The sequence below is a fragment of the Ziziphus jujuba genome, chromosome 10 (assembly GCF_031755915.1).
Source record: "Ziziphus jujuba cultivar Dongzao chromosome 10, ASM3175591v1".
NCBI classification, from domain to species: Eukaryota; Viridiplantae; Streptophyta; class Magnoliopsida; order Rosales; family Rhamnaceae; genus Ziziphus; species Ziziphus jujuba.
In genome coordinates, this window is record NC_083388.1 from 26,309,968 (window position 1) to 26,454,146 (window position 144,179).

General features: G+C 35.7%; 9 protein-coding genes, 2 long non-coding RNA genes and 1 pseudogene across 14 annotated transcripts; 7 read left to right on the plus strand and 5 right to left on the minus strand.

The window, feature by feature from the left end:
- The first annotated feature begins 14,814 nt into the window (after window positions 1-14,814).
- LOC132799717 (uncharacterized) lies at window positions 14,815-15,966 on the plus strand. Its single transcript, XM_060812176.1, has 2 exons — window positions 14,815-15,278; window positions 15,468-15,966. Exons 1-2 carry the CDS (start codon window positions 14,815-14,817, stop codon window positions 15,964-15,966), a joined length of 963 nt encoding a protein of 320 aa, XP_060668159.1.
- Window positions 15,967-25,863: 9,897 nt separating this feature from the next.
- LOC132799718 (vignain-like) lies at window positions 25,864-26,819 on the plus strand. The gene is made up of 3 exons (XM_060812177.1): window positions 25,864-25,945; window positions 26,047-26,264; window positions 26,583-26,819. The coding sequence occupies exons 1-3, from the start codon at window positions 25,864-25,866 to the stop codon at window positions 26,817-26,819; spliced, it is 537 nt and encodes a 178-aa protein (XP_060668160.1).
- Window positions 26,820-48,416: 21,597 nt separating this feature from the next.
- LOC132799751 (uncharacterized) lies at window positions 48,417-51,710 on the plus strand. Its single transcript, XR_009634535.1, has 3 exons — window positions 48,417-48,886; window positions 48,999-49,059; window positions 50,207-51,710. It is a non-coding gene; the product is annotated as an uncharacterized LOC132799751 (long non-coding RNA).
- A 3,397-nt stretch (window positions 51,711-55,107) lies between these two features.
- LOC132799752 (uncharacterized) lies at window positions 55,108-57,250 on the plus strand. Its single transcript, XR_009634545.1, has 3 exons — window positions 55,108-55,577; window positions 55,690-55,750; window positions 56,898-57,250. It is a non-coding gene; the product is annotated as an uncharacterized LOC132799752 (long non-coding RNA).
- A 68-nt stretch (window positions 57,251-57,318) lies between these two features.
- Window positions 57,319-57,822, plus strand: LOC132799206 (uncharacterized). Its single transcript, XM_048468800.2, has one exon. The coding sequence runs from the start codon at window positions 57,319-57,321 to the stop codon at window positions 57,820-57,822; it is 504 nt and encodes a 167-aa protein (XP_048324757.2).
- A 17,845-nt stretch (window positions 57,823-75,667) lies between these two features.
- On the plus strand, window positions 75,668-79,793 carry LOC107412414 (putative F-box protein At5g52610). Of its 4 annotated transcripts, XM_060812078.1 has the most exons (4): window positions 75,668-75,826; window positions 77,143-77,186; window positions 78,366-79,178; window positions 79,399-79,623. In XM_060812078.1, exons 1-4 carry the CDS (start codon window positions 75,796-75,798, stop codon window positions 79,408-79,410), a joined length of 900 nt encoding a protein of 299 aa, XP_060668061.1. In that variant the 5' UTR covers window positions 75,668-75,795; the 3' UTR covers window positions 79,411-79,623. The 4 variants fall into 4 exon arrangements, with proteins under 4 accessions (XP_060668061.1, XP_060668058.1, XP_060668060.1 ...); XM_060812075.1 differs by having other exon boundaries at window positions 78,366-79,793; XM_060812077.1 differs by lacking the exon at window positions 75,668-75,826 and adding an exon at window positions 76,007-76,497 and having other exon boundaries at window positions 78,366-79,793.
- Window positions 79,794-80,338: 545 nt separating this feature from the next.
- Window positions 80,339-84,924, minus strand: LOC112490587 (disease resistance protein Roq1-like; annotated as a pseudogene).
- A 5,633-nt stretch (window positions 84,925-90,557) lies between these two features.
- Window positions 90,558-92,109, minus strand: LOC132799719 (disease resistance protein TAO1-like). Its single transcript, XM_060812178.1, has 2 exons — window positions 91,659-92,109; window positions 90,558-91,096 (listed from the first exon to the last, which is right to left on the minus strand). Exons 1-2 carry the CDS (start codon window positions 92,107-92,109, stop codon window positions 90,558-90,560), a joined length of 990 nt encoding a protein of 329 aa, XP_060668161.1.
- A 4,008-nt stretch (window positions 92,110-96,117) lies between these two features.
- On the minus strand, window positions 96,118-98,244 carry LOC125420159 (disease resistance protein RPV1-like). The gene is made up of 4 exons (XM_048466697.2): window positions 97,778-98,244; window positions 97,086-97,161; window positions 96,783-96,950; window positions 96,118-96,324 (listed from the first exon to the last, which is right to left on the minus strand). Exons 1-4 carry the CDS (start codon window positions 98,242-98,244, stop codon window positions 96,118-96,120), a joined length of 918 nt encoding a protein of 305 aa, XP_048322654.2.
- Window positions 98,245-104,124: 5,880 nt separating this feature from the next.
- On the minus strand, window positions 104,125-105,593 carry LOC112490680 (disease resistance-like protein DSC1). The gene is made up of 2 exons (XM_060812411.1): window positions 104,330-105,593; window positions 104,125-104,215 (listed from the first exon to the last, which is right to left on the minus strand). The coding sequence occupies exons 1-2, from the start codon at window positions 105,428-105,430 to the stop codon at window positions 104,138-104,140; spliced, it is 1,179 nt and encodes a 392-aa protein (XP_060668394.1). The 5' UTR covers window positions 105,431-105,593; the 3' UTR covers window positions 104,125-104,137.
- Window positions 105,594-106,296: 703 nt separating this feature from the next.
- On the minus strand, window positions 106,297-107,523 carry LOC132799720 (disease resistance protein RUN1-like). Its single transcript, XM_060812179.1, has 2 exons — window positions 107,383-107,523; window positions 106,297-107,115 (listed from the first exon to the last, which is right to left on the minus strand). The coding sequence occupies exons 1-2, from the start codon at window positions 107,521-107,523 to the stop codon at window positions 106,297-106,299; spliced, it is 960 nt and encodes a 319-aa protein (XP_060668162.1).
- A 30,214-nt stretch (window positions 107,524-137,737) lies between these two features.
- LOC125420770 (uncharacterized) lies at window positions 137,738-139,351 on the plus strand. The gene is made up of 2 exons (XM_048467823.2): window positions 137,738-138,049; window positions 138,470-139,351. The coding sequence occupies exon 2, from the start codon at window positions 138,473-138,475 to the stop codon at window positions 139,163-139,165; it is 693 nt and encodes a 230-aa protein (XP_048323780.2). The 5' UTR covers window positions 137,738-138,049; window positions 138,470-138,472; the 3' UTR covers window positions 139,166-139,351.
- The last annotated feature ends 4,828 nt before the right edge of the window (window positions 139,352-144,179 follow it).

Genomic DNA, 144,179 nt, shown 5'->3' on the forward strand with positions numbered 1-144,179 from the left:
GCGACATGACGTTAGACGATTCCGTACGATACATTATTATTTATTTTATACGATGCATTTATTGCATCATTTATCAATACGATTCTAGTAGTGATATATATTGTGAGTGTACGGATATGTATATATATATATATGTACACATATATATTTGTTGAAAAATTTTGTATATACATAATTATTTACCACTGTTCTTGGCTAGGTGGTGAAGAAAGAAGTTATCTATCTGTGCATACACTTCAAACAAATTATGAACTTTGTGTTGTTTTTATTTTTATGTATTAAATGTTCTCGAATTTTTCTAGATTATCTTTTTGTTTTTCACTTTCTTTTTTTTTTAATTAAAAAATTTGTAACATTTATAAAATTTATTAGTATTATTATTATTTTTTAATATCGTAATGCTTGCCAGACCACGAAGCGCGCTTCGTGGCAAGTAAAATCCAGGTCATCGCTTATTTTATAAGATTCAAAGTGTTTAACCCTTTTTTATTTATTTAGTTATTTATTTTTTTGTCTATCGGAAGCAAGAATCGGTGAACATTGACAGTGTGATATACTAGTCTGATAGAGGGCGTAAAATGAAATGGAATTGTTTGAGCACCAGAAGCTTCTCCATCCCTATAGCCCTTTTTGAATGATTACCCATTTTTGTTTTGATTTCATTTCCATGGCTTCCACTTCTGCTATGCCGTTACCACTCACTCTTCAACAGTAAGTGGTTTATCCTTCAATGCCCCAAGTTGTAAAAAAATGGTACCTTTATCGAAGTCTTTGAACGTGGGGAATAATTATCATCTGATCTCTGAACTGGTATGTGAAGTCTGAGAATCACCTGAACAGTGCCAACAAGGTGTTTGATGAACTACCCCACAGGGGATGTCCCTTATTTTTTGGGTTTGTCTCGAAATGGGTAGTATCTCAGAATTGTTATGGAACTCACTGGGGAGATGCAAATTGATGATGCTTATGCGGAACCCATATACATTATCTGCTGTTTTAAGGTGTTGTTCTAGTGAGGGAGAGTCTCCCTCTCCCTTTCCCTCTAAGCGTAACCAAATCGCTCCGTTTATCTCGGCGTCGTTCAATGGCTTACTCCACCGTTTCGATCGAGAAGGGGACGCCAGAGGCTCAGCGACCCAACACATTCCTCCGGGAATCGTCTTCATCGTCTTCCATACGGGCACCCTTCAAGAAGATGATACATGACACCCAGGAGGCCGCCGACTGTGGGGGATGTCTGGTCGAGACCCGGTGGTGGTGGAGGGATTAGCAGGGTCATTCGAGACGGCGAGAGCTCTCAAATTGCAAATGCTTGTAGGGAGACTCTCAAGCCTTGCAACCTTTCAAACGACAACTTGAAAAAACAGAGTATAGTTCAATGGATGAGAGCACTGCTTTTATTCTCGTCCCGCTTAAATCTAAGCTACTTATACATGTTGGAAGACTTAGAAACATGACCATAGATGTGCTGCTAGAAAAATTAATTGCTTGAGATTACGAGTGCTGCTTGGAAGATTCATAAGGTCTTTACAGTTGCCAAGATTCAAAAGACTCAAGTTTTTCCATTGACCCAATTGACAAGGGCATTCTCTTGATTGCACACCCCTCTAGATACGTTAGTTTGATATTTCTTGATAGCTCTGGAAGTTAAAGTGAACTTGTACAGCATCAAGAATTAAAGTCTCAAGGTTAAAAGCGCTTAGAGTACTAACTAAGATCTATCTGCCTAGCTCAACTTCCAAAGATCCTGCAATATATTATTTAAGATAGAAATAAAAGGTTTTGATACGTTTCCTAGCATATGATAATTTACAATGTTCGTCATGACTCATGTTCTACAAAACTACAGCATACCTGAACGCCATCACGAAGTTGCTTTAGTTTGGCTGTTACACATTTTTAAGTATAACAGTATTCTCTGTGGTAAAATTTGATGGCAAACATAATTCTGAAGGGATTCTATCCCAGAGAAAATATGTAACCACGTATCCAACCTGTAGAGTGAGGAGATCCACTAGCACTTGCAAATGGTAATCCTTTTATATTGAGCAACAAGTTAAATTAGTGCCAATTGATATTTTATTAAAAATAGCATGAGAAGAAAATAAAAATTAAAGAAAGAAATAAGAAAATAAATAAGAAGGTTAGACCAAATTAGAAGAGACCTATACCTGAACCTACTTGACCTGAGGCTGAGCTGATCACTTTCTAGTGTGTATAAACACAACTACAAGCCGTCAGATTTGTTTTAATCTACCCTTAAAAAGTAGGTTTTAGATATTAGTTGTGGGCCTGATAATGCCAAAGATCATGGACCATCTTCTCGAAGAGTTAGTGACTACAATCTTGTTAGATTTGCCGACAGAAGATCTTCTGGTATGCAATTAAATAATTTTTTTTTCTTTTTTTGAAAAAAAAATGGAAAAAAAAAACTGTTACATTATGATTCTCTCACTCAATTAATTAACTAATTAAAGGCTATCCTACAGCATCGTCCTCTTTTCTAACCTGTAAGTCTATGTGGCATTAAATTAATTGGTTATTAAAGATGAGTAAACATTCTTAATTGACCTTATTAAAGATGAGTAAACATTCTTAATTGAACTTGGATATGCTTTCTAGCAGTAGCACGTGTTTTTCAAGTGAGGCAAGTGGAGGATGTAATTTGAACCCGCATTCGAATGCGTGTGAATAGAGGGAACCCATATGTGTGTCAACAGAGGGAAAGAGGCTTTTGGGTTTTGAAAAGAAAAGGGAATCAAAGAGCGTTGTTTCCGAAGGGGGTCGGAAAGGACCGAAATAGGGGCTGAAGAACAGAGGTTGTGTTTAATACTTATAATCTTCTCTAAACACTCTTTTGCTGGCCTGTGCATGTAGAATCTCATAACTGAACCACGTTAAAACTTGTGTTCTTTGATTGGTTTTCTCTCATCTGATTGATATGTTTGCTGATTTCATTGTTCTTGCTGTGATGAATGTTTGATCTTTGACTTTATATCTTATATCTATAATGTGAAGTTCCACATCGGTTGGAAAGGGGAACGAAGCATGGCTTATAAGCGTGTGGATACCTTTCCCTTATAAACGCATTTTAAACCTTTGAAGGCTGGGTTGTAAGAGGATTCCCCAGTCCCAAAGTAGACAATATTTACATGCCGGTGGTCTGGACTGTCACTGATGGTATCAGAGTCGGACCCGGATCGGTGTGCCAGCGAGGACCCTGGACCCCAAGGGGGTGGACTTCACTAGGGTGGATTGTGAAGTCCCACATCCCTTGGAAAGGGGAAGGGAAATGAAGCATGGCTTAGGGGGTGGACTTCACTGGGGTGGATTGTAACACCCCGTACCAAAAAATATACATGATTAAACAAGTTTGACCAAATTGACTAAGTTTGGCCAAGTTTGACCAAGTGAACAATATATGGGTTCAAGTTGACATTTGCAATAGCCAATATTTTTGGTTTGACTAAGGTACCATTGTGTAGATATCGTCGATATGAGTTCATAGACTGGCGGCACGCCAAATTCTGAGTTACAAATAAAAAGTTACGATTCTGAGAAATTTTAAGCATAAGTTTTAAATCAGTGTCCAAGCCAGTCCCCAGTCTTTGTCTGTTAGTGACCCAAGGCTTTATATAAGCCTAGGTAAGCGTGTCAAACAGGAAACAAAGCCCAAAATATCCATTTCTTCCCCAAAATCTGAGAAATTCTCTCATCAGACCCGTGGGTCCGAACTAGATCGTTTCGACCCGTTTCCCGTCGAACCGGATCACCATCGTTTTGCCCATTTCCGACCAGCCACCACTTACATGCGCCAGCCAACTAGAAAGATCACTTGAAGGCGAGCTCAGGCGTGAAATTTCATGGCAAGAAGTGGTCAAATGCGCCCAGATCGGGCCGGTAAAGTCCACGGCGGCCAGCGAGGTGGGTCGCCGAATTTTCTCATTTTTTGGCCGTTTCAGGCCAACCCATACACTTTTTCCCCTATTTTCGACCCCTCTGAGCTCATTTCCATGGTTATTTTGTCCAGATTCTTCACCATTTGAAAGATCCAACAACAGGAAGTTCGGCCAATGCGTCAACAGTGTTTTCCGGCCACTGGAGGAAACTTTGGACCAAGGTGAGCATACTGATGAGTTCCTTGTCTCTTAGGCTTTCCGTCAATATAAAGTTTGTGAATTTTGGAGGCCGTTTGATAATTTTTCCATTTTTGGATCCATTAGTTAATTTTCGGATAAGTTAGGGACTGTGTTTGGACAAAATTGGTCAAATTAGTTAAAATTGGAGTTGAATTAGTGAAATTGGATATTATTAAGACCCATTAGGTAGTTTGATTTTGAAAAATTAGGCTTTGGATGAAAATCCCCAATTTTGGGTATCGAGTCCTAAGGACACGCTGTATAATTGGACTGCCCGATGTCCAATTTATGCAATTTTGTAGTACTGTAAATCATTTTGGGACATTTGGGTTATACAAGTATCTCGGGTTTAGTTGTTTGGAGCCTGAAGAATATTTTATTGTATTACAGGCACTCGAGTTGATCCTGGAGGCGATCCTGTAGAGGAGCAGGCATGAGCATCTACAGTACTATGAGTGGTTATATCATTTTTAAATGTTTTGGGTATATAGTATAATATATATGTGGTTTATATATTTTACGTATATACCATTTGAAATGTTGTTTTATCACTTTATGCATATATAAATATTTGCTTTCACATATATGTGTTACCATTTTATATGACTTTTGATAATATTTTAAGTGATTTCCAATTTTACTGGGTCCATAAATGGACTTGTGATATTTAAATATTTTGGTAATTAAATTGAGATTTTAAATCATTTTGGAAACTCTTTGGTTTGAGAAACCAGATTGAAAATCATATAATTTTAAGCATGATCAAATATTTTATAATTTTATGTGCTTAAAATTGGTTTATGGTAAATATATTTCACTGTAATATTTCTGGTTTTCATATGAAATGATGTTTTGAGATTTCTAAAGTATTTAATTAAGCGGTGGAAGTTTAAATGTTAAATTATGATTTATGATGCAATATCGTTTGGAAAAGTATATATAATCTTACAAGATTGTTTCATGTATACTGTATTGGTTATTTTTAAATTGATGTACCATGTGATGCCAATACCTTGGATCAGTATTATATTATATTATATTACAACACGCTGGGTTTACCACGGTGCTGTGAGGTTGGTTTCATCCAACGGTTATCTATTATTACCACAGACTGTGAGGTCGGGTTAATTCGACGGTTTATTATTATTACCACGGTGCCATGAGGTTGATATCATCCAACGGTTTATTATTGCCACGGACCGTAAGGTTGGGTACGTCCCAACGGTTATTTATTATTTCTACGACACCGTTCATATATTGAGGGTCGTGAGGTGGGTGTATCCCACGGTTTGCAGATTGGTACATCGTATGGTACATTGTATATGTTTGTATATATTGTTGACTTACAAATATTATGGTGATTTCTGCATTTTCATATTTATTGGTGCAACTGTATTTATTATAGTTTATGCTCAAATGTTTATATCTTGATTTGAGACATTTCAAAATATTGCAATGATGGTTCATTCATACTTTTGAGCATCCGTTTTTATGATATTAATTCGGGTACAAGTTTGGGTTTTGTGAAATGATTTTTAAACGGGGAACTTTTCAAACGTGTGGAATGAGAGGTCTTGAGAGAAATATTTTTCAGAAATAAATCATTATTTTTCTATTATACCATGCCACTCACTGAGATTTCTTTATCTCACGTTTTATTGTTTTAAATTCGTTCCCCTAGGCCCAGGCAGCTAGTAGCAGTCTACCTCGCGCATAACTTATCGTTTTGTTCCTTCCACGACAGCAGCCGTATTTATCTTTTCTTTATCTACTGTTATCTTTTGAATTTATTTATTACTTATTTGTACTCCTGGACTTCATTGATACTCTTAGAATGCTTTGATTTTAGATATGGGACTCAGTAGAGACCATGGTAATTATGCGTGTAGTTATGGCCTGTAGTACAGTAGGCCGGTTGTAGACTTTACGCTGTTGTCGATTTATTCTTTTTTTTTTTATATATACATATTAGGGGTGGGCTTGGTTCGGATTGGTTCGGTTTTGTGGACTTTGTTAAATAATTTTAACATACATTCACCTAAGTAAAAATACTAAATAAACTAACTATTAAGCATCAAATATGTGAAATAATACAACATAAAACTATACAACTACAATACAAGTTTATAGCTATCACCTAATTATACAAATACATCATACAACAACAAATAAATTCTCCAACAAGTTTACAACCAATATTAGTTATAAAATAGAATACAACCATATTTGATATTTTAAACTTCAAAATTAACTTAGAATTTAATAAACTAACAATACATAAAAATAAAAATTATTTTAAATAGTCTTCTTCCACACACTTCATTCCACGAGCAACCACCATCAACCACAATCCCATTATCACAATATGCCATGCAAAGCCATATTCCATTCATCCTTCAACAAGCATTAAAATTACACATTAAATATTAAATGTAACTAGCAATCAATAAACTTAAGTGCAATTTAGTATATTACTAAAATATTATCTAATTTGAAAAATAATTGGAATTAACAACAAACTTACCAAGCAATCATAGATCAATTAGATGGAGGTAGATTTTGTTTTGTAACACAAGATGCTCCTAAACAAATTAAAATATAATATTAAGTTAATCAATAAATACTAAAAAAACGTTGTAAATATTACTAAAAAAATTTAAAAAGCTCTAAAAAACATGATAAAAATAAAATTACAAATAATTAAAAAAAAAATCGTACCTGATTCAATAGAATCAAAATATGCAACATCCTCAATTGGTACTTCAACTCTATAATCATATCTCATAGGATTTGATTTCAACCAATTTTGTGAACAAATCAAAGCCTCCACCATTTTTGGACCCAATGAACTTCGAAATGCATCAAGAATACGTCCTCTGGTACTAAATGCAGATTCAGATGCTACTGTAGAAACTGGAATGGCATATACATCTCTTGCAATTTGAGATAAAATTCGATATTTTGTGCAATTATTTTTCCACCAAGCCAAAATATCAAATTTCTCACTCTCCACATCCTCACATGGATCAAACAAAAATTTATCAATCTCATTCTTTATTTCCAATACATTTTTCTCCATTTTTCTTTTTTTAAATTGTGATTCTTTCAAACGCTGATGATCATCTATACTTCCATCATCCATTGAATCCACCATCATCCCACTTTGTTGTGCTTGTATTGATTGATTATCATTAGGATTAGACACTTTAGAACTCTTATCCATAGAATCAACTTCTTTATAAGTCATAAAGATTATATAAAGTATCTTTCACATCCTTACTCAAAGATTCAACCATACCACTTTCATAAGCATCCTCAAAAAGATATGATACATATTCTAGCTTATATCGTGGATCAAGCACAAAGGCAATAAGTAACAACTTGTTGACATTTCCAAGTGAACCCCAATATTTGTCGAACTTTGTGAACATTTTTTTTGCCATATCGGCCATCAAATGGTTTTGACTATTACTCCATTCAACAAGTGCATTATACATTAAACTCAATTCATGAAAACATATATTAGAAGTAACAATCAAAGAGACACTAAATTTTAAGGTAATCTCATAAAAAGTAGCAAGAAATTTCACAAAAACCCTTGCACTATCCCAGTCTTTACTTTGAGGTGGCCCAACTCTCTTCCTTCCAACTTCATCCTCCTCAAAATATCCAAGAAAAAAACCATCATCATCTACCATCCTATCAAAAGCTTTTTGATACTTCAAAGCCGAATTCAACATCAAATAGGTAGAATTCCACCTAGTAGACAAATCCAAAACCATGGTTTCTCTAAATTCCATCTTCTCCTTTTCTACACATTCTTTAAATTTGGTTAACCTTGAAGGCGATGATCGAACATATCTAATAGCATTATGAATTCCAGCAATGCTATCATGAATTTCCCTTAATCCAAATGTCACAATCAAATTTACAATATGTGCAGCACAACGAACATGCAAAAACTGACCATCCAAAACATTTCCTTTCCAATAATCTAATCTTTTGTTCACAAAATTAATAGCCACATCATTTGAAGAAGCATTATCAACCGTTATTGTGAAAACCCTTTCAATACCCCATTCAATTAAACAATTTTCTATAACCTTACCAATTGTCTCACCCTTGTGATTTTGGACAATACAAAAATTTATAATTCTCTTATGCAACTTCCAATCATCATCAATGAAATGAGCGGTAAGAGTCATATAATTGTTATTTTGAATGGAAGTCCATGTATCCGTCGTAAGACAAACCCTTTGCTTCCTCAATGAAAACACACTTTTCAAAAAAAATTTCTCATCTAAGTACAATTGAAACACATCTCTAGAAATTGTTCTACGAGATGGATGTTCATACTTAGGGTTCAAAGTATTACAAAACTTTCTAAACCCTTCCCCTTCAACATGGCTAAATGGCAACTCGTCTATGATGATCATTTGAGCACATGCAAGCCTACATGCCTCTTTACTAAATGTTGTACTTGTAGACACCAAATTACTACTACTACTATCGAAAGAAAGAACTTGTTGGCTTTTCTCCACTGTCCTATTAGGGTATTTCTTACATTGGTTCATCAAATGATTCCGTAACATACTAGTTCCACACCTCTTCGTATCACATGCATAATCTACCCCACAATATTTACATTTGCATCTAGGATTACTTGGATCACTATCTGAAATTTTTTCAAAATGTTCCCAAACCCAAGATGGAGCCCTAGAAGGTTTTCTCTTTTGTGTCTTATAAGATTTATCCGATTTTGAAGGTTGAGACTCAGATTTCTCTGATTCATTTAGATATTCTTCCAATTCGTTAATATCATACAAATCATTGTGGTCCTCATCCATCTATAACCTATTAAAAACAAAAAAATCTATTGAAAAACATATAAAAAGAAACAAGAAAGCAAAAAGTATAATAAGATTTCATGCACATCCATGTGAAAAGAATTAGTTTTACTTAATTTACTACATTAAGGTGCTTGCTGTTGTTTTTTTTTTTTTTTGGTTATCGGTTTACTCAAAAAAAGAAAAAAAAAAGAAAAAAAAATCTGTTGACACATTAGAATCAAATCCTTCAATCGAAAAAAGAGAAAAAAATGAAAAATAAATTTAGGATCAGTTTTAAAAGATTTAGGAGTAAAGTCCATATCAAATAGAAGAAAAATGTGAAGGGTTTTTAGATGCATATCCGATGACACATTTAATGGTTTGATGTTTTGATGTTGTGGATGCAATCAATATGAGATTCACACATTGTTCATAATAACTTCATAGAAATCAAATAACATAAATTTCACTTCACAATCTCCAAACTTCACAGCAAACAATTTCACAACCTAAGCTTCACTACACTTTCCAAAACTAATTTTCACCTTCCCACTTCTAATGAACTTCAAATTTCACAAATTGATGCAAAAATAATGAGAAAAAAGTCTAATAACTTCCCTCCAAATTTCTCAACCACCAAAATCAAATAGAACTTGGAATCCTATCCTTCTTGTTCCTCTCAGGATGCTTTCTTGTTGAGACCAACAGTGAGTAGCTCAGTTAGCTAACAAACCAACCTATGTTGTAAATCTGGATAATTATACAAATAATTAAAATCTAAAATGAATTCATATGAAATTAAAGGAGAAAGTTCTCACAATGCATAGATATATATATATGTTTTTAATCTTTCCTCATATTCAATTAGTTAATTACCAATGAATGTAATCAAAGAGGAAAAATCAAAATTTAAATGATAGCCATTTTCTTATTTAGAACCCAAGTAAGCAAGAAAAACAACAAATGAAGTTGTTCCTCTCTGCAAAAAACATGTGCAAACCATTTTATATCTGAATTTCCCTTACATATTTACTTTAAAAGAAAGAAATATAAAACTTTTTATGTCTTTTCTTTCCCTGCTAAATAGAAAACAGCATATATATACATATAATCTAAACAAATGTTTAATGATTTGTTGAACTGTATAGACGTCCACGAATTGATTGTGTAGGCAGGTGTCATATAATCATTTTGCCCAAAATTGAAATTGAAATGATACATAAGACTCATTAATCGAACAGTGCTCATACAGGTTAACAGAAAATCAGCTAGAAAGTATGCCAATTTAATTGATTTGCAAGACATTAATACAAAATTTATGCATTAGATGCTATGGTTTATATTAGGCCAACATATAATTGCACTCGAAATGCATTGCAATAGGAAAACTTTCGGAAAGGGCATCGAATGCAGAACAACAACTGCATGATGCCCATAAGTTGAGGAAACAAAGTTCTACATGGAAGTCCAATATCTTAAGGATAAAGAAACATAATATGCTTAATCTAAGAAATCAAATCACCCCAGACTAGACTAAGGCACAAGAACAACAAATATTTGGTAATTGTATGACTGGGAAAGAATCAGGGGCAGAAAAATCCTAATATATATATATATATATATATATAAAAGGTATTTCTTTTCATCATCCGAAATTCTAAGCAACCAAACAGTCACAACCGCACATTTCCATTTCCAGAATCTCGCACTTTTATTACAAAACACACAAAGATTGAAAAACAAAATCACTGAATGCCTACTTTACAAACTGGAAAAAAAAATTTGATTTTGCAATACAAATGCTTCACAAAAAGAAATAAAATTAGGGGTTTTTAGAGAGAGAAAGAGAGAGAGAAACTCACAGTGATGTTAAGAAACTACCATTGAAGCTCGAATGGTACCCTTCTCATCAAATACCACTGGCTAGATCTGCGAGAAAGAGAGAGAAACAAATGAGAAAAAAAAGCATGAAAACAAAACCTTAACAGAGAAGCTGTCCGATTAGTTATCGATGCCCGACGGTGCCACAGAGAGACAGAGAGAGAAGCAATAATACAATCTGAGATGAGAAATGGCTAACCTTAGAAAAGTTCCTGGAGAGGTGGAAAGAGACGAGAGACGAAGGCAGACTGGCAAAGAGCAAGAGATTTCCTTTTTAATTTTCAAGCATCCAATTCCTGGAGAGGTGGAAAGAGAGGAGAGACGAAGGTAGACTGGCAGAGAGCAAGAGATTTCCTGAAGGCAGACTGGCAGAGAGCAAGAGATTTTCTTTTAATTTTCAAGCATCATATTCCTGGAGAGGTGGAAAGAGACGAGAGACGATTGGTATGGGTCGGTTCGGTTTGGGTTGGGTAAATTTTCTACCCACCCGTAACCCGAACCGAAAACCATGGATCCAATGCATCTGTAACCGAACCGACCCGATTAAGACTTAAAAACCAACCCAAACCGACCCAAATAGGTCGGTTCGGGCGGGTTGGTCGGTCCTAGTCGGGTTTTTCCCAATCTTAATACATATTGAGGTATTATTGTTATCGCTTGTGTTTGTTGTCCACGTTTTAAGATGAGGTTCCATTGGATATTCTCTAAGGATTGTCCAGTGGGATTTCACTAGGCGGGGCCACCCGGGGGATCCTAGGAAGGTTCCCGGGGTGGATCCTATCATGGATTGTGAAGTCCCACATCCCTTGGAAAGGGGAAGGGGAATGAAGCATGGCTTATATGTCAGGACCTGTCCAGAATTCCTTCCCCGAAACCCTAGACAAGCCCTGATCCCAGGAAAATACCACCGAACCTTCCAACGGAAAATCCGGCAGCACCTCCCCTAAGGGTAGGACTTACCAAAAATTCCTGCACTGAAAACACACTTCTATAAACATCTTCTTATTCCTCCCACGATACTACAAGTTGATTCCACAAATTTCAGCACTTCAAAATAAATATAGTAATCCAGTGCATAATAAATATATAAGTGTCCCGTACAGTATACAGAGCTTCATGAAGTACTACTAAATATAGAATACAACAAGAGTGAAAGAAATATTACAACTGCAATAAAAGAAGAACAGGGTACTTCACGAACTAAAACAGTGATGAAGATCAAGTTCACTCCAGATGAACACCGACAACCTGGTACCTAGAGGAACGGAATTTGAAAATATGAGATGCTAATCATCTCAGTGAGTGACCCTATCTACTATACAATATAATACCACGGTAATAAGTAGATAAATAGTAATTAATTGGAAATAATAATTTCTCTCAAAACCCTTACAATTCTCTCGGTTGGAAAAGTTCCCCTTTTAAAACCTTTTCACAAAACCTTTTGTTCGAATTCCCCGAAAACCAAGACATCAAATAAATACCAGAATCGGTAATAATTATATTTTTAATTCCAATACAGTTTCAAAATATTACTTTAAAATCACAGTTCTGAAAATCACTTGATGCACCCACTATATACCAGTGGCGCCAACAGTACCCAGCGTCCCAAGGTACCGCCAGACAGGAGGTTATAGAAAGAAACTGGCATACGATCGCATGGCATCCCACTGCGCTGCTGCTAATTGGTGTCCCGGCCATGGAGGGGTGGCCAACCCTCATTCGATGGCAACCACAGGACAACCTCATAATATCACCTGCGCGCTACTCACAACCACCTGCGCGCTAATCACATCCGTGTGCACAATATCCATATCACATATAAACAAAACACCAGTACGTGCACGGTGCATCTAAAAATCATAAAATCCACATATTTAATTTATGTATCAAATTTCACATTTTGCATAAACATAGCGGGTTTATTCCATCCGCTTGAACCCGGAAATTTTCCACAATTTCTTTATAGTCAACACCATAAATTCCATGATTTTCAAATCCACCAACTCCCAAATCCACCAATTCAAATATTCACATTTTTCCAATAGCATAAATAATTCTCGAAATATAATAATTAAATCTCATAATATTCCATGGGCATATTTTATAAAAATTGGAGTCACCAACATAAACAAATATTTTCGTTGAAATATTTGAAAATCAAATCATGCCCAATTTAATGTTAAAACCACAAGAATTTCGAAATCCTCAATACCATAAAATAATTTTCACATTTGCATAAATTTATATAATGCATATTTTCTTTAATCAAAATAAATTCACCAATAATTCCACAATAAATCAGTTAAATATTTGGCACATAGAATTTAAATTCCAAATATTCAAATCACACATAATATTCACCAATTTAATTCTCGAAATTAATTTGAAGGTGGGTCACTCACCTGGAGCACGCAATTAAACCACGATCCACTATGGGATCAATTCCACGACTCACCCCTGCTCCTAGAACACAATTCACACACAGTCAAATAAATTAATATTTTAATCGGGTAAATAATACCCGGTACCCAGGGGGGTCAAACACAAACGTTATCCAAAATTGACAAATTATATGTCTATGGAAAGCTTGTGAGATGAGGATCACATTACCGACCTCCATTGAGTTAAATTCGACCGGCGGTGGCCGAAATTTGGTCGGAAAGATTCGGCCTGTTTTGATCCCTTCGTATCTTGCAAATCGATGGGAGTTGAGTTAATTGGAGTCCAGAATCGGAATCAGAGGGTCCAAATTAGTGGGAAAGGACCGGTTGCACGACCGGTAGCTGCCGGAAAATGGGCAAACCAGCGGCACACCGGCCGCCGGCGTTGGAGGCCGATCCTGGCGCGTCCGCTGGCCATTCGGCCAGAGATTTTGCCGCCGGTGTCGCCCAGCTGTGGGCTTCACGTCGACCAGCGCGTGAGTGGTTCCGGTGGCCGGAAAATGTGCAGCAGGGAGAGAGAGAGAGACGGGCGGTGGGAAGGAAGAAAGAAAGAAAGAAGAAGAAGAAGAAGAAGAAGAAGAAGGAGAAGGATCGGGCCCCCTGGCCCTTTTTTCCCACGTGGGGGAAAAGAAAAGAAAAAGAAAAAGAAAAGAAAATAAAAAAAATAATAAATTAAAAATAATTAAATAATATTAAAAATAATATTATTATTTAAAATAATAATAAAATAATATGATTTTACACATGGTTGACATGTGGCTTTTCAACATGGTGACACATGGTCACCTTCATTAAGTCACACGTGGCACATCGTTACGTGTTTAAAAATAATATTAAAATAATACGGTATTTGAAAAACTCTACAGGTCCATAACTTCCAAACCACATGTCCAAATCGGACGTGCCACTAGTCTACGGACTCGTATCGATGAGCACTTCACAACCATGCATGAGTCAAAGCTCAACCTTGCATGAATAAAAAGTCAACTCTGGCACCCCTTGGACAGTTTGGACCTCAACTTGTTTTGCTCATAACTTTCAAACCGTAGCTCCGTTTTCAACGTGCTACTAGTCTACGAACTTGTGCCAACGTGTACTTCGTAACGGTACATCAGTCAACCTAGAATTCCAACCGGGTCAAAAAGTCAACTTTTGACCCCTTTGGTCAACGCTCAAAGTCAAAGTCAACAGTCAACCTCGGTCAACGTGCAAAACTTCCGACATGGTTCGGGATGGGGTGTTACATTATAAGCGTGTGTGTTTTAAACCCGTGAGAGTTGGGTTAGAGGACTTTCCAAGCCCAAAGAGAACAATATCTACATGCGGATGGTTTGGGCTGGGCTGTCACATATATATATATATTTGCTTCTATGTGTGGCGCACAGTTAAACTCACATGAGAATCAGATTTATAGATATCGTTTAGTTACCATGAGTCTAAAACTATCTGTATTATTATTACTTTCCGATTTCATATTATTATAATAATTATTATTTTTTTCAACTCCAGTTAATGTCGAAGATGGAGGATCTTCCAAAAGAGTTGGTGATTCCAACCCCGTTACATCTGCCGGTAGAAGATCTTGTCCGATGCAAAAGCGTTTGCAAGGCACTATACTCCATTATTACGAGTCGCCCATTTATTGATGTAGGCCAGAAGATAAGGAATTCTTATACTCTTGTCAAATATGAGGAGGATCCTTTTAATCGCCATCATGCAATCTCTTTACTTTCTGATGAAACCCTTGAAATCATTGATACCCAACCAGTATTATCCCATACTCCATTATTGGATTCAATGTTGACTCGTTATAGAGATTATGTCATCGTAGTGGGCTGTTGTAATGGTGTGGTATGTCTTAGGTGCATACCACCACATGATGAGTATGTCCTGTGGAACCCTGCAACAAGAGAAGCAAAAATTATTCCAGATGGATTATACAAAAGCAATCCAGATAAGAACATGTTTCGACATCAAAATATGGGGTTCGGTTTCGATTCCAAAAACAATTATTACAAACTAGTCTCAATCCAATGATTGTATGAAAACAATCCATTCCACCCTATTTGACCATGCCAACAGGAGGTTGAAGTATACAACTTAAAAACAGGTTCTTGGAAATTGCTACCAGATATCATCCCAACTAGTGATATGAAGTTAGCTAAATGATGCAGTTACGGTGGTGAAATGTTTTCGGGGTTGGTATGGAATGAAAAGTATGGAGAACATGTTATTTCATTTGACATAAGCGATGAGGTATTCGTAACAACACCTTTGCCTCTTGCTTGTATAATTGAAAGTCATGATTGTAGGAATAGACTTATGTTTCATAATAAATCCCTTGCTCTTGATCATTGTGTTAAAGATAGAAATAATGATACAGAGACCCATAACATATGGGTATTAGGTGAATATGGTGTCAAGGAGTCATGGACTAATCTATTTAATGCTGGACTTTTTGAACCCCGTACTAAGAGTATAAGTGGATTTTGGAACAACAATAAGGTTCTTCTCCAAGTAAACGGAGGTGGATGTCGTCATCATCTGATTTTGGTTGATCCTTCCAACCGAAAAATTAAAGATTTGGATATTCACTGGACATTAATGCAGCTCTTTCACTACCAAGAAAGTCTAGTGCAAATTATCGCAACTCCTCCTATCAACTTATTTTAATTTAGCTATTTCTCTTTTTGAGTGTTGATCTGATTGTTTTTAATTTAGCTATTTATAATTGTTTCTTTTTGGTCTTATCATCATGGATATAGGATAGGAGTCAATATTAACTTAGTTTTCATGGGTGTATCTACTATCTCGGACTTAAGTCATTGTTTCAGACTATATATCAATAAAGGTTTAAGTTTTGTTTATACATTTATTGTGGTTGGTGTTATATATACAATTAGGTTCATATCAAAATATCTTATCTTAAATAATTATTTAAAATTACAAAATTTAAAATGTGAATTTAATTATCTATTATTATTTTATTTAAAGTTAGAAAAAGAAAATCCTAAACCATAAAAGTGTCATCAGCTAAGTACCAGTGACTAATTGTGTTATTACAAGCGTACATTGGACATTCTAAAATTAATTGTATGTGCTGTTCAAGGATTATTCTTATTTTTTTTCACTACATATTCAGAAGAGATAGATTAAATCAATTTTTTTAAATTAAAAATATTTTAAACCTTTTATTTCTTTTTAAATACAAGAAATGGAGTCCCACGCTACAACGTGCCTTACATTGCAAATGACAAAAAGCACAAACATGCATACCTTTCAAATAAAGCGCAAGCATTCATAGCTTTCAAAATATATAATTCATTAATATGATAGTGAGTAGTTATTTTCTGTAACACCCCATCCCAAACTACACCGGAATTCTTGCACGTTGATCGAAGTTGACCGTTGACCGAGTGGGTCAAAAAGTTGACTTTTTGTTCCGGGTGAAATTTCTAGTTGACCGTGGTACCTAGCGAAGTACATGATGCCCCGAGTTCGTAGACTAGTAGCACATCCGAATCGGAGTTACCAATTTAAAAGTTATGGCCAAAATAAGTTGAGATCCGAACTGTCCAAAGGTGCCAGGAGTTGACTTTTTATGGTTGTAGAATTTTGTTTTGACTTTTCTATGGTTGTAAAGTACTCGTTGATACGAGATCACAAACTAGCGGCACGCTTAAATTGGACATCTGGTTAAAAAGATATGGACTTGCAAAATTATTCGTATACCGTATTATTTTATATTATTTTATTAGTGTGTAAAATCGGATGCCATGTGTCAAGCCCTTAGCCAGTCCCATGAGTGCACAGTGGCACCCATGGGATGGCTTCTTATTGGCTCAACCCCCATGGGAGCCGTGTGAAGAGAGGGGGGAGGGGAGAGAGAAAGAGAGAGAGAGAGCTAGAGAGAGAAACCTAATCGGCCACCGCCGATTTGCCATTTTCTGGCCACCATTTCCATACACGCGCAATCCCACCTTGAAGCCTACTCGAAAACCGGCTGGCCAGCCGACCGCCGATGCACCCAGATTTCTCCCTATTCCGGCATCCTTTTGCCTTACCGCCTGTCCCATTGAGTCACCCATTCCCCGATCTACCTTCTACCAAAAATCACGGCCAGTGGCCACCGGACGCGCCGCCGGTGGTGGCGGATTCCAATGAACATGGTGGCTCGTCGGGAAATCAACTTTTCGGCGAGTTTCCAATTACACCGCCCTTCCTTTCCAACTAATTCCGACCCTCTGAACCCAAATTCGGTGTCCAGTTTCGTTAATTCTAAATGGATTGTGAGAATCGAAGGCCTAAAATCTGAAACTTTCTAGCAAAATTCCGGCCACCTCGGGTCCGATCTCCGTGAAGTAAGACCAGATTCGTAATCCTCGTTTCACAAGCTTCGATTCGGTATATTACTCGTAAATTTTGGTTGTCGTTTGTGTTCGCTTCCCGGGTACCCATTCGGGAGTTACCCGATTAAAATATTAAAATAATTCGTTTTAAGTAGGACGTCTGTTTGCAGCGGCGTGGTGGGACGCCACATGACCGTATGCCGATTTCTCTCTTTAACCTCCTGTCTAGCGGTACCTTGGGATGCTGGGTACCGTTGGTGCCACTGGTGTTATATTGAAATCCATTCTAATATATTATATTTTCTTTCATTTTATTATATTCTTAACATTTATTTTAAATGGGTGTTTTATTTTGATTAAATTATTCCTTTATTTAATCATTCAATTAATTGTGTTATTCTAATTATTTTATTATTTTCTAAATTGTTTAAATAGGATTATCATGGATATCTTTATATTATCTGTTGATGATACGTTGTTATTCTTTTAGGATTGTTACACAAGTCATTTTCATTTCCATTATTATTCTCATTCTAATTTTGGATTCTTAATTTGTTGTGTTTTATTTGTAAATTATTGGTTAATTATTTTTCTGAATCTTGGGCATAAAATATCGGGTTTTGTGAAAACGTTTTAAAAAGGAAACATTTCCAACTGAGTGACCCTGAGGGTTTTGAGAGAAAAATTATTTTCAACCATTATTACTAAACCATTCATGTATTTATTTATTTAATAATTACTTATTCATTTGCTTACTGCTAAATTACTTGATTATTAGTAGTTAGTAGAATGGGTCGCTCACTGAGATTATTAGTATCTCATGTTTTCAAATTTCGTTCCCTTAGAAGGTGGTAGACATTGTTCAATTAGGGTGAGCTCGACAGTTTGATCATTTTCGGAACTTCGAGAAGTCTTCTTTCCTTCGTTTCTTATTATGTAATTTTCTTTCTACTTTGTTGTAAAACTTTCGTACTTAATTGTATCTTATGATGCTCTGTATACCATAGAATATATTTCCTTAATTATTACATTAGTTCCTTGTCATTTATTTGAAGTGCTGAAATTTGTGGTAATATTTTGTAGTAAAGTGGGAGGAATAAGGGGTGTATATAGAAGTGTATTTTCAGTGCAGGAAAATTGTGGTAAGTCCAACCCTTAGGGGAGGTTCTATCGGATTTTTCATTGGAGGGTCCGGTAGGGTTTCCCTAGGATCAGGGCTTGTCAAGGGTTCCCGTGAGGAATTTTGGACGGGTCCTGACAGATTGGTATCAGATCTCTAGGTTCTAGTATTCCTAAGGGACTGTGCGTTGCTGTACATCCTATCCGTAAATTTCTCCTTTTTGTAATCGTGCTTAAGTGTTTTATCTCTAAACTCTTGTTGTTTCTTCAGAATTTGCTACGATGCATAGGCGGGGCGCACGTAGCACTTGAGAAGGCTCGGCTGAGAGTTCCAGAAGCAGGTCGAGCCTTAGAAATCTTGTCTCTCAACTGACTTAAGCATTAGAGAGTTCGAGCTCTAGTAATCATTCCGTGGACCAGGCTCGATGATTGGGAGCCGTGAGTTTTGATGGAACCCAAGGTCCAGCTACAGCTATGAATTGGCTATCTAATATGGAGAAAATCCTAGAAGAAGGGATGCAGTGCCCCGACAAAGATATGGTTAGGATCTCCGGCTTTATGTTAGAAGGTGACACCAGGAAGTGGTAGAAGGTGGAAAAGACTCGTAGGAGGCACACATGGGATCAGTTTAAGATTGCCTTCACCACCAAATATTGCCCTCCTGCCTATCGTGAGGCCATGACTGTTTTTGAGGAGTTGCAGCAAGGGAATATGACTGTTTTTGAGTACGAGCAGAAGTTTCGGGAGCTATCCGAATTCTATATGCATATGATTCCCGATGACCATACGAAGAAGGTGAGATTTATAGATGGCTTGAATAAGAACATAGCCCTTACCCTTGCCGGATCAGTGCATCCTACTTATCAGTTTGCTAGGGATGCAGTGCTTGAGTTAGAGAGGCAAGTAGAGATGCGTAAGCCCTCAAGGCGTAGATCATTTCAGGGTTCATATAGTGGGGCACCTAGTCAGGGAGCATCCAAAAAGAGTCATAGTTCAGGCTCCTCAAGTAGAGGAGGACGGAACCCGCTAGGTACTTTGCCACGGAGAAGTCGTCGTACACCCCAGCTCGTCATTCTATTAGCAGCGGCACGAGTTCGTATCAGCGGTCTGGTCTTAGTCCCAAGCCGTTTTGCAGACTTTGTAATAAAGCACACCATGGAGTTTGTCAGTATGAGGGTGTGTGTTTCCAGTGTGGGCAGGGGGGACACATAAAAACATATTGCCCCTATGGAGAGACTGCGATGTTAGGGGCAAGGCCACCATCACAGCAGGTTAGTGGATCTCGAGGTCAGAGTTCCCGAGGGAGTCAGGCGGCAGGTGGTTCATCAGGATTAGCCCCACAGCCTGCTGGGCTGAGTAGAGGTAAAGGACGGAGGCCCCAGCAAGCAGGTCAGTGTCGAGTGTTCGCGATGATGCAGCAAGAAGCCCTAGTTACTCTAGATGTGGTTACAGGTACACTAAATATTTTTGGTAATGATGCACTTATGCTTATAGATCCAGGAGCAACACATTCAGTCATCTCAAAAGAATTTTTCACTCGGGTCAGTATGACCCCTACTCCTTTAGGATTTCTACTAGAAATAGCCACTCCTGCAGGAGAATCCTTATGGCCTAGCCAGATAATCAAAAGGGTGTTTCTTCTGTATCGAAGATCAAGTAATGGAGGTTGACTTGATCCTGTTGGATCTATCTGAACTTGACGTAATCTTGGGCATGGATTGGTTAGCAAGGAACCATGCTTCCATAGATTGTTATAATAAAGAAGTTACATTTAGGAGGCCAGGTTTGCCTGAAGTGGTATTTCGTGGAGAAGTTGGGAGGTCTTTTCCAAGATTAATATCTACCTTCACCGCCAAGAAGCTATTGAATAAGGGTTGCCAAGGGTATTTAGCTTGTGTGGTAGATACCCGAGTAAGTGGGGTTAGATTGGAAGACGTGCCTGTGGTGAGGGACTTTTCGGATGTGTTTCCTGAGGAGTTACCGGGATTGACTCCGGAAAAGGAAATTAACTTTTCTATTGAAGTGATTCCAGGCACCGGACCCATTTCTTTGCCACCGTATCGAATGGCTCCAACGGAGTTAAGGGAGCTAAAGGTACAATTGCAAGATTTAGTGGATAAAGGATTTATTAGACCAAGCATATCGCCATGGGGAGTTCCAATATTATTTGTGAAGAAGAACGATGGTAGTCTAAGATTGTGCATCGACTACCAACAACTTAACAAGGTAACCATCCCTAATCGTTACCCATTGCCAAGAATAGATGACCTATTCGATCAACTCCAAGGTGCCAAAGTGTTTTCTAAGATCGACTTAAGATCTGGATATCATCAGTTAAGGATTCGAGAGTCGGATATTCCCAAGACTGCCTTTAGGACGAGTACGGACACTATGAGTTCCTAGTGATGTCATTCGGACTTACTAATGCCCCAGCAGCTTTCATGGATTTGATGAATCGGGTGTTTCGTCCGTACTTGGACCGTTTCATCATTGTATTTATAGATGACATTCTGATCTATTCTAGAAGCCAAAAGGAGCACATGAAGCATTTGAGGAGAGTGCTCCAAACTCTAAGACAGCATTAGTTTTATGCTAAATTCGACAAGTGCGAGTTTTGGTTAAATCAAATGGGTTTTCTCGGACACATTGTGTCAGCCGAAAGTATATATGTGGACCTTGATAAGGTGAAGGCAGTGTTGAATTGGAAGCACCTTACTACGGTGAGGGAAGTATGAAGTTTTCTTGGATTAGCGGGATACTACCGTCGTTTTATAGAAAGGTTTTTAAGAATTGCCAGACCACTTCACAACTTAACTCGAAAGAATGTTGAATTTAGCTGGACGGACAGGTGTGAGCAGAGTTTTCAGGAATTGAAGCAAAGGTTGACTTCCACACCTGTCTTAACCTTACCTAATGGGAATGAGGGTTTTGAAGTCTATTGTGATGCATCCCATCAAGGGTTGGGTTGCGTGCTAATGCAGAATCAAAGGGTGGTAACATATGCCTCATGGAAATTGAAGCAGCACGAGCAAAACTACCCTACGCATGACTTAGAATTGGCAGTGGTAGTCTTTGCTCTAAAGAAGTGGAGACACTACTTGTATGGGGCCACATGCTGTAACAGCCCAGACCACCCGCATCAAGATATTGTCCGCTTTGGGTTCACCGGGTTCAGGCCCAAGGCCCTCCTAGCCCCTCACGAGTTTAAAACACATCTTGAAGGGAAAGGTATCCACATGCTTATAAGCCATGCTTCGTTCCCCTTTTCCAACCGATGTGGGATCTCACAATCCTCCCCCCATTGGGGCCCAGTGTCCTCGCTGGCACACTGATTTGGGTACTGGCTCTGATACCATCTGTAACAGCCCAGACCACCCGCATCAAGATATTGTCCGCTTTGGGTTCACTGGTGTCAGGCCCAAGGCCCTCCTAGCCCCAGATACCTAGCCCCTCATGGGTTTAAAATGCATCTTGAAGGGAAAGGTATCCACACGCTTATAAGTCATGCTTCGTTCCCTTTTCCAACCGATGTGGGATCTCACACATGCCAAATTTATACCGACCACAAAAGCCTCAAGTACATTTTCACTCAAAAGGAACTAAATATGAGGCAAAGGAAATGGATGGAGTTGTTGAAGGATTATGACTGTGTGACTAATTATCACCCGGGCCAGGTGAATGTAGTAGCAGATGCTTTGAGTAGGAAGGCTACCGGATCTCTCGCCCACATTCAAGCCATCCAACTACCTCTCATGGTGGAGTTGAAGAAAATAGGGGTGTTAATGCATATGCATCCTTTTGGAGTCCTTATGGCTAGTTTTCAGGTGTGACTGGTGTTAGTGGATCGTATATTGGAGACTTAAATGGAAGATCCTAAATTGAAAACAATTAAGAGCAAGGTACAAGAAGGTCTTGATCCGGAGTTTTCCATAAGGAGGGATGGGGCCCTCGTGTATAAAGGAAGACTTTGCGTTCCTGATATTCCAGAACTCAATAAGGAGATCTTAGAGGAGGCGCATAGGTACCGAACGCTTGTTAGGTATTATTGGTGGATTGGCATGAAAAGGGAAGTGGCAGATTTTGTATCAAAATGCTTAATTTGCCAACAAGTAAAGGCAGAAAGACAGAAGCCTTCAAGGTTACTCCAATCCTTACATATTCCCGTATGGAAGTGGGAAGAACTCAATATGGATTTTGTGTTCAGGCTTCCCCCTACACCTAGGAGATACGATGGTATTTGGGTGATTATTGATCGTCTTACCAAGTCGGCACACTTCTTACTGGTATGAAAGCGTTTCTCACCCGAGAAATTAGCCTAGTTGTTTGTACAACGTATTATGATTCTTCATGGAGTACCACTCGCCATCGTATCTTACCGAGATCCACGTTTTACTTCACGGCTATGGCGGAAGTTGGTTGATACGTTAGGAGCAAGACTTAACAACAGTACCGCCTTTCACCCGCAATCTGATGGACAAGTTGAGCGCATAATTCAGACATTAGAAGATATGCTAAGGTCTTATGTTATGCAATTTCGTGGTAGCTGGGACGAACAATTGCCATTGATAGAATTTATTTATAATAATAGTTATCAAGCGAGTATTGGGATGTTCCCGTATGAGGCCCTATATGGGAGGAATAAGGGGTGTATATAGAAGTGTATTTTCAGTGCATGAAAATTGTGGTAAGTCCAACCCTTAGGGGAGGTTCTGTCGGATTTTTCATTGGAGGGTCCAGTAGGGTTTCCCTAGGATCAGGGCTTGTCTAGGATTCCGGTGAGGAATTTTGGACGGTTCCTGACATTTTCCCTCAAAATGAAAACCATAATCGTCCGGTGTCCCTACTTATTAGAACAGCAAATAGGAAAAAGCTAACAAACTTTCTACTTAGTTATAGTTATGATGCTTTAATAAGCTTTGAGATTTTAACAATTTTTATGGTAGCAGCATAGCATCTTCGGTCTAAAATAAAAAGGCTAGCATCTTCTTTCTTTTTCTCTATATCAATTCCAAATTTCAAGAGTTGACTTCTAAAATTTTACACCAAGAATTTTTTTTTTTTTATTGTTCGAGAAATTTTACCACTTTGAGAAGAATTTTTTTAGGGCAGAAAGCATGTTGATGACAAAGTACATTCAAATCCATGTTCTTTCGTGGTTCATCAACTAATAGTATACATACGATATTTTTCAAAGAGAGGTAGAGGTTTGGAACTTTTATAAGCATGCATGTTTAATCCATATTTATATAAGCACTATAATTTAATTGATTGTATTTTAATCCATATCTATAAAATTTATTGGAAATCTAAATTGGAGTCAAAAGTAAAAAAATAAAGTGATAAATAAAAATAAAAATAATTTTTTGAATCGATGGAGAAGAAAAAGAAGCTAGGACTACAGTAAAATTGTACAAAACATTGAAATCTTATAAGTTAATAGATAATAGTTTAATCCATATTTACATAAGCATTAAAATTCAATTTACTGTAGTTTGATCCATATCTATGAAATTAATCGGAAATCTGAATTGGAGTAAAAAAAAAAAAAAAATTGATAAATAAAAATAAAGAGAACTCTTTGAATCGATGAAGAAGAAAAAGAAGCCAAGACTACACTAAAATTATACAAAACATTGAAATCTCACTTTCCATAATAGATAATAGTTAAAAATCAATTATTGAATAAAAACAAAATTAATTACAAGGGTCATAATATTAATGGAAAGATATACATTAACTGTCATTCATATACAAAGTGACATATAAAAGAAGGTGAATATCAACACTAGCATAACCTAAATTCCGTAAATAACTAACAGCATATATACATATATAGATATATACGTATATAAAATCTTTTGAAGCAAGTCCAACAACACTTCACAAAAGGAGGAAAGAAAAATAATGGACTTTCTTGTTATATACATATATATATATACACATATTGGCCAATTAATTGATCACCTATCTAAATAATCTCTATATTTCTTAGATTTTTTTGCCTCATATATATATATATATATTTCCATTTTTGTAATCTAAAGTCGTACTAAATATAGCAATCCATACGATCTCTACCTCTCCTTATTTATTTATACAATATTTAACATCTCTTAATATATATATATATATATATGTGGAAAATACCTAGGGCTTTTTTATGTTAGAACTCTCTCAGTTCACCAACAACACTATACCTAAATTCCATAAATAAAAATGTAAATATAAAATTTTTTGAAGCAAGACCAACCGCACTCGGCAAATTAGAAAAGGAAAGAAAAACAACGGACCTCTCTAATAATCTTGATGTTTCTTAGATTTTATTGCCTTTTATATTTATGTTTATATATATATATTTCCACTTTTGTAATATAAAGTCGTATTTTTAACAGCAATACATACTACCTCTAGCTCTCCATATTTAACATCTCTTAATGTGTGTATATATATATATGTGTGTGTGTGTGTGTGTGTGTGTATTTTGAAAATAAACTAGTTTTCTATGTTAGCACTTTCTCAGCTTACCAAGGCCGCTATAACCTAAATTTCATAAATAAATGAAAGAAAGCACATATATAAATAGGAAAGAAAATAAAATAATGGACTTTCTTGCTATATATATGTACATATATAAACGGGATTGCCGTTATAAAGGAAGTCGACATGCACAACCGTCCAATTTGTTTGATCATGCAAATCGAACAGCTATGAATAATTGTCAACAATTATATGGTTCCTAACTTTGCCTATTGTAGAATTCTTTTATATATATATATATATATAGAGGTCAATTAATTGATCTCCCTAAATACTCTCTATTCTTTTAAGATTTCTTTGCATTTTATAGTTATATTTAGAATTTTTTTTTTTTCCATTTTTGTCATCTAAAGCCGCATGTTAGCTCTCTCAATTTACAATAAATAGAAGCTTTACGTATTCGATTACCCAGCACACTGTCACTTTTCGCATGTACTCCATCAGTTTCAGTGCAAATGCATAGGGGCAATTAGGTTTCGTTGGTCTTTCTGATTTCCATTCCATTACACTCCCATATTCTAAATCTAAACTGTGCACACTCTCAGTTTATATCTCATAAGTTATAATGTCTTGGTATCATAAAAGACCTGATATTAATTGGAGGAACGCAGAGTGGATGACTGGAGTTAGAGACCAAGGCAACACTAGTAAGTTGTTCGACTATTACTTTTTTATTTTTTTAATAATTAATTTCTTTTCCATTTAACTTATTTCTATATATACTTATATATATATATTGACAATATAGAAGCATGTTGGGCTGTTGCTGTTTGCGATCTTGTGGAGATGTTGCACAACAGGCAAAATCCTGATAATCGCTTGCAATCCCCTTTATCAGCACAAGAGCTGATAGACAACTATCCAGGCAGTGGTCATGTCGAGTGGGCATTTGATTATATAAAAACAAATGGGATTGCATGTGAAGCTGATTATCCTTGGAAAGGAGAAATCTCTGAGAAAAATGAGGTCTTGAATTGTAAAGCTTTTTTTAATTAGTATTATTTAAATGTATCACATTGTTCACTACCTCTGTGCTAATTTATTCTAATTTATTTTTGTGCAGCGGACAGAAGATCAGGAAACATATTGGGGCGTATAAGCCTTTAAAAAAGTAGACGTTTTCAATAAAATTGAAAGCATCGTAGAAGAGCACCCGGTTGTAGGATGTTTCTATTTGACATCAAATTTCTAAAAATGTCAAAATTCGGTAAGTTTTTACTTTTATTTTTAATTTTTTTATATAATATTAAATTTAATTTTATCTTACAAAGTTTGATTTGTCAGAACATTGTCAGTCTTGAGCCCGTGGTAAAATATGATAATGGTGGTACTAATGAAAGTGGTCATGCGATGGTGATAGTTGGACAGGGACAGAATGAGTACTATGAAAAATACTGGCATGTTAAAAATACTTGGGGTGAAGGTTGGGGTGATGAGGGTTACGCAAGACTGGCAAAGAGTGTCTCAGACCCTAACAGAGCCTACTATCCCATCTACTATCCCTTGATCCATGAAGACTGAAAGAATACCTAACGTAGTTTAATACTATCTTTTTGGTTTTTTTTTTTTTTCTTTTTTTCTTTTTTTCCCTTTTTTTTTATCATTAATCTTGGATGTGTTATTAGCAATGTTTTCTTTTATTTATTGTTTTAAAGCTATCTACCGACGTCTTTTGATCTTTCATGTATTTATATTATTTGATTTTTTTTAGAAAGCTAATACCTCCCTTATCCAAAATTGATCAATTTCATTATAGCTGTCATTTTCTTCACAGGGTAATATTTTGAAGGTTTGCCTCTCATTTTTTAAATCATATTTCGACCAACTTAAAATACTTTTAAACGATTTGGTTTCCTTTCAAGCCTTAGGAAAGTAAACAATTTTGGTTTTCAAATACAAAAAATGCCAAAACTAATGTTTATACTATATATGAACCAAGTTCGTAGGACTGGCCCAATGGTAAAACCATTGAGACTATACATCCAATTGTTAAAAGGCTTAACCAGATTAGAAAAATGCTCAACACTTAAGTTGCCGCTGTGTATCCTTATATGCGTATGTGTACAGTATACATGTAGTTGGTATGGCCATCAAAAAGCATGTAAAGTTTCTTTAATGTGTAAATATGCACTCATAAATCCCAATTTAGCTCAAATGGGTAAGTTCTCCAAGTGCTAAACTTTAAGTAACCATTAACCCCTAAAATTTAGCTGCTAGGAAGACGACCTAATCATGTATCTCAAAAAAAAAAAGAAAAAAAAAAAAAGAACACCAGCGAAAAAGGCTACTACAAAATTCAACCAATAATATAAATAATTAGAAATTCATGGAAAGATAAGTTTCATTCGCCATCTGCTGAAAGCTTCCGCATATCAGAAAGTATCTTGTTACGAAAATAGGACAAAAACAATAATAATAGAAGAACAAGAATAAAAACAAAACATACACACAGATTTACATGGAAAACTCTAAAAAAGAACAAATAGAGTGGCTACAAAACTCAATACAACCAAAAAATGCTAAAAGAGTAAACATATAGTACAGAATAAATCTAAAACTAAACCAGGTTAGATCAGTCCATACCGGGGGGGCTTTGCCCCTGCACCCCCAAAGGGCTCAATGGTGGGCTTCGGTCTTGAGCCTTGCTGGTTGTGATTCAATTGAGAGATGGTCAAAGTCAACATTTCTTATAAGCATCAGTTGTGAAACGGTGCCGTTGCACTTAAGGAAGTGGTTAGGATGAGTCAGCAGTTAGTTTTCTATTTTGGAGGTTTATAAATAATGGTTTAACTACAGAAACAGAAAATATATGACAGAAGCAGTTAGTTCTCGATCAAAGCTTTTTTTTTTTGGTTTTCTCTTTTCTTCTTGTAACCTCTTTCTCATTGTATTTCTCTTTCTCTTGGTATTGTTTAGGATCATTCTGGGTGAGTGATTTGTGAGAAAGAGAGAGGTTGTAAAGGGGTTTCTAGTGTGGTTTATGGGTGTAGAGAATCTGTAAAATCAAGAGAGAAACTGCTGCAATGGTGTATTTGTTTTTGTTCATAGTGCAAAAACTTCTTGGATGGAGTTCACCAAGGATGTAGGTCATTTCTAGACCGAACCTCGTAAAATTTGTGTGTTCTTTGTGTGATTCTTCTTGTTTGTTTCTTTCTATATGCTTGCTGTGATGAGTTCTGTATTGAATTAAGTTTCAATAAGCCTCCACTACTACTATAAAGCTTCAAAATTGTCACAAAATAAATTTCATCAAACGAGTTATACCATGAGTTTTTCGGATTGGACCAAATAGAATTTGGATCATCAATTCAAACATATCTTGACTGTAATCAAATGAAGAAAAGAAACTTGGAAATTCTAGCTGAGTAGTTTTGGACAAATGGCTCAAAAAATATAATTATATTGTTTACTACTTTGAAGTTAAGGCAGATGAAAGCTATTGAACTTCAAAATCCACAAATAGAGTCAACAAAAAGAATAAAAGCATAAAAACTACTAAAATTATAAATATATATGAAAAAATAAATTCCTATAATCATTGTAGGAAATAAATCAGTTTTCAATTTAAAAATTCCTTACAAAGCATCTTCTCAGTTTAGTTCTTCGTAATAGGTGGATTTTCCTCACAATTTTGATTTTGTTTGGATACTTTTTTTTTTTTTCTTTCTTAATTCTCCTGAGAAAATTTGACTTCGCTCGGCTTCTTATATATTCGGTTCCAAAAGTAGATTTCTCATATTAATTTAAGTTTATTTATTTATTTTGTTCTTCTGTTCTAAGAGCAGATTTATTATATTTATTTGAAATTTTTATATAGTTAAAGAGAAATCTGTAAAATTAACATTCAAGTATGGTTTCATTTTTATTTCATTAACATCAAGAGTATTTTAGAAAAAAAGAAAAAAAATATGGTAGATGATTCTTTGAAAAGAACTGCAGTGTTGGTCATAATCTAACAAGAACTTAGGATTATTTACTATACATTTTTATTCTATTATGCTTCCTTACTCTAATCTATTATTTACTTATGAGAGAGGTCAATTATAATGAGTCATAGTGTAACACCCCGTCCCCAAGTACACCGGAAATTTCTAAAATTTGACCAAGTTTGACTGGGTTTGACCGTTGTTGACCGAGAAGGGATCAAATGTTGACTTTTTGCTCCTTATGGAATTTCACATTGATCGAGGTACCTTTATGAAGTACACGTTGTCACGAGTTCATAGACCAATAGCACCTTGAAAACAGAGCTACGGTTTGAAAGTTATGAGCAAAATAAATTGAGGTCCAAACTGTTCAAGGGTTGCCGAAGTTAACTTTTTGTTCATGCAAAGTTGAGCTTTGACTCATGCATGGTTGTGAAGTACTCGTCCAAACGAGTTCATAGACTAGAGGCACACTTAAATTGGACATCTGGTTAAAAAGTTATGGACATGCGAAGTTTTTCAAATACCTTAATATTTTAATATATTTGGCTTGAGTGAATAGTGTATGCCACGTGTCGCAATTTCAGCCAATCCCATGAGTGAACAGTGTCACCCATGGGTAGCTTTTATTTTGGCAAAATACGGAAGCCGAGGAGAGGAGAGAGAAAGGAGGGAGGAGTGTCAGGACCCGTCCAGAATTCCTTCCCCGGAACCCTAGACAAGTTCTGATCCCAGGGAAATACCACCGAACCTTTCAACGGAAAATCCGGCAGCACCTCCCCTAAGGGTAGGACTAACCAAAAATTACTTGCACTGAAAACACACTTCTATTGTAACACCCCGTCCCGAACCATGTCGGAAATTTTTGCACGTTGACCTAGATTGACCTTTGACTTTTTGACCCAGTTGGAATTCTAGGTTGACTGAGGTACCGTTACGAAGTACACGTTGGCACGAGTTCGTAGACTGGTAGCACCTTGAAAACGGAGCTACGGTTTGAAAGTTATGAGCAAAACAAGTTGAGGTCCAAACTGTCCAAGGGGTGCCGGAGTTGACTTTTTTGTTCATGCAAAGTTGAGCGTTGACTCATGCATGGTTGTGAAGTGCTTGTCGATACGAGTCCGTAGACTAGCAGCACGTCCGATTTGGACATGTGATTTGAAAATTATGGACCTGTAAAGTTTTTCAAATACTGTATTATTTTAATATTATTTTTTAAACGCGTAACGAGGTGCCACGTGTGACTTAATGAAGGTGACCATGTGTCACCATAGTGAGGTGCCACATGTCAACCATGTGTAATATTAAATTATTTTTATTATTATTTTAATAATAATATTTTTTTATTTAATTATTTTTATTTTTCCTTTTTCCTTTTTCTTTTTCTTTTCCTTTTTCTTTTGTTTTTGTTTTTGTTTTTCTTTTCCTTTTTCTTTTGTTTTTGTTTTTCTTTTTCTTTCTTTTCCTCACGTGGGAAAACACCTGTTTTTTTTTCTTTCTTTTCCTTTTCTTTTCTTTTTTCCCTTCTTCTTCCCCGAGCCATCAAAAAACCAGTAAAAACTTTTCCCTCTCTCTCTCTCCTTTGACTCTCTCCCTCTCTCTGTTTGACCGGCGTTTGGCCGGATTACAGTCGCCGGAATGCCACAAACGCCGACCACCGGTGTAGCCTACCACCTCGCGACCTCAGCCACCAAATCTCCCGGACGCGCCCAGATCGGGCCGGTGAAGTCCACGGCGGCGACTTGAAATTTTCCGGCGATTCTCGCCGTTTCCGACCAAACCAGCCCGACCCATAACTCTATCCCACCATTTTCGACCCCTCTGAGTCCATTTCTGGGGTTAGATTGCCCAAAATCCCCACCGTTTGAAAGATCCCTTAAGTTTAAATCCGGCCGAAGCTTCCCGACCAAATTCCGGCCACCTCCGGCGGAATTGGGGTCGATGGAGACCGGATTGGTAATCCTCGTCGCTCAAGCTTCGATTCGGTATATTATTCGACCATTTTGGTTAAAGTTTGTGTTTGACCCCCCGGGTACCGGGTATTACTTACCCGATTAAAATATTAATTTATTTGACTGTCTGTGAATTTTGTTCTAGGAGCACCGGTGAGTCGTGAAATTGATCCCGTGGTGGATCGTAGGTTAATTGCGTGCTCCAGGTGAGTGACCCACCTTTAAAAATATTTTTGGGGTAATTAATTGTATTTATGTGGTATTAATTTGATATGTGTAATTGGTGCTCATGTGGTGTACTTTAAATATAATCAGGAAAAAATATTATTTTATATATAATTACCCATTGGTGCTAAATGAAATTTTGGGGTCATTAAGAAATTTCCGATTATTATTTTATTGTGATTAAATGGTATTTATTACACATGAGCAAGTATTTTCGGTAATTAATTGTGTCTGGATTTTATATCATTTTTGGGCAATTAATTATGTTTAATTGGTATTTAATTTATGCTCATGTGGTACAATTTGGTTATGGTTTTATTGTAGTTTAATTTATTTATTGTGCATGAGCAAAGTGTATTTCGGTAGTATTTGTACGTGGTTTCAAATATGATTTTTCGGGCATAATTGGGTTAAATATTTTACGAAAATATTTGTTTAAATTTTATAAATTATGCCCGCGGTATTTTTATTATTGAATCTCGTATTTCGAAAAAATTGTGGTTTGTTGTTATCGCTGTTTCGTACCGGTTTATTAAATAAAAATATGTGGGACGGTATGTGTGATAATTTAATATATTTCCCACTGTAATTTTGGAAAACGGTACGGTTGGTTATTAATGTTTATTTTTAGACGCACTCATACAGTATTGGTGTTCTGGTGTATGGTGTATGGACACGTGGTAGCGCGCGGTTATTATGTGGTTTAGCGCGTCGTGATTATTTCTCCCGTGGTTGCCATTGGACTGGGCAGGCAAGTTTGATATTGGCCACAGCAGCCCCTCCCTTGGCCGGGAGATGGTTTTAGCAGCGGTACTGTCGGGATGCCGAAGTGCCGTTGCAGGTTTCTCTCTTTAACCTCCCCGCCAGTCGGTGCTCGGGACGCTGGGTATCGGAGGGCATCACCGGTATATGGTGTGGTGCGTCATGTGTAATTGTCAAGTGTAATTTTCAAATAAAGTTTAAAACCCCAAAGGTGTTAAAAAAAATTATTTATTATAATTTATTACAGAATATTTATATTTGGGGTATTTATTTGTTTATTTGTTGTTTATTAATTTATTTGGTTCATTGGTTTTCGGGAAGTACGAATATCGGGTTTTGTGAAAATGTTTTAAAAAGGGGAACATTTCCAACGGAGTGAATAGTGAGGGTTTTGAGAGAAATTGTTACTTCAGTTGTTTATTTATTTATTTATTTAATTGTTCGGTATTGATTTATTAAATCCCTTTATTTGGTATATTATTTATATTAAAGGTGTATAGTAGTTAGGGTCACTTCACTGAGATGATTAGCATCTCACACTCTTAAATTCCGTTCCCCTAGGTCCAGGTTGGAGACGTTGATTGTCCGGGGCGAGCCCAACGTCTCAGTTCGTTGCTGAAGGTTCAAGAAGTTTTTCTTTCCTTTTTCCTCTCTATCTTGTATTGCTTCTTATCTGTCATTTTATAAATTCCACATTTATCTGTATAATGCTCTGTATACTGTATTGGACGTGTAGTTGTTTTTATCCACTGGGTTGCTGCTGTTCTTTGAAGTGCTGAAATTTGTGGAATCAATTTGTAGTAACGTAGGAGGAATAAAGGGATGTTTTTAGAAGTGTGTTTTCAGTGCAGGAAATTTTTGGTTAGTCCTACCCTTAGGGGAGGTACTGCCGGATTTTCCGTTGGAAGGTTCGGTGGTATTTCCCTGGGATCAGGGCTTGTCTAGGGTTCCGGGGAAGGAATTCTGGATGGGTCCTGACATCTATAAACATCCCCTTATTCCTCCCACGTTACTAAAAATTGATTCCACAAATTTTCAGCACTTCAAAAGATAACAGCAACTCAGTGCAATAATAACACTACATGTCCAATACAGTATACAGAGCATTATACAATAAATGTGGAATTAATAACATGACAGATAAAAAGCAATACAAGATACAGAGGAAAAAGGGAAGAAATACTTCTTGGACTTCGGCAACGAATTGAGACGTCGGGCTCGCCCCGGACAATCAACGTCTCCAACCTGGACCTAGGGGAACGGAATTTAGGAGTGTGAGATGCTAATCATCTCAGTGAGTGACCCTATCTACTATACACCTTTAATATTAATAGTATACCAAGTAAAGGGATTTAATAAATCAATACCGAACAATTAAGTAAATAAATAAATAAACATTTGAAGTAATACTTTCTCTCAAAACCCTCACTATTCACTCCATTGGAAATGTTCCCCTTTTTAAAACATTTTCATAAAACCCGATATTCGTACTTGCCGAAAACCAAGGGACCAGACAATTTAATAAACAACAAATAAATAAACAAATACCCCAAAATATAAATAAACTGCATTAAATTATAATAAATAATTTTGTACTCTTTGGGATTTGAAATTTCTATCCGAAAAAATTTGTACTTGACGCACCACACCATATACCAGTGATGCCCTCCGATACCCAGCGTCCTGAGCACCGACTGGCGGGGAGATTAAAGAGAGAAACTTGCAAACGACACTTCGGCATCCCGACAGTACCGCTGCTGAAACCATCATCCCGGCCAAGGAGGGGGGCGGCTATGTGCACTATATAAGACTTGCCTACCCACGGTCCAATGGCAACTCACGAGTGAAATAATAATACTTGCTCGCTGAACCACATATACATATACCAGAACACCAATACTGTGTGAATGCGTCTAAAATAATTATTAAACCAACTATACCGTTTTCCAAAATTTACCGTGGGAAATATACCAAATTTTCACAAAATACCATCCCACATATTTTTATTTAACAAACGGTACGGAAACATCGATAACCAATCAACCATAATTTTCTCGTAATACGAGGTTCAACCATTAAAATACCGCGGGCATAATTTATACAAAATTAAACCACCAACTTAAACAAATATTTTCATAAAATATTTAACCCAATTATGTCCGAAAAATAACACTTAAAACCACGTACGATTATTACTGAAATATACTTTGCTCATGCACAATAAATAAATTAAACCACAATAAAATAATAATTGGGAAATTCTTAGTAATCCAAAATTCCGTTTAGTATCAATGGGTAAAAATATATATAAAATAATATTTTTTTCCCGACTATATTTAAATTACGCCACATGAGCACAAATTATAGATATCAATTTAACACCACATAAATATAATCAATTACCCCAAAAACATTTTTAAAGGTGGGTCACTCACCTGGAGCACGCAATTATGTTGGGGTGAGAAGGTTATGACCAAGAGCAAGCTAGCTTGAAGTGTTAGCAACAAGCAAGCTTTTGGTGATGCTCTTGGGAGTGGTTGTGTGTGAGTTGTGTTTTTAGGTTTTGGTTATGGTGTTTTCTGGTTTTTAGGGTTCCTAAAGTGTTCTAAGGTGTTGAAGAAGAGATAAGAAGAAGAGGAACACGTTGGATTTTGAAAATAAGGCTTAGATGTTTTGCCATATCATTCATTTTACAATATAAGCTTGAAATTATAACTAGTTCACACATGCCAAGCATGTGAGCTTACAACAAAGACCCCGTTTTTTCCTCTTTTCGGATGGTAAATCTCATAAATCAAATAGAAAAAATAAAAAAAGAGAACAAAAAAGAATTTATAATACAAAATATAAGTTCTAACAAAAACAAAATGAGTTATGATGATAAAAGATTAGAATCGCCAAAAAATATTGGGCAGGTATTAAAAAGAAGAAATGCTCGACTAATCCGTAAATCACATTATTTTATAAATTTTTTTATAAAAAAATATTTGTCATTTAACCTTAAAATTCTTCAAAGACAATTTTTGGGTATGAAAGAAAATTTTTGGTAATGAAAAAAATGAGTAAAGTATTTGAAATTTAAAAAGTAAAATGGTCAACACCTAACTTTTCATACACAAAAGAGTCAAAAACCAGCTGCAACATGTCTATTCCAAATATAGTAAAAAGTGGCACATGGTTTGAACTAAGTTCCTATTGTTTAACTAGTTTGGGTAAACAACCAAACTAGCTTCACCTACTTAGTTCCCCTTTTTATCTGCTTATAAAACTTGGTTTGAAGCATCCTTGGTCATCAATAAATATTGTTCCAAGAGCTAGGAAAGTTCTGGAACCGGATCATGGGCTAAACAGCTCCAAAACTGGCCCATACTCTGCATACTGGGCCCATCAGATACAGCAATCTGTTTGGAATAGAAAATGGACTTTCTCATGTCATTTGGACCTGAAATTTGAACCATAGTCTTCTATATATGTCTGTAGATATACCTCAAAATTGAAGCCCAAAACTCCATTTACAACCTGAGATATAAGATAAATAGTGGAACTATGTTGCTGGAAATTATGAATCCAGCACCATAGGCATTTCAAGCATAACATTCCTACTCTTTTGTGCATAATTTTGCCTATAATTTTGCATACATAACTTAGGCACAAAACATTATCAAAATATACCTTGCATAAATTAAAAACATACAAAAAAATATAAACTCATAAAAGGAAAGGATTTGATACCAAGGTGTTCATGCTAGCCAGTGACATGCACCATCAAGTGGCAAAATTGCCACACTTCAACAAATTAAACCATGATCCACCATGGGATCAATTCCACAACTCACCGGTGCTCCTAGAACACAATTCACACACAGTCAAATAAATTAATATTTTATTCGGATAAATAATACCCGGTACCCGGGGGGTCAAACACAAACGTTATCCAAAATAGTCGAATAATATATCGAATCGAAGCTTGAGCGACAAGGATTACAAATCCGGTCTCCATCGACCCCAATTCCGCCGGAGGTGGTCAGAATTTGGTCGGAAAGCTTCGGTCGGTTTTCAATTCCTCGTATCTCCCAAACCACTTCGAATTTTCGAGATTGGAGGCCATATTTGGACTCAGAGGACCCAAAATAGGGGGAGAGGAGGCTTAATTTGGACTCGGCTGGCCGGAAAACACAAGAAAAGAGGAGAGAGAAATTTTTCCTGCCGGCGGCTTCTCCGGCCCGATCGGGGCGCGTTCGGCGGCCGGTGACCGTGAAAATTGGCGGCTGAGCTCACCTCCTCCCTCCGCTCATCACTGGCCGGCGCGTGAGTGGTTTCGGTGGCCGAAAAATGTGCAGAAGGGAGAGAGAGAGAGACAGGCGGTGGGAAGGAAGAAAGAAAGAAAGAAAGAAGAAGAAGAAGAAGAAGGAGAAGGAGAAGGATCAGGACCCGTGGCCTTTTTTCCCACATAGGGGAAAAGAAAAGAAAAAGAAAAAGAAAAAGGAAAAGAAAAAGAAAAATAAAATAAAATAAAAATAATTAAATAATAATAAAATAATATGACATTACACATGGTTGACATGCGGCTTCTCAACATGGTGACACATGGTCACCTTCATTAAGTCACACGTGGTACATCGTTACACGTTCAAAAATAATATTAAAATAATACAGTATTTGAAAAACTCTACAGGTCCATAACTTTCAAACCACATGTCCAAATTGAACCTGCTACTAGTCTACGAACTCGTGCCAACGTGTACTTCGTAACGATACCTCAGTCAACCTCGAATTCCAATCGGGTCAAAGTCAACTTTTGACCCCTTCGGTCAACGGTCAACAGTCAACCTCGGTCAACGTGCAAAAATTCCGACATGGTTCAGGACGGGGTGTTACAAGGAGAGAGAGAAAGAGAGAGAAACCAACCGGCCACTGCCGTTCACCCATTTCCAACCACCAGAAAAGTACACACACCACCCCACCTTAAATCCATGAGCTTTCCGGCGAGATTTCGGTCACCTCGGGTCCGATCTCCGGAAGGTAAGCCTCAATCTGTGATCCTCGTTCCATAAGCTTCGATTCGGTATATTATTTGTAAATTTTGGTTAACGTTTGTGTAGTCCCCCTGATACCGGGTATTATTTATCCGAATAAAATATTAATTTATTTGAGTTGTGTAATATTGTTGTTCTAGGAGCACGTGTGCATCGTGGAATTGATCCCATGGAGGATATTGGATTAATTGCATGCTCGAGGTGAGTGACCCACCTTCAAAATTATTTTCGGGTGTTAAATTATATTTATTTTGCAGTAATTAAATGTTTGGATCTAATATTTATGTGTTAAATATCAAGCAAAATTATATTTGAAATTTTGATGGCACATTTGAATAAATTGAAATGTATATGTGCATTAAATCATATTTTGATTTTTGACAAATTATGGAAGAAATTTGGATTTTATGGAAATTTGATATTTAAAGGCATTGTGATCTTGATATTAATTGATTTATTGTGGAATTTATTTGTGAATTTATTTTGATTAAAGAAAAAATGCATTTATATAAATTTATGCATTGTGGAAATTATTTTATGGTAATGAGGATTTGTGGAATTAAATTATATATGAAATTCATGTGGTTTTAATATTATTTTTGGGCATGATTTGATTTTAAATATTTCAAGGAAATATTGGTTTAAGTTGGTGGTTTCAAATTTTATAATTATGCCCATGGAAAATTATTTGATTGATTTTATGATTTGGGAAAAAAAATAATTGTATATTACTATCGATGGATTTATACTGGAAATGTTAAAAAAAAAATGTGGGAAGGTGAGTTTGAAAAATGGTATAATTCCCATAGTGAATTTTGGAAAAAAGTTACGTACTTTTAATAATAAAATTTGGTTATTTGTTTTAGACGCACTCATACAGTACTGGTGTTCTGTACTGTATATGTTGATGAGTGCGCAAGTTATAATGTCTCTTGTGAGTTGCCATTGGACCGAGGGTAGGCAAGTTTGATATTGGCCATAAGCTGCCCCCCTCCATGGCCGGGATGACGGTTTAAGCAGCGGCGCTGTCAGGACGCCGAAGCGACTGTATGCAAGTTTCTCTCTTTAACCTCCCGTTACACGTGCTTGGGATGCTGGGTATCGTGGGACATCACTGATATATAGTGTGGTGCATCAAGTAATTATTTTTCTGATATAAATTTCAATTCCTAAAGTTTTAAAGCAGTATTTAAATTAGAATGTATTTAATGTTGTTTTTATTATTTATTTAAATTTAAAGCTTTAAACAAATTTTATGAAATTGATATCGTGATTTTATTACCTATTCTCATTAATGTTTAAAAGTTATTTGCCTTGATTTTATCATTTAAATCGATGGTATTTTAAAATAAATTCTATTATATTTTTATCATTTCTTTTATATCGATGTTTAAATTGATTTAAAATGTTTCTTTGATTATTTCTTTGACTTAATTAATAAATTTTATAATTTATATATTGGGTCTATTCTTGTTCTTATACCAAATTTCTTTAGTACAAGTTTAATTATGATTTTAATTATTGTATCCAATGATGTCTTATTCTATATTTCCATTATAAATTTTGGATCTTTAAATTCTTGTATATTATTTGTTTGTGACATTTATTAATCAGTTAGTAATTGTTACGAAATTATTTTTATTTCTATTCCTATTTTATTTTCATTATAAATTTTGGATGCTTGATTTATTATCTTTTATTTGATATTTAGTTAACTAATTGTTTCCTTGGTTTTCGGGGCATAAAAGATTGGGTTTTGCGAAAATGTTTTAAAAGGGAAACTTTTCCAACCGAGTGAATCGTGAAGGTTTTGAGAGAAAATATTATTTTTAATTAATTATTATTTATTTATTTATTTATTCTTAATTAACCAAATGTACTATAATTATCATGGCTTTATAATTGTACAGTAGATAGGGTCACTTACTCAGATGATTAGCATCTCATATTTCTAAATTTCGTTCCCCTAGGTACAAGGATTGGGAGACGTTGATCGTCCAGGGAAAGCTTGACGTCTCAGTTCATTGCCGAAAGTCCAAGAAGCATTTCTTCCCTTTTTTCCTCTTCATCTTGTATTGCTTATTTATCTGACATTGTATTAATTCCACATTTATTTATATAATGCTCTGTATACTATATTGGACATTTAGTTATTAATTATGCACTGATTTCCTGTTATTATTTTTAAGTGCTGCAAATTTGTGGAGACAAATTGTAGTAATGTGGGAGGAATAAGGGGATGTATATAGAAGTGTATTTTCAGTGCAGGAAATTTATGGTAAGTCCAACCCTTAGGGGAGATTCTGCTGGATTTTCCATTGGAAGGTCCGGTAGGGTTTCTCTAGGATCAAGGCTTGTCTAGGATTTCGATGAGGAATTTTGGACGGGTCCTGACAGTTGGTATCAAAGCTCTAGGTTTTAGTATTCCTAGGGGACTGTGCATTTTTGTGCGTCCCATCCATGTCTAATCTCTCGTTTTGCCCGTCTTAAAGCGTTCTTTCCCTTTATCTCGAAGCAAATTCGTTACCCGAGTTGAAATAGCTCTAATCTTCGAGGGTGCCAATTAGAATCACCTAGCCTAACGGGGAATTCCTATGGCCTAGTCAATGGTCGAGGATTGCCTTTTCTTTATCGAAAGTCAAGTAATGGTGGTAGATCCAATTCTGTGAATCTTTTGGGATCCGAAGTGGTCTTAGATATGGATTGAGTAGTTCTTATGTTTATGGACTGCTAGCATAAAGGAGTAAAGTTAAAGTGTTTTAGCTTACCTAAAGTGGTGCTTCGTGGAGGAGTTAGGAGGCCTTTACCATGATTAATTTCTATCCTTGTCTCCAAGGAGCTATCGGAGAATGGTTGTTAAGGGTATTTGACCCATGTGGTTGATCCCGAGTAGATGGTGAGCGTTGGAAGTGCTCATAGTGGGAAGCAATTCGAAAGTGTTTTCCCTACAAGTTAGCTTGATTACGACCATAAAAGGGATATCAATTCACCATTAAATTTTCTTTGGACATCGATCTATTTCAATACCGCCATGCCGTGCGACTCTATCAAAGTTAAAGGACTGAAAGGCTTAACTGCAAGATTTGGTGAATAAAGGTTTCACTAGATCAAGCTTATCATCGTGAATGGTATCCGTTTTGTTCATGGAGAAGAAGGATGGTTGCCTAAGAGTGTGTATCGGCTACCAACGACCTAACAAGGTGACCACCCATAATCGATACCTGTTGCCGAGTATGAATGTGTGTCGATCAACCTCAAGGTGTCAAGATATTTTTCCAATCGATTATCAAAAACTAAATGCTTTTCAAAGTGATATTTGAAATTAAAGGTATTTTATTCATGTTTTTATTATTTATTTAAATCAATGTTTTGGTATGAATTTCATTTGCATTGATTTTATTATTCATTTAAAATTGTGATTTAAAATATATTTTGACATGTTTTTATAATTTACCTTGATTATGACAATTTACATAAAATGTGTTTTTATCATTTATTCAATTAATGTTTTAAAGTGCATTTTACTATGACCTTATTATTTAAATGGTTTGGATAATTTAAAATAAATTTTATTATATTGTTACTCTTATTTTAAATGCATGTGTTAAATATTTCTTTTATTATTTAATCGATTCATTTTACTTATTTTAAAATGATTATTAAAATGCATTTATTCATGTTTTTATTATTGTTCCAATGTGGAATTTTAACAATTGCCTATGCAAATTAAGGTATTTTAAACTGATTAGAATAATTCTCTTATTATTTATTATTTCATTGATTTAATTAGTAAATTTTATAAATTATATTTTGATTTTTGATTTTTGAAGAAGTTTGAAAATTTAATTTAGGTTGATAAATTGTATATATTTTATGTTGGTGGTATATTTGAAAAATATATTTATTATTTGTTTTATGTTATGGTTTTTCCAAGAGCGACTTAAGGTTTAAGCATCGCCAATTGAGAATCCAAGAGTAGGATATCGTTGAGTTCAAAAAGAGACCCCAAAGGAAGCACGCGATTCGATGTATGTGATACACCCCAAAGGTATAAAGATATATCAAATGCTCACTAAGTATTATTGGTGGATTGGCACGATAAAGGAAGTTGCCGAATTAGAATCAAGGTACGTAAGTTGCCAACAAGTGGAAGAAGTAGAAATGTTAGCACACCTTTTTACTGGTACGAGAGTGGTTCTCACTGAGACAAGTCGGCCAAGCTAAATTGGATGCAAACACCTATGAATGACTATGAATAAGGTGAAGGTCATCCGAGAGAGTTTGAAGACCGCTCAGGAATCGACAAAAGAGTTAACCTGACGTGCAAGGAAAAGATCTTGAATTCAAAGTCTGAGATTGAGTTTTTGAAATTATCTCCATAGGGGAGAGTCGTACGCTTTGGTTGATAGAGAGAGCTAAGTTCTCGTATCTTGGTTTCTACGAGGTTAGTGAAAGAATTGATTTTGTAGCGTACGAGTTAGCATTTTTGGAAGAGTTAACGCAGGTATGTAACGTATTTCATGCATCGGAGCTACGAAAAGACATCGAAGACCTGTCATGTGAGGAACAACCAATAGAAATCTTAGGTCACGAAGGATACGTATTGGTCGATGAGATTATTTCTCAAGTTAAAGTCTTATGGCAGATTTTACGTAGCCAAGGAAGTGACGTGGAAGCTTGAAGCACATATCAGCAACCAATATTCTTATACGTTTTAGTGAAGTATAAAATTTCGAGGATGAAATTTTTGTAAAGGGGGAAGATTGTAACACCCCCTCCCGAAGTACACCAGGAATTTCTCAAATTTGACCGAGGTTGACCAAATTGACCATCATTGACCGAGAAAGGATCAAATGTTGACTTTTTGTGCCTGATGGAATTCCACATTGACCGAGGTACCGTTAAAAAGTACACATTGTCACGAGTCCATAGACTAGTAGCACGTTGAAAACGGAGCTACGGTTCGAAAGTTATGAGCAAAACAATTTGAGGTCCAAACTGTCCAAGGGTTGCCGGAGTTGACTTTTTGTTAATGCAAAGTTGATCTTTGACTCATGCATGGTTGTGAAGTACTCGTCGATATGAGTTCATAGACTAGCAGCACGCTTAAATTGGACATCTGGTTAAAAAGTTATGGACATGCAAAGTTTTCCGAATACCGTAATATTTTAATATATTTTTACCTAAGTGAACAGTGTGTGCCACGTGTCGTATTTTCAGCCAATCCCATGAGTGAACAGTGTCACCCATGGGTGGCTTTTATTTTGGCCAAAACACGTTAGCCGGGGAAGGGGAGAGAGAGAAACCCAATCGGCCAACCGCTGTTCACCCATTTTCGGCCACCAGAACAGTACACGGGCCACCCCACCTTGACGCCCACCTAAAAACCGGCCGGCCAGCCAAAAATCAGGGCCAACCGACCGCCGATGGGCCCGGATCGAGACTTTTTCCGGCGGCGGCGCCGATTTCTTCAAACCCAGATTTCTCCCTATTTTGGCCTTCGTTTGGCTCACCGCCGGTCCCGTTGAGTCACCCATTCCTCGATCTACCTTCCCACCATAAATCATGGCCAGTGGTGTAACAGCCTAGACCACCCGCATGCAATATTGTCCACTTTGGGCCTAACCCGCACAGTTTTGCTCTTCCCGGCCCCATTACAATGGTGGGACAGGAAAAGGCCTCGCAAGGGAAATGTATCCACACCCACTTATATGGCATGCTTCGTTCCCTTTTCCAACCGATGTGGGATGTTACAATCCTCCCTCCTTAGGGCCCAGTGTCCTCACTGGCACACCCATCCGGGTCCGACTCTGATACCACTGTAACAGCCCAGACCACACGCATGCGATATTGTCCGCTTTGGGCCCAGCCCTCACGGTTTTGCTCTGCCCGACCCCATTACAATGGTGGGTCACAGGAAAAGGCCTCGTAAGGGAAAGGTATCTACACCCACTTATATGGCATGCTTCGTTCCCCTTTCCAACCGATGTGGGATGTTACAAGTGGCCACCGGATGCGCCGCCGACGGTGGCGGATTATGGTGACCACAGCGGTTCGTCGGGAAATCGACTTTCCGGCGAGTTTCTAGTTGCATCGCCCATCCTTTCCCACTAATTCTGACCCTCTGAACCTAAATCTAGTGTCCACTTTCCTCAATTCTTAACGGATTGTGAGAGTCAATGGCCTATTGAGGATCTTGTTTGGATTGTGTGCTTAAGGTGAGTGACCCATCTTCAAAACTATTTTGGGTTGATAAATTTCATATATTTTATGTTGAATATGTGTTTGGAAATTATATTCATGTATTAATTATTTATAAATTATATTTGGGATTTTGATGCTACAATTGAATAAAATTATAGTATATTTATGCATTAAAGTATAATTTGATTTTGGTAAATTATGGGAATTTTATTTTATGAAATTGTGGATTTAATTTTATTTAAATTGTGGTTGAAATAAATTGTGAAATTATTTATGTTTAATAAGAATGTATTATCCATTGATGAATTGTGAGATCCAATTATATTTGAATTTTGAATAATTGAAGTAATAATTATTTTTAATTATTGTTACATTCATGGATTTGAAATTGATGGAAAATATGCGATGGATTTATGACAATAAATTATAAAGGAATTGTGGAAAAATTTACAGGTTTAATTGAATGGAATAAACCCGGTGGAATTTTTTTGGGATTTGAAACTATATGGATTTTAGAATTTTTATGATGCACCACACATGTACCGGTGTTTTATATATGTGGATATAATTAGTGCACACATGGATATGATTATCGCGCAGGTGGGTGTGAGTAGCGTGCAGGTGATTTATGGGTTGTCCTGTGGTTGCCATCGGACTGAGGGTCGGCAAGTTGATATCGGCCGCAACCACCCCCGGCCATGGCCAGGACGCCTGTTTGCAGTGGTGCAGTGGGACGCCACGCGACCGTATGTCAGTTTCTCTCTTTAACCTCATATCTGGTGGTACCTCGGGACGCTGGGTACCGTTGGAGCCACTGGTATATAGTGTAGGCATCAAATGGTTTTCACGACCTGATTTTTAATAATATGTATTTAATAGTGTTTCATTATTTAAATTTAAAGGTTACGCAGTTTTTTTTTTATAAAAATGCTTTTACGAAATTATTATTCAAATTGTTTTGGTATTTTGAAATCCATTCTAATATATTATATTTTCCTTCATTTTATTATATTCTTAACATTTATTTTAAATGGGTGTTTTATTTTGGTTAAATTATTTCTTCATTTAATTGTTCAATTAATTGAGTTATTCTAATTATTTGATTATTTTCTGAATTGTTTAAATATGATTATCATGGATATCTTTGTATTATCTGTTGATGATATGTTATTATTCTTTTAGAATTGTTACACAAGTCAATTTCATTTCTATTATTATTCTCATTCTAATTTTGGATTCTTAATTTGTCGTGTTTTATTTGTAAATTATTGGTTAATTATTTTTCTGAATCTTGGGCATAAAACATCGGGTTTTGTGAAAACGTTTTAAAAAAGGAACATTTCCAACTGAGTGACTGTGAGGGTTTTGAGAGAAAATTATTTTGAACCATTATTACTAAACCATTCACGTATTTATTTATTTAGTAATTACTTATTCATTTGCTTACTGCTAAATTACTTAATTATTAGTAGTTAGTAGACTGGGTCGTTCACTGAGATGATTAGCATCTCATGTTTTCAAATTTCGTTCCCTTAGACTCAGGTGGTAGACATTGTTCGATCAGGGCGAGCTCGACAGTTTGATCATTTTCGGAACTTCGAGAAGTCTTCTTTCCTTCGTTTCTTATTATGTAATTTTCTTTCTACTTTGTTGTAAAACTTTCATACATAATTGTATCTTATGATGCTCTATATACCATGGGATATATTTCCTTAATTATTACATTAGTTCCCTGTCATTTATTTGAAGTACTGAAATTTGTGATAATATTTTGTAGTAAAGTGGGAGGAATAAGAGGTGTATATAGAAGTGTATTTTCAGTACAGGAAACTTGTAATAAGTTCAACCCTTAGGGGAGGTTCTGCCGGATTTTCCATTAGAGGGTCCGGTAGTGTTTCCCTGAGATCAGGGCTTGTCTAGAATTCTAGTGATGAATTTTGGACGGGTCCTAACAGATTGGTATCAGAGCCAATACCCGGATCGGTGTGCCAATAAGGACGCTTGGCCCCAAGGGTGGAGGATTGTGAGATCCCACATCGGTTGGAAAGGGAAACGAAGCATGCCTTAAAAGAGAGTGTGGATACCTTTCCCTTGCGATGTGTTTTGACAAAACCATGCGGGCTGGGCCCAAAGCGGACAACATCGCATGCGGGGGGTCTGAGCTGGGCTGTTACAGTTGGTATCAGAGCCAGTACCCAAATCGGTGTGCTAGCTAGGACGTTGGGCTCCAAGGGGGGAGGATTGTGAGATCCCACATCGGTTGGAAAGGGGAGCGAAGCATGCCTTAAAAGAGGGTGTGGATACCTTTCTTTTGCAACGAGTTTTGACAAAACCGTGAAGGCTGGGTCCAAAACGGACAATATCGCATAGGGTGGTCTGGGCTGGACTGTTACATTTAACATCTCTTAAAACAAAATAATAAATAATTAGTGTAAAAGTTTTATAAGTTTTTGCTATTTGTCATGAGTGATGATAATATATATTTTATATGTTAAATTTTAAATGAAGTATTTAATTTTATTATTTTTTGTTTTAAAATTTAAAAGAGAATTAATGGTAATCATTTAAATTATTATTTAGTATATGTATCCTACTAGTAATCATTCATGGCAAAAAATATTTTTCAAACCCTTTTTGCTTCCCCGACCTTCTAGTTCATGTAGTCAAGTGTGTGAGTTATAATGTCCCGGATCTCAAGTTCAAAAGAGGATGTGGGCAAAACCAAACAACAACAAATCTTATTTATTTGAATATTATATAGTAGATCCGATAAAATATAATAATAAATAATTAAATATGATTATTAAATATGCATTAATTTGTGGGCTCGCTCTAAAACTACAATCTAATTTTAATTGGTTAGAAATAACTGATTCAAATACAATTATAAATTGTGAAAAGTTAATTCAATTTGTAAACCATTATCACTTATATTTAGAAGGTTACGGCTTGAGATATTTTTCTTTGATTTTTTTGCCTTTCATATATATAATTATATACATATATTTTCCAATTTTGAAATCAAAGTCGTATGAATAATTGGAGGTACGAAGGGTTTTTCTTTTTCTTTTTTATGTTGACTGCGATTTACAATAGCCTGGGCACTCTCTAAGCCTGGTGGATTTAATTGGAGGTACGAAGGATGGATGACTGAAATTATAGATCAAAAACATATTATATTATTGCTTTGCTTCTATTATTATTTTTTTTATAATTATTAATTTCTTTTCCACTTAACATATATATACAGCGGTGCTATAAAAAGCACCAGGCGTAGGAAAAAAATTTCACCTGTTTCTGCTTGGACGAAAAAAAAAAAATTACCCGTTTCTGCATTGCATTCGACTTTTCGACGTCTTAATGGGTACCTTTTTCTCATCTCTCTCTAATTTTTTAGGTGGTCTAGGAATAAGTTGTGATCTTCTGTGATTTTATGGGGTTTTGGGTATGCATTCGAATATATCAAAACAAATGTGATTGATATAAATCTGATTGTCTTTGGAGAGGAGTTACACCCTCCTCTGACAAAAAAGGTCTTAAATAATTAAGCTTTTTCTTTATTATTATTATTATTATCTCAACGTGTCAGGTTTATCAGGATTTAAAGAGAAATTTTTGTTCTAAGAAATGGAAGAGGTCGCGCAAGAATTTATGCTGATGTCAATTTGTAAGTCGAAGATGGAGGATCTTCCAAAAGAGTTGTTGATTTCAATCCTGTTGCGTCTACCGCTGAAAGATCTTCTCCAATGCAAAAAGGTTTGCAAGGAATTAGATGTCATTATTACGAGTTGCCCATTCACTGATTACGCAGGAAGATGAGGAATTCTCAAATTCTAGTCAAATACGAGGATCCTATCAGTAAATATCATGTTATCTCTTTACTTTCTGATGAAACCCTTGAGGTCATTGATACCGAACCAGTATTATCCCATACTCCATTAATGGATTCAATGAGGATTGATTTCAAACATTCTGTCACCGTGGTGGGTTGTAGTAATGGTGTGGTATGTCTTAGGTGCATACCACCACATGATGAGTATGTCCTGTGGAACCCTGCAACAAGAGATGCAAAAATTATTCCAAATGGATTATACAAAAGCAATCCAGAAAAGAACATGTTTCGACATCTAAATATGGGGTTCGGTTTCATTTCCAAAAACAATGACTGCAAAGTAGTCTCAATCCAATGCTTGTTTGAAAACAATACATACCGCCCTGTTCAACCGTGCCAACAAGAGGTTGAAGTTTATAGCTTAAAAACAGGATGTTGGAAATTGCTACCATATATCATGTAACACCCCGTCCCAAATCGCACCGGAATCCGTGCACGTTGACCGAGGTTGACCGTTGACCGTTGACCGAAGGGGGTCAAAAATTGACTTTTTGACTCGGTGAGAATTTTGAGTTGACTAGGGTACCGTGGCGAAGTGAATGACGCCCTGAGTTCGTAGACTAGTAGCACGTCGAAAACGGAGCTACGGTTTGAAAGTTATGGGCAAAACAAGTTGAAGTGTAAACTGTCTAAAAGGTGCCGGGAGTTGACTTTTTCTTGTGATGTAATTGTGAGTTGACTCTTGTATGGTTGTAAAGTACTCGTCGATACGAGTTCATAGACTAGCGGCACGTCCGATTTGGACATGTGGTTTGAAAGTTATAGACCTGTAAAGTTTTTCAAATACTGTATTATTTTAATATTATTTTTTTTTACACGTATAACGAGGTGCCACGTGTGACTCAATGAAGGTGGCCATGTGTCACCATGGTGAAATGCCACATGTCAACCATGTGAAAAAAAAAAAAAAAAAAAAAAAAAAAAAAAAAAAAATCAAATTATTTTATTATTTTTGAATAATAATATTATTATTAATATTATTTAATTATTTCTTTTTCTTTTCCTTTTTCTTTCTCTTTTTCTTTTTCTTTTTCTTTTTCTTTTTCTTTTCTTTTCCCCACGTGGGAAAACACCACCACTTCTTTCTTTTTCTTTTTCTTTTTCTTTTTCTTTTTTTCTTTTTTCCTTTCTTCTTCCCCGAAACACCAAGCACGCAACAGTTATTTTTTTTTTTTCTCCCCACCGGCCGTCCCTCTCTCTCTTCCGTGTTTTCAAATTCCGGCCACCCATAGCCCTCACGCGCCAGCCACCAAGGAAGCCCGCCACCTCACGAGCTTGGCCGCCAAGTTTCACGGCCAGCCGCCGCCGGACGCGCGCCGATCGGGCCGGAGAAGCCGCCGGCCGGCCAAGTTTCTCTCTCCTCTTTTCTTGTGTTTTCCGGCCAGCCCACTCCCAATTGAGCCTCCTATCCCCCTATTTTGGGTCCTCTGAATCCAAAAATGGCCTCCAATCCCAGAAATTCGAAGCGGTTTGCGAGATATGGGGAAGTGAACACCGGCCGAAACTTTCCGACCAAATTCCGGCCACCTCCGGCGGAATTGAGGTCGACGGAGACCGGATTTGTGATCCTCGTCCCACGAGCTTCGATTCGGTATATCATTCGACCATTTTGGTTAAAGTTTGTGTTTGAGCCCCCGGGTACCGGGTATTATTTACCCGAATAAAATATTAATTTATTTGACTGTCTGTGAATTTTGTTCTAGGAGCACCGGTGAGTCGTAGAATTGATCCCGTAGTGGATCATGGGTTAATTGCGTGCTCCAGGTGAGTGACCCACCTTCAAATTAATTTTGGGGAATTTAATTGATGAATATATTATGTGTGAATTAAATATTTGGAATTTAATTTCTATGTGCCAAATATTTATTGGATTTATTGTAGAATTATTTATGAATTTATTGGATTTAAGAAAATGCGAATTCTACAAATTTATGCCGTGTGGAATTATTTTATGGTTTTGAGGATTTTGAAATTGGTGTGGTTTTAATGGTAAATTGGGCACGATTTGAATTTCAAATATTTCAAGGAAAATATTTGGTTATGTTGGTGATTTCAATTTTTATAAAATATGCCCATGAAATATTATGAGATTTGATTATGAGATTTTGAGAATTATTTATGCTTGGAAAAAAATGTGGATATTTGAATTGATGGATTTGGGAGTTGGTGGATTTGAAAATCATGGGATTTATGGTATTAATTATAAGGAAATTGTGGAGAATTTCCCGGTTCAAGCGGATGGATTATGCCCGCTATGTTTATGAAAAATGTGAAATTTGTTTTATAATTTAAATTGTGGATTTTATGATTTTTAGATGCACCGTGCACGTACTGGTGTTCTGATTATGTGATATGGTATATGTGATATGGATATTGTGCACACGGATATGATTAGCGCGCAGGTGGGTGTGAGTAGCGCGCAGGTGATATTATGAGGGTGTCCTGTGGATGCCATCGGAGAGGGTGGCCACCCCCCATTGGCCGGGACACCAGGTTAGCAGCGGCGCAGTGGGACGCCACGCGACCGTATGCCGGTTTCTTTCTATAACCTCCTGTCTGGCGGTACCTTGGGACGCTGGGTACTGTTGGCGCCACTGGTATATAGTGGGTGCATCAAATGATTTTCAGAACTGTGTTTTAAAAATAAAATGTTTGGAAACTGAATTGGAATTAAAAATATAATTGTTACCGCTTCTGGTATTTAATTGATGTTTTGGTTTTCGGGGAATATGGATAAAGGGTTTTGTGAAATTGTTTTAAAAGGGGAACCTTTCCAACTGAGAGAATTGTAAGGGTTTTGAGAGAAATTATTATTTCCAAATAATTATTATTTATACTTATTACTGGTATAGTAGCAGGGTCGCTCACTGAGATGATTAGCATCTCACACTCTTAAATTCCGTTCCTCTAGGTTCCAGGTTGTCGGTGTTCATTCGGAGCGGACTTGATCTTCCTCGCTGTTTTACTTCGTGAAGTACCCTGTTATTCTTTTATTGCAGTTGTAATATTTCTTTCACTCTTGTTGTATTTATTTTGCACTGGATTACTGTATTTATTTTTTTTAAGTGCTGCAATTTGTGGAACCAATTTGTAGTTTGTGGGAGGAATAAGGGGATATTTTTGAAGTGTGTTTTCAGTGCAGGTAAATTTGTGGTAAGTAAATCCCTTAGGGGAGGTGCTGCCGGATTTTCCGTTGGAAGGTTCGGTGGTATTTCCCTGGGATCAGGGCTGTCTAGGGTTCCGGAGGAGGAATTCTGGACGGGTCCTGACAGTTGGTATCAGAGCTCTAGGTTCTAGTATTTCGAAGGGACTGTGCATTGTTGTGTGTCCCATCCATGTCTAGTCTCTCGTTTTACCCGTGTGAAAGCTTTCTTTCTATTTGTCTCGAAGTAAATTCGTTGCCCGAGTTTGAATAACTCTAATCTTCGAGGGTGTCAATTAGGATCATCTAGCCTAACGGGAAATTCCTATGGCCTAGTCGATGGTCGAGGATGCGTTTTCTTTTTGAAGGTCAAGCTTATCATCGTGAATGGTATCCGTTTCGTTCATGGAGAAGAATGATGATTGCCTAAGGATGTGCGTCGATCGATTTCAAGGCGTCAAAATATTTTCCCGATCGATTATCAAAATTTAAATGCTTTTCAAGGTGTTTTATTCAAGTATTTTTGGTTTGTGTTCATACATGTATCTGTATGTTATATTGTTTAATATTATACTGCACCATATGGAGGCGGCGAACCAATGTGGTCCATGTAGAGCTAGCCCCATGATCATGTTGCCTACGAGCTCGGGGAATTGGACGGCCAATATAGGCAACCACCCTGGTTTGTATTGGTAACAGAGTGTCGGCGACAGTTGGAATCATGGATTACGTAACATGTAGAAGGTGTTGTACGTACCTCCATTACAAGCGTGCATATTTTATTTTATGCTATGGATTTTAAGATATGAATTTCAATGTGGAGTTTTAACAATTGCCTATGCAAGTTAGGTATATTTGAAAAATATATTTTATTATTTGTTTTATGTTATGGTTTTTCCAAGAGCGACTTAAGGGTTAAGTATCGCCAGTCGAGAATCCAAAGCAGGGTATCGTTGAGTTCAAAAAGGAGATCTTAAAGGAAGCACGCGATTCAAAGTATGCGATACACCCCAAGGGTACCAAGACGTATGGAATGCTCACTGGATGACATGGTGGTTTGGCATGATAAAGGAAGTTGCAAGATCCGAATAAAGGTACTTAAGTCACCGACAAGTAAAGTAGGGAGATGTAAATATGGATTTCGTGCTTAAACTTTCGTTCACAAAGAGAAGGTACGACAGCGTTGTGAGAATCAAGCAAGATCCGGATAGCGACTAAAGTTCTACTTGGTGGTTGATGAGGTTAATGAGATGAGGATGATTCCTTAGGCATGGTTGGATGTTTAAGCATGGTTATTTTTCATTCTAGAAGCTAAGATCTTGATATCTTATTTCCTTGGAGATTTAAGGTTCGTATTGGTGGTGCTTTATCGATTCAAGGTGGTTGATATTGTTGGTGATAATTTACAATGATAAGGAGTATGATTTTTGGGACGTAGTTAGAATTTAAGAAGTGTGGAATACTTTATTGGGTTAAGGATCTAGTGATTTGTTCATAGTATTGGTGGTGATGCTAGAATTAGGATTTAAATTTCTTATTGCTTGAGGTGTGGATTCATGGAATTTATTTGAAATGAGGGAAACTTAGGGTTTTCAAGAATGATATTTGGATGTTGAGAATTTTATTCATGACCTTGATGAATTTAGTTAAAAGAAAGATTGATGTTTGTCGAGGTTAAGACTATTGGTTAATCAATGAGGAGCAAGGGTTTTATAATTGTAAGTACTAGGAGGGTAATCGAAGACAAGTGAATTAATCTCAACCTTAACTTGGTGATACCAGTATTTGAGGAAATTAGACTTAAGTTCTAATCTTACCTTTTGAATTGCTGATCGAGTTACGAGAGTTGGTTGTTGGTTTAAGGATGCATGCTTTAGAAGCACCTTATGGTTAGCGTTCGACTATGACCAAGACTTGCAGATCGTGTTCTCGTGGACCAATTTGAATATCCTTAATTAGTGGGCATGAGAAGGAAAGTTGCACAAGAAGGAAGTTAAAGTCACTATTAGGCGAATGTAGTGGCAGATGCCTTGAGTAAGAAGGCTACTGGATCCCTTGCTCACATCCAAGTCATCCAACTACCTCTCATGGTGGAGTTGAAGAAGATGGGGGTGTTAATGCATATGCATCCTTCAGGAGTTCTCATGGCTAGCTTCCAGGTACGACCGGTGTTGGTGGATCGTATAGTAGAGACCCAAATGGAAGATCCTAAGTTGAGGACAATTAAGGGCAAGGTACAAGAAGGTCTTGATCCGGAATTTTCCATAAGGAGGGATGGAGCCCTCGTGTATAAAGGATGACTTTGTGTTCCGGATATTCCAGGACTCAAGAAGGAGATTTTAGAGGAGGCGCACAGCTCGATGTATGCGATGCATCCTGGGAGTACCAAGATGTACCGGACGCTTGTTAAGTATTATTGGTGGATTGGTATGAAGAGAGAAGTGGCAGACTTCGTATCAAAGTGTTTGATTTGTCAACAAGTGAAAGCAGAAAGACAGAAGCCTTCGGGACTACTCCAACCTTTACCGATTCCCGTGTGGAAGTGGGAAGAACTCAACATGGACTTCGTATTCAAGCTTCCTTCCACACCTAGAAGGTACGACGGCATTTGGGTAATCATTGATCGTCTCACCAAGTCGGCACACTTCCTACCGGTGCGAGAACGTTTTTCACCCGAGAAGTTAGCCCAGTTGTTCGTGCAAGGCATACGTGGGATCAGTTCAAGATGGCCTTCTCTACTGAGTTTTGTCCTCCTGCCTACCGTGAAGCAAGAAGGAGAGAGTTCGAAGAACTACGACAGGGGAATATGACAGTGACAGAGTACAAGAGGAGATTCCGAGAACTATCAGAATTCTACATGCACCTAATTCCCGACGATCACACGAAGAAGGTGAGGTTCATAGACGGATTGAAAGAGAGCATCGGCTACACCCTTTCTGGATCAGTACATCCCACCTATCAGTCCGCCAGGGATGCAGCGCTCGAGCTAGAGAGACAGGAGGAGATACACAGACCCTCGAGGCGCAGATCATTCGAAGGTTCGTATAGCGGAGTACCTCAACAGGGGGCAACTAAAAGAAGCCATAGTTCAGGCTCAGACAATGATGGGTTAAGCCCACGAGGCAGATTCCAGAGGAGAGATAGTTATCGTATGCCCCAGCCAGCTCGCCATTCGATCAGTGTGGATACAAGCTCGTACCAGCAGTCACGCATTGGTTCTCCGCGGATTTGTCCACTTTGTAGGGGGAATCATTCTGGGCAGTGTCAGATGGATGGTTTATGCTTTCGGTGTGGGCAGCCAGGCCACATAAGGAGGGATTGCCCTTATGGTAGCGGCAGTGTGCTAGGAGCAGGTCGACGGACACAGCATACGGGAGTATTTCCAGGACAGAGTTCCCAGGGGAGTCAGCCAGTAGGAGTTTCTTCGGGATCAGTCCAGCCGTCTGCAGGATTTAGTCGAGGTAGAGGAAGGAGACCCCAGCAGACAAGTCAAGGCCGGGTGTTTGCTATGACGCAGCAGGGAGCCAGGACTACGCCCGACGATTTCACAGGTACTTTGACTATTTTTGGTAATGACACATGTGTACTTATAGACCCGGGAGCAACACATTCGTTCATCTCAAGAGAGTCTGTCGTTCGGGTCGGTATGACCCCTACTCCTTTAGAATGTCTGCTAGAAATAGCCACTCCTGTAGGAGAATCCTTGTGGCCTAGCCAGTTAATCAAGGAATGTTTCTTCTGCATCGAAGATCAAGTGATGGAAGCAGATCTGATCCTGTTGGATCTATTCGGACTTGAAGTAGTGTTGGGCATGGATTGGTTGGCAAGGAACTACTTAGTCGAGGAAGCAACGTGGGAACCCGAAACACAGATGCGTGAGCAGTACCCGTATCTGTTCCAGTGACGTGCGGAAATTTCGAGGACGAAATTTTTGTAAGGGGGGAAGGCTGTAACACCCCGTCCCAAATCGCACCGGAATCCGTGCACGTTGACCGAGGTTGACCGTTGACCGTTGACCGAAGGGGGTCAAAAATTGACTTTTTGACTCGGTGAGAATTTTGAGTTGACTAGGGTACCGTGGCGAAGTGAATGACGCCCTGAGTTCGTAGACTAGTAGCACGTCGAAAACGGAGCTACGGTTTGAAAGTTATGGGCAAAACAAGTTGAAGTGTAAACTGTCTAAAAGGTGCCGGGAGTTGACTTTTTCTTGTGATGTAATTGTGAGTTGACTCTTGTATGGTTGTAAAGTACTCGTCGATACGAGTTCATAGACTAGCGGCACGTCCGATTTGGACATGTGGTTTGAAAGTTATAGACCTGTAAAGTTTTTCAAATACTGTATTATTTTAATATTATTTTTTTTTACACGTATAACGAGGTGCCACGTGTGACTCAATGAAGGTGGCCATGTGTCACCATGGTGAAATGCCACATGTCAACCATGTGAAAAAAAAAAAAAAAAAAAAAAAAAAAAAAAAAAAATCAAATTATTTTATTATTTTTGAATAATAATATTATTATTAATATTATTTAATTATTTCTTTTTCTTTTCCTTTTTCTTTCTCTTTTTCTTTTTCTTTTTCTTTTTCTTTTTCTTTTCTTTTCCCCACGTGGGAAAACACCACCACTTCTTTCTTTTTCTTTTTCTTTTTCTTTTTCTTTTTTTCTTTTTTCCTTTCTTCTTCCCCGAAACACCAAGCACGCAACAGTTATTTTTTTTTTTTCTCCCCACCGGCCGTCCCTCTCTCTCTTCCGTGTTTTCAAATTCCGGCCACCCATAGCCCTCACGCGCCAGCCACCAAGGAAGCCCGCCACCTCACGAGCTTGGCCGCCAAGTTTCACGGCCAGCCGCCGCCGGACGCGCGCCGATCGGGCCGGAGAAGCCGCCGGCCGGCCAAGTTTCTCTCTCCTCTTTTCTTGTGTTTTCCGGCCAGCCCACTCCCAATTGAGCCTCCTATCCCCCTATTTTGGGTCCTCTGAATCCAAAAATGGCCTCCAATCCCAGAAATTCGAAGCGGTTTGCGAGATATGGGGAAGTGAACACCGGCCGAAACTTTCCGACCAAATTCCGGCCACCTCCGGCGGAATTGAGGTCGACGGAGACCGGATTTGTGATCCTCGTCCCACGAGCTTCGATTCGGTATATCATTCGACCATTTTGGTTAAAGTTTGTGTTTGAGCCCCCGGGTACCGGGTATTATTTACCCGAATAAAATATTAATTTATTTGACTGTCTGTGAATTTTGTTCTAGGAGCACCGGTGAGTCGTAGAATTGATCCCGTAGTGGATCATGGGTTAATTGCGTGCTCCAGGTGAGTGACCCACCTTCAAATTAATTTTGGGGAATTTAATTGATGAATATATTATGTGTGAATTAAATATTTGGAATTTAATTTCTATGTGCCAAATATTTATTGGATTTATTGTAGAATTATTTATGAATTTATTGGATTTAAGAAAATGCGAATTCTACAAATTTATGCCGTGTGGAATTATTTTATGGTTTTGAGGATTTTGAAATTGGTGTGGTTTTAATGGTAAATTGGGCACGATTTGAATTTCAAATATTTCAAGGAAAATATTTGGTTATGTTGGTGATTTCAATTTTTATAAAATATGCCCATGAAATATTATGAGATTTGATTATGAGATTTTGAGAATTATTTATGCTTGGAAAAAAATGTGGATATTTGAATTGATGGATTTGGGAGTTGGTGGATTTGAAAATCATGGGATTTATGGTATTAATTATAAGGAAATTGTGGAGAATTTCCCGGTTCAAGCGGATGGATTATGCCCGCTATGTTTATGAAAAATGTGAAATTTGTTTTATAATTTAAATTGTGGATTTTATGATTTTTAGATGCACCGTGCACGTACTGGTGTTCTGATTATGTGATATGGTATATGTGATATGGATATTGTGCACACGGATATGATTAGCGCGCAGGTGGGTGTGAGTAGCGCGCAGGTGATATTATGAGGGTGTCCTGTGGATGCCATCGGAGAGGGTGGCCACCCCCCATTGGCCGGGACACCAGGTTAGCAGCGGCGCAGTGGGACGCCACGCGACCGTATGCCGGTTTCTTTCTATAACCTCCTGTCTGGCGGTACCTTGGGACGCTGGGTACTGTTGGCGCCACTGGTATATAGTGGGTGCATCAAATGATTTTCAGAACTGTGTTTTAAAAATAAAATGTTTGGAAACTGAATTGGAATTAAAAATATAATTGTTACCGCTTCTGGTATTTAATTGATGTTTTGGTTTTCGGGGAATATGGATAAAGGGTTTTGTGAAATTGTTTTAAAAGGGGAACCTTTCCAACTGAGAGAATTGTAAGGGTTTTGAGAGAAATTATTATTTCCAAATAATTATTATTTATACTTATTACTGGTATAGTAGCAGGGTCGCTCACTGAGATGATTAGCATCTCACACTCTTAAATTCCGTTCCTCTAGGTTCCAGGTTGTCGGTGTTCATTCGGAGCGGACTTGATCTTCCTCGCTGTTTTACTTCGTGAAGTACCCTGTTATTCTTTTATTGCAGTTGTAATATTTCTTTCACTCTTGTTGTATTTATTTTGCACTGGATTACTGTATTTATTTTTTTTAAGTGCTGCAATTTGTGGAACCAATTTGTAGTTTGTGGGAGGAATAAGGGGATATTTTTGAAGTGTGTTTTCAGTGCAGGTAAATTTGTGGTAAGTAAATCCCTTAGGGGAGGTGCTGCCGGATTTTCCGTTGGAAGGTTCGGTGGTATTTCCCTGGGATCAGGGCTGTCTAGGGTTCCGGAGGAGGAATTCTGGACGGGTCCTGACATATCATCCCAACTTGTGATATTATATCAGCACAACCACATTCAGGTGCAGCATGTGGAGAAATGTTTTCGTGGTTGGTAGAGAATGACGAGTATGGAGAACATGTTATGTCATTCGACATGAGCAATGAGGTATTCATAACAACACCTTTGCCTCCTCGTATAATTGAAAGGAGCTGTCCTGGTACTTGTTGGAATAGCCTTATGTTTCATAATAAATCCCTTGCTCTTGATCATTGTGTTAGAGATAGAAATAATGATACCAAGACACATAACATATGGGTGTTGGGTGAATATGGTGTTAAGGACTCATGGACTAATCTATTTAATGTTGGACCCCTTGAATACTTAGGACCGAGTATAAGAGGATTTTGTAACAACAATGGGGTTCTTCTCCAAGTAAACAGAGATGGATGTCATCATGATCTAATTTTGGTTGACCCTTCCATCCGAAAAATCAAAGATTTGGATATTCATGGGACATCATCAATGCAGATCCTTAACTACCAAGAAAGCCTAGCTCAAATTAACGCAACTCCATCTTCACGGATATTGGATGGGAGTTAATACTAGTTAAGATTTCATGGGTGTATCGACTATCTTGGACTCAAATCATTCTTTCAGACTATGTATTGAATAAAGCTTCTAAGTTCTCTCTATATTTTTTATATTTATATTATTCGGTTTGATATACATATATATATTCTTTCCATATTTTCTAGATTTATTTTATTTGGTTGGATATATATATATACATATATACAGGGGCGTGCAAAGTGGCTAAATGACAGAAGTGTCATCACATTCTTTCAATAAAAAAGTAATGCCAAAAACTCAATTCACTATCTTCAACAATGAAAAATAACTTCAAAAAATCATGACGATTACCAATTTATCATCACCATAAGGCATTTATTGAACAGTAAAGCATGTTATGATTGCTTATAGCATTTTGCAACAAGTCCCAATAAAGGGTGCAGGAATAACAAAACTTTCATCCACAAATTGGTATACCATATAGAATCAGCAATCAAATTGCCAAGAAAAGAAAAGAAAAAAAAAAAACCTTTAATCCACTTGAACTATCAAAAAACTCCAGACTTGATTATCTCATATAAATCTGAACACAAAAGAATTAAACAAAAACTCACAGTATCTTGTAACGCCCCGTCCCGAAGTACATTGGAAATTTCTCAAGTTGACCGTCGTGGATCGAAAAGGGTCAAATTTTGACTTTTTAACTCGGTAAGAATTCTAGATTGACCGACACCATTTCAAAGTACGCATCAATTCGACTCCGTAGACTAGTAGCACGTCAAAAACAGAGCTACGATTTGAAAGTTATGAGTAAAACAAGTTGATGTCTGAATTGTCCTAGGGTGTCAGAGTTGACTTTTTATTTTTGTGAAATTGAGTTTTCACACATACATGGTTGTGAAGTACTCATCGATACAAGTTTGTAGACTAGCGGCATGCTTGATTCGGACATACGGTTTTAAAGTTATGGACCTGCAAAGTTTTTCAAATATCGTATTATTTTAATATTATTTTTTTGTGACCAATATATGCCACATGTAACATAGTGATGGTGCCGTGTGTCACGATGAGAAAATGCCACACGTCAGACACAGGTAAATGATATATTATATTATTTTTGTTATTATTATATATATTATACTATTTTAATATTATTTTAATATTATTTGTTTGTTTATTTATATTTTTTAATTTTTTTTTCTATATATTTTCTTTCTTTCCTCACGTGGGAAAAATACCCCCCATGGGGCCCCCTCTTCTTCTTCTTCTTTTCTTCGTCCTTCTTCTTCCTTCTTCTTCCTCCTGTCGGTCTCTCCTTGCTGTATCTCTTCCGGCTGTCTGATGGCCACACGCATCGGACAAGTAGAAAGTCGGTGGAAAACCGGGCCGGTAACCAGAAGGACAAGGCCGAACGTCTTCGGATGCACCGGGATCGGGCCTCCATCGTCAGCGACGGCAAGTTGGTTTTCCGGCGATCCTGCGATCACCCAGTTAAATTGATACTCCTTTCTACTATTTTCGGACCCTGTAAGCTCAATTTTGAGATCCATTCAGCTCAAATCTTGTTGTTTAAGAGATATGAGAAGTTGAACTTTGACTGAATCTTTCCGTCTATTTTCCGGTAATTGCCTGTCGATTTGAGTCCAATGGAAGTCGATAACAGATTTCTTGTCTCTTTAGCTTCTTATAGGTACCTCGTTTGTGAATTATGATGGAGTATTTTGAAAGATGCCATTTTTACATCAAATATTATTATTTAATGTAGTAGTCTGAAAAATGTATATGTGTAGTATTTAAATAATGATTTATATTGGAGATGCCAGATGCATGTTGAATTGAATAAGTATGGCTTTGAAATAATATTTTTGAAAGTTTAGGAAGCTATAGTTTTAAACCGCTATTAAAATAATTATTGTTAATTTTATTGTGAGATTATGGTATCTGTTAGAATATATTTTTGGATACTTATTTATATGTGAAGTTGTGAAATTATATGTGGATTAAATGATATTTGTTGTGAATTGATCTGAAAGTTGAGGAATTAATTGTGTTAAATTACCATGATAACAAAAATATATTATGTGATTTAAATTATATAAGAATTTTTATATTGTTTTGGTGAAAATTGATTTCATGGATTTGAAGAAAAATATTTATTTAAAATTTAGTATTTCCAAAAAAAATATATTTATGCCTTAATTAACTAATTAATTAAATTATTATTCATAAATTTGATTTTATTTTATTTTATCAAAACTTATTATTTTAATAATACTATAAAAAATTTATAGTTTTTAGATGCACCATACATGTACCAGTGTTCTGTAGTTGTGGATGTGTTTAGTGTGCAGGTAGATGTGGATATGATTAGCACGCAGGTTGTAATGTCTCTCGTGAGTTGCTATCGGACCGAGAGCAGGCAAGTTTGATATTGGCCATAGCCGCCCCCCTCTATGGCCGGGATGACGGTTTAACCAGCAGGCAAGTTAGTGGGACACCACGCGACCGTATGCCGGTTTCTCTCTTTCACCTCCCCATCAGATGGTGCTTTAGGACGTTGGGCACCGTAGGACACCACTGGTATATAGTGTGTGCATCAAGTATCTTTTGTTTATATATATATGTTATATTTGTATGTATCACACCATAAGGGAACAGCGATCCGATGTGGTCCATGAAGAGCGAACCTCGTCACTATGTTGCCTATGAGTCCAGGGGATTGGACAGCCAATCTAGGCAATCACCCCGGACTGTATTGGTAGCAGGATGCTGGCGACAACTGGAATCATGGATTGCACAACATGTTGGAGAGTATCGTTTGTACCCCCGATACGAGTGTATATTTGATAATATTTTTTGAATTTTAAATTATTATTTGATCTCGTATTATTCTATCTATTCATAACCTGATTTTCTAGCATTATACTTAATTGCTTTTATTGTCATTACTATTATTAATATTATTCTCATTATTAATATTACAATTATTATTTATCAGAATTATATTTACAATTATTTTCATTATTACTAATATTATCATCATCATTATGATTATCATTATTTTTTTTATTATTTTGCCATTATTTATTTTTATTTTTATTATTTCTATTATTATTATTAGAATATGATATATCCAGACAAGTATCACAGCCTACGGGCAAGAAAGATAGCCATTGGGCAAGTATAATAGTCCTTGGACAAGTGGTAGCCTTTGGGAAGGTGAGATAGTCCTTGGGACAATTGTGATTATGTGATAATTCTTGGACAAGTGATTACCTTCGAGTAAATATGACAGATGATATTAGTACTATTTTTATCATGAAAACGATTGCTATTATTATTATTGTTGTTGACGTGATGATTGTTTTACTGTTCTTCCTATATTACTCATCGGTATATTTTGTAACACAATATTGGAAATGTATTTGAAATATACGGCAATCAGTGGGTGGTGTGGGCGGACGTGAATGATTGAAGGTATAATTGGTTGTTTATTTAGTTGATTATTCCTATTGCATATATATACGTATGTATTTTATATAAATTGTTATCAAAGTACTGCCACTGTGGAAATTATTATAGTAAGGTGGAGGAATAAGGAGGTATATATAGAAGTGTGTTTTCAGTGCAAGGAATTATGGTAAGTCCAACCCTTAGGGGAGGTACTGCCACTGTGGAAATTATTATAGTAAGGTGGAGGAATAAGGAGGTATATATAGAAGTGTGTTTTCAGTGCAAGGAATTATGGTAAGTCCAACCCTTAGGGGAGGTTCTACCAGATTTTCCATTAGAGGGTCCGGTAGGGTTTTCTTAGGATAAGAGATTATCTAGGGTTACGGTAAGGGATCCTGGATGGGTCCTGACAGTTGGTATCAGAGCTCTAGGTTCTAGAATTCTTAAGGGACTGTGCATTGTTGTGTATTCCATCCGCATCCTTTCCCTGATTTTAACTATTTTGGAGCGTTATTTCTCTTGTCTCGAAATGAATTCATTGTTCGAATTTAAGTAACTCTAATATTCGAAGGTGCCAATTAGAATCATCTATCCTTAGTGGGAATCCGTATGGCCTAGTCAAATCGTCAGAGATTGCCTTTTCTTCACCTAGTCGAGAAAGCGACATGGGAGCTCGAGGCATAAATCCGCAACCAATATTTTTACATATCAGTGATGTAGAAAATTTCGAGGATGAAATTTTTGTAAGGGGGGAAGGTTGTAACACCCCGTCCCAAAGTACATTGGAAATTTCTCAAGTTGGCCGTCGTGGACCGAGAAGGATCAAATTTTGACTTTTTGACTTGGTAAGAATTCTAGATTGACCGAGGCACCATTTCGAAGTACACATCAATTCGAGTGTGTAGACTAGTAGCACATAAAAAACGGAGCTACGGTTTGAAAGTTATGAGCAAAACAAGTTGATGTCTAAACTATCCGAGGGTGTCGGAGTTAACTTTTTATTTTTGTGAAATTGAGTTTTCACTCATACATGGTTGTGAAGTACTCATCGATACAAGTTTGTAAACTAACGGCACATCCGATTCGAACATGCGGTTTTAAAGTTATGGACATGCAAAGTTTTTCAAAAACAGTATTATTTTAATATTATTTTTTTATAAACAGTATATGCCACGTGTAACTTAGTAATGGTGCCGTGTGTCACGATGAGAAAATCCCACATGTCAGACACAAGTAAATGATGTACTATATTATTTTTGTTATTATTTTATATATTATACTATTATAATATTATTTTAATATTATTTGTTTATTTATTTATATTTTTTAATTTTCTTTTTCTTTTTCTATATATTTTCTTTCTTTCCTCACGTCGGAAAAGTACCCCCCACGGGGCCCCCTCTTCTTCTCCTTCTTTTCTTCTTCTTCTTTCTTCTTCCTTCTTCTTCCTCCAGTCGGTCTCTCCTCGATGAATCCCTTCCGGCCGCCGGACGGCCACATGTGTTGGACAGGTAGAAAGCCGGTGGAAAACCGAGCTGGTAACCGGAATGACAAGGCCAAACGTCGCCGGATGCACCAGGATCAAGCCTCCATCATCGGCGACGGCAAGTTGGTGTTCCAGCGATCCGGCCATCACCCGGCCAAATTGATACTCTTTTCTACTATTTTCGGACCCTTTGAGCTCAATTTTGAGATCCATTCAGCTCAATTCCTTGTTTTTTGAGAGATATGAGAAGTTGAACTTTAACCGAATCTTTTCGTCCATTTTCCATTAACCGCCGGTCGATTTGAGCCCAACGGAAGTCGGTAACGTATTTCTCATCTCTTAGCTTCTTATAGATCCCTCGTTTGTGAATTATGATGGAGTATTTTGAAAGATGCCATTTTGGCATCAAATATTATTATTTAATGTGATAGTCTGAAAAATGTATATGTGTAGTATTTAAATAATGATTTATATTGGAGATGCCAGATGCATGTTGAATTGAATAAGTATGGTTTTGAAATAATATTTTTGAAAGTTTAGGAAGTTGTAGTTTTAAACCGCTATTAAAATAATTATCGTTAATTTTATTGTGAGATTATGCTGTTTGTTAGAATATATTTTTGTATACTTATTTATATGTGAAGTTGTGAAATTATATGTGGATTAAATGATATTTGTTGTGAATTGATCTGAAAGTTGAGGAATTAATTGTGTTAAATTATTGTGATAACAAAAATATATTATGTGATTTAAATTATGTAAGAATTTTTATATTGTTTTGGTGAAAATTGATTTCATGGATTTAAAGAAAAATATTTATATAAAATTTAGTATTTCCAAAAAAATATATTTATGCATTAATTAATTAAGTAATTAAATTATTATTCATAAATTTGATTTTATCTTATTTTATCAAACTTATTATTTTAATAATACTATAAAAAATTTATAGTTTTTAGATGCACCATACATGTACCGGTATTCTGTGGTTGTGGATGTGTTTAGCGCGCAGGTGGATGTGGATGTGATTGGCGCGCAGGTTGTAATGTCTCCCGTGAGTTGCCACTGGATTGAAGCCAGGTAAGTTTGATATTGGCCATAACTGCCCCCCTCCATGGCCGGGATGACGGTTTAAGTAGTGGGGTGCCACGCGACCATATGCTGGTTTCTCTTTTTAACCTCCCCGTCAGACGGTACTTTTCGATGCTGGGCACCGTAGGACATTACTGGTATATAGTATGTACACCAAGTATCTTTTGTATATATATATATATGTTATTTTTGTATGTATCACACCATACGGGGACAGCGATCCGATGTGGTCCATGAAGAGCTAGCCTCGTCACTATATTGCCTACGAGTCCAGGGGATTGGACACCCAATCTAGGCAATCACCCTGGACTATATTGGTAGCAAGGTGCTCGCCACAGCTAGAATCATGGATTGCGTAACATGTTGAAAGGTATCGTTTGTACCCTTGATACGAGTGTATATTTGATAATATTTTTTTGAATTTTAAATTATTATTTGATCTCGTATTATTCTATCTATTCAACTCTGATTTTCTAGCATTATACTTAATTGCTTTTATTGTCATTACTATTATTAATATTATTCTCGTTATTAATATTACAATTATTATTTATTAGAATTATGTTTACAATTATTTTCATTATTACTAATATTATCATCATCATTATGATTGTTATTATTATTGCCATTATTTATTTTTATTTTTATTATTTCTATTATTATTATTAGCATATGATATATCCGGACAAGTATCACAGCCTACAGGCAAGAAAGATAGCCATTGGGCAAGTATAATAGTCCTTGGACAAGTGGTAGCCTTTGGGTAGGTGAGATAGTCCTTGAGACAACTGTGATTATGTGTAACACCCCATCCCGAAGTACACCAGAAATTTCTCAAATTGGACCAAGGTTGATCGGGTTTGACTGTCGTTAACCTAGAAAGGGTCAAATGTTAACTTTTTGCTCCTGATGAAACTTTACATTGACCAAGGTACCGTTATGAAGTACACGTTGTCACGAGTTCATAGACTAGTAGCATGTCAAAAACGGAGCTGCGGTTTCAAAGTTATGAGCAAAACAAGTTGAGGTCCAAACTGCCCAAGGAGTGCCGAAGTTGACTTTTTGTTCATGCAAAGTTGAGCTTTGACTCATGCATGGTTGTGAAGTACTCATCGATACGAGTTCATAAACTAGTGGCACGCTTAAATTGGACATCTGGTTAAAAAGTTATGGACATGCGAAGTTTTCCGAATACTGTAATATTTTAATATATTTGGCTTGAGTGAACAGTATATTCCACGTGTCACAATTTCAGCCAATCCCGTGAGTGAACAGTGTCATCCATGGGTGGCTTTTATTTTGGCAAAACACGGAGCCGGGGAGAGGAGAGAGAAAGAAGGGAGGAGAGAGAGAGAGAAAGAGAGAGCTAGAGAAAGAAACCAACTGGCCACCATCGTTCACTCATTTTCTACCATTGGAATAGTACACGCGCCACCCCACCTTGAAGCCCACCTGAAAACCAGCCGGCCAGCCAAAAATCACGGCCAACCGACCGCCGATGCGCCCGGATCGAGGCTTTTTCTGGCGGAGGGGGCCGATCACTTCAAACCCAGATTTCTCCCTATTCCGGCCACCGTTTGCCTCACCGTCGGTCCCGTTGAGTTACCCATCACCAGATCTACCTTCGCTCCAAAAATCACGGCCAGTGGCCACCGGACGCGCCGCCGGCAGTGGCGGATTCCGGTGACTACGGTGGCTCACCGGGAAATTGACTTTTCTGCGAGTTTCCAGTTGCACCACCCCTCCTTTCCCACTAATTCCGACCCTCTGAACCCAAATCCGGTTTCCACTTTCCTCAATTCGCGATGGATTGTGAGAATCGATGGCTTAAAATATGTGAGCTTTCCAGCGAGATTCCGACCACCACGGGTCCGATCTCCGGAGGTAAGCCTCAATCCGTGATCCTCGTTCCACAAGCTTCGATTCGGTATATTATTCATAAATTTTGGTTAACATTTGTGTTAAACCCCCGGGTACCAGGTATTATTTATCCGAATAAAATATTAATTTATTTGAGATGTGTAATGTTGTTGTTCTAGGAGCACATGTGCATCGTGGAATTGATCCCATGGAAGATCTTGGATTAATTACATGCTCCAGATGAATGACTCACCTTCAAATTAATTTCGGGAATTAAATTTGTGAATATTTTGTGTGAATTGAATATTTAAAATTTATATTTTATGTGTCAAATATTTAGTGGATTTATATGTGGAAAGTTTGATGCCCATATTTGAATAAATTGAAATATATGATTTTTGATAAGTTATGGAAATCTAGATTTTATGACAATTTGATATTTAAAGGAATTGTAAAGGTAATATTATTTTATTCATTACGGAATTTATTTGTGAATTTATTTTGATTAATAAAAAATGCATTTATATAAATTTATGCATTGTGGAAATTATTTTATGGTATTGAGGATTTGTGGAATTAAATTATATATGAAATTCATGTGGTTTTAATATTATTTTTGGGCATGATTTGATTTTAAATATTTCAAGGAAATATTGGTTTAAGTTTGGTGGTTTCAAATCATATAATTATGCCCTTGAAATATTATTTAATTGATTTTATGATTTGGGAAAAAATTATTTGTATATTATTATCGGTGGATTTATGCTAGAAATATCAAAGGAAATGTGGGAATGTGAGTTTGAAAAATATGATATAATTCCCACGGTGAATTTTCGAAAACCCTGGTATTTTAATAAACTTAGTAATTGATTTTAGACGCACTCATACAGTACTGGTGTTCTGTACTGTGTATGTGGATGAGCGCGTAAGTTATAATGTCTCCCATGAGTTGCCATTGGACCGAGGGTAGGCAAGTTTGATATTGGCCATAAGCCGACCCCCTCCATGGCCAGGATGACGGTTTAAGCAGCGGCGCTGTCGGGACGCCGAAGCGACCGTATACAAGTTTCTCTTTTTAACCTCCCGTTACACGGTGGCCGGGACGCTGGGTATCGTGGGACATCACTGGTATATAGTGTGGTACGTCTAGTAGCTTTTGATATTATTTCCAAATAATAATGTTTTTAAGAGTATCTAAAATAAAAATGTATCTAATGGAATTTTTATAATTTATTTAATCAATGTTTCTAAAATGCATTTTACCTTGATTATTTTACTATTTAATTGGATTGGTGTTTTCAAATAAATTCTTTTATAGTTTTATCATTTATTAATGATTTAAGTATTTCTTTTATTAATTAAATGATTTATTTTACTATTTATATTGATTTGCTGATTTTAAAGCGATTTTACTATGTTCTTACCATTCATTTTAAATGGAGATTTTAATTTGATTTAATTATTCATTTATTTAATTGTTCAATTAATTGATTCATTCTAATTATTTTATTATTTCCTGAATTGCCTTAATGTAAGTTTCATTAATATTTTTGTATTATTTGTTTATGACATTTATTAATCATTTAGTAATTGTTACGAAATTATTTTTATTTCTATTCCTATTTTATTTTCATTATAAATTTTGGATGCTTGATTTATTATATTTCATTTGATATCTAGGTGACTAATTGATTCCTTGGTTTTCGGGGAATACAAATAATGGGATTTGCGAAAATGTTTTAAAAAGGAAAACTTTTCCAACGGAGTGAATGGTGAGGGTTTTGAGAGAAAATATTATTTTCAATTAATTATTAATTATTTACTTATTTATTCTCAATTAATCAAATTTACTATAATTATCGTTGCTTTATAATTGTACAGTAGATAGGGTCACTCACTGAGACGATTAGCATCTCATATTTTTAAATTTCATTCCCCTAGGTCCAGGTTGGGAGACGTTGATCATCCGGGCCGAACTCGACGTCTCAGTTCACTGCCAAAAGTCCAAGAAGCATTTCTTTCCTTTTTTTCCTCTCCATGTTGTATTGCTTCCTTATCTGACATTGTATTAATTTCATATTCATTTATATAATGCTCTGTATACTGTATTGGACACAGTTTATTAAATACTGCATTAATTCCCTGTCATTTACTTGGAGTGCTGCAAATCTGTGGAAATATATTGTAGTAAGGTGGGAGGAATAAGGGGTGTATATAGAATTGTATTTTCACTGCAGGAAAATTGTGGTAAGTCCAACCCTTAGGGGAGGTTCGGCCGGATTTTCCATTGGAGGGTTCGGTAGGGTTTCCCTGGGATCAGGGCTTGTCTAGGGTTCTGGTGAGGAATTTTAGACGAGTCCTGATATTATGTGATAATTCTTAGACAAGTGATTACCTTCGAGTAAATATGACAGATGATATTAGTACTATTTTTATCATGAAAACGATTGCTATTATTATTATTGTTGTTGATGTGATGACTGTTTTACTTTTCTTCCTATATTACTCATCAGTATATTTTGTAACACAATATTTGAAATGTATTTGAAATATACGGCAATAAGTGGATGGTATGGGCGGACGTGAATGATTGAAGGTATAATTGGTTGTTTATTTAGTTGATTATTCCTATTGCATATATATATACGTATGTGTTTTATATAAATTGTTATCAAAGTGCTGCCACTGTGGAAATTATTATAGTAAGGTGGAAGGAATAAGGCGGTATATATACAAGTGTGTTTTCAGTGCAGGGAATTGTGGTAAGTCCAACCCTTAGGGGAGATTCTACCAGATTTTCCATCAGAGGGTTTGGTAGGGTTTCCCTAGGGCAGGATTTGTCTAGGGTTCTGATGAGGGATCTTGGACGGGTCCTGACAATCTTCTACACAACTAGTCTGGCCATAGTGCTTGTTTCTCCTAATCCCCAAGAATGCCTATTAACTTTTATAATTGCTGGAATTTTTCTTTGGCTTCCTTAAAAAAAGAAAAAAAAGTGACAGGTAACAATTAGAATTAAGACGAAAACAATGATAAATTTGCATCATTGAAATGTAGTTTTACCTCGTACATCGCCTTGATTTTTATCAAGATGAAGATACCGTGCTAACTGGTAGTATGTATGCTTTCTTTATTTCCTGATGAGTTGCTGATCTCTCCATACCAAGAACCTGGAAGAACTGTAAAATTATTTTTACGTAAAATCTAAGACAACAAATAAAATTAACAAGAGGACATAGGCAGGAAATTCAACAATACAAACACATGAGTCGAGGATAGCAACAGTAGGACAGGAACCAAACTAGTAGAAGACTTAAGAATATAGATATAGCGTGCGCTAGTCAATCAGCTCTTCTTCCACAACTTGCCTGAGTTTCTACTAAAACCCACAAGATACTACTGCATTGACGTCCAAACACTCATACATCCAGGTAATGAATGTTCTGCTCTTCTAAAATAATGAGTAATGGTGTCCCCAACCCTTGCATCAACTACTGATCTTATAGAAGCTGATAAATCACCTACCTAAAAAGCAGCAAGGCAGAATGTGAAAAATTAGTTACATGTTTTTTTCACTCTTCTAGCAATCTATAAATTACGTGAGCTAAAGCAAAAATGCATAGCTTTGATGACATAGTAGCTTAACTTCATAACTTGTAAGAAAAGCGTTGCTTGGTTTCCAAGCTAGTTTTAGCTTGCTTTTGCCTTGTTTCTATAAATAGAAAAAGCCTTGTATACATAATCAGCCTTTCATGAATGAGAATTATTTTTGTTTCAGAAATTTTTACTTAAACAGACTGATTCAAAAATTAAAAGAAGTAAGATAAAATTAAAAATTAAAAAAAAAAACAAAAAACAACCAAAAAAAAAAGGAAAAAAAAAGGAAAAAGGAAAACTAGAATTGGAATTATTGCAGAAGAAGATAGAGACTGACAAACCTTATAGCTGGGAGATGAAAAACTATTCAATAGTAGAACATTAGAAAGAAATCGGTTGGGTGGAAGTGCAATAAAACAAATCGGGATTCCGGACTTGTCGGCAACTTGCGTTGTTGGATCAACTTTCTTCTTGGGCACTCTATCCTTTGTTTGGTATTTATAGTCCTTATCTTGTTACCGAGAGATTGGGTCTTTCTCTTGGTATTAATAGGAAGATGTTTTGCATTGGAGGGAGGGCTAGCCTTGTTAATGCAAATCTCCTTTCTTTATGTATTGAGAGAAAGGAGTCGGATTAATTTAGTAAATACAAAATAGCTAATGTTATAAGCTAGCACAAGATATACAAATACAATAAAGAGATATACAAACATACGAGTGGCAGCAGGCTAATTCTAACATATAATCATACAGCTTTAGGGGCAGGGCATGCCTTCTTTGACGTGCAGCCTTCAGGGCTATTAAGCTCCCAATGAATTACACCACAGAGCAAGAGACAGTCATTCTCATGCATAGATAAGGGAGGGGTTTTAAGAAGCTTTAGTAGCGTAACATGCAAAATTAAGTAAGCTTTCTTTTTTTTTTTAATTATTGATTTTTTTAAATGTCTCAAATTGTTTATCAGCTCAGTGTTAATTTATTTTCATTTATAAATTGTGTACAGGCTGTAGCAGGTTCTGAAGAGATATTTATGTGTAAAGAAATTGAAAATGTCGTGGAAGAATTGGTTATGATGTCCAACATATGGGGTGTTGGATGAACATGGTATCGAGTGATGGACTAATCTATTTACTATTGGACCCTTTGACTTCTTAGTACAGAGTGGATTTTGGAACAACATCAACGTCTCCCAACCTGGACCTAGGGGAACGGAATTTAAAAACGTGAGATGCTAATCATCTCAATGAGTGACCCTAGCTACTGAACACTTTTAATATTTATCATATAACAAATAAAGGAATTTAATTAATATCAACAATTAAATAAATAAATAATAATAACAATTGAAGTAATATTTTCTCTCAAAACCCTCACTATTCACTCCGTTGGAAATGTTCCCCTTTTAAAACATTTTCACAAAACCCGATATTCGTATTTTCCGAAAACCAAGGGATCAATTAATTTAATAAACAACAGATAAATACCCCAAATATAAATAAAATGTAATAAATTATAATAAATAATTTTTGAACACTTTGGGGTTTGAAATTTATGTCCGAAAATTTATACTTGACGCACTACACCATATACCAGTGATGCCCTCTGATACCCAGCGTCCCGAGCACCAACTGGCGGGAGATTAAAGAGAGAAACTTGCATAGGGCACTTCTCCAAATATCACCGTGGGAAATATACCAGTTTTCAATTTCACCATCCCACATTTTCCTTTAACATACCCGGTATGAAAACATCGATAACAATATAAAAATAATTTTTTCTCGTAACATGAGGTCCAACAAATAATATTCCATGGGAATAATTATAAAATTTAAACCACCAATTTAAACAAATAATTTCTTTAAAATATTTAAACCAATTATGCCCAAAAATAATATTAAAACCACATAAAATTTATTACTGAAAATATCTTGCTCATGCGTAATAAATAAAATTAAATCACCATAATAAAAATTGGGGTTTCTGAATAACCCAAAATTCCATTTAGCACGAATAAACATACACGTACTTATAAAATAATATTTTTTCATAATTATAATTAAATTTCACCACATGAGCATAATTGCAGATATCAATTAAACACCAAATAAATATAATTAATTACCCCAAAATATTTTTAAAGGTGGGTCACTCACCTGGAGCACGCAATTAATCCAAGATCCTCCATGGGATCAATTCCATGACTCACCCGTGCTCCTAGAACAACAACATTACACATCTCAAATAAATTAATATTTTATTCGGATAAATAGTATCCGGTACCAGGGGGGTCTAACACAAACGTTAACCAAAATTGATAAATTATATGTCTGTGGAAAGCTTGTGAGATGAGGATCACATTACCGACCTCCATGGAGCTCAATTCAACTTGCGGTGGCCGGAATTTGGCCGGAAAGCTTCGGCCGAGTTTAAACTTGAGGGATCTCTCAAACGGTGGGGCTTTTATGCAATCTAACCCTGAAAATGGACTCATAGTAGTCGAAAATGGTGGCATAGAGGTATGGGGTGAGCTGGGTTGGTCGAAAACGGCGAGAATCACCGGAAAAACTTAACCCGCCGCCGCCGACTTCACCGGCCCGATCTGGGCGCGTCCGGTGGCGTCTGGCCAGGAAACTTGGAGGTTAGGGTTGCGGGGAACTGGGCTTCACCGGTGGCCAACACGTGTGGCCATCCGGCTACTGGAATCCGGCCAAAAAGGTCGGTCAAAGAGAGAGGGGGAGAGAGTCAAAGGAGAGAGAGAGAGAGAGAGAGAGAGAGAGAGAAATCCTTGCTGGTGCTTGACGGGCTCGGGGAAGAAGGAGAAGGGAAGGAAAGGAAAAGAAAAGAGGAGAAAGGTGTTTTCCCACGTGAGGAAAAGGAAAAAAAAAAAGAGAAAAAGAAATAAAAAGAAAATAAATCAAAAATAATTAAATAATATTAAAAATAATATTATTATATAAAATAACAATAATAAAATAATATGGTATTAAGCATGGTTGACATGTGGCATCTCACCATGGTGACACACGGTCACATTTATTAAGTCACACGTGGCACATTGTTACATGTTTAAAAAATAATATTAAAATAATATAGTATTTGAAAAACTCTATAGGTCCATAACTTTCAAACCACATATCCAAATCGGACGTGCCGCTAGTCTACAGACTCGTATCGACTAGTACTTCACAACCATGCATGAGTCAAAACTCAACTTTGCATGAATAAAAAGTCAACTAGGGCACCCCTTGGACAGTTTGGACCTCAACTTGTTTTGCTCATAACTTTCAAACCGTAGCTTCGTGTTCAATGTGCTACTAGTCTACGAACTCATGCCAACGTGTACTTCGTAACGGTACCTCAGTCAACCTAGAATTCCATCCGAGTCAAAAAATCAACTTTTGACACCTTCGGTCAAAGATCAAAGTCAAAGTCAACGGTCAACCTCGATCAAACTTGGAAAATTTCCATTGTACTTTGGGATGGGGTGTTACAATTTGTATTAATACAAATGTAAATTGGACATTGTAAAACTAACTGTACGTGTTTTCAGGGATTATTATAATATTATTTTTTCTTACATATATATAAGAGACAGATTAAATCCATTTTTTCAATAAAAAATAGATAAAAAATTTCATTTCTTTTTAAATGCAAGAAATGGAGTCCGCTGCTGCAACCTTTCTTGCAATGCACATGACGGAAAGCCAAACATGTATATGTATATATAAACGGGATTGTTACCATGGAAGAAGTTGTCCACCACTTGATGGATACCCATAGCCGTTCGATCAAGTGTAAAAGGTGTCGTCCTCGTCCATCATAGAACTCTTATATGTATATATATTGGTCAATTAATTGACCTTCCTAAATAATTTCTATGTTTTTCCTTTTATAGTTATATTTAGATTTTTTTTTTCCCGTTTTTGTAATCTAAATTCGTATGCCAGCACTCTCTCAGTTTAAAATAAATAAACGCTTTACGTATTGATCTGTTTGTGTACTCTCTCAGTTTCAATGCCTGCAAAGAATATTGGCTTTAATTAGCTTTCCTCAGTCTTTCTGATTTCGATTCCATTACACTCCCATATTCTAAACTGTGTACTCGTTTAGTTTACATCTCATAAGTCACAATGTCTTGGTATCATAACAGATCTAATATTAATTGGAGGAATGCAGATTGGATGACTAGAGTTAAGGATCAAGGCAACACTAATAAGTTATTATTACATTACTGCTTTGCTTTTATTTTTTTATTTTTTAATAATTAATTTATTTTTCCATATAACATATGTATATATATTGACAATATAGACGCATGTTGGGCTGTTGCTGTTTGCGATCTTGTGGAGATGTTGCACAATAAGCAGAATCCTGATAATCCTATGCATTCCCCTTTATCGGCCCAAGAGCTGATAGACAACTATCCAGGCAGTGGTCATGTTAATGGGCATTTGATTATATAAAAACAAATGGGATTGCATATGAAGATGATTATCCTTGGAGAGGAGCAACCTCTGAGAAAAAGGAGGTCTTATATAATAAATTATTATTATTATTATTATTTAAATGTCTCAAACGTTTACTGCTTCAATGCTAATTTATTCTAATTTTTTGAGTGCAGCGGACTGAAGATCAGGAAATATATTGGGGCGTATCAGGTTTTAAAAGGGTAGATGTGCTTAAAAAAATTGAAAATGTAGTAGAAGATCACCCTGTTGTAGGTTGTTTATATTTGACAGATGATTTTAAGTACTGTCGAAATTAGGTAAGATTTTAGTTTTATTTTAATTTAATTATTATATTGGTGTTTTTTTTTATATATTTAAGTTATAATTTTATCTTATAAAATTTGATTTTTAGGACATTCAGCCTCTATTTCCCATAGTAACATATGATGATGGTAGTACTAATCAACATGGTCATGCAATGGTGATAGTTGGTCAAGGAAATGACGAGTACGATCAGTACTGGCACGTCAAAAATAGTTGGGGTGAAGGTTGGGGTGATGAGGTTTACTCAAGACTGTTAATGTCAGGATCCATCCAAAATCCTTTTCTGGAATCCTAGACAAATCCTGATCTCAAGAAGACCCTATATTAAAAATCCGACAACATCTCCCCTAAAGGTAGAACATGTCCACAATTTACCCGCACAAAAACGCACTCCTATATGATACCACCTTATTCCTCCCACTTTATTACAATTTAATTTTACAAATTTGCAGCACTTCAAATAAATAACAGAAAATCAGTGTATAATTAATAAATAAACATTCAAGACAGTATACTTTATTGAGATACAATTAAATATGAAATTTAATACAACAAATGATAAAGGAAACAATAAAAGATAGCGAAGAAAAGTAAGTAAGGCTTCTTGAACTTTCATAGTTACTTCGTAACACCGTCTCAAAATCTGTGTAGGCTTAAAAGATTTTGTCCCTTTCTAATATATAGTTAGATATGGATAAAGATTCTCTTTTGATAGGAATGTAAACCAATATTTTTTTCTAAATAATTAGTTTTATTAAAACAAATTATCTAAATGGTTGAAACCCATTATTATCAGTTTATAAAAAATATATCTATGAAAAGGACAGGGGGAAAAGGTGGATTTGAAATTGAATTCCAAATTCAAAAATTCAATTTTATATGTTTGGAAAAAAAATACTTACAAACTCTCAATGATAACTTGGTCCAGTGGTAAAATCATTGGCCAAGTTTGGGTCCAAACATCGTTTCTGGTGAAATTCCCCTTATCTAATTGTAATTTAGAAAATAAATATTAGGTAGGGTCCATACAAAAATGAGATTAAGTTTTGGTGTTGAAATATGTAAATATAAACCTATTTGTTAAATTATGGCCCCATCTGTAACTCGTTAAGTTAATAAATTAAACTTAATTAAAATATTCAGAGATTTCCTTTCCAACTAAAATTGCTTTCCTTTTGTGTCTTTTATGCTCTGAACTGGTTCTCTTTTATGTCATTGGCTTCATTTAGATTTTTTTCTATTGCAAAATATATCCCCGGAACTACAAATTTTGATTGAATTTCAATTATATTAAATTAAATAAGACAAATTGGAATCAAAGTACAATATTTTAATCTCAAAAATCAATTTTTAAAGTGTAAATAGTTTTTTGGAAAGTACGCTGGCTTTTTTTTAAAAAAAAGATATTAACTGGGACAATTTATAAGAAAACAAGGAAAAAATGAGAAGCCACAAGCCGCTTTTATAGTATATGGATATTTAATATCTCTCTCTCTCTATATATATATATAAATACGCCGGGGTTTTATTTTTTTTTATTATTATTTTTTACGTTAAGTGGGACAATTTAGTGCCTGGGCACTCAGTCAGTTTACAAAATATAAAAGGCTTTAAGTATTTCTGATTTCGATTACACTCCCATATTCTAGACCGTGCACTACCTCTCAACCTCTCTCAGTTTACATCGCTTGTTCAGTTTACATCGAAATTTTTTGAAGTACATAATTGGAGGGAGGAAAGGTGGATGACTGGAATTATAGACCAAGGGGATACTGGTAAGTTATTAGATTATTGTTTTACTTTTCTTTTTTTTCTTTTTTTTGAAAGGATTGTTTTACTTTTATTTATTTATTTTTTTCCGATTTAATGACATCTTCAAAACATATTACTATCTCTAAGAATGAAATTGGGATCCGTGTTTACTGTCTTTAAAAGATAAATACAATAATCATATAACATTAGCTTCGATTCCATTGAATAACTCATATTATATAAGCCTAGCACACCATCATTCCTCATCAAACCGAAATTTTCTCTGGCTTTCTTCCCTCCCACTGAATTTCTCTCTCTCTGTCTCTCTTGTCTCACCCATATATAAATTCTCGCGATCTCTCTCTCTCTCTTTCTCTCTCTCATATTTTATATTCTCATAGTCTTTCTCTCATCGTCGATCACTCTCTCTCTCTCTCTCTCTATCTTTGTCAGCGATCATCGTTGTTTACGATCATCTTGCTGATTCGGTTGAAGGCTCTCAATTCCTCTCTATTTCTCTTTAGTCCTCTACGATCTCATTGTTTTTGAAGCCTAAGTCACCAAGAATCAAATCTATTTTATCAGAAATCTTCTCTGCTTGAAATTTGTGGAAAGACTGAGAGAATGGTGGTTGTTGTGCTAGGCGCGTGCTTACGCCATTGAAGACCCAAGCTTTGCCTTGAATTTTTACAGAGTACATTTTTTTTTTTTTTATTAACATTGAACAACTAATTTTTTTTTTTTTTTTTTTTTTTGGCCTGTGAAAAAATTTAGTGCAATTTTTCAGTAGTCTTTTTTTTTTTTTTTCCTTTCTATTTTCCTCCTGATTTTTTTCCCCTCCTATTTTCTAACTCCAAAAAAAGCTTAATTACTTATTTTATTTTATTTTGTTCTTCTGTTCTAAGAGCAGATTTTTTAGATTTAATTGATATTTTTCTTTTGTTTGGGGATAGTTGAAGAGAAATTTGTGAAACGCTAAGTCTCAATTTGGTTTTTATTTCATTAGTATTTTTGAAAAAAAAAAAAATCTAATAGTGGAATATTTTGAAAAGAACTCAAGGGTTAGCCATAGTTGAACAAGAACTTAGAAGTATTTACTAACATTTTTTATTCTATTATTCTTCCTTACGTTATGCTTTCTTTTCTTTTTTTTTAATAAAAAAAAGTTAATAAATTATTTCTGAGAGATGTATCATATCGATTAGGCATTAATTATGGATATAATAACATATTGGATCGCATATCAAGCTGAATAATTAAGCCTTTTTTTATTCTTTAAATGCCTCAAATTATTAATACCTCAATGCTAATTTAAAGTTATTCTAATTTATCTGTACAGCGGAAGGAGACCACAAAATGTATGGCGTTTCAGGTTCTGAACATGTAAGCTTGTTTCTATTTGCCACGAACTGTACAGTTTTTAAAGAAATTGTGTTTAAAGAAATAGCATTCTATGGATAATTATCTCCCCACCAAATGGCAGGTAACTCGCAATAGCATTTTCATGTATATTATATATGCATACATATATTTGGAAACAGGCTAGGGTTTTTGATGTTAACTTCGATTGATTTATAATAGCCTGGGCACTCTATAATAGCCTAGCTTTACATTCGCATGCACTCTCTCAGTAGTGGCTTTACGTTCTCTGCCATGTTTTTTTTCACTCTTCTGGCAATCCAGAAATTAAACTATTCGAGAAAATAAAAAAATTAAACTATTCGAGAGCACAGCTTTGATTAGCTGACTTTAAGTGAGCTAAAGCAAAAAAGCACAGCTTCGATGACAGAGTAGCTTGGCTTGTGAGAAAAAGGTTGCTTTGTTTCTAAGCTGGTTTTAGCTTGCTTTTGTTTGTTGATACAAATAGAAAAAGCCTTGTAAAGGTAATCAGTCTTCATGAATGAGAATTAAGCCTTGTAAACGTTAGCAGTATCAATCTTCATGAGTGAGAATTGAGCCTTGTAAACGTAATCAGTCTTTCATGAATGAGAATTGAGCAATCTTTCCGGTAGATTTTTTTTTTTTTTTTTTTTTTCGTTCTCCTTTTTCTCCTTTCATTTAGGGTTTCAGCTTTAATTTTTACTTCAGAAATTTTTACTTAAACAGATTGATTCAAAAATTAAAAGAATGACACAATAATGAGAGAATGAGACAGTATGAAACAAAGAAAAGCAAACCTATATGGTAGCTAGCTAGGTAGGGTTAGGAGCTAATACATCATATATATCAATCAGCAAATATTTGTTTTTGATCAATATGAAAGAGCAAATATTAAGCTACACACATATACCAGCAGTAGCAGGCAAATTCTAACATATAGTCATACAGCTTTAGGGGCAGGACATGGCTTCTTTGACGAGCAGCCTGCAGGGCTATTAAGCTCCCAATGAATTACACGACAGAGAAAGAGAGAGTCATGCATAGATGAGGGAGGGGTTTTACAAAGCTTTAGTAGTGTAACACGCAAAATTAATTAATCTTTTTTTATATTATTATTATTATTTATATGTTTAAATTGTTTACTACCTCAGTGTTGATTTATTTTCACTTATTTGTGTACAGAGCGTATCAGGTTTTGAAGAGATATTTGTGTTTAAAGAAATTGAAAAGCTCGTGCAAGAATTGGTTATGATGTCGATTAGCAAGTGCAAGATGGAGGATCTTCCGAAAGAGTTGGTGATTTCAATCCTGTTACGTCTACCAGCGGAAGATCTTCGACGATGCAAAGGCGTCTGCAAGTCATTATACTCCATTATCACCAGTCGGCCTTTCATTGAGGTACGCCGGAAGATAAGGAATTCTTATATCCTTGTCAAATACGAGGATCTTATCAGTAGCAAGCATGTCATCTCTTTACTTTGTGATGAAACCTTAGAAGTCGTTTATACCCAAACAATATTATCCGATACTCCATTAATGGATTCAATGAGTTCGAAAGATCGTGTCGTCAAGGTGGTGGGCTGCTGTAATGGTGTGGTATGTCTTAGGCGTATAGATATGTATGTCTTGTGGAACCCTGCAACAAGAGATGCAAAAATTATTCCAGATGGATTATACAAAAGCAATCCGGATAAGAAAATGTTTCAACGTCGAGAGATGGGATTCGGTTTTGATCCCAAAAACAATGATTACAAACTTGTCTCAATCCAAAGATTGTTTGGAGACAATCGACGCCCTGTCCGTCCATGCCAACAAGAGGTTGAAGTTTACAGCTTAAAAGCAGGCTGTTGGAAATTGCTACCAGGTATCATCCCAACTTGTGATATTATGTCGGCATATTCAGTTGAAGGATGCAACGGTGGCGAAATGATTTCGTGGTTGGTATGGAATGCAGAGTATGGAGAACATGTCATGTCATTCGACATCAGCAATGAGGTATTCATAACAACACCTTTGCCTCCTTTTATAATTGAAAGCAGCAGTGATGGTAACTGTCGGAATAGCCTTATGTTTCATAATGCATCCCTTGCTCTTGATCATTATGTTAAAGATAGAAAGAATCAAACAGAGACCCATAACATATGGGTGTTGGGTGAATATGGTGTCAAGGAATCATGGACTAATCTATTTACTGTTGGACCCTTCAAATTATTAGGACCGAGTATAAGTGGATTTTGGAACAACAATAAGGTTCTTCTCGAGGTAGACGGAGGTGGATGTCGTCATGATCTGATTTTGGTAGACCCTTCCATCCGAAAAATTAAAGATTTAGATATTCATGGAACATCACTTCAAGTGTTTAACTACCAAGAAAATCTAGTTCAAATTAATGCAACTCCTCCTATCAACTTATTTTAATTTAGCTATTTCTGTTTTTGTTTGTTGGTCTAATTGTTTTTAATTTATCTATTTACATATGTTTTTTTGTTGGTCTGATTGTCACGGATATGATAGAGTTGATATTAATTAAGTTTTCATGGAGGTATCTACTATCTCGGACTCAAATCATTGTTTCAGACTATATATCAATAAAGCTTTTATTGTTCTTTATATCTTTTACATGTATTATTCAATTCTTTTGGTTGGCAAAAGTGTGCGAAGCGTGCAAAGTCGCCTGAATGACAAATTCTTATTTATCGGAAGTTTTCCAAATTTGAGCAGCCACAAAGATTAAGCCATCTAAGACTAGTTAACTTACAACTGTCGGTGGGAAGATCCTAAGTCTTCTGCGGTAACGCAGAAGAAAGGACTGAAGATTTTTGAAACACCCAATTCTCAAGGGTACCACTTCAATCATTGTCTTAAATTTTAACCATCTTATAGTCACTGGAAAGTTGCAAATTAAGGAGGGATGAACTGAACTACAAACTCAAACTCAAACTCAAGCTAGATGTTAATCCTATTCAGAGACTGGACAGGGTTTTGAGTGAGAGTAATCCTTTAACGCCAATACAAGGGGAAAGTATGAGAACATGTATGTCATATTTTCCAAAATCACATTTTCAAATTGAACAAAAAAGAAATTCATAATAGATTAATAGCGAATAATAATGCATAATAACAGATGACATATGAAATTGCCATTTTTTTTTTTTTTGGGGTGTTGTCCTTTTCTTCTTGCTTAGCATAAAAAGTTGAATAATTTGCTTGAAGCGTAAATAAGATTAAATGTGAAATTGACAAGTTTTCTTTTCTCTGTCAACGCGTGATTCTTTTTTATTTTTTATTTTCAATGGTTTTGGCATAAGAAGTAGAATAATTTGTATTTAATGCAAGCTAAACACAATTCCATTAACGTCCAAAACAAAGTAAGAAATTAACTAAGCATAAATGGATACTAGAATGATGAAAGGAGTCACCTTACATTAATCTGGAAGAGATGCATCAAATTCTCTTAGGATTTGGTTGATCATCTTCTTCTTCCTTGTCAGAGCTTATAAAAATCACACCTCCACTGGCTTCAAACGCATTCCGGCTTCTCTTAGTTATATTATGTTCGACATCTGGTTCCCTATCATCTTGACTAAGGATACCAAGTCTCTCTGCATCTTGGGCATATAATAGTTGATCCCACACTTTGTGATGGTTGAAAATTGATGCACTGGGTTGAAAATAAATGTGGCATTACAAGTAGATGAAAAAAAGTTTGCTTGTTTCTTAATAAAATCCTCAAAGATGCTATGGTCATACCACAGGAACATGTGATCAGATTCTGCAACTCCCCAAGTCTTGCTAGCCATCATCCTATTCCAGTTCATAAACCAGTTGAACTTATGGCCTACACCATTGTTCCTCTTCAATGAGCATTTACATGATATCCACAAAGGTAAATTACGATCGCAATTCCTGAATGCAACAACAATACAGAGAGCAATACCCAACAAGTTGGAGTGCCAATTTAGAGGAAGCTGGATATTCAGTGAAGATCCCTTTGATGGCCGCGTAAACCAATCTGGAGTTTCATCTCCCTCTGTTTGGTACGTAAACCAATCTGGAATTTCATTTCCTGGACACCAAATTCTTAACGAGGGTGATGCAAAGAATGGAAATTCCTGTCTCATGGATGGAAATGGATTAGAAAGCATTTAAACAATCATTGATCATGGACGAAAAACTTACATTCTATGTAAACAATATATATATATATATAGAGAGAGAGAGAGAGATAGAAAGAAACAAACAAACAAACTTACATTCTTAGTTTTTAATGTAGAAGCTGCCATACGCAAAATTCTGATATGTACATCAGCCATTATTCCCCTGCTTGCTTCATGATCCAACTTCATACAATTGAAAAATTTTAAATCCAGGCTATGTTGGCATGCATCCGAATTTGCTAAAGAAGTTGATAAAGTTGGGAATTTTTCAAGTTTTGAGCAGCCAAACAAGGAAAAGTGTTCTGTATTGTTTAACTTATTGATGCTGTCTGGTAGAGCTTTAAGCTTGCAGCAGTTGTCAAGGTTCAATTCTTTAAGCCCCTTTAGATTTCCAATGGAAGAGGGTAGCTCTTTAATTCTTGTTTCATCCAAATGGAGGAAGCGTAAACTTTCCAAAGGCTCTGATATTTCCGGAATGTATCTCAATTTTGAGCATCCAGAGAGAGAAAGAAATGTGAGAGCTTTTAGATTATAAATGCGAGTAGGGAGACTCTCAAGCCTTTTGCAACCTTTGAGATAAAACTTAACTAGACCAGACAGTTCGTCTACTGATGATGGCACTGCCTTTATCGTGGTTCCACTTATATCTAGCCGATTTAGAAACCTTGGAAGACTTGGAAACATGTCAATGGATGCACAGGCAGAGAGACTCAGAGATTTGAGTGAATCCATATTACTAGTGCTGCTTGGAAGATTCATAAGGGCTTTACAGTTGTGAAGATTCAAAGACTCGAGTTTGTCCAGAGATCCAATTGATGAGGGAACTTCTTTTATTTCTGTACATCCTTCCAAAACTAACTCTTTCAAATTCCTGGATAGCTCTGGAAGTTTCTTAAGTTTTGAGCAGCATCTCAGGTTCAAAGAACTGAGCTTGCAATGATATTGCAGAGTTGGAGGAAGTTGAAGCAAACTTATACAGTATTCAAGATTTATAGTCTCAAGGTTCGGACCGTGAGCAAGGTCTGGGATTTTAGTCAAGTGCTTAGAGTGACTAAGATCCATCTCTATTAACTTCCCAAGATCCTGCAATTAATATTTAAGAAAAGTTATCAAGGCAAATAATAATGGCCGTGATTGCTTGGCATAGCTCTTTTGAAATTCACACAATGTGGTATTTAATATCATAATTAAATTAGAGCATACCTGAACGCCATTCCAAAGTTCCTCAAGTTGGCTGTTAGGCATTTGAAGGATAACAATGTTCTCTGGACTAAAATATGATGGCAAAGATTTAAGACGATCTCCATCCCAATATAGATATGTAAGTGCATCAGGAAGGCAATGAAGACCTTGAGGAAATTTCAGTTTGCATTTCTCTTCCTCATCAAAATTATAAATTTTAAGCAACCTTAGATTATGCATCTGTGAGAAGATTTCAGGGCTCAGAATTAACTTTCATCTCAGATGTATTTAGGAATATGCCTTCAACTTTTGCAGATCCCTAGAAAATAAATGAGACATATAGTAGCATACAAAAACTTCAGTTAACCACTGGAAAACGGTATATCTGGTACCAATTTTTTGTTGCTCATAAAGAAAAGAAAGAAAAGTCCAACTTCTTTAAAAGGAAAGTCAAGCATCTAGTTCACTTACCCTGTTTCTTTTGAACACATCATGGATATTCTCAGTTTTCCATAATCTACTACGGTCTCCAGGTTGTTTAATAGTCTTCTCGGACAATTTTTCTACCCATTTCTTGCAGCTGATCATGCATTCACAGCTTATTGTTGATGATGGTTATGAGAGACTTATCAATCAAACTTTGTATTCCTATGCTTGCAAAGAGGCCACAACCATCAAGTATTCTTTCTAAAAAATTTGTATCATATCCTTTGAAGAAACATGCAATATCAAGAAATATATCTTGCTTCTTATCATCTAACTCACCATAACTTATTTTCAGCACACTTTGAATGTCCTTTTTTGGAACTGCTTCCAGTTTATCCAGTGCACTTTCCCATTCTTCTTTGCTTCTCGAATAAAGGACAGAGCCCAAAACTTTAATAGCAAATGGATTGCCACATGCATAATCTACCACCCGTTATGAGAGTACCAAATGCTCTGTTCCCACAGTGTTTCCCTTAAAAGCATTTGAATGTAAAAGATCAAAAGCATCATAATCGTTTAACCCCTCAACTCTGTAAATGTCATCAGCTACTTGCCTTAGTACTTGCACATTTCTAGCTGTTACAATTATTCTACTTCCATAGGCAAACTGATCATGATTCCGAACTAAAAATTCTATCTGACTTGAAATATTGACATCATCAACAACAATAATTGGCGCAATCTGTCTTTAATAGATGCGTATTCAACAAATGAGGAGCCCATGTTTATTTTTTCTTCCTCTTAACAGTTTAGAAAAAAGCTTGTCTCTTAAATGATTTATTCCATGTTTTTCTGATTCTTCTCCAACACCTTTCAAATTGATAAGACAATTGGTTAAGTACAGCACCAGCAAGGGTGGTATTGCCTATACCACCCATGCCCCAAATACCTACAACTCGAACATCTGGGAAATCCATACGTAATAAGGACTTGATTTTCTTTATACGCTCTTCAATTCCAACCAGACCCTTTACTTCACTTATTGACAATTTGTAATTCAACTTCTTCAAAATGTCTTTAACAATTCCCTCAATCAACTTGGACTCGGGCCTACCATAAAAGTAATTAAGATACTTAGAGAACATGTTAGGAATATATACATATATCTATATGGCAGGGGAAAAAATATGAATAATATAGGTAGACTAACCGGGATGATTTTCTTGTAGAACGATCAAAGGTTCTATGGGATAAATAGAAAAAAAACTAAGTTTTAGAGAGTTATACATACTTGGTGACCAGTGAATCCCACCCAGATAGATTGGCTGCTTCTGTCAGAGCAGCCCTCCATTAATGCACTTTGTTCATCCTGCTCTGGAAACGTTCTTCAAGTTCAGTAAATGCAACTGCATAACTGCCCTTCTGTTTCCGTACATGGGATGGATCTTGGCGACAAAAAACAGGTATCACAATCTGTCCTTTTTCCCTGCATTCAAGAATTTGAACAAGCTCATCCAAGCACCAAGTGGAAGAAGCATAGTTTTCAGAGAAAATGATTACTGAAAGCATTGCTTCCTTGATTACTTTCACAAGTGCTGGTGAAATTTCATCACCTCTCTCAAGTCTGTCATCTATGAATGTATGCACCTTCTTCCTACATAAAGCTTCATAAAGATGGCTGGTAAAGTTATCACGGGTGTCCAGTCCCCTGAAACTAACAAAAACAGCATACTTCTCTTGGGGACGCATATAAGAATAAGAAGAAGAAGAAGAGGAAGCCATATTCAAACACTGCTAATCCAGCCAGAACTATGACAAAAAATGCCAAACTAGTTCAACACAGCCAAACTAGTTTAATTTAAAAAAAAAAAAAAATGAAAAAGCACCAACCAGAGGTTAAATTACAAACTGCTTGGATTTTCTTAGATACTTCCTAGCCTCGTTTATTCAGAGAAAGAAATTTAGTTGAAATTACAGTGCAACTTTAATTAGAATATAATATGATGTTGATGACTTTTTAAGTTGGGAAACTTGCTAAAAAGAAAAAAAGTAAAAAGAGAATAAAATTTATAGGACTTGAGAGCTGTTGAAATCAAATCCCAACGAACTAATTAATCTGATATTGCTAAACAACAAATTACTAGTCTAGGTTTCAGTGACTGTGAATGCCTGTCGGCCATGTGCCAATAAATTAAAGAAAGACGCTAATCGCATCATCTCTTTTGGTAGGCCGGTGGATGCATCTTTTTCTTTCTTTTTCATACACAATACGTGCCTTTGCATGGTTGAAAGTGATAGGATCAATTTTCTTTTTCAATTTGTTTATGAATCTCCATTAGTGTCCCATATACCCCGGGTTTAAAAATCAAAATCCATCCCTTCTTTGATTAAAGAAACTAGAAAGGCCCATTAATTGGTTAACATTCTTAATTAATACTATTAGTGTTTAGGAGTTAGGACTACATAGGATAATCCAGACCCTACATACTTGTCAGATATATGGTCAAAAGTGTCATCAGCTAATACCAACGACTAGGTTACACTGGTACAAATGTACGTTGAACATTGTAATATATTGTACGTGTTTTCCAAGTATTATTTTCTTTTTTTTCTGCAATTTCAGAAGAGATAGATTAAACCCATTTTGAAATAAAATAAAATAAAAAATAGATTATACTCTTTATTTGTTTTTAAATACAAGAAATGGAGTGTACAACTTTGTTGCAATGCACATGACAAAAGCGCAAACAGGCCTAGCCTTCAAATATATAATTCATTGATATGATGACGAGCAGCTATTTTCCCTCAAAACAAAAACCATAATCATCCGGCGCCCCTGCTTAATTAGAACAGCAAATATTTGCCTTTGGCTTCCATTAACAATTCTTTGTTTCGAGTACTACATAAAACCAGAAGGCTAATAAATATAATGAGAGAATAGTAATGCTATATTAAAGAGATTAAAAGAAGAAAAAGAAGAGGAACGCATATTAATCTCCTTCAAATCTATATGTTAAGACATGCAAACTGTGATTATGGACATTGAGAAAGACACGTCACAGACACTCCTTTCGAAAAAAACTTGCAATTCAAGTTAAAGTGCTTGGCCTTGCTTAGGTAACTTCATTGTTCCTTCAAGGAAGAAGCAGAGTACCTTTTAGTATGCTTACCACATACGAAATAATTAAAATTGCGAGTATAAATTCTATTGCGTAATTACCAAAAATAAAAATATAAAGGGAACACAGTTCTGTGGACTTGAAAGTTCTTGAAATCTAAATCCCAGTAAACTAAAAATAATCTCTTTCAAAACAATTAGTGGAATCTGTTCGACTCCCCCTGTTAAATATGATATTGTCAATGTAGGCCATAAGGCAATAAAGATGCTTTTTGTTGCTTTATTTTTAGGCCCGTGAAATTTTATTCTTTTTTTATTTTTTTTTTAACAAATATATGAAAGTTTCTGATCATACTCCATTTTCTATATAAGTATATGTGCCTCTTACTGAGATTAAAGTTTTGGGATCTTATCCTTTTTCATTTATTCATCAATGATAGTTTTCCACAGCATTCTTATCACCTTCTTTTATTAGCGCTGTTGGACTCCATAGGATATCTAGACCATACATACTGTCTAAAAATATGCTTCAAGGACCAATCTAGATCTTTCATATGAAGGAGTATTTTATAAAGTTTACCCTGAGTTATCCTATTCCTATAGTTTTAATCTCTCTAGTTCGTTGTTAACTGTTTTAAGTTCATCAAGAATAGTTGGACTGGAATTTGAAGGAAAATATTTCGAAGGGTATCGTTACTCATTACTAATGGAGATATCTAAGTCATTACTAAGTGTATCAGGAAGGGACTTGAGAAGATGTACTATGCACTACTTGATATAACCTTTGAGAAATCTCAGATTATACAAATTGAGAAGACTACTAAGACTCGTCAAATACACATGGAATAAGCCTTCAACTAGTACAGTTCTCTGAAATCTAAATGATCAAGAACAAAATGCATATGAGATGTAGAAAAACCAGTGAAGGAATGGTGTTCTCTTTAGAAATTGAATTAGTCTTTTATTAATAGCACACCTCAATCTATTTACAATTCTATTGCAAATATTAGAACCATCCAAAGAATCAATTACCTGCTGTCGATTGACTTTTCTTTCATTCTTTTTCAGCTTTGCGTGAAAATCAAAAACAGCAGCATAAGATCAACATCATAATTATTATTTCTTCCCTAATTATTTTAGGATGTGTTTTCTCTTTTTCTTCCTGTTCCTCGTCCAAGTAATAGTCATCAAATTCTCTTAGGGTTTGGTTTGCCATTTCTTTGTCCTCATCGGAACTTATAAAACGCATAGTCCTACTTACACTACCACTTCCCCTGCCACTGGCTTCAACTCATCCGGAGTCTCTTAGCTATAATGACATCAAAACTCTCCGCATCCTAGGCATATATAGCCTATACAGATAACCTATGTTATTTTGTTGAAGTGCCTCGATTATTTTTGACATTATGAATGCTGAGGAGGCAGAGGCTGTGGCCTCTTTGTAATTTCCTGTGGGATTCTTTTGGCCTTAATGCATTTTTTTTTTTGGGTAAAAAGCTTTAATACATTGGTATTTACCCAAAACATATATGTATGTCTGTGTCTGTGTCTGTGTCTGTGTCTATGTGTGTGTGCATATATACAGGCATTGTAGAACTCTGTATACATATGTATACACACTATTTCTCATTGTAGAACTCTGTATAAATATATATTTATACACACTATTTCTCTCTTTCTTTCTCTCTCTCTCTCTCTCTCTCTCTCTCTTCTAAAACTTGATCATGGCAGTGAACCATTTACATGTTTTCAATTCTAATTCTCTGCATAACATCATATTGTCAGATTGAACACTGTTTTGTATTTACATGATATTCTAAAGTCATAGTTCGTACGCAAGCCATGAGGAAAACCGAGGCCAATACTCAAAGCAAAATAGATGAAAGTACAACTTCAGCGATAAATGCAACTTAAGTCTTTATTTTGGAAACCTCGCAAGCAAAAAGTATCTTCAACTTCCACCATTAAGAAATCCTAACTTGGTCAGAATTACATCAATATACATGTATAAGGGAGTGTTCATGAACCAAGATATTTCATAAAAAAAAATCTTTGACAAATAATCTTAGTCTGAGCAAATATATCCAATTAGAGCATCTCAAATTTATCACAAACTAAATTATATATATGTGAACAAGGTTAGGTTCCAAAAATAGGACTAACTTGATTGACACTTTAGGATGAGGCTTATCGGATTATTTACAAGTGGTATTCTAGACATGACTAGGCTTGAACCACCAACTGACCATGACTCACTAAAGAAAGTAAAGGTGTCTTACAGGACACAGTTCAAATGAACATGATGGATTGTAGAGTCTCATTTCGATCATAGATTGCTTTAATAATGATAAGAATAAAAAATAAATAGTTAAAATAGAAGGACCGTAATAATATGCATACTAGATGGCATAAGCAATTGACAAACTTTCCTTTCCTTTGCTTTACTCTGGTGTTTTTATTCCCCCTTAGCACAACAGAGTAGAACATTTTTCATTTAATGCAAGCCAAACACAATTTAAGTTGGTTTTAGAGTCCAAAAGAAACATAAGAATCTAATTAAAGCTTAAATCGACACTAGAATGATGAATACGAATCACCTACGTTGGTATACAAAACGCAAGATGATTTTTTTCTATTTTCAAATTCTCTTAGGATATGGTACATCATCTTCTTCTTCATCAAAGTCGATAATAAACACATTTCCATTGGCCTCAAATGTGAAGTCCAGCTGCACCACACTGCACCAACAGTGTGAAACCAACAGTTCACCATTTTTTACAATAGCCATTGCTGCATTTAACACCAAACTCCAACTTGCTCAACAATTGTGGGCAATCGCAATGGTCGGTGCTGAATGTCAGAACCGATTGAAAATGGTGAACATGCAGCCAAATTTGTGAGCCTATAAATAGGCTCCATCCCATAGTTTTCATTCAACCCGTGCAACCTCAATATCACCCAAGTGAGGAGTGTTGAGAGTAGTGTTTAAGTTCCAGAGAGAATTTGACAGTGTAAAGAGAGGTTCCACGTGAGAATTCTCCAAGAGAGAAGTTTTTATTTTTGTAATTTTATTTCCAAATGAGTAATAGAATTAATTTTTATTTTTCTTCTCATATTTTTTCTCTCAAGTGGTCAGAGAACCACAACATCAAACTCATTCCGGTTGCGTCTTTTAGCTTTAGCTGCTTCTACCGTTGGTTTCCTAACATGATAAATGATAGCAAATCACTCTGCATCTATTGGGCATATAATAAGCCGATCCCACTCTTTTTTACAATTGAACTTTTTTCCTGACCTATTAGTTGCATTGAATTTAAATGAGGCATTCCAAACAGAGAACCAATAATCAGCTTTTTTCTCATTAAAATCCTGAGAGATACAGGAATATGTGATCAGAATTCGCAATTCCTCTTGTGTCATTATCGTTATCCCATCCATTTACACTCAAACAAAAATGGAGGTATTGACCATCATTTATCTTCAATAAGAGATGGTATGAAATCCACAGACTCCAACAAACAAGGCAATCCTAGAATGCAACAACAGCGCATAGAGCAAGACCCAAGAAGTTGGTGGCCAATTAAGAGGAAGCTTGATATTCATTGAAGACCACTGAGTTTGGAACGTAAACCAATCAAGAATTTCATTTCCTAGACAAGAAACTCTAATTGAAGGCTATGAAATCCTTGCATCATGGATGAAAATAAATTAGAAAGCATATATATGGATTTGTTTGTGTGGTGTATGTGTGTATGTATATATATACATATAGAGAGAGAGAGAGAGAGAAACATACACTTTCAACTTTTAATAAAAAAGTTGCTATATGCAAGACTTTCTTTCTGTACATCAGCCATTATCCACCTACATGCTTCCTGTTCCAATTCCAGGCAATTTAAAATAAAACTTTTTAAATAAAAGCAACCCTACCTTCTTCAAAAGGAGCTGGAATCATGGCAAGCAAGAACTCTACAGTGCCTCTTGGATGTAAACAATCGACTTTTTCATTACAATGAAAATGTTACTTTCATTAAACTTGTATGACATATATACATGTATACACTTGTACGTGTGATTGATTCATCATAAAGCTGGACTTCCTGCAAAGGAGTAAGGTTCTGAACTCCAAACCTGAATTCAATAACTTAAAGATATATAATAGATATAATCACAAAGTGAACAAAAGATGTTAACCGTATTGGGAAACAGCATAGGATTTGAGTGAGTCTGCTAAGTGCTAACAACTATGTGAGTAGCAAGTGTGAGACAATAAGCCCTAAGAAGTTAACAATAATTCTTCTCCTCTGTTATTGTCTGGTCCTCTTTCTGGCTAAGCATAAAAAGTAGAATAATTTGTATTTAATGCATACTAAATATGATTTGGAAACTATTAGTGTGCAACAAAGGAAATTAAAAAAAAAAAAAGGGAAAAACTAAGCTCAAATGGATACCAGAATGGAAGAGAATATGACTTGCCTCTTAGCATTCGGTTCATCTTCTTCTTCTTTTCTGTTGTAGAAAACCATTCTGTTTGAACGCATTTCGATGTCTCTGAGTCCCTTCCACTATTAGTTCCCTGCCATCTTGATCAATGATACCAAATCTCTCCGCATCTTGGGCATATAGCAGGCTAAACCCACACTTTTTGATGGTTGAACGATCAATATGTGTGAAGAAGTAAAATGAGGAATAGTAGCTTTCAGGTTGCTTACGAATCTTGTCAAACATGCCATGGTCATACCACATGAACAAATGATCTGAATTCACAACTCCTCTTGCGTCCTCATCCATCTTCCAACCCTTCACAGACCAACAGAATATGTTTGATCCATATCCATAATTTTTTCCCCTAAATGAGAAGTAGAATAAGATAGTTAGATCCCCACCATCACTGGTAAAGTTCTGAAATCCTACAACAGCACATAGAGCAATACCTAAAAAGTTGGCATCATTCCAATTTAGAGGAAGCTGGATATTCATCATTGAAGGTCCATTACATTGGTAGGTGAACCACTCAGGAATTTCGTTTCCTGGACAACAAATTCTTATTGAAGGTTCTATATTAAAACGAAATCCCCATTCTGGTGGGAATAGTGTTTCAATTTTTAGTGATCAACTTGCCATACGCAAAATCCTCATCTGTGAATCAGCCAGTATCCTCCTACATGCTTCTTGATACAATTTTAGACAGTTAAGAAATGAAAGGTCTTTCTTGTTGATTAATTTGGATGGAATACCGCTGCCTTCACATTCACTAGGTATGCCATGCATTTGGTTGTCGTAAGAGGAAATATGTGAAATAACACTTAATATTTTAGTAATGCTGTCAGGGAGAACCTCAAGGTTCTTGCACATAACCAAGTTCAATTCTCCCAGCTGGCTTAGATTTTCAATCGAAACAGGTAGCTATTTTATTCTTGTTCCATCTAGATGGAGACAGTGTAAACGTTCCATTGGCTCCCAGATTTGTGGTAAGTATTCCAGTTTTGAGCAACCAGATAGAGAAAGAAAGCTGAGAGATTTTAGATTACAAATCCTAGCAGAGAGACTCTCAAGCCATTTGCAATCTTTTAAGATTGCATTTAACTAGACCAGCGAGCTGATCAATGGATAAAGGCACTGCTTTTATGTTTGTTCCACTTAAATCTAACTCACTTAGAAATCTTGGAAGATTTGGAAATGTGCCAATGGATGTGCAGCCAGATAGACTGAGAAATTTGACGGACTTCATATTACATATGCTCCTTGGAAGACTTATAAGGTCTTTATAGTTCTGAAGATCCAAGGACTTAAGTTTGTCCAGAGATTCAATTGATGAGGGCAGTTCTCTTATTGCTGCACATCCCTTCAAAACTAAGTCTTTGATATTCCGAGATAGCTCTGGAAGTTTTTCAAGTTTTGAAAAGCATCTCAGATTTAGAGAACTAAGCTTGTCATTGTATTGGAAAGACGAAGGAAGTTTAAGTAGGCTTCTACAGTATTTAAGAGTTAGAATCTCCAAGTTTGAAGCGTGTGAGAGATCTGGGATTTGAATCAAGTGCATAGAGTGACTAAGATGTCAGGACCCGTCCCTAATCTCAGGGAAACCCTATCGGACCCTCCAATGGAAAATCCGACAGAACCTCCCCTAAGGGTTGGACTTACCACAATTTCCTTGCACTAAAAATATACTTCTATATATACCACCTTATTTCTCCCATCTTATTACAATTTAATTCCACAGATTTGTAGCACTTCAAATGAACAACAAGGAATCAGTGCGTAATCAATTAAATAATACATCCAACATAGTATACAGAGTATTAATAAAGGTCTAAGTGTAATAATTAATACAACAGAGTATAAAGAAAATTATATAATAAGAAATGAGAAAAAAAAAGACTTCTAGGAGTTCCAAGAACGATCAAACTGTCAAGCTCACCCTGATCGAACAATGCCTACCACCTAAGCCTAAGGGAACAAAATTTGAGAATATGATATGCTAATCATCTCAGTGAGCGACCCAGTCTACTAACTACTAATAATTAAGTAATTTAGTAATAAATAAATAAATACATGAATGGTTTAGTAATAATGGTTGAAAATAATTTTTCTCTTAAAACCCTCACGGTCACTTAGTTGGAAATGTTTCCTTTTTAAAACGTTTTCACAAAACCCGATGTTTTATGCCCCAAGATTTAGAAAATAATTAATCAATCAATTTACAAATAAAACACAACAAATTAAGAATCCAAAATTAGAATGAGAATAATAATTGAAACGAAAATAAACTTTTATAACAATTACTAAAAGATTAATAACATATTATCAATAAATAATACAAAGATATCGATGAAACTCATATTAAAACAATTCAGGAAATGATCAAATAATTAGAATAACTCAATTAATTGAACAATTAAGTAAAGGAATAATTTAATCAAAATAAAACATCCATTTAAAATAAATGGTAAGAATAAAATAAAATGAAAGAAAATATAATATATTAGAATTGATTTCAAAATACCAAAACAATTTGAATAATAAATTCGTAAAATCATTTTTATAAAAATTGCGTAACTTTTAAATTTAAATAATTAATAAAACACTGTTAAATACATTTTTATTAAAATAGATTTTTAAAATATTTCATATTTGAAAATCATGTTGTGAAAACCATTTGATGCACACACTATATACTAGTGGCGCCAACGATACCGAGCGTCTCGAGAACCGCCAGATAGGAGGTTAAAGAGAGAAATCGGCATATGGTCGCGTAGCGTTCCACCCTGACGCTGCAAATAGGCATCCTGGCCATGGCAGGGGGTGGCTACGGCCAATACCAACTTGCCGACCCTCGATCCGATCGCAACCACTGGACAACCCATATATCACTTGCGCGCTACTGTCAGGACCCGTCCAGAATTCTTTCCCCGGAACCCTAGACAGCCCTGATCCCAGGGAAACCCTACCGAACCCTCCAACGGAAAATCCGGCAGAGCCTCCCCTAAGGGATTTACTTACCACAAATTACCTGCATTGAAAACACACTTCTAACAACATCCCCTTATTCCTCCCACAGACTACAAACTGATTCCACAAATTGCAGCACTTCAAAATAAAACAACAGCAGCAACCCAGTGCATAAAAACAACTACACGTCCAATACAGTATACAAAGCATTATACAACAAATGTGGAATTTATAAAATGACAGATACGGAAATAATACATGACAGAGAGGAGAAAAGGGAAGCAAAACTTCTTGAACCTTCGGCAACGAACTGAGACGTTGGGCTGGCCTCGGACAATCAACGTCTCCAACTTGGACCTAGGGGAACGGAATTTAAGAGTGTGAGATGCTAATCATCTCAGTGAGTGACCCTATCTACTATACAATATAATACCACAGTAATACAGTAGATAGATAATAATTAATTGGAAAATAATAATTTCTCTCAAAATCCTTACAATTCTCTCAGTTGGAAAAGTTCCCCTTTTAAAACATTTTCACAAAACCCGATGTACGTACTCCCCGAAAACCAAGACATCAAATAATTTAATAACAACAAACAAATAATTAAATACCCCAAATATAAATAAAATGTAATAAATTATAATAAATAATTTTTTGAACACCTTTGGGGTTTTAAACTTTAATTGCAATTTACACCGACGCACCACACCATATACCGGTGATGCCCTCCGATACCCAGCGTCCTGAGCACCGACTGGCGGGGGGTTAAAGAGAGAAACCTGCAACGGTCACTTCGGCGTCCCGACAGTACCGCTGCTAAAACCATCAACCCGGCCAAGGAGGGGGGCGGCTGTGCACAACAATAACCTTGCCTGCCCACGGTCCAATGGCAACTCACGGGTGAAGTAATAACCGTGCGCTAAACCAGATAATAACCGCGCACTACCACATGTCCATACACCATACGCCAGAACACCAATACTATATGAGTGCGTCTAAAAATAAACATTAACAACCAACCGTACCGTTTTCCAAAATTACCGTGGGAAGTATACCAAATTTCCACAAAACACCATCCCACATATTTTTATTTAATAACCCGGTACGAAACAGCGATAACAACAAACCACAATTAAATCACACCACATGAGCATAATTTAAATACCAATTAAACATAATTAATTGTCCAAAAATGATATAAAATCCAGACACAATCAATTACTGAAAATACTTGCTCATGTGTAATAAATACCATTTAATCACAATAAAATAATAATCGGGAATTTCTTAATGATCCAAAATTTCATTTAGCACCAATGGGTAAATATATATATATAAAATAATATTTTTCCCGATTGTATTTAAAATACACCACATGAGCACAATTTACAGATATCAAATTAATACCACATAAATACAATTAATTACCCCAAAAATATTTTTAAAGGTAGGTCACTCACCTGGAGCACACAATTAACCTATGATCCACCACGGGATCAATTCTACGACTCATCGATGCTCCTAGAACAAAATTCACAGACAGTCAAATAAATTAATATTTTAATCGGCACCGTCGCGGGAAAAAGTATCGATCCGGACGCATCAGCGATTGGGTGGCTGCAAGATTTGGCTGGCCTGTCGGTTTTCAAGTGGACTTCAAGGTGGGGTGGCACATGTACGGAAAGGGTGGCCGAAAAATGGCAAATTGGCTGTGGCCGGTGGTGGTCTCTCCTCTCTCTCTCTCTCGTCCCCTCTCTCTCTCCCTCTTCCCCCCCCCCCCCCCCCCGGCCCACATGTGTTTTGGCCAAAATAAAAGCCACCCGCGGGTGACATTGTTCACTCACGGGATTGGTTGAAAACATGACATGTGGCACACACTATTCACTCAAGTTAAAATATATATCATGGTATTTGGAAAACTTTGTATGTCCATAACTTTCAAGCCACATGTCCAAATCGAGCATGCCGCAAGTCTATGAACTCGTATCAATGAGTACTTTACAACCATGCATGAGTCAAAGCTCAACTTTGCACGACAAAAAGTTTGGACCTCAACTTGTCTTGCTCGTAACTTTCAAACGGTAGCTTCGTTTTTTATGTGCTACTAGTTTATGAACTTGGGACAATATGTACTTTGAAATGGTGCCTCAGTCAATGCAAAATCCCATCCATAACAAAAAGTCAAAATTTTGACCCTCTCGGTCAATGGTCAACTTCGATCAACATGCAAAAATTTCGACGTACTTTGGGACGGGGTGTTACAAAGATCCATCTTCCTTAACTTCCTAAGATGCTGGAATGATTAAAGAATTAAGAGAAATGGTTATGGTTGGTTTATTACTTGGCATAATTTACTTGATAATGTACAGCATTTACCAAAATGATGTTACTTTGTTTAATTTTTCGAATCATTAATAAAGTGTTATGTTTTCGTTCAAAAAAAAAAAAAGAAAGAAAAAAAAACAAACCAAAAATAAATAAACAAACAAAATGAAACTAAAGCATACCTGGACACCATCCCAAAGTTGTTCTAGTTGGCTGTAACTCATTTCAAGTATAACAAGATTCTCTGTAGTAAAATTTAATGGCAAAGATTTTAAAGAGCATCCATTCCAATAGATGCAAGGGCATCAGGAAGATATTGAACATCTTGAGGAAACTTGAGATTGCATTTATTTTTCTTATCAATTCCATAAATTTTAAGCAACCTCATACTACACATATTTGAGAAGACTTCAGGGCTCAAGTTTACTTCTATAGTCTCACAATTATGTAAGAATATGCCTTCAACTATTGCAGTTCCCTGGTAATTAAGGAGCATGTGAATGGGCATAAATTAGAATATTGGAAAAAAATATTTATAGCCAATGTCTCCTTCATTAAGGAAAAAAAATGCAAATTTTATTTAAGTTACAAAGTTACATACTGAATTTCTTTTCAACACATGATAGACATCCTTGATATTCCACAACCTACTGTGCTTTCCAGGCTTTTTAATTGACTATTCTCGAATAACTTGCCTACCCATTTCTCTTAATAGATCATGCATCCATAGATTGTACCCGCTCATGCATATAAGAGACTTATCATGGAGAATCCGTAGTCCTATTCTTGTAAGGAAACCACAAGCATCGAGTATACTTTCTACAAAAGCTGGGGATTGATGTACAGTAAAGAAACATGCAATATCAAGAAATATATCCTTTTCGTTGTCATCCAATCCATTATAGCTTATTCTCAACACAATTTGAATGTCCATACTGGGAGTTCTTTTAGTTTTTCCAATGTACTTTCCCATTCTTCATTACTCTTAGAATAAAGGAAGGAACCCAAAACTGTAAGAGCTAATGGAACGCCTTGTGCATAACATATCACCCTTTTTGACAGTGTAGAGTAATCATCTGATATGGAAGATTTTTCTTTAAAAGCCTTTGAACAAAAAAGTTTATAAGCCTTATCAAAATTTAACCCCTGAATGTTGTAAATTTTGTCAATCACTCTACTTAGTACCTGCTTATCTCTAGTTGTTACAATGATTCTACCTCCATCACCAAGCTAATCAACATCCCCAACTAAAGTATCTAACTGCTTAAAATGATTCACATCATCAAGAACAATAAAGACCTTTGTTCGACGCAATCTAGATATAACAGAACTTAATTTAACACATGAGAAGCCCATATTTGTTTCATCTTCCTTTAGCAGTTTAGAAATAAGTTTATCTCACATATAATTGAGTTCGTATTTTTCAAATTCTTCCCCAACATTGGCAAGAAAGTAACAACTTTCAAATTGAGAATAGAACTGTCTAAATATAGCACCAGCAAGAGTGGTCTTACTGATACCACCCATGCCCCAAATGCCTATAACTCAAATACGAGGTGAGTTAATACATAGTAAGGACTCAATTCCCTTAATATGCTTTTCAATTCCCACTAGACCCTTTACATTTCTTATTGAAAACTTATAATTCAATTTCTTCACAATGTCATGAACAATCACCCCAACCAACTTGGACTCATGCCTAGCAAATATATATAAAAGAAATATTTCAAATACTTGGAGAACATACTACGATTACATATATGTATATATGAAAAACAGACTGAAAAAAAAGAAAAAAGGAAAAAAAAAAGCCATTATTAGCTAGATAAGACTAATTGGGATCGTTTGCTTGCAGGGGTTGATCAAAGGTTAGGTCAGTGTAAAAGGCCAAAATATTAATAATAATAATAAGTATGAAGAGTTATACATACATGTTGACCAGTGAATTCCAGCCAAACATATTGGCTGCTTGTTCCAAAGTAGCCTTCCATTGATGCACCTTGTCCATCTTGTTCTCAAAACCGAAACGTTTTTCAAGCTTGGCAAATGCAGCTTCATAATTACCCTCCTCTTTCCTTACATCGGATGGATCTACGCGATAAAAAACAAGTATCACAATTTGTCCATGTTTTTTCTTGCACTCAAGTATGTGAACAAGCTCATCCAAGCACCAAGTGGAAGACGCATAGTTTTCGGAAAAAATTATTACTGAAATCTCTGAATCCTTGATTGCTTTCCAAAGAGCTGGAGAAATTTCATCACCTCTCTCAAGCCTATCATCAATGAATGTATGAATCTTTCTCCTACTCAATGCATCGTAAAGATGGCTGGTAAAGCTATCATGTGTATCCTCTCCCCTGCAACTAATAAAAACATCATATTTGCTTGAGGAAGCCATGTTCAACCCACTGCAGATCTAAGATCGAACTAGAACTATAAGAAAAGATCCCACTTGACCTTCAGTCTTCATCAGGTTCTTAGGTTCCAGGAAAGTGCCTAAATAATTCCATCAAAAACTTATTTGTTCATTATCATATTTTCATCAAAAACTTTTTTTCCACTTTTTTTTGTCCAATTTTAAACACAACCCCCCCCCCCCCCCCTTCTTTTTTTTTTTTTGTTCATTATCATATTTTCATCAAAGAAATTAAAAAGAATAATAATAATGAAAAATTTAAAAAATTGGAGGACCAAGCTTTTAGGATGTAAAATCATTGACTTTGGTCCCCCAATTTTGTTTTTGTTATTTTTTCATATTTGTAATTTTGAATTGGTTCTCAAATTTTTTTGTTAAGTTTGAATTTTATTATTTTGAATTATGCTTGCAAAAATATAAAAACATTTGCAAAGGAATTAAGAAAAATAAAATACAAAAGAAAATAATAAAAAATTTTAAAAAACTGGGGGACCAAAGCCAACAGTTCTGGGATGTAATAATGTTGGCTTTGGTCCCCTAATTTTTTTTTTTATTGTCCTTTCAATTTTGTAACTATCAATTGGTTCTCAATTTTTTTTTTCTTAAGTTTGAATATTATTAGTTTGAATGATACTTGAAAAAAAATAAAAAAATTACAAAGGAATTAAAAAAAATAATAATAAAAAATTTTAAAAATTGGGAAACCAAAGCCAAAGTTGTTGGGATGTAATAGCGTTGGCTTTGGTTTCCCAATTTTTTTTATTATCTTTTCAATTTTGTAATTATCAATTGGTCCTCAAATTTTTTTGTTAAGTTTGAATTTTATTATTTTGAATGATACTTGTAAAAATATTAAAAAAAAAATTACAAAGGAACTAAAAAAAAAATAAAAAATTTTAAAAAATTGGGGGGATGGAAGCCAATGCTTTTAATTTTTCTCCCAATATTTTTTTGTTATTTTTTCAATTTTGTAATTTTTAATTGGTCCTCAATTGTTTTTGTAAAGTTTGAATTTTATTATTTTGAATGATACTTACAAAAATATAAAAAAAGTTTATAAAGGAATTAAAAAAAGAAACTAAAAAAGAAAATAATAAAAAAATTTAAAAAATTGGGGGACCAAAGCCAACGCTGTTGGGATGTAATAGTGTTGGCTTTCGTCCCCAAATTTTTTTTTAAAATTATCTTTTTAATTTTGTAATTTTCAATTGGTCCTCAATTGTTTTTTGTAAAGTTTGAATTTTATTATTTTGAATGATACTTACAAAAATATAAAAAAATTTATAAAGGAATTTAAAAAAAGAAACTAAAAAAGAAAATAATAAAAAATTTTAAGAAATTGAGAAACCAAAGCCAATGTTGCTGGGATGTAATAGCATTGGTATTGGTCCCCTAATTTTTTTTTTATTATCTTTTCAATTGGTCTTCAATTTTTTTGTTAAGTTTGAATTTTATTATTTTGAATTATGCTTGTAAAAATATAAAAAAAAATTGCAAAGGAATTAAAAAAAAAAAGAAAATAATAAAAAATTTTAAAAAACTGGAGGACCAAAGCCAACGGTGCTGGGATGTAATAGTGTTGGCTTTGGTCCCCTAATTTTTTTTTTTTTTATTGTCCTTTCAATTTTGTAACTATCAATTGGTTCTCAATTTTTTTTCTTAAGTTTGAATATTATTAGTTTGAATGATATTTGAAAAAATATAAAAAAATTACAAAGGAATTAAAAAAATAATAAAAAATTTTAAAAATTGGGAAACCAAAGCCAAAGCTGTTGGGATGTAATTGCGTTAGCTTTGGTCCCCCAATTTTTTTTATTATCTTTTCAATTTTATAATTATCAATTGGTCCTCAAATTTTTTTGTTACATTTGAATTTTATTATTTTGAATGATACTTGTAAAAATATAAAAAAAAAATTACAAAGGAATTAAAAAAATAATAAAAAATTTTAAAAAATTGGGGGATCGAAGCCCATGCTTTTAATTTTTCTCCCAATATTTTTTTGTTATCTTTTCAATTTTGTAATTTTCAATTGGTCCTCAATTTTTTTTGTAAAGTTTGAATTTTATTATTTTGAATGATACTTACAGAAATATTAAAAAAAGTTATAAAGAAATTAAAAAAAGAAACCAAAAAAGAAAATAATAAAAAATTTTAAAAAATTGGGGGACCAAAACCAACGCTGTTGGGATGTAATAGTGTTGGCTTTCGTCCCCAATTTTTTTTAATTATCTTTTTAATTTTGTAATTAGCGATTGGTCCTCAATTTTTTTCGTTATGTTTGAATTATATTATTTTGAATGATACTTATAAAAATATAAAAAAATACAAAAGAAATTAAAAAAATAAAATAATAAAAAATTTAAAAAAATTGGAGGATCATAGCCAACGCTGCTGGGATGTAATAGCGTTGGCTTTGGTCGCTTAATTTTTTTTTTTATTATCTTTTCAATTTTGTAAGTTGCAATTGGTTCTCATTTTTTTTTTGATTAATTTTAAATTTTATTATTTTGAATGATACTTGCAAAAATATAAAAAAAAAATTACAATGGAATAAAAAAAGAAAATAATAAAAAATGTTAAGAAATTAGGGGAACAAAGCCAATGCTGCTGGGATGTAATAGCGTTGGTATTGGTTCCCCAATTTTTTATTTATTATTTTTTCAATTGGTCTTCAATTTTTTTGTTAAGTTTGAATTTTATTATTTTGAATGATGCCTGTAAAAATATAAAAAAAAAATTACAAAGGAATTTAAAAAAAAATAATAATAAAAAATTTTAAAAAGTTGGGGGACCAAAGCCAATGCTGCTGGGATGTAATACGTTGGTTTTGGTCCCCCAATTTTTTTTATTATCTTTTCAATTTTGTAATTTTCAATTGGTCCTCAATTTTTTGGTTAAGTTTGAATTTTATTATTTTGAATGATACTTGCAAAATTATAAAAAAATTATAAAAGAATTAAAAAAAGAAAATAAAAAAATAATTAAAAAATTTTAAAAATTGAGAGACCAAAGCCAACGCCACTGGGATGTAATAGCATTGGCTTTGGTCCCCCAATTTTTGTTTTTGTAATTTTCAATTGGTTCTCAAACTTTTTTGTTAAATTTGAATTTTATTATTTTGAATGATACTTGCAAAAATATAAAAAAGTTACAAAGGAATTAAAAAAAGAAAATTTCTAGAACTCTACATCCTCAAATCTCCTTCTTTCCAATACTCAATTCAACCCACAACACCACCATTTCAATTCTTGTTCTTTGAAGCCCTACCACTCTAACTCCTCTGTGATCGCTTGCTCATCCCTTAGAGCTTAATCAAAACTCTCCAAGTAGAAACTCCTCAACCTCATATTCGATTAAGATCGGGGCCTTAAGACTCAGAAGAACCTCGCCAAACGAAACTCGATTATCAAGGCCATAGACGCCCTTTCTACTCGGGACAGCAATGCAGTCACCACCGGGACTTCACTTTCGGCCACATCGAGACTACTTTGGACGACCGAGAAAGAGCAGCTTTTAATCTGAAAGAAAATGCCCACTTGTTTGGTACATAAGTCCGTCACGTTTTGCAGGTTATTGATGTCATTTTATTTTATTTTTTGGTTTTTTGTTCACACTTATTTAAAAAAAAAAAAAAAAACACCAAATGCTCTCAAAAAAAATAAAAAATAAAAAAAAGCCAATGGCTCAAAAATACTAACTTTTAACCTAAGCTCTAAATGGATTTTGGATTGTCGAGGAGAAGAACCGGGCAGTGGAAGCAATAGAAGGATATCTGGGGTTGGAACGGTGGAGATGGTGGATTTTATTTGGGAATTTTGAAATTGTAAAATTTATGTGAAACAGTGGTGCGAGCGGGAAAGGAAATGATATCTTGAAGCGCGAAGGTTGAAGGAAATTTTTTTTAAGTTGCAATTTTCTCACGTGTGACAAGAAAGTATCTGATTCGTTTATTGAATAAGTTAAAATCTAGTGGCTGGTCATTTTTTCACGTTTTTGGGCCACACCATTTTTTGTCAGATCGGACCTGACCATAGAATCTCTCTCTATATATATAATAAAGATGCACTTTTAATAACTTCGTGGAAAGTGCTGAGATCAGTTTATTTTCCTTTGCTCATTATCTAGTAATATTATGACTTTGGTTCATATTCTTCATATATATATATATATATAAATGCATATAAATGTACATTGCTCATTGTAATTAATTAGTTGCTGTTCGAGGATAAATGCAAGGAGGACCAAAAAGAATGTACTATACAAGCCTTTAAAGATTTTCTTCTACCTTGTTTGGAGTATGAATAAATTAACCATTTAAGGTGTGTTTGTATACACTGTTTACATCTCTTTCATTATCTTTTTCAATTCCCCATATGTATATATTTATATAAAAATTTTATGTTACAGACATCTGCATTATTTTAGATCTTCGTAAAAGATGATGATTTTTGGGGGAAAAAAAAATCATTATCTTTGTGTAATAATATTAATGATGGTTTTTAAAAAATTATCATCTTTTTAAACATCTATACGATATAAAAATACGGACATCTACATCATAGAACAACCCATATAAATATATATACATTATATTATTTTTTTTTTAGGATAGAACAAACAAGTTTGATGCATTATTTTTTTTTTAGGATAGAACAAACAAGTTTGATGCAATTTTTATACAACATAAAGATAATAAAAGAATTGTTTTGATGCAACAACCATGTTCCAATGCACATAGAATCCTAGCCTTCAAAATATATCACTGACAGCTAGCAGCTTTTTACACTCAAAACCAATAATTATCCTATGCCCCAGTTTAGAACAGAAAATTCTTACCTTTGGCTTGCATTTAACCCTATGTTTCGAAAATGAAATGAGAAGGAAACGAAGTGCACATAGAATATTAAGAATAATTTGGTACGTACATTAACCACTAGATCAATCGACAAAACCATGTTGAGGAGATTACATGGAGCTGACCCCATCATTTCTCAACTTCATCAACATTAATTCTTCGGATTAAAACTTAGGTGGCAAAAATTTCGAAGGGAATGAATACCAATGGAAATGTTTAAGCATATCAGGAAAGGGACTTGAGGAAGATGTACTTTACACTTCTTGACGTAGTCAGTCATCGAATCATAGTACCCGCCCGCAATCATCATTACTTTTACGAACAGTAAACCCTGTTCAATCTATTTACAAAACAGGCCATATCATTGAGATCCATCAAAAGAATCCATTATATCAGCTGATGTCTATGACTTTTCCTTCATTCTTTTTTCAGCTTCGTATCAAAATCAAAAAGAGCAGCCATAGGATTAACATCATGATTATGATTTCTTCTCTAATTCTCTTAGTATGTGCTTCCTCTTCTTACTTCCCCTGGTTTTGAACTCCGGGAGTTCAAGTTTTGGCTGATGCACAACATCTTCATCCATCACAATATCATCTCCAACTTGGGCATCTAGCAGCCGGATCCCAAACTTCTTCACATCCAAATAGTCAACAGGTTCATCATTCTCTGTAGGATATAACTTAAATTCAACCTCAGTTACCTGATTATAAAAAGAAGTGGATCAATTTCCTTCAATTTTTTCTTTTACAACATCAAGATCCAAGCCACAATCATACCACAAAAATATGTGATCTGAATTGTCCAATTTGAGTTCATCCCTAAAATCTCTCCAATTCTGTTTATTCAAAGTGCACGTCCAATTACGGCTTTCACCATAGTTGGTTTTGAAGTTAGACTCACATAGAAATTCAAACCTCTGTCCATAATAGTCCTCCTCCACTCCAACACCTACAACAACACACAGAGAAAAACCCAAAAAGTTGACATTATACCAACCTGTAGGACGCTTTATATTTATTGACGGTCCCATACTTCCATAGCTGAACCACTCCGGAATTTGGTTTCCTGGATAACAGATACTAATTGACCCATCTGCATAATTATTATAGTTAAATAACTGCACCAAAAATCATTATTTGTTAGATAGAAGAGAAACCTATCATTTGCTTTAACAAGTGAGAAAACAATAGAAAGGAACATACATACCCTGCCACGAATTGATGTTGATATAGTTTCCATATGAAGAATTCTAAACCGTGCATCGGCCATTATGCTGGCTCTTGCATTCTGATCCAGTCTTGGGCAACTACAGTATCTAAAGTCCACCTCACGAAGATGATATTGATATAAACCTTGAATGGGTTCAGTCCTTGAAATTGACAGAGTCTCCAGTGATGCGCAATCATCTGCTTGTAGAAGTTCTAAAAATGGTGGAAGCTCTAGCAAAGATTTTAAATTCTTGCATTTCCTCAAGTCAAGGTGAGACAGTGTAGAAAGATACTTCATGCTTGTAGGTAAGCTCTCAATTTTGCTTCTACTTAGATTCGAAATTCGTAACGAGGATAAGCTGCTAACGCCAACAGGAACTTGTAATCTATTGAAGCGACTTAAATCTAGCTCTCCCAAACAGCATGTTCCAGAAAGGGGAGGAAACTTATCAAAACTTGAACAGCCAGAAAGGCCAGAAAGGCTAAGTTTAAGACCTTGTATATTGTAGATGTTGTTTGGAAGAACCTCAAGGCATTCGCACCCATCCAACATTAATATCCCAAGTCTAGATAGATTTTCAATGGAGGATGGTATGTCTTCAATAGCTATTCCATCTAGAAAAAGATAAAATAACTGCTCCATAGGCTCCAAAATTTCTGGGAAGTTTTTGAATTTTGAGCAACGAGAGAGGCATAGACGCTCAAGAGATTTCAACTTACAAAGAGTGGTTGGGAGACACTCAAGCCTTTCGCAAAATGTCATGTCCAGTGTAAGAAGATGAGAGAGACACCCAATTGATGAGGGAACCATTTCTATTGCTGTCCCAGCCAAAGTTAACCATGTTATATTTCTTGGAAGGTCTTGGAACTTTAGAAGAGATGTGCAATAATATAAAGAAAACCTTTTCAGGGACTTCAGATTACAAGCGCTGTTTGGGAGATCAGTAAGAGATTTACAGTTCTCAAACATCAATGTCTCAAGTTGGTTGAGAGACCACATTGATGAGGGAAATTTTTTTACTGCGGTTTTACAGAAAGCAATGTACTTTATACTTCCTGGTAACTCTGGAAGAGTTTTGAGATGTCGACAACTTCTCATGCACTGGAAAACCAGTTTGTCAAGATTTTGAAAACAAGAAGGAACTCGGACCAAACTTTTACAATGTCCTAGATCTATACTCTCAAGAGTTGGAGCCCGAGAGAGATCTGGGATTTAAGTCAGGTGCTTGGAGTAACTAAGATCAATCTTTTTCAAGCTATCAAGATTCTGTTACAAAATATGAAAGACAAAATATCTTAGCATGTAGTTTCACTGCATTATACCTAAGACAATAAATTAAAATTAAAGCTTACCACGAGTCTGCTCCAAAGTTTTTTAGCCTGACTGTTGTGCATACGAAGTTCAACAAGATTCATTGCAATAAAACTTGATGGCAATGCTTTCAAGGGATATCCATCCCAATGCAGATATCTTAGTGCACCAGGAAGAAACTGAAATCCTTGAGGAAAGTGTATTTTGCGTTTGTCCATCGAGAAGGAACTATAAGAAGGCAGCAGGACTCGAGTATACATCTTTGTCAAGCTTAGACATGTCTAGGGATATGCCGTCAACTGTTGTAGTTCCCTGACAATGAAGAAAGAAATATAAAAAGTTGATAATATACAATATTTAGTAAAAACTATATATATATATACATGGTTGGAGAGCTTTTATAAAACATTAATGCAAATTCTAAAATAGGTCAATGCATTTGGCTCTTACTCTATTGTTTTCCAATAAGTGATAGACATCATCATTCCACAACCTAGTGCGATTTCCAGGCTGTTTTATGGATTGTTGATGGATAATCTCCTTACCCATCTCTTGTAACAAGTCATGCATCCATAATTTATTATCCATGATGGTTATAAGAGATTTATCAATCAGAACTCTTATTCCAATATCCGCAAAGAAATCACAAGCATTTAGTATGCTTTGCACATCATCTCTATCATCCCCATTGAAGAAACATGCATATCAAGAAATATCTCCTTCTCTCTATCAGCTAGTCCCTCGTAGCTAAGTCTCAATACATTTTGAATTTCCATGTTGGGAACTACTATCAGTTTAAATAATGCACTTTCCCATTCTTCTTTGCTCTTGGAACAAAGGAACGAACCCAAAACTTTAAGAGCTAATGAGATACCATTTGCGTAAGCTACTGCTTGATCTGACATATCAGCATAATCAGTTGCCAGAGAGTTGTTTCTCAGAGCATTTAAATGGAAGAGCTCGAGAGCTTCGTCACAATCTAACTTCTCAACCTCATAAATTTCAACCTCATCAATACTTTGAGCATTCTTGCTAAGAACTTGTTTATCTCTAGTTGTTACGGTGATTCTACTTCGAGGGCCATACCAAACATGCTCTCCAGCTAAATATTCTAATTGTTTTGAATTATTTACATCATCAAGAACAACTAGGACGCTTTTACGGGGAAGTTGTTTCTCAACAAAATTTGACCCCACAAATGGAGTGCCCATATCTAGACACGCTTCCTTTAATAATCCAGAAAGAAGTTTCTTTGCTAAATGATTTAATCCATATCTTTTCGATTCTTCCCTTATGTTTGCAAGAAAGTAACCACCTTCAAATTGAGAATAGAGGCTGTTATACACAGCAGTGGCAAGGGTGGTCTTACCAATACCACCCATGCCCCAAACACATACCATGCGAACATCTGGTGAGCCAATACATAATAATGATTCGATTTTCTCAATCCTTTTTTGAATTCCAACCAGACCCTTCAAATCATTCGATGATATATGATTCAATTTTCACAAAATGCCTTCCACAATTTTGTCAATTAACTTGGATTCAGACCTAAAATATACAAGTTGGTAAAATAGTAGTAAGAAGAACAGCTCCTGTGTGACTTATTGTAATGATAAACCAAAAATAAAGCAAATATTAAAGTTTCAAGCTATTCTTTCATAATCCAATAAACCAAGCCAGTTAACCAATCAAATAAATAAATATATGTATATAATGTATTAGAGTTACCTAATAACCTGTGAATCCCAACCAGAAAGATTAGCTGCTTCAGTCAAAGCAGCCCTCCACCTCTGAATCTTGTCTCTGAAATGTTTCTCAAGCTCATTAGGTGCAGTTGCATTATTCCCTTTTTGCTTCCGTACGTGTGATGGGTCCATTTTGTAGAAAACTGGTATAACAATCTGCCCATTGCTTCTTTTGCATTCAAGCATCTAAACAAGCTCATCCAAGCACCATGTGGAAGAAGCGTAGTTTTGCGAGAAATTGACTACTGTAATCATTGATTCCCGGATCGCTTTGCAAAATGCAGGGGAAATTTCCTCTCCTCTGTCAAGTCTATGATCCATGTAGGTTTGTATTTGGTTTCAAAGTAAAGCAGCATGAAGATGGCTGACAAAATTCCAGCGGGTGTGGCAACCTCTGAAACTAAGAAACACGTCATGCTTGACATGAGAGACGATAGCAGAAGAAGAAAAAGAAGCCATTTTGATCAGACCCTTCAAATCCCAATCCCACAATCAAAGCCAAAAATATAAAAGATGGGCCTTCTTAGTTTCCTATGTGTTCAGAATATAAAAGACAGGGGGACTACTAAGAAACTTTAACCAAAAGTCAAGTTCCAGGAAGGGCACCTTCTAAAGTCAAAACTTATAAAGTAAATTTTGTAAGGGCAACTTCCAGGAAGGAAGAAAAGATCAATTCCCCCAGGCTGTCTATCCCTTACAAAATAAAAATAAAATAATAAAAATAATAATAATAAGAGAGAGAGAGAGAGAGTATATGAAGGACTCAAAAGATAAATAAAACTCTTATTGAGAAGTTAGCCCCTAGTCAACCCTTCAAACGGCTAGTGCTTGCACGTGAGCTAAAAGATAAGCCATATCAGAAAATTAAATTGAAAGCAGATAACATAATAGAAGTCATTTAGTCAGGATTGGCCATCAGGTTATTTGGAAGTAGTTGTAAGCAATGAAAAAAGTGTGAAGATTAAATTACTAACCTTTCTAAAGATCAACCTTAACTTCTCCCAACATTTTACCCAAATCTTTTAAAAGAATGTTATGGCATTTTGTGTTCTGCAATGATATATAATGCCTGCACTGAACGCTAACAAATACTGACTAAGAACACCAAATGGAGCCAGCAGCTAATCCTATACATGACAGAGCACAGCTTCAAGGGTTCTCTGCAAAGAGGTAACTTCCATCAATGATCTTCATATATAGAGCATAAATTCAGTCCAAAAATCACTTTTTCAAGAAATTTCACATCTAATTTATAGAACTAAAAACAAAAGGCCAAAATCAAAAGAAACTTATAGGAAATTCTTCACGGTGCTAGTACATAAAACTTAACTATAAAACAAAAAAGCTAACAATTGTACCACACAAATCCGAATATGGTTATTTGGGTTCCTCGAATTCAGAGTATTTTCAACTTTCCAATCAAAATTTTTCGCAATAGTCGGCATAAGTATACTTCCTACAGATTCTAGACCATATCCATTGAAGAAACATGCAATATCAAGAAATACATCCTTTTCATTATCATCCTTTTCAGTTTATCCAAAGCACTTTGCCATTCTTCTGCACTCTTGGAATGAAGGAAGGAACCCAAAACTTTAAGAGCTAACTGTACACCGTGCACATAACCTATCACCCTTTCTGACTGTGTAAGGTAACCATCTGATATGGAAGAGTTTACCTTAAAAGCATTCAGACAGAAAAGATTATAAGCTTCATAAGAACTTAAGCTCTCAACCTCATAAATGTGGCGACAAGTAAAGCCACCTTTGCTTATCAATTAAGAAAATTGACCGGTCAAAGGAGGTGTTGTAATTATTGCAAGCTTCTTCAAACTTCTTCATACTTCGACTAAGGTGGCAGCAAATCTTCTTATCCTTAAGCTATTTTGTTTGACCAAAAAAGAACAATTAATGCAAGAAATATAGGTGGCACAGCAGCAAGCTATCTACAGCTAGCAAAGGAATTCAATTTGAATTTTGCAAGCTCTACCGCCTCTTTCTACCGCCATATTCATCTATATATATATGTATTTCCCTTCCTTTCAAAAAATGGATTCCATTTTGGTGTGAGAAATACACATAGAAACAAAGAGAGAGAAGGAGAGTATTAGAGAGAAAATTAATAAAGGATTTTTTCTAAATATTCGTATCTTTCCTTTGTAAGAGATTGTGTAGGTTTTCTCCTATTATAAGAGAAAGGGTATTGTTATTTGTGTTTTTCTTGTTTTATAAAGAAATTATTTTATTCTTTTGCTTTAATAAAATCCTTGTCCAAAAAAGAATTTTGGAGATTGTGTAATGTTTACTCTCAAACTATTTGTTTACACAGTAGTAATATTCTTTGTTTCGCTCTTTATCTTTGGATTCCTATCTAATGACCCAGGGCATAATCCTGGATGTGAAGAATAAAAAAAAAAAAAAAACAAAGAAAAAACCTGTGCCTTTCTATCTCTATCTAGTTTTTTTTTTTCTCATCTGAAATTTTATACATGGAATAAAATACATCGAAATGTTTAATAACCCAACCCCTATCTTTATTCTTTAATAATAATAAATAAATAACCTTTTTGATTTCATCCGAAAGGGCCCTTTATTTCCACGGCTTGGCCTGGTCAGTACCTAGCCAGGCCGGGCCTCTTTAATCAAATGATATAAAATCAAAACGAGATTTCTTATCTCCTTTATTTTCTTTTCTTTTTTTTTATTTACTAATATTTTGCTGAAATAAAAAATAACTCTATTATTTGGCTTGAGAGAACTAGAAATACGTGAAACTAAAAAAGACAAAGATTCAATAAGAAATAATCAGCTAATTCATGAATCGTTCAGTAAAATTTGAAAGTCTTTGAGTACTCCAGGATTCTTTCAATATTAATTAGATTGAATGGATAATTGGCTTTGACTTATTTATATATGTATTTATTATATATATATATTTATTTGAATATATTATGTATTTGTTTATGTATTTATTTGAAATAGAATGGTTTTACTAAACTGGTTTTTTATGTCTTTTGAAACATTTAGAAATTTTTTTGTTTTTTCTTGGAAAATTCTTAGAACAAGGGATTTTGTTTCCACCAAGCTAAAACAATTTTTCAATGTCACGATTCTACTTACACAGCCAAATTGATCGAGATCACCAACTAAAAATTCTGACTGACTTAAACTATTCAAATCATCAAGAATGATATAATCTTTTTTTTGGGCACAATCTATATTTAGCAAATGGGGAGCCCACATTTATTTTCTCTTCCCCTAACAATTTAGAAATAAATTTATCCCTCAAATGATGTACTCCAAGTTTTTCTAATTCTTCCCTAACAATTGCAAGAAAGTAATAGCTTTCAAATTGATAAGAGAACCTATTAAATACAACACATGCAATTTTATCAACATGTTCTTCAATTCCAACCAAGCCCTTTACATCAGTTATTCTCAATAATGTATAATTCAGTTTCTTCAAAATGTCTTCAACAATTGCCTCAACTAACTAGGACTATAGGCCTAGAATAAAAGAACTTTATACTTCAGATACTTAGAGAACATGTTAGGTTATACATGTAAGAGAGTAATATATAGTTCCGTACTGCACATCACATAACAAGCTTCTAGCTAGTTAGTTATCATGCTTTTATTGCAAGAACTAGTCAAAGGTTAGATAAATAGAAAATACAAGTTGGATTTATACATACCCAGTTACCAGTGAATTCCACTCAAATAGATTGGGTGCTTCTGTCAAAGCAACTCTCCGTTAATGCACCTTATCCTTCCTATTCTCGAAACATTCTTTGAGCTTAGTAAATGCAACTACTTAATTTTCCATCTATTTCTGTACATGTGAGGGATCTACTCTGTAAAAAATGGGAATCACAATCTGTCCAAGTTTTTACTTGCATTCGAGTATGTGAGCAAGTTCTTCCAAGCACCAAGTTGGAAGAAGCATAATTTTTTGAAAAAATTATTACTAAAAGCTTTAATTCCTTGATTGCTTTCCGAAGAGCCATGAAATTTCATCACCTCTTGCAAGTCTATCATCTATGAAAGTATGGATATTCTTCAGACTTAAAGCATCATATAGGTGGCTGGTAAAGTTATCATGGGTGTCCACTACCTTGAAACTAACAAAAACATCGTTCTTCTCTTGAGGATGGATTATAGCAGCATAAGAAGAAGAAGAAGAGGAAGCCATATTCATCCTCTCAAAAACTATACGTTACTAAGACATGTCAACTGTGATAATGTACATGGAGAATGAGAGAGAATGAGAGACACTCCTTTCTTAGAACCTTACAGTTCAAGTTAAAGTAAAAAGTGCACTGCCTTGCTTAGCTACTCCAATGTTCCTTCAAGGGTAGAGGTAGAGTACCCTTTTAGCATGCTAACCACAGAAAGAAATATATAAAATTGAAAGTATACATTCAATTGAGGAATTTTATAAAATAAAATAAAATGTTAAAGGAACACAATTCTGTGGACTAGAACGTTCTTAAAATCCAAATCCCAGTAAACAAAAAAATAATCTCTCACTGAACAATTGATATTGTCAATGTGGGCCATATAGCAATACAGATGCTTTCATTGCTTTATTTTTAGGCCTGTGCCTCATTCTTTCTCTAAAGTAAAGCTTTTCTGCCTTTTGTTTTATAAATATATGAAAGTTCTAATCACTTTCTTTTTCTATGTAAATATATGTGCCTCTTACTTAGCTAAAAGTTCTGGGATCATTTTCTTTTTCATTTATTTATCTGTAGCAGCCCAGTCCACCCGCATGAAATATTGTCTGCTTTGGGCCCAGCCCGCACGGTTTTAAAAGGCCTCTCAAAGGAAAGGTATCCACATCCTCTTATAAGGCATGCTTCGTTCCCCTTTCCAACTGATGTGGGATCCCACAATCCACCCCCCTTGGGGGCCAGCATCCTCGCTGGCACACCAATCCAGGTCTGGCTCTGATACCATCTATAATAGTCCAATCCACCCGCATGAGATATTGTCCGCTTTGGGCCCAGCCCGCATGGTTTGAAAAGGCCTCTCAAGGGGAAGGTATCCACACCCTCTTATAAGGTATGCTTCATTCCCCTTTCCAACCGATGTGGGATCTCACATTATCAGTGATAGTTTCCCACGGCAATTTGATCGCATTCTTTTATTAGTTTTATGGGACTCCATTGGAAAGCCAGACCATATGTACTATCTAATATACGCTTTAGTGACTACTCCAAACCTCACAAACAAAGGACTATTTCATAGAGCTTATCTGGAGTTATAACTTTTAGTTTCTTGACTCTGCTGTTGGCCATTTTAAAGTTCATCAAGACTTTTTGGATTAGAATTTGATGGAAAATGTTTTGAAGGGTATTGTCAATTATTACTAATGGAGATATTTATGTCATTACTAAGTGTATCGTGAAGAGACTTGAAGAAGGTGTACCATGCACTTATTAATGTGGTCATAATCATTATCTTGGATTATACATATATACATATTTGGGAAAGCTACTACGACTCATCAATTGTTATCAAGGAATAAGCGTCCGACCAGTGCAATTCTCTGAATGGCTGCAAGTAAAATGCAGATGAGATGTAGAAAAAACAGTGAAGGAATGGTGTTTTTATTTTAAAATACATGCAATCTTTTTATTAATAGCACACCTCCTCAGTCTATTTATGGCAGGGCATTCAATCTTATTGTAAACATTAAGATCCATCCAAAGAATCTATTACCTGCTGTTGTCTATGACTTTTCCTTACATACGTTTTCAGCTTCACATGAAAATCAAAAAGAGCAGCCACAAGACTAACATCATAATTATAATTTCTTCTCTAATTCTCTTAGTATGTGTTTCCTCTTCTTCTTCTTCCTTGTCAAAGCTAACCATTTCAGTACTTTCCCTGGGTTCGAACTCCTACTGGTGTCCATCTTTTGGTTGGGAAGCATCTACATTCATCACAATATCCTCTGCAACTTAGGCATATAGCGAGAAAATGCCACACTTCATCACACCCAAATAGTCAACAGGTTCATCGAAGCATGTAGGATAGAACTCAAATTCAGCCTCAATGACATGATTGTAGAAAGAAGTAGACCACTTTCCTTTAATTTTTTCTTTTACTATACCAAGATGAAAGCTACAGTTATACCATAGAAATATGTGATCTGAATTATGTCACGACCGTCCAAGATCCCTCATCGGAACCCTAGACAAGCTCTGATCTTAGAAAAACCCTACCGGATCCTCCAATGAAAAATCCGGCAGAACCTCCCCTAAGAGTTGGACTTACCACAAAAATTTCCTATATGAAAAATGCACTTCTAAAAATGTCCCCTTATTCCTCCCACCTTACTACAATTCATTCCACAAATTTACATCACTTCATAAATAACAAATAGGGGATCCATGCAATACACTATTTAATAATGTCTAATACAGTATACAGAGCATTTGAGTTACAACACGAAAATAAAAGTTATGACAACAGAGAAAAGAAAGAAATATTACAGGATAGGAAATAGGAAAATGAAGAAAGACAGAACTCCTTGAATTATCCGCAATGGAAAAGATGCCGAACTCGTCTCGGACATCAACGTCTACTAATGTGAGCCTAGGGGAACGAATTTAAAAACGTGGGATGCTAATCATCTCAGTGAGTGATCCGATCTACTACCATAATATTAATAATGCTAGAATAATAATAATAGTAATTATTTGAAGATGATGTTGCTCTCAAAATTCTCACAACTCACTCAATTGGAAAAGTTCCCCTTTTAAAGCATTTCACAAAATCCAACATTTATATACCTCGAAAAATAAGGACATCATAAATGAATAAATGCAAACAATAACAAATATTAAAAATTGAAATTTACCTTGAGAATATATTAATAACAATTAATTGAATTTATAGTAATTACCACGAGATAAATAAGATCACATCTAAATAAATAAATAACAAATTTCATATTAGAAGAATTCAGCACAATCAAATTAACCAAGTAAGATTTAACACAATATACACTCTTTATTTCAATTACCATTTTGAAAACATTTAACTTTCATAATTAGGTGGGAGAAAAATAACTTGACGCACCATACTATATACCAGTGCTGCTCTACAATGCCTAGCGTCCCAAGGCACCGTTTGGCAGGGAGATTATAGAGAGAAAACCGGCATCCAGGCCACCCTGGCATCCCAGCAGCACCGATGCTAAAAACTCAATCCCAACCACCGAGGGGGGCGGCTATGGTCAATATCAAACTTGCCTGCCCTGGGTCCGATGGCAACCGCGGGAAAGTATAAACCTGCGCGCTCATCACACTCCACCAGTGCGCTAATCACATCCACAACTACAGAACAACGGTACTGTATGGATGTGTCTAAAAACCATATATATATATATATATATACACCAATTCCCAATTTTTTTTATAAAACAAGGGATAACACCCACAACTTCAATTCATCAAATAATCCATCATCTTAATATCCAAAGGTGTATATATATATATCCAATATTTTTCAATACCATAAAATAATTTTCCCACCATTGTTTCAATGCGTGATAACATTTAAATAAATATTTTCTTCACATCCTCTAAATTTAATACAAATAAAACCGCACTGAAATCCGCATAGAAATCCACATGTGCATAAACTAATATAATACATTTGAAATAATCATGAATAACCCGCAATTGACATCAACAATATTTTAATAAAATTATACTCACCATTTCTTAGAATTCAACATATGGATTTCATACACATATATTTACTTCACCCCAAATTTGGCATCGAAATTTATCAATTAATTAATGCATAAAATTTCACAATTTCTTTAAAATTGAATTTCATAAAAATAAAATCTCCATAATTTATCAAAAGCAAAATATGCTTTAATGCACATACACATTTCAATTTATTCAAATTGTGCCATCAAAATTCCAAATATAATTTTTCTAAATATTTAACATATAAAATATTAAATCCAAACATTTAATTATCACAAAATAAATATAATTTAACACCCGAAAATAATATTGAAGGTGGGTCACTCACCTCGAGCATACGATTCAACCAAGATCCTCCATAGGGTCAATTCTACAATTCACATGTGTTCCTAGAATATTGACAATACACAAACCGATTAAATTAATATTTTAATCGGATAAATTATACATGATTACCCGGAGGATTTAACACAAACTTTAACCAAAATTCGCAAATAATATATTGAAATGAAGCTTACAACATGAGGATTAAGGATTGACCTTTACCTTCCGGAGATTGGACCCGAGGTGGCCGGAATCTTGTCAAGAAGGTTTCGGTCTTTAGGTCCTTGGATCTCACAAACCGCCATGAATTGGAGAAAACTGACCTCAGATTTGGATTTAGGGGGTTTGGATTAGGGGGAAAAGGTGGGCGGTGTGACCGGGAACTCACCGGAATCAAGTTTTCCGACGAGTCACCATGGTCATCAGAAACCATCACCGCCGACGACGCGTCCACTGGCCATTGGCCATAATTTTTGGAGGAAAGGTAGATAGAAGGATGGGTGAATGGATGGGATCAGCGGTATGGCAAATGGATGCCGGGATAGGGAGAAATCTGGGTTTGAAATAATTGGCACCACTATTGGAAAAAGCCTCAATCCCGAAGCGTCAGCAGTCGGCTGGCCGTGGAATTTGGTGGGCTGGCCGAAAATGAGGAGACGGAGGTGATGGGGTGGCGCTTGTATGGAAATGTGGCTAGAATGGGTGAAACAGTGGTGGCCGGGTGGTGGTGGCTCTCTCCTCTCTCTCTCTCTTCCCCCCGGCCCACATGTGTTTTGGCCAAAATAAAAGCCACCTATGGGTGGCACTGTTCACTCATGGGATTGGCTGAGAACACAACACGTGGCACACACTGTTCACTCAATTCAAAAATATATTAAAATATTACGGTATTTCGAAAACTTTGCATGTCTATAACTTTTTAACGAAATGTCCAAATTAGGCATGCCGCTAGTCTATGAACTCATATCGCCGAGTACTTCACAACCATGCATGAGTCAAAGCTTAATTTTTACAAAAATAAAAAGTCAACTCGGGCACGTTTGGACAGTTTGGACCTCAACTTATTTTGCCCATAACTTTCAAATTGTAGCTCTGTTTTCGATGTGCTACTAGTCTATGGACTCGGGTCGATGTGTAATTTGCAACGGTGCCTTAGCCAATGTCAAATTCCATCCAGAACAACAAGTGAAATTTGTGACCTCGGTCAACGTGCAAAAATTCCAATGTACTTCGAGACAAGGTGTTACAATTATCCAAATTCAGTTCATTCATTTCTTTCTTCACAATCCAGCTCGATTTCCTTAAAGTGCATGTCCACTGATGGCTTTCACCATAGTTGGTTTTAAAATTAGAATCACATTGAAATTCCAAGTCGTCACAAATATAATACTCCACTTTCACACGCACAATAGCACACAGAGCGAAACCCAAAATGTTTGAATTATACCAACCTGTAGGAAGCTTCATATTTATTGAAGATCCCATACTTTAATAGCTGAACCTGTAGCACCCCATCCCAAAGTACATTGGAATTTCTAAAATTTGACCAAAGTTGATCGGGTTTGACCATCGTTGACCGAGAAGGGGGTCAAATGTTGAATTTTTGCTCCTAATGGAATTTCACATTGACCGAGGTACCGTTAAAAAGTAGACATTGGCACTAGTTCGTAGACTAGTAGCACGTCGAAAACGGAGCTACGGTTTGAAAGTTATGAGCAAAACAATTTGAGGTCCAAACTATCCAAGGGGTGCCGGAGTTGATTTTTTGTTCATGCAAAGTTAAGCTTTGACTCATGCATAGTTGTGAAGTACTCGTCGATAGAGTTCATAGACTAGCGGTACGTCCGATTTGGATATGTGATTTAAAGTTATGGACCTGCAAAATTTTTCAAATACAATATTATTTTAATATTATTTTTAAATATGTGAACAGTATGCCACGTGTGACTTAATAAAAGATGCCATGTGTCACAACGGTAAGATGCCACATGTCAACAATGAATAAATACCATAATATTTTATTATTATTCTATTCAATAATATTATTTTAATGTTATTTAATTATTTTCTTTTATTTTCTTTTTCTTTCTTTTTCTTTTCTTTTCTTTTCTTTTTTTTCCTTCCCCCACGTGGGAAAAACACCCCCAGCCCCCCCCCCCCCCCGAACCTTTCTTCTTCTTCTTTCTTCTTCTTCTTTCTTTTCCTTTCCTTTTTCCTCCTCTCGGGTCCTTGCCGTTTCTCAAATTCCGGCCACCGAACAGCCACACACGTCGGCCAGGGAAGAAGTCCATTCCCCGGCGACGCCACCCTCCAAATTTCCCTGCCAAACGTCGCCGGACGCGCCCAGATCGGGCCAGTGAAGTCGGTAGCAGTGGGTTTGAGTTTTCCGGCGATTCTTGTCGTTTCCGGCCAGCCCAGTCCGATCTTCCACCCTTTCCTCCTATTTTGGGTCTTCTGAGTTCAAATATGGTCTCCAATTGTTTAAATTTGAAGTGGTTCCCGAGTTATGAGGAAGTGAAGTTCGGCCGGTACTTCCCGGGCAAATTTTGAACACCACCGGCGGCATTGGGGTCAATGAAGGCCGGTAATGCGATCCTCATCCCATAAGCTTCGATTCAGTATATTACTCACAAATTTTGGTTAACGTTTGTGTTAAACAGCCTCGGGTACCAGGTATTATTTATCCGAATAAAATATTAATTTATTTGAGTTGTGTAATCTTGTTGTTCTAGGAGTATGTGTGCATCGTAGAATTGATCCCATGAAAGATCTTGGACGCTGGGTACCGTTGGCACCATTGGTATATAGTGGGTGCATCAAGTGGTTTTCGGAACATGATTTTCAAAATAAATATTTGAAATTGTATTTAAATTAAGAATATATTTAATGTTGCTTTTATTATTTATTTAAATTTAAAGCTTTACACAAATTTTATGAAATTGTTATCGTGATTTTATTACCGATTCTCATTAATGTTTAAAAGTTATTTGTCTTGATTTTATCATTTAAATCGATTGGTATTTTAAAGTAAATTCTATTATATTTTTATCATTTGTTTATATAGATGTTTAAATTGATTTAAAATGTTTCTTTGATTTAATTAATAAATTTTATAATTTATACATTGGGTTTATTTTTGTTCTAATGCCAAATTTCTTTAATACAAGTTTATTTATGATTTTATTTATTGTATCCAATGATATCTTATTCTATATTTCCATTATAAATTTGGATCCTTAAATTCTTTGAAATTTATTTGACTAATTATTTATTGATTTTTCGGGGCATAAAAGATTGGGTTTTGCAAAAATGCTTTGAAAGGAGAACCTTTCCAACGGAATGAATGGTGAGGGTTTTGAGATAAAATATTATTTTCAATTAATTATTATTTACTTACTTATTTATTCTTAATTAACCAAATGTACTATAATTATCGTTGCTTTATAATTGTACAGTAGATAGGGTCACTCACTGAGATGATTAGCATCTCATATTTCTAAATTCTGTTCTCCTAGGTACAAGGATTGGGAGACGTTGTGTAACACCCCGTCCTGAACCATGTCGGAATTTTTGCACGTTGACCGAGGTTGACCGTTGACCGTTGACCGAAAGGGTCAAAAGTTGACTTTTTGACTCGGTTGGAATTCTAGGTTGACTGAGGTACCATGGCGAAGTGCATGATGCCCCGAGTTCGTAGACTGGTAGCACGTTGAAAATAGAGCTACGGGTTGAAAGTTATGGGCAAAACAAGTTGCGGTCCAAACTATCCAAGGGGTGCCGGAGTTGAATTTTTATTCATGCAAGGTTGAGCTTTGACTCATGTATGGTTGTGAAGTGCTCGTCGATACGAGTCCGTAGACTAGCGGCACGTCCGATTTGGACATGTGGTTTGAAAGTTATGGACCTGTAGAGTTTTTCAAACACCGTATTATTTTAATATTATTTTTAAACGTGTAACAATGTGCCACGTGTGACTTAATGAAGGTGAGCATGTGTCACCATGTTGGGAAGCCACATGTCAACCATGTGAAAAATCAAATTATTTTTATTATTATTTTAAATAATAATATTATTATGTAATTAATTAATTATTTTTATTTTATTTATTTTTTCTTTTTCTTTTCCTTTTTCTTTTCTTTTTCTTTTTCTTTTTTCTTTTCTTTTCCCCACGTGGGAAAACACCTTCCTTTTTTTCTTTTTCTTTTTTTTTTCCTTTCCCTTTCCTTCCCTTCTTCTTCCCCGAGCCGACCAAGACAGATAAAATGCACAATTTTTTCTCCCACGGCCGTCCCTCTCTCTAACCGTGTTTTCTTTTTCTGGCCACCAGAACCATGCACACGCCGGCCACCGTCCAAGCCCACACACCGGCGAGCTCACCAGCCAAATTTGGCTGCCGGCCGGCCGGCGAAGTCGCGGCGGCCGGTTATGTTTTTCCGGCGATTTCGCCGTATTCCGGCCAGCCCAGTCCGAATTAAACCTCCTCTCCCCCTATTTTGAGTCCTCTGAGTCCAAATATGGCCTCCAATCTCAAAAATTCAAAGCGGTTTGCGAGATACGAGGAATTGAAAATCGGCCAAAGCTTTCCGGCCAAATTCCGGCCACCTCCGGCGGAATTGGGGTCGATGGAGACCGGATTTGTAATCCTCGTCGCTCAAGCTTCGATTCGGTATATTATTCGCCTATTTTGGTTAACGTTTGTGTTTGACCCCCCGGGTACCGGGTATTATTTACCCGAATAAAATATTAATTTATTTGACTGTCTGTGAATTTTGTTCTAGGAGCACCGGTGAGTCGTGGAATTGATCCCATGGTGGATCGTAGGTTAATTGCGTGCTCCAGGTGAGTGACCCACCTTTAAAAATATTTTTGGGGTAATTAATTATATTTATGTGGTGTTAAATTGATATCTGTAAATTGTGCTCATGTGGCGTATTTTAAATACAATCGGAAAAAATATTATTTTATATATATATTTACCCATTGGTGCTGAATGAAATTTTGGGGTCATTAGAAATTTCCGATTATTATTTTATTGTGATTAAATGGTATTTATTACACATGAGCAAGTATTTTCAGTAATTGATTGTGTCTGGATTTTATATCATTTTTGGGCAATTAATTATGTTTAATTGGTATTTAAATTATGCTCATGTGGTACAATTTGGTTATGGTTTTATTGTGGTTTAATTTATTTATTATGCATGAGCAAAGTATGTTTCGGTATTAATCGTACGTGGTTTCAAGTAATATTTTTCGGGCATAATTGGGTTAAATATTTTACGAAAATATTTGTTTAAATTTTATAAACTATGCCCGTGGTATTTTTATTGTTGAACCTCGTACTTCGAGAAAATTGTGGTTTGTTGGTTATCAATGTTTCGTACCGGTTTATTAAATAAAAATATGTGGGATGGTAAGTGTGACAATTTAATGTATTTCCCACGGTAATTTTTGAAAAACGGTACGGTTGGTTAATAATGTTTATTTTTAGACGCACTCATACAGTATTGGTGTTCTGGTGTATGGTGTATGGACACGTGGTAGCGCGTAGGTATTATGTGGTTTAGCGCGCGGTTATTACTTCACCCGTGAGTTGCCATTGGACCGTGGGCAGGCAAGTTTGTTATTGCACACAGCCGCCCCCCTCCTTGGCCGGGTTGATGGTTTCAGCAGCGGTACTGTCGGGACGCCGAAGTGCCGTTTGCAGGTTTCTCTTTTTAACCCCCCGCCAGTCGGTGCTCGGGACGTTGGGTATCGGAGGGCATCACCCGTATATGGTGTGGTGCGTCGGTGTAAATTGCAAATAATGTTTTAAACCCCAAAGGTGTTCAAAAATTATTTACTATAATTTATTATAGTTTATTTATATATTGGGGTATGTATTTATTTAATTGTTGTTTATCAAATGGTTTAATCCCTTGGTTTTCGAGGAGTACGTACATCGGGTTTTGTGAAAATGTTTTAAAAAGGGGAACATTTCCAACGGAGTGAATAGTGAGGGTTTTGAGAGAAATTATTATTTCAATTGTTTATTTATTTATTTATGTAATTGTTCGGTATGGATTGATTAAATTCCTTTATTTTTATATTATTATATTAAAGGTGTACAGTAGATAGGGTCACTCACTTAGATGATTAGCATCTCACACTCTTAAATTTCGTTCCCCTAGGTTCAGGTTGGAGACGTTGATTGTCCGGGGCGAGCCCAACGTCTCAATTCGTTGCTGAAGGTTCAAGAAGTTTTTCTTCCCTTTTTCCTCTTGAACTTGTATTGCTTCTTTATCTGTCATTTTACAAATTCCACATTTATTTGTATAATGCTCTGTATACTGTATTGGACGTGTAGTTGTTCTTTATGCACTGGGTTGCCGCTGTTTTATTTTGAAGTGCTGAAATTTGTGGAATCAATTTGTAGTATTGTGGGAGGAATAAGGGGATGTTTATAGAAGTGTGTTTTCAGTGCAGGTAATTTTTTTTGGTTAGTCCTACCCTTAGGGGAGGTGCTGCCGGATTTTCCGTTGGAAGGTTCGGTGGTATTTCCCTGGGATCAAGGCTTGTCTAGGGTTCCGGGGAAGGAATTCTGGGCGGGTCCTGACACGTTGATCGTCCGGGGCGAGCCCGACGTCTCAGTTCATTGTCGAAAGTCCAAGAAGCATTTCCTTCCTTTTTTCTCTTCATCTTGTATTGCTTCTTTATCTGACATTGTATTAATTTCATATTTATTTGTATAATGCTCTGTATACTGTATTGGACACATTTTATTAAATATTGCATTAATTCCTTGTTATTATTTTAGAGTGCTGTAAATTTTTGGAAACAAATTGTAGTAAAATGGAAGGAATAAGGTGGTGTTTATAGAAGTGTGTTTTCAGTGCAGAAAATTTGTGGTAAGTCCAACCCTTAGGGGAGGTTCTGTCGGATTTTCCATTGGAAGGTCCGGTAGGGTTTCTTTAGGATCAAGGCTTGTATAGGGTTCCGGTGAGAAATTTTGGACGGGTCCTAACAGAACCACTCTAGAATTTGATTTCCTCGATAACGAATACATATTAAGGCTTCTTGATAATTATTATGGTTAAACAGCTGCACCAAAAATCATTATTTGTTAGATGGTAGGGACATATAATCAGTTGGTTTGACAAGCAAGAAAATAAAAGATAGGAACATATATACCCTGCCAAGAATCGATGATGACATAGTTGTCATACGTAAAATTCTAAGCTGTGCATCAACCATTGTGTTGGTTCTTGAGTTATGGTCCAATTTTGGACAATTACAGTAGTTAAGTTCAACAATATGAAGATAGTATTGATGCAAACCATGTACGAGTTCAATTCTTGAAATTGATACAGTCTCCAATGATGTGCAGTCATGTGCTTCTAGAAGTTATAGAAATGGTGGAAGCTTTGGCAAAGATTTTAGGTTCTCACATTTGCTCAAGTCAAGGTGAGACAGTTGAGAAAGATACTTGATGCTTGTAGGCAAGCTCTCAATTTTACTTCCACTAAGATTTAAATTCTTAATGAGGATAAGTAGCCAAGACCATCAGGAACTTATAATCTATGCAGCCACTAAAATCTAGTTCATCCAAAGAACATGTTCTAGAAAAGGGAGGAAACTTATTAAATTTTCAACAGCCAGAAAGCCAGAAAGTTGAAGATCTTGTATATTGTCGATGTTGTTTGGAACAACCTCAAGGTTTAGACACCTATCCAACCTTAATTCCCTAAGTCTAATTAGATTTTCAATGGAGGAGGTTATGTCTTCAATAGCTGTTCTATTTAAATCAAGATACCATAACTGCTCCATGGGCTCCAAAATTTCTAGGAATTTTTTGAATTTTGAGCAACAAGAGAGGTATAGACGCTCAAGAGATTTCAACTTACAAATAGTGGTTGGGAGACCCTCAAGCCTTTCGCAACATGTCATGTCTAGCATAAGAAGATGAGAGAAACACCCAATTGATGAGGGAACCACTTCTATTGTTGTCCCACTCTAATCTAACCATGTTATATTTCTTGGAAGGTCTTGGAACTTTTGAAGAGATGCGCAACAACCTAGAGAAAGCCTTTTCAGGGACTTTAGTTTACAAGTGTTGGTTAGGAGATAATTAAGATATTTGCAGTAGTCAAGCATCAATGTCTCAAGTTGATTGAGAGACCAAATTGAGGAGGGAAATTTTTTTTGCTACTGTTTTATAGAAATCAATGTACTTCATATTCCCTAGTACCTCTGGAAGAGTTTTAAGATTTTGACAAGTTCTCATGCGCAGAAAAACCAGTTTGTCAAGCTTTTGAAAACAAAAAGGAACTCGAACCAAACTTTTATAGTGATCTAGATCTATACTCTCAAGATTTGGAGCCCGAGAGAGATACGGGATTTGAGTAAGATGCTTGGAGTAACTAAGATCAATCATTTTCAAGTTATCAAGATTCTATTACAAAATGAAATGACAAAACATCTTAGCATTTACTTTACCTACATGATGCCAAAAACCAAAATTAAATTAAATTAAAGCATACCAGGACTCCGATCTAAAGTTTTTTAGCCCTACTTTTATGCATACAGAGTTCAATAAGATTCACTGCAATAAAATTCGATGGAAAAGCTTTCAAGGGATATACATCCCAATGGAAATATCTTAGTGCATCAGGAAGAAACTGAAGTCCTTGAGGAGAGTGTATTTTGTGTTTGTCCATCAAGAAGGAACTATAAACTTTGAGCAATCTTAAATTTTCATCTTTAAGAAGGTAGCAGGACTCGAGTATACATATTTGTCAAGCTTAGACATGTCTAGGGATATGGCTTCAACTGTTATAGTTCCTTGACAACGAAGAACGAAATATAAAAAATTCATGATATACAATATTTAGTAAAAACCATATATGTATTACATAGTCGTAGAATTTTTATAAAAAGTAGTTGTAGAATTTTTATAAAAAGTTCATGCAATTTAAAAAAAAAAAAATCAATGCATTTGGCTCTTACTGTATTATTTTCCAATAAGTGATAGACATCATCATTCCACAACCTACTGCTATTTCCAAGCTCTTTTGTGGATTGTTGATGGATGATCTCCTTACCCATCTCTTGCAATAGGTCATGCATCCATAGTTTATTATCCATGATAGTTATGAGAGATTTATCAATGAGAACTCTTATTCCAATATTTGTAAAGAAACCGCAAGCATTTAATATGCTTTGCACATCATCTCTATCATCCCTTTTAAAGAAACAAGCAATATCATGAAATATGTCCTTCTCTCTATCATCTAGTCCCTCATAGCTAAGTCTCAAAACATTTTGAATTTCCATGTTAGGAACTACTTTCAGTTTACGTAATTTGCTTGCCCATTCTTCTTTGCTCTTGGAACAAAGGAAAGAACCCAAAACTTTAAGAGCCAATGGGATACCATTTGCATAAGCTACCACCTGATTTGACATCTCTATATAATTAGTTGGCAGAGAGTCGTTTCCTTGAGCCTTAAAATAGAAGAGCTCAAGAGCTTCATCACAATCTAACTTCTTAACATCATAAATTACTTGAGCTCTATTGCTAAGCACTTGTTTATCTTTAGTTGTTATAATGATTCTACTTCCAGGACCAAATCAATCATGGTCTCCAGCTAAATATTCTAATTGGCTTGAATTATTCACATCATCAAGAACAACTAGGACCCTTTTACGGCAGAGTTGATTCTTACAAAATTTGAAACCACAAATGGAGTGCCCATATCAAGATAGGCTTCCTCTAATAATCTAGAAATAATTTTATTCCCTAAATGATTAATCCATGTCTTTCATATTCTTCCCTTATATTTGCAAGAAAATAACCGCCTAGATGCTTTCTCGATTGATGCTTTTTGGGGAAAAGCATTTCAATTCTTGTCAATGTGACAAAATCTCTAGTTCAGTACAAAATCCCTTGAATTGGAGGTGGGAATTTAAAGTATCCAATTTGTTTTGTTTATGTGTAGCATTTCTATATCAAGTTGCCCCTGTAAAATGTTAAATAATTGCCTTAAATCTTTACATGATCTTGTCAAATTCATAGGAATCCTAATTAGATGACTTTGTTGAAAGAAAATTTTGGAGTTTGGAGGTAGAACTTGAAAAATAGAGGATTTAGAGAAAGAGGCTACTTGTGTTATTTCTCACTTCTCGCTTTTTTTGGGCATCATCTAAACTCAAAGACATTACCATATTTATGCTAGTGGCACCTCGTAAACCATTGGCTAGGATTTTGCCAATTCTAATCTAATGGTTACAAATGACTCATTAGAATTTTCTACATAATTACAAACCTCTCTACACATTCTAGAATACTCTATGGATTACTCTAGAATAAGCTTCTAGATAAAATTTCTCTAGAACATACTAGGCTCTTATTTAGATAAGATGTTTCTAGAAGTTGGGCTTTACTTGAACAACTAAGGCCCAAACACTAATAGCCCAAAATCAAGTTTATATTTCAACACCCCCTCCCCCCCCCCCCCCCTCCCCATCTTTAAACTTGATTTTGTTACTCCAATCAAACTTCTCAATTTGACAAAATCTTCTTACTTGAGAGGCTTGGTGAAGATATCGGCTACTTGATTGTAAGACTTCACGTACTCTAGTTGTACATCCTTTTTGGCTATGCACTATTTAATGTAATGATAATGCGTATCAATGTGCTTACTTCGATCATGGAAGAGTGGGCTCTTGGCCAAAGCTATTGCTGACTTATTATCCACACAAATCTTGGTTGGTTCTTCTTGTGGACAATCCAACTCCTTTAACAAGTTTAAGAGCCAAATTGCATGTCAAACACATGAATTAACAGCGACATACTCCGCTTCACATGTGGAAAGAGTGACAATTGGCTGCTTCTTTGACATCCATGTGAAGGCAGTGTCTCCCATGCAGAACACGAAGCCACTTGTGCTTTTGCGATCATCCATATCTCCACCCGAATCGCTATCGCTATATCCTACAAGTTTGTAATTATCAGAAATAGAGTAGTACAAACCAAAGTTTATTGTACCTTTAAGATAGCGAAGAATTCTTTTTGTTGCCTTTAAATGAGTTGTTGTTGGATTCTCCATGTATCGGCTGATGACTCCAACTGCATAGAGAATATCTGACCTTGTACGCATCAAATATCGTAAACTTCCAACCAAGCTCTTAAAGAGTGTAGGATCCACTCTTTCTCCTTGCTCGTGCTTTGATAGCTTGATTCCACATTCCATTGGTGTGCTGACTGGATTAGAGTCATCCATCTTGAACTTCTTAAGCACCTCCTTAGCACAGCCTTCTTGAATGATTAGGATGCCTTTGTCTTTTTGCTTTACTTCAATGCCGAGGTAGTAAGACATGAGCCCAATGTCGATCATCTCGAACTACTTCATCATTTCTTTCTTAAACTCGTTAAACATGCTTGAATTGCTACCTGTGAAGATCAAGTCATCTACATACAAGCACACAATCAAGATATCACCATTTTGGATTTTGATGTAGAGTGCATGCTCATATGGACACTTAATAAAATTTCTTTCGTGGAGGTACTTGTCAATTCGAGCATTCCATGCTCTTGGTGCTTGTTTCAACCCATAGAGTGCCTTCTTTAACTTTAAAACCTTATCTTATTTTCCTTTGACTTTGTAGCCTTGTGGTTGCTCAATGTAGACTTCTTCTTCAAGGACTCCATTTAGGAAGGCCGATTTCACATCCATTTGATGTATCCTCCAACTATTTTGAGTTGCCAATGAAATAATTAGTCTAACAGTTTCTAGTCGAACAATAGGAGCAAATACCTCGTCATAGTTGATGCCATTTCTTTGACTGTAGCCTTTCACTACCAATCTTGCCTTGTATCTTTCAACTTCTCCTTTGGCATTTTTCTTGGCTTTGTACACCCATTTCACACCGATCACCTTGTGCCCTTTTGAAAGTGTAGCTAGCTCCCACGTGTCATTCTTTTTTATTGCCTTTATCTCTTCTTCCATGGCATTTTTCCAATTCTTGTTTTCTACTGCCTCTTCGAAGTTCATGGGCTCGCAATCAGCAAAGAGATAAAAAAGAGTAGGATTGTCTTGATTTTCAGTTACCTCATAAAGTTCTTGTAAGCTCCTAAAGCATGGAACTCTTTCATTTGAGCTTTCATCTTCTTGAGAACTTGCAGCTGTTGAAGCTGGTGAGGTAGTAGGCTCCTCTATTGCTTGCTCTATCCTTGGTTGTTTCTTGCCATCTTCTTCAAAGTATCGAAAGAAGTTGTAGTCTTCTTCATGTAATCTCCAATCCCACTCTCCTTCTCCATTAACTACAACATCTCGACTGATTATTGTCTTTCTAGTATTAGGATTGTAGAGCTTTGTAACCTTTAGAGTTGGTGTCATAACCAATGAAGATGTACTTCTCACTTTTGTCATCAGCTTGCTTCTCTTCTCATCAAGTATATGCACATGAGCCATGCTTCCAAAGACTCTTAGATGGGAGATACCAAGTTTCCTTCCACTCCATGCTTCTTGTGGTGTTTTTTCCAACACGCTTCTTGTTGGGGATCAGTTGGATAAATAGACTACACATGCAACCACTTCTGCCTAAAACTCCTTTGGTAATCTCTTGCTTTTGAGCATACTCCTCGCCATGTCGAGGATTGTCCTATTCTTCCTTTCGGCCACTCCATTCTGTTGGGGGGATCTTGGCAACGTTAAAGACCGTTGAATTCCATGATCTTCACAATACTTTTGGAATTCATTTGATGTGGACTTTCCTCCATGGTCGGATCTTATGGCTTTGATCACAAGGCCACTTTCCTTCTTAATGAGGGCTTTGAACTTCTGGAAATTCTCGAACACCTCTGATTTCTCCTTCAAAATATATACCCATGTTTTTCTTGAAAATTCATCAATGAAGAGAAGCAAATAGTTACTCTTACCAAGTGAGCTTGGCTTTATCGGACCGCACACATCCGTATGTATGAGTTCCAATGGCTTTTGAGCTCTTGAGTTTGACTCCTTTGGAAAGCTTTTCTTAAATTGCTTCCCAAGTATACATCCTTCGCATACTTGATTGGAATGATGAATGCAAGGTAATCCTCTTACCATTTTCTTCTTGGACAACAGCTCTAGACCTCCAAAGTTAAGATGCCCAAATCGAAGATGCCAAAGCCAAGATTCATCTTTGTAACATGCCTTGAGACATTTAGCAACATCGTTTTGAATGTTTAGCACGAACATTCTATTTCTTGACATTAGCACCTTAGCTGTCAAGTTACTTGCATTGTCTCTTAGAGAAAGGTTATTATTTCTTAAGTGGATATCATAACCTTTCTCTAAGAGTTGTCCCAGGCTTAAGATATTGCTCTTCATATTTGGCACGTAATAAACATTTGAAATGAATTGGTTCTCTCCATTCTTTAATCGGATGAAAATATTACCTTTGCCTTTCACCGCTATCTTGGATTCATCCCCAAAGGACACATTACCGCTCACAGATTCATTGAGCTCCATGAACATTCTTCTTCTTCCACATATATGATTGTTTGCACCGATATCTAGGTACCATCTATTGTCTTCGCCTTTTTCATTGTCCTTGTAAGCCAGCAACAAAGTACCATCTTCTTGACTTCTTTCTTGAATGTAGTTGGCCTTCTCTTCAACTCTATTATTGCTAGGAGTTTTACATTCGGAAGCATAATGACCAAATTTTTCACAGTTATAACACTTCACATGTGACTTGCCATACCTTGATTTTGAATTGCCTCTCCCACAGCCTCTTGTTGAGTTTCCTTCTTTTTGAAAGTTGTTGTGAACATCATTAGATCTCCAACCTCATCCATATCCTTGTCCATGACCTTGTCCTCAACCACGACCTCGTCCTTGTTGGCTTTGATCATTGCGACCGTTTTCTTCTTTAGTTGGATCAACTCGGGTCTTGAGTAGTTGCTCCATGATCCCTTCCTTCTTCTTTTTCTTTTCTTTATAAGCTTGCAACGAACCTAAAAGTTGCTCTATTGTCATGGCTTCCAAGTCTTTTGTTTCTTCATGATGGCTACAATATGTTCAAACTTTGGATCTAACGATCTAAGTATTTTCTCCATAATTTTTACATCGTCTAACTTTTCACCATTTCTCTTTAGTTGATTGGTCACAGTCAAGACTCTAGAGAAGTAGTCAGACATGACTTCTCCCTCTTTCATATGCAAAGTTTCAAACTCAGCTGAGGGGTTTAGAGCTTCTCCCGTGCTTCCTTAGCCGATTTTGCTTCCAAAATCTTCTCAAAAGCATCATCATCTAATCCTTGATAGATTAAATAGAAAGCCTTTTTATCTCTCTTTCTTAAGTCTCTTAAACTATCCCTTTGAGTTTGAGATAGACTATCCTCATTCTCTGGCTCGGTGTGACCTTTCTCTACTATCTCCCACACGTCTTAGGCACCGAGGAGAGCCTTCATCCTGATGCTCCAGTTGTTGTAGTTGCTCTTGTTCAGTATTGGGACTTGGAAGGGAACCATATCACTATTTGCCATCTCTCTAGGAAAGGATCTTCAAGCTCTGATACCAATTTGTTGAAAGAAAATTTTGGAGTTTGGAGGTAAAACTTGAAAAATAGAGGATTTAGAAAAGGAGGCTACTTGTTTTATTTCTCACTTCTTGCCTTTTTGGGGCATCATCTAAACTCAAAGACATTACCCATATTTATACTAGTGGAACCTTTTAAACCATTGGCTAGGATTTTGCCAATTCTAATCTAATGGTTACAAATGACTCACTAGAATTTTCTACATAATTACAAACCTCTCCACACATTCTAGAATACTCTATGGATTATTCTAGAATAAGCTTCTAGATGAAATTTCTCTAGAACACACTAGGCTCTTATTTAGATAAGATGTTTCTAGAAGTTGGGGTTTACTTGAACAACTAAGGCCCAAACATTAATAGCCCAAAATCAAGTTTATATTTTAACAAGCTTTTCTAGTGTTAGCATGACAAGGTTGATTGTTCCTCTATTTGTCAGCTTTATCCATTTTTGTTTTTTGATTTGTTGCGACTAATAACGTAATGACAAGGAAATTAATTCCTCCTTAAAATATTGTATCGATTTTTCTTGTAGGTAGATAGCAATAAAGATGGGCATCTGACACTGACAGAGATGATCGATAACCCATATGTTTTCTACAGTGTTATTTTCAGTGAACAAAAAAAAAGAAAAAAAGAAAAAAAAAAGAGAACAAGCAATGCATAAAGAAGACTTTCCGTCGTCTGTTACCTATATTAAAAAAAAAAAAAAAAAAACAGCTCAGGTATGTTGCTTAAATATTTTTACCGGTTATTTGAAGTTAAAATAAAATTAAATTGATTTAAAAAAAAAAAAAAAGAACAAGCGATGCATAATGATGCCTATGCGTCGCCTGTTACCAATATCTTAAAAAAAAAAAATAGCTTAGTTATGTTACTCCAATATTTTCCCTGGTTATTTGTAGTTGATATAAAATTAGATTGATTAAAAGAACAAAAAAAAAAAAAAAAAGAAACAGGCAACCTATAATGAAGCTTGTGCGTCGCCTATTACTAATATCTTAACTATTGATAACAAAAAAAAAAAAAAACAGCTCAGTTATGTTGCTTAAATATTTTCACTGGTTATTTGAAGTTGAAATAAAGTTAGATTGATTAAAAAAAAAGGATAAGTGATATCTGTGCGTTGCCTATTACCAATATCTTTCTTAAAAAAAAAAAAAAAAAACAGCTTTGTTAAGTTTCTTAAATATTTTCACTATTTATTTGAAGTTGAAAGAAAATCAAATTGATTAAAAATATATATATATATATATATGAGAACAGGCGACATGTAATGAAAAGTCTGCATCGCTTGTTCATTTTATCTAAAAAAAATAAAAAAAAAAATCAGCTCAAGTATATTGCTTATATATTTTCACTGGTTATTTGAAGTTGAAAGAAATTATATTGATTTTAAAAATAAAGAATAAAAGGCAACAGGTGACGTGTAATAAAGCATCTGCATCACCTGTTCATATGATCAAAAAATAAAATAAAAGAAAAAATATCAGCTTAGTTATACTGCTTAAATATTTTCACTGATTATTTGAAGTTGTAAGAAAATCATCAGATTGATTAAAAATAATAATAATAAGGTACAAGCGACTCGGAATGAAACTAATGCACCGCCTGTTCCCTTTAGAATGGGTCGCCTTAAATTATCTAGCGATCCATATATCATTTAATGCGTCACTTGTTATTTCAAAATAAAATAAAATAAAATAATCTATTATAAATTTTAAATTCAAATAAACTATCATTGATACCCAAAAACCTAAAAGTTTATCTCGTTGAACATACTTAGGTCAAGCAATTGGACTATAAGTCCTTGTTGCATTAGATCAATTTATAATTGGTATACCCTATCTCAAATTAGGTCGTGAGAGATGTGTTTTTGTGTTTCGTGTATACACATATATGTGAATAATTGAAAAGAACATTGATAAAACTGTTTTATGTTTTTAGATCAATGGAATTGATGTTCATTAGAATGTTACGTGAAAATATTTGTAGATGAAATTTCAAAAAACTAATTAAAGCTTAAAAATAAATTTTAAATACTAAGGTATAAGGCAACTCTTTTAAATGCAACTGCGTCGCCTCCTCTTAAAATTTTGGAGACATAACAGGAACATTTATGAGAGTTGCATATTTAAAAGCAAATGCAAATTTTAAACTCAAATAAAGTACAAAATCCTATTTAAAGGGTGAAAAAACATAACTAAAAGAGCAGGTAACTTTATTTGAAGACAATGCATCGTACTTCAAAAAATTTTATTTTAAAGAATTAAAAAAAAAAGACGACTCTAAAAATTGCTATTGCATCACAGTTTATTTAAATGGATTGCCTGTTTTGCCATTTTCTGAAAAAATTTTGCGCATATTAAAATTTTAGCGGGCCTTTGAATACCATTTCTTTTCACAAAATAGATGTTAGTACACTACCTAATAGATGTTAGAATTGGAAGCAATCTCAAACAGACTTGAAGAGTGAGATATTTCAGGTTTAAGTTTCCATTTGCCTACGTTGCTGTCTGGAAGCTAGATTTCTCTGTGTCGCCCTTGTGGTTAGCTTGGCTTCTTCTTTCTTCATCTCCATGGTTTCGTTGAGTTTCTTTTTTCTTTATGATTGGCTGTGACATGTGGTGGGATGGATTATTTTTTACTTATTTTTTTTTTCATTATAACCGGAGGTTAAGTTCCCTGGATTTTCTTAATCTTGCTTTTGTCGATAATTTGTTTGTGATATTTTTTTACATTGTTCTGCTTAGATTGGTAGGGAAATGGATAAATTGTGGATAACAAAAGATAGAATCTCAAGCAATTTTGCTAAGGGGGTGAATGAATTTTTGAAATTTAGCATGGAGAATACCAATGATTGTAATGCCATACGGTGTCCTTGCATGCAATGTGGGAATATGAAAATCCATGCTATTAGGGATATTAAAGGCCATATATATTGGAATGGGTTTGATGTCAACTATCGACGATGGATTTGGCATGGTGAGTCATGTGCTAACAGTATGTTGATGAGATGGGGTTTACATGTGTTAACTTTAATAAAATTAGATATAAATCTGACCCATTCATCATGGCTTCACAAGTTCAACAAATCTTTTATGTTGAATATCAACTTGATTCGAGATGGTCTTTGTTTTAACTCTACCACAAACATTGTACTTTTGTTGAAGAAGAATTGGTTGAAGAAGATGTTCTTGGCAATACTACGATGGCTCACAATCCATTTGCCATACAATTGCCAAGTGTTGATGAAAATGATAATGAATATGAATGTGAGAATGACTATGTTCGTAATGACTGTAAGAAGATATGGATAAACAATATCTTCTAAATAAATTGATACGTATATTTATGACATTTATTATTATTCATTAAATTTTTTTTGATCCACTTCATTATGTGTTTTCCACTTTTAATTAAGAGAAATGTGCCTCGCCAAATCTTAAGAAGGTAATATTCTACTAAATTACAAATTTAATAATGATTAATATTTTATTTATTTTGCATAAGTGTTAATAACTTTTTTAATTTTTCCATATGCGGTATAAGGGTGTAATATCGTCAACAAGAGGACGTCAACTTCCATCTCAATGAGTATGCATTCATGGAAGTTTAATTAATATTAAATTTGTTATGAAAAAATACAACAGTTTACAAATTATGTAAAAATATATCAATGAGATAATATTTAATTTATTTGATAATTAATTTGTTATGAAAAAATATTTATTTAAAATTTTTGTATTCTAATTATTTTAGATGGAGCTAGTTTTAGTTTTTTTGTATTTTAATTATTTTTATATTTTTACTATTTTAATTATTTTTCACAAAATTAAAAAAAAAAAGGGGTGACGCATTAATACATAACAAAGTCGCCTAACATATTTGGTGACCTTCAATTTGCTATTTTTAGTTACTCATATACTTAGCAATGCTTTAAAAAAAGTCGCAATATATTTTTAGCGACAGTATGGTGAAGCGTCACTAAATAATGAGTCACTATAAGTGGATTGTTAGCATGTGTTGCTAAAAGTCAATATACGTCACTAAAAACTCAACAATAGACGACTTTCCTAGTACGTTACTAAAAATCTATCTAAGTTGCTAAAAACTCAAAGATAGGTGACTCTTATGATCCGTCGCTAAAAATCAATATGCGTCGCTAAGAACTCAAAGATAGGCGACTTTTATGGTGCGTCGCAAAAAACTATCTAAGTCGCTAAAAACTCAAACATTGTGACTCTTATGATGCTTCACTAAAAATCAATCTGAGTTGCTAAAAACTCAAAGATAGGCGATTCTCATGATGCGTCGCTTATTGTTTTATGACTTTAGCAACATGACGTTAGGCGACTCCGTATCATACATCGTTATTTATTTTGTACGATGCATTTATTGCATCATTTATCATTGTGAGATCCCACATCGGTTGGAAATGGGAACGAAACATGCCTTATAAGAGGGTGTGAATACCTTTCCCTTGAGAGACTTTTTAAAATGGTGCGGGCTGGTCCTAAAACAGACAATATCTCATGCGAGTGGACTGGGCTGTTACAGTTGATATTAGAGCTGGTTGCCCGGGCCAGTGGAACTGGTAGGTGAATGGATGGGACCCCTAACCCGTGAGAGGCCTTTTAAAACCATGTAGGTTGGGCCCAAAGCGGATAATATCTCATGCAGATGGACTGGACTGTTAGAGTTGGTATCAGAGCCAGATCCGGATCTGTGTGCCAACGAGGACACTGGGCCCCAAGGGGGATGGATTGTGAGATCCCACATCAGTTGGAAAGGGGAACGAAGCATGCCTTATAATAGGGTGTGGATACCTTTCCCTTGATAGGCCTTTTAAAATTGTGCGGGCTGGATCCAAAGCAAACAATATCTCATACGGGTGGACTGGCCTGTTACACCAATGTGATTTTAATAGTGATATATATTGTGAGTGTACGGATATATATATATATATATACATGTACACATATATATTTGCCAGCGAGGACACTGAGCCCCAAGGGGGGTGGATTGTAAGATCCCACATCGGTTGGAAAGAAGAACGAAGCATACCATATAATAGGGTAGGGTGTGGATACCTTTCCCTTGAGAGGCCTTTTAAAATCGTGCGGGTTGAGTCCAAAGCAAACAATATCTCATGTAGGTGGACTGGACTATTACACCAATGCGATTATAATAGTGATATATATTGTGAGTGTACGAATATATATATATATATATATACATGTACACATATATATTTGTTAAAAAAATTTGTATGTACATAATAATTTACCACTGTTCTTGTCTAGGGGGTGAAGAAAGAAGTTATCTATCTATGCATATAAGTCAAACAAATTATGAACTTTGTTTTGTTTTTATTTTTATGTATTAAATGTTCTCGAATTTTCATTTGAAAAATTTTGTATGTACATAATTATTTACCACTTTCTTGGCTAGGTGGTGAAGAAAGAAGTTATCTATCTGTGCATACACTTCAAACAAATTATGAACTTTGTGTTGTTTTTATTTTTATGTATTAAATGTTCTCGAATTTTCCTAGATTATCTTTTTCTTTTTCTTCTTTTTCATTTTTTTTTTACGAAAAAATTTGTAACATTCATAAAATTTATTAGTATTATTATTATTTTTTAATATCGTAATGCTTGCCAGACCACGAAGCGCGCTTCGTGGCAAGTAAAATCCAGGTCATCCCTTATTTTATAAGATTCAAAATGTTTGACCCTTATTTATTTATTTATTTTAATTTTTTTTGGTCTATCGGAAGCAAGGATCGGTGAACATTGACAGTGTGATATACCAGTCCAATAGGGGAAGTAAAATGAAATGGAATTGTCTGAGCACCAGAAGCTTCTCCATCCCTATTGCCCTTTTTGAATGATTACCCATTTTTGTTTTGATTTCATTTCCATGGATTTCACTTCTGCTGTGCCGTTACTACTCACTCTCAATAGTAAGTGGTTTATCCTTCAATGCCCCAAGTTGTAAAAAAATGGTAACTTTATCAATGTTTTTGAACGTGGGGAATAATTATCTTCTGATTTCTGAACTGGTATGTGAAGTCTGAGAATTACCTGAACACTGCCAACAAGGTGTTTGATGAACTACCCCACAGGGGATGTCCCTTATTTTTTGGGTTTGTCTCTAAATGGGTAGTATCTCAGAATTGTTATGGAACTCACTGGGGAGATGCAAATTGATGATGCTTATGCGGAACCCATATACATTATCTGCTGTTTTAAGGTGTTGTTCTAGTGAGGGAGAGTCTCCCTCTCCCTTTCCCTCTAAGTGTAACCAAATCGCTCCGTTTATCTCGGCGTCGTTCAATGGCTTACGCCACCGTTTCGATCGAGAAGGGGACGCCGGAGGCTCAGCGACCCAACGCATTCCTCCTGGAATGGTCTTCGTCGTCTTCCATACGGGCACCCTTCAAGATAATGATACATGACGCCCAGGAGGCCGCCGACTGTGGGGGGAAGTTCAAGGAGGATGTGTGGTCGAGACCCGGTGGTGGTGGAGGGATTAGCAGGGTCATTCGAGACTGCGAGAGCTCTCAAATTGCAAATGCTTGTAGGGAGACTCTCAAGCCTTGCAACCTTTCAAACGACAACTTGAAAAAACAGAGTATAGTTCAATGGATGAAAGCACTGCTTTTATTCTCGTCCCGCTTACATCTAAGCTACTTATACATGTTGGAAGACTTGGAAACATGACCATAGATGTGCTGCTAGAAAAATTAATTGCTTGAGATTACAAGTGCTGCTTGGAAGATTCACAAGGTCTTTACAGTTGCCAAGATTCAAAGGACTCAAGTTTTTCCATTGACCCAATTGATAAGGGCATTGTCTTTATGGCACACCCCTCCAGATACGTTAGTTTGATATTTCTTAATAGCTCTGGAAGTTGAAGTGAACTTGTACAGCATCAAGATTTAAAGTCTCAAGGTTAAAAGTGCTTTCTGTTCTAACTAAGATCTATCTGCCTAGCTCAACTTCCAAAGATCCTGCAATATCTTATTTAAGATAGAAATAAAAGGTTTTGATATGTTTCCTAGCATATGATAATTTACAATGTTCGTCATGACTCATGTTCTACAAAACTGCAGCATACCTGAACGCCATCACGAAGTTGCTTTAGTTTGGCTGTTACACATTTTTAAGTATAACAGTATTCTCTGTGGTAAAATTTGATGGCAAACATAATTCTGAAGGGATTCTATCCCAGAGAAGATATGCAACTACGTATCCAACCTGTAGAGTGAGGAGATCCACTAGCACTTGCAAATGGTAGTCCTTTTATATTGAGCAACAAATTAAATTAGTGCCAATTGATATTTTGTTAAAAATAGCATAAGAAGAAAATAAAAATTAAAGAAAGAAATAAGAAAATAAATAAGAAGGTTAGACCAAATTAGAAGAGACCTATACCTGAACCTACTTGACCTGTGGCTGAGCTGATCACTTTGTAGTGTGTATAAACACAACTACAAGCCGTCAGATTTGTTTTAATCTACCCTTAAAAAGTAGGTTTTAGATATTAGCTGTGGGCCTGATAATGCCAAAGATCATGGACCATCTTCCCGAAGAGTTAGTGACTAAAATCTTGTTAGATTTGCCGACAGAAGATCTTCTGGTATGCAATTAATTAGTTTTTTTTTTTAATAAAAGAAAAAAAAACTGTTACATTCTGATTCTCTCACTCAATTAATTAACTAATTAAAGGCTCTCCTACAGCATCGTCCTCTTTTCTAACCTGTGAGTCTATGTGGCATTAAATTAATTGGTTATTAAAGATGAGTAAACATTCTTAATTGACCTTGGATATGCTCTGCAGCAGTAGCACGTGTTTTTCAAGTGAGGCAAGTGGAAGATGTAATTTGAACCCGCATCCAAATGCGTGTGAATAGAGGGAACCCATATGTGTGTCAACAGAGGGAAAGAGGCTTTTGGGTTTTGAAAAGAAAAAGGGATCAGAGAGCGTTGTTTCCGAAGGGGGTCGAAAAGGACCGAAACAGGGCTTGAAGAACAGAGGTTGTGTTTAATACTTATAATCTTCTCTAAACACTCTTTTGCTGGCCCGTGCATGTAGAATCTGATAACTGAACCACGTTAAAACTTGTGTTCTTTGATTGGTTTTCTCTCATCTGATTGATATGTTTGCTGATTTCATTGTTCTTGCTGTGATGGATGTTTGATCTTTGACTTTATATCTTACATATATAAGCTATAGCTGTCATGTTTATTAGTTTGGCAAGACAAGCCGATTTAGATTTCCATATGGTGTGTGTATATATATATATATATTTGCTTCTAAGTGTGGCGCACGGTTAAACTCACATGAGAATCAGATTTATAGATATCGTTTAGTTACCTTGAGTCTAAAACTATCTATATTATTATTACTTTCCGATTTCATATTATTATTATTATTATTATTATTTTCAACTCCAGTTAATGTCGAAGATGGAGGATCTTCTGAAAGAGTTGGTGATTCCAATCCTGTTACATCTACCGGCAGAAGATCTTGTCCGATGCAAAAGCGTTTGCAAGGCATTATACTCCATTATTACGAGTCGCCCATTTATTGATGTACGCCGGAAGATAAGGAATTCTTATATTCTTGTCAAATACGAGGAGGATCCTATTAATCGCCATCATGCCATCTCTTTACTTTCTGATGAAACCCTTGAAATCATTGATACCCAACCAGTATTCGACATAAGCAATGAGGTATTCGTAACAACACCTTTGCCTCTTCCTTGTATAATTGAAAGTCATGACTGTAGGAATAGACTTATGTTTCATAATAAATCCCTTGCTCTTGATCATTGTGTTAAAGATAGAAATAATGATACAGAGACCCATAACATTTGGGTATTGGGTGAATATGGTGTCAAGGAGTCATGGACTAATCTATTTGATGTTGGACCCTTTGAACCCTGTACTAAGAGTAGAAGTGGGTTTTGGAACAACAATAAGGTTCTTCTCCAAGTAAACGGAGGTGGATGTCGTCATCATCTGATTTTGGTTGATCCTTCCAACCGAAAAATTAAAGATTTGGATATTCAAGGGACATTAATGCAGCTCTTTCACTGCCAAGAAAGAGTAGTTCAAATTATCGCATGTCCTCCTATCAACTTATTTTAATTTAGCTGTTTCTCTTTTTGTTTGTTGGTCTGATTGTTTTTAATTTAGCTATTTATATATGTTTCTTTTTGGTCTGATCATCATGGATATAGGATAGGAGTCAATATTAACTTAGTTTTCATTGGTGTATCTACTATCTCGGACTCAAAGCATTGATTCAGACTATATATCAATAAAGCTTTAAGTTTTCTTTATACTTTTATTGTGGTTGGTGTTATGTACATACAATTGCATCAAAATGATCTTATCTTAAATTATTATTTAAAATTTTAAAATTTAAAATATGAATTTAATTATATATTATCATTCTATTAAGAATAAAATAAAATCTATCGAAATCAATAATTAATAAATATAATTTTAAAATTTTAAAATTGAAAAAGAAAATCGTAAATGACAAATGTGTCATCATCTAGTACCAATGACGAATTGTGTTATTACAGATGTACATTGGACATTGTAAAATTAATTGTACGTATTGGTCAAGGATTATTATTATTATTTTTCCCTACATATTCAGAAGAGATAGATTAAACCAATTTTTTTAAATAGAAAATAGATTAAACCTTTTGTTTCTTTTTAAATACAAGAAATGGGGTCACACGCTACAACGTTCCTTGCAATGCAAATGACAGAAAGCGCAAACATGCATACCTTTCAAATGTGTGTGTAACACCCCGTCCCGAACCATGTCGTAATTTTCGCACATTGACCGAGGTTGACGGTTGACCGTTGACCGAAGGGGTCAAAAGTTAACTTTTTGACCCGGTTGGAATTCTAGGTTGACTGAGGTACCATTACGAAGTACACGTTGGCACAAGTTCGTAGACTGGTAGCACGTTGAAAACGGAGCTACGGTTTGAAAGTTATGAGCAAAACAAGTTGAGGTCCAAACTGTCCAAAGAGTGTCGGAGTTGACTTTTTATTCATGCATGGTTGTGAAGTGCTCGTCGATACGAGTCCGTAGACTAGCGGCACGTCCGATTTGGACATGTGGTTTGAAAGTTATGGACCTGTAGAGTTTTTTAAATACCGTATTATTTTAATATTATTTTTAAACGCGTAACGATGTGCCACGTGTGACTTAATGAAGGTGATCATGTGTCACCATGGTGAAATGCCACATGTCAACCATGTGTAAAAATCAAATTGTTTTATTATTATTTTAAATAATAATATTATTTAATCATTTTTATTTTTTTTCTTTTTCTTTTTCTTTTTCTTTTCTTTTCCCCACGTGGGAAAACACCTTTTCTTTTTTTTTTCTTTTTCTTTTTCTTTTTTCCTTTTTTTTCCTTCTTCTTCCCCAAGCCACAAAACACACACGCAGACTTTTTTTTCTCCCACCGGCCGTCCCTCTCTCTCACCGTATTTTTCAAACTCCGACCACCCATAGTCCTCACGCGCCGGCCAGTGACGAGCGGAGGGAGGAGGCGACCTCAGCCACCAAATTTCCCGGCCAGCTGCCACCGGATGCGCCCTGATCGGGCCGACGAAGTCGCGGCGGCGGGTGGAAATTTTTCCGGCGATTTCGCCGTATTCCGGCCAGCCCAGTCCGAATTGCCACCCCTCTCCCCCTATTTTGGGTCCTCTGAGTTCCAAAATGGCCTCCAATCTCAAAAATTCGAAGCGGTTTGCAAGATACAAGGAATTGAAGACCGGCCGAAACTTTCCGGCCAAATTCCGGCCACCTCCGGCGGAATTGGGGTCGATGGAGACCGGATTGGTAATCCTCGTCGCTCAAGCTTCGATTCGGTATATTATTCGCCTATTTTGGTTAACGTTTGTGTTTGACCCCTCGGGTACTGGGTATTATTTACTCGAATAAAATATTAATTTATTTGACTGTCTGTGAATTTTGTTCTAGGAGCACCGGTGAGTCGTGAAATTGATCTCATGGTGGATCATGGTTTAATTGTGTGCTCCAGGTGAGTGACCCACCTTCAAATTAATTTTGGGAATTTAATTGGTGAATATATTATGTGTGATTTAAATATTTGGAATTTAATTTCTATGTGCCAAATATTTATTTGATTTATTGTGGATTTATTGGTGAATTTATTGGATTTAAGAAAATGTGCATTTTACAAATTTATGCCATGTGAAATTATTTTATGGGCTTGAGGATTTTGAAATTTTTGTGGTTTTAATATTAAATTGGGCATGATTTGATTTTCAAATATTTCAAGGAAAATATTTGGTTATGTTGGTGACTTCAATTTTTATAAAATATGCCCATGGAATATTATGAGATTTGATTATTATATTTCGAGAATTATTTATGCTATTGGGAAAATGTGAATATTTGAATTGATGGATTTGGGAGTTGGTGGATTTGAAAATCATGGAATTTATGGTGTTGATTATAAAGAAATTACGGAGGAATTCCGGGTTCAAGCGGATGGACTATGCCCGCTATATTTATGCAAAATGTGAAATTTGTTATATAATTTAAAATTGTGAGTTTTATGATTTTTAGATGCACCGTGCACGTACTGGTGTTCTGTTTATATGTGATATGGTTAGTGTGCACACGGTTGTGATTAGCGCGCAGGTGATGTGATTAGCGCGCAGGTGGGTGTGATTAGCGCGCGGTTGATATTATGAGGTTGTCCTGTACTTGCCATCGGATGAGGGTAGGCCACCTCCCATGGCCGGGACACTAGGTTAGCAGCGGTGCAGTGGGACGCCACGAGACCGTATGCCGGTTTCTTTCTATAACCTCTTGTCTGGCGGTACCTTGGGACGGTGGGTACTGTTGGCGCCATTGGTATATAGTGGGTGCATCAAATGATTTTCAGAACTGTGTTTTAAAAATAAATGTTTGGAAACCGTATTGGAATTAAAAATATAATTATTACTGTTCTGGTATTTATTTGATGTCTTGGTTTTTGGGGAATACGAACAAAGAGTTTTGTGAAAAGGTTTTAAAAGGGGAACTTTTCCAACTGAGAGAATTGTAAGGGTTTTGAGAGAAAATATTATTTCCAAGTAATTATTATTTATCTACATTATTACTGTGATATTATATTGTATAGTAGATAGGGTCACTCACTGAGATGATTAGCATCTCACACTCTTAAATTCCGTTCCTCTAGGTTCCAGGTTGTTGGTGTTCATCCGGAGCGACTTGATCTTCATCGCTGTTTTATTTCGTGAAGTACCCTGTTCTTCTTTTATTGCAGTTGTACTATTTCTTTCACTCTTGTTGTATTTATTATGCACTGGATTACTGTATTTATTTCGAAGTGCTGAAATTTGTGGAATCAATTTGTAGTTTGTGGGAGGAATAAGGGGATGTATTTTTGAAGTGTGTTTTCAGTGCAGGTAATTTTTGGTAAGTCCTACCCTTAGGGGAGGTGCTGCCGGATTTTCCGTTGGAAGGTTTGGTGGTATTTACCTGGGATCAGGGCTTGTCTAGGGTTCCGGGGAAGGAATTCTGGATGGGTCCTGACATGTGTAACAGTCCAGACCATCTGCATGCGATATTATCCTCTTTGGGCCTGAGAAATCCTCTTACAACCCAGTCCTCAAGGTTTTGACATGCTTTTAAGCCATGCGCCTGGGGAATCCTCTTACAACCCAGTCCTCAAGGTTTTGACATGCTTCTAAACCATGCGTTTGGGGAATCCTCTTACAACCCAGTCCTCAAGGTTTTGACACGCTTTTAAGCCATGCTTCGTTTCCATTTCCAACCCAGTCCTCAAGGTTTTGACATACTTCTAAGCCATGCGCCTGGGAAATCCTCTTACAACACAGTCCTCAAGGTTTTGCTTCTAAGCCATGCTTCGTTTTCCTTTCCAACCGATGTGGGACTTCACAATCTTCCTCCCTTGGAGCCCAGTGTCCTCGCTGGCACACCGATCCGAATACTGGCTCTGATACCAACTGGAACAGTCCAGACCACCCGCATGCGATATTGTCTTCTTTAGGACTGGGGAATCTTCTTACAACCTAGCCCTCAAGATTTGTCAAAATGCATCACACGGAAAAGGTATCCACATGCTTATAAATTATGCTTCGTTCCCTTTTTCAACCGCTGTGGGACTTCACATGGTGTCCCTATTTATTAGAACAGCAAATAGGAAAAAGCTAACAAACTTTCTAGTTAGTTATAGTTATGATCGTTTAATAATCTTTGAGATTTTAACAATTTTTATGATAGCAGCATAGCATATTCGGTCTAAAAGAAAAAGCCTAGCATCTTCTTTCTTTTTCTCTATATCAATTCCAAATCCAAATTCCAAATTTTACACTAGGAATTTTTTATTTAATTTTTTATATTGTTCATGAAATTTTACCACTTTGAAAAGAATTGTTTTTAGGGCAAAAAGCATGTTGATGACAAAGTACGTTCAAATCCATGTTCTTTCGTGGTTTGTCAATGAATAGTATACATACGATATTTTACAAAGAGAGGAAGAGGTTTGGAACTTTTACAAGCATGCATGATTAATCCATATTTATATAAGCACTATAATTTAATTGAATGTAGTTTAATCCATATCTATAAAATTAATTGGAAATCTAAATTGAAGTCATAAGTAAAAAAATAAAGTGACAAATAAAAATAAAAAGAAGTCTTTGAATCTGGAGAAGAAAAAAAAGCTAGGACTACAGTAAAATTATACAAAATATTGAAATCTTATAAGTTAATAGATAATAGTTTAATCTATATTTACATAAGCACTACAATTCAATTGATTATAGTTTGATCCATATCTATGAAATTAATCAGAAATCTAAATTGGAGTCAAAAGAAAAAAATTAATTGATAAATAAAAATAAAGAGAATACATATATAGATATATACGTATATAAAATCTTTTGAAGCAAGTCCAACAACACTTCATAAAAGGAGGAAATAAAAATAATGGACTTTCTTGTTATATACATACATATATATATATACATATCGGCCAATTAATTGATCACCTCTCTAAATAATCTCTATGTTTCTTAGATTTTTTGCCTTTTATATATTTATTTTAATTTTAATTTTTTTTTTCATTTT

Bases quoted from the DNA above. Each gene is read 5' to 3' on its own strand.
- LOC107412414 (XM_060812075.1), top strand. From the start codon at position 75,796: ATGACTGGAATTATAGACCAAGGGGATACTG. The intron at 75,827-77,142 runs GTAAGTTATTAG...TTATCTGTACAG, and splicing joins TATAGACCAAGGGGATACTG to CGGAAGGAGACCACAAAATG. The intron at 77,187-78,365 runs GTAAGCTTGTTT...ATTTGTGTACAG, and splicing joins GCGTTTCAGGTTCTGAACAT to AGCGTATCAGGTTTTGAAGA.
- LOC125420159 (XM_048466697.2), bottom strand. From the start codon at position 98,244: ATGGCTTCCTCAAGCAAATATGATGTTTTTATTAGTTGCAGGGGAGAG. The intron at 96,951-97,085 runs GTTGATTAGCTT...TTTTGTTCAAAG, and splicing joins TAGATACTTTAGTTGGGGAT to GCTTTTAAAGAAAAATCTTC. The intron at 96,325-96,782 runs GTATGGACATTC...CTTAATTACCAG, and splicing joins AAAAACTAAAAGAACTCCCA to GGAACTGCAATAGTTGAAGG.
- LOC132799718 (XM_060812177.1), top strand. From the start codon at position 25,864: ATGTCTTGGTATCATAAAAGACCTGATATTAATTGGAGGAACGCAGAG. The intron at 25,946-26,046 runs GTAAGTTGTTCG...TTGACAATATAG, and splicing joins TAGAGACCAAGGCAACACTA to AAGCATGTTGGGCTGTTGCT. The intron at 26,265-26,582 runs GTCTTGAATTGT...TTGATTTGTCAG, and splicing joins AAATCTCTGAGAAAAATGAG to AACATTGTCAGTCTTGAGCC.
- LOC112490680 (XM_060812411.1), bottom strand. From the start codon at position 105,430: ATGAGAAGTTGTCGACATCTCAAAACTCTTCCAGAGTTACCAGGAAGT. The intron at 104,216-104,329 runs GTATGTATGTTC...ATAATTATGCAG, and splicing joins CAACATCAATTCGTGGCAGG to ATGGGTCAATTAGTATCTGT.
- LOC132799719 (XM_060812178.1), bottom strand. From the start codon at position 92,109: ATGCACTTGATTCAAATCCCAGATCTCTCACACGCTTCAAACTTGGAG. The intron at 91,097-91,658 runs GTCTAGTTAAAT...TTTGTTGTCCAG, and splicing joins ATCCATTGATCAGCTCGCTG to GAAACGAAATTCCTGAGTGG.
- LOC132799717 (XM_060812176.1), top strand. From the start codon at position 14,815: ATGGAGGATCTTCCAAAAGAGTTGGTGATTCCAACCCCGTTACATCTG. The intron at 15,279-15,467 runs GTTCGGTTTCGA...TAAATGATGCAG, and splicing joins TTTCGACATCAAAATATGGG to TTACGGTGGTGAAATGTTTT.
- LOC132799206 (XM_048468800.2), top strand. From the start codon at position 57,319: ATGTTTTCGTGGTTGGTAGAGAATGACGAGTATGGAGAACATGTTATG.
- LOC125420770 (XM_048467823.2), top strand. From the start codon at position 138,473: ATGTCGAAGATGGAGGATCTTCTGAAAGAGTTGGTGATTCCAATCCTG.
- LOC132799720 (XM_060812179.1), bottom strand. From the start codon at position 107,523: ATGGACCCATCACACGTACGGAAGCAAAAAGGGAATAATGCAACTGCA. The intron at 107,116-107,382 runs GTTATTAGGTAA...AATGATTTGAAG, and splicing joins TTTCTGGTTGGGATTCACAG to GGTCTGGTTGGAATTCAAAA.